The sequence below is a fragment of the Myodes glareolus genome, chromosome 20 (assembly GCF_982192425.1).
Source record: "Myodes glareolus chromosome 20, mMyoGla1.1, whole genome shotgun sequence".
Taxonomy (NCBI): Eukaryota; Metazoa; Chordata; class Mammalia; order Rodentia; family Cricetidae; genus Myodes; species Myodes glareolus.
Genome location: NC_142045.1, coordinates 52,946,181 through 53,074,812, shown reverse-complemented (window position 1 = coordinate 53,074,812; position 128,632 = coordinate 52,946,181). Strand labels below are relative to the sequence as shown.

Genomic DNA, 128,632 nt, shown 5'->3' with positions numbered 1-128,632 from the left:
GCCATGGAAAGCTTGGTTTCCCATCTAGCTTCAGTAACCCCATCACTGCTACAAGCTCCCTGATTTCTGGAGCCACAAGTATTCTTGAGACAAGCTAACCAAGACAGAGGGGGAGTAACCCGGAGTCCCAAGAAGGGCTTCCTCCTGTAACATCAGTTTCACGATGACCGGAAAGCACCTAGGGTGGAGGACAGAATCCTGGAGGCCATCAACACCGACTGTCGGAAGGATGCCTCACACATCACTGATCTGTGGGTTGGATGAAAGACTCCCAAGACCCTTTGTTCTGAGATTCTGTATCACTTATCTCTTCTCTCTAACCCTTTCCTGGGTTCAGCTGAAGAGGGCTAAAGGTGCCATTTACTTTCTCCTGCGGAACCTGTCATCTTCTCTTAGGCCACAACATGATAAAAGCTATTCAAAGAGAAAGCTGTCTTATGACTAGAAGTCTTTAAAGTGAACAGGAAATTATCCAGTATATTCTGTACATTAGATTTACTATTAGGGGTGATGATACAGCTCCCTAGTGGAGTACTTACCTGACATGTATGAGATCCTGGGCTCAATTCTCAGCACTCCAAAATAATTGTTGCATGAACAGTGATAGAATTAATAACCAGTGAATAACTAACCAGAATTTAACAGCAAGAAGACTGTGTACCAAAGGTCCTTAATCAAAGCCAGTAAGCCATCATTCTGTGCATTTAATTAGGAAGTCTGCAGTGGAGCAGAGAACATTAATACAAGAAGGAAATTCTTCCGGTTGGGGCTTAGAAAAGGAGGGGTCTATTTTTGAGCTGTATGTGGGATACAAGGAGATAAAGATTCTTATTAAGATACTTTCTGATGCCCCAAAAGAAACCACCAGCTAAAAGTAAGTCATCATCAATTGCTACTAACCTCAGAAGAGGTGCGTTACTGGAAGGGGGACAGCAAAGGAGAGAGCACCCTTCTCATTTAGAGTGACTTCGTTTTCCAGCCTCAGCCATGCGGACAAGCCATTTAGCCGAGCTGCAGAAGCTTGACCTGAGTTACAACGACAGCATCTGTAACACAGAATAGGCCATCTTCTGCCCAAACCTCTGCTTCCTCAAACAGCTAACAGAACTAGACATCAGCCTTCGGCCATCAAGTTCCTGGGGCTGTGGCCAACGGTTTAGGCACTTACTGTGTGCTGTGATCAAACTTCCTGTGGTCACTGAGATAGAGTTGAGAAGATGGACTGTCCCAGCCTCACATGAGGAAGAATTAGAATGCTTCACCCACACCCACAAAAGGGGTATTCAACTTGACCATGGTGGGTCTCAGGGGGCTGCGTCCTAAGTAATGAGCAGTTTTCTAATGGAGGAAAAGAATGTGAATGATCTCCACCATCAGCAGAGCTCAGGCTGTGTTGTTTAATAGCATTTATGTTTGGAGATTTTTGTGATCATCGTATATAACAGTGGTTCTCAACCTGTGGGTTATGACCCCTTTGGGGTCCAGTGACCCTTCCACAGGAGCTGCATATCAGATATTTACATTATGACTCATAAAAGTAGCAACAAAATAATTTTATGGCTGGGGGTCACCATAACATGAAGAGCTGTATTAAAGGGTTGCAGCATTAGGAAGGGTGAGAACCACTGGTATATAATAATCATATATGGGACTGGGAAGATAGCTCAGTCTAGAAAGCATAAAGACCTGAGTTTGATCTAGTTAGGACACATGAAAACACAGGGAGTCATGATGATGTAATCAGGAACTGTGGAAACAAAGACAGGAAGATACCTGAGGCTCCCCGGCTGAGTTCCAAGCCTAGAGAGAGACCATGCCTCAAAAAACCAGGTGGGTGCTGCCCCAAAGAAACAGTATCAGAGGTTGCTGTCTGCTTTGCACACACATAAGCATACCTGTATAATCACATACATACTCGCCTGTATAAGCAAGCAAACATGCCTGTACACACACACACATACACACACACACACACCTATACATACACATATACACACAAAATAATATTAACAATGTGAGCATGTCTTTAGTCTGTCTTACAAAGTGAATATGATGTTTTAGAGCAGAGTTTCATTTGTTTGGGATATATAATTAATCCATATACTGTTTAGGAAGTCCACCAAAAGTGTTCATGGGCGGTGGTGGCTCATGCTTTTAATTCCAGCACTCAGGAGGCAGAGAGGCAGGCGGATCTCTGTGATATTGAGGCCAGCCTGGTCTACAAGAGTTAGTTCCAGGACAGGCTCCAAAGTTACAGAGAAACCCTGTTTTTGGAAAAAAAAAAACAAAAACAAAACAACAACAACAACAAAGAAACAAAAAAAATCAAAAAAAGTGTTCATATTTTGGTAATGCAACTGGTTATCTTTCTAAGATTTTCCTGCCTTATTTCCCTATGTTACATGTGTATCACAAAGGTATATATGTTTGTACACACACACTTACATGTGTACAGTTCTACTGTGAAGAGCACTCACTGTAACATTCTCATATTATCTTTTTTACATGTGTATGTATGTGTGTGGTGTGTGTACGTGTGTTCACATGTGTGTTAGTGTATGTGTGTCTGAGTTTGACTGCCCATGGGGGCCCAAAGATGCTATCAGGTGGTTTCTCTTCCTCTCCATTTCATTTCCTGAGGCAGCATCTCTCACTGTTTGATGAATTCAGCCAGTAGGAAGTGCTTAGCCCACAGAGCCTTCTCCCCAGCACTCATGCTGTGTCAGCTTTTATTGTAACCTAAGATTTGTCCTGTAATAAGCTGGGGGCAGGGGGATGGGGGCATGTCTTTAATCTTAGCACTTGGGAGGCAGAAGCAGGTGGCTCTCTGTAAGTTTGATGCCAGCCTGGTTTACAGATTTGAGTGTCAGGACTCAAATTTGAAGAGATAGGACTATTTCACAAATAAACCCTGTCTCAAACAAATAAACAGACAAACAAAAGATTTGTTCTGCTATATTTTTCTTAGATATAAACTTTCCACAGTAACAATGGTCACCAGTATATGCGAGTTGTTTTTGGTTTTGTTCTTGCTTTTTTTTTATAGCCAATAATTTAAAAGACAGTTTCAAGATCACACTTTCTAAAATAAATTGAAATCTTTTATGGCCAGAAAAAACAAATTCCAATAGACATTTCCTCTGGGCAGGTCTTGCTTTTTGTTTGTTAACTGAAAGTTTTTGTGGTACACTAAGAGATTTTTAAATGTTTCATTTCCTAGAGGGTGAGTAACTGAATAGCAAGGATGTCTGAGATACATTTGTATTCTGATACATGCAAGTCAACTTGGGTTTTTTTTTCCTACTTGACACTATATGAATAAACAGAGACATAACCATTGCTAAAAGATGTACAAATGTAAAATCTGTGGGATGGCTCAGCCTGTAAAAGTACTTGCCGCCAAGCCTGACCATCCTAGTTCAATCCCCAGGACATATGTGATGAAGTAAGTTGTCCTCAGGTCTCCATACATGTACCATGGCATGCACATGCCTCCCCAAAATAATAAATTTTAAAATGTGATAAAAATTACATTTAAGATCAGTACTGTTCAAAAGTAAAGTCATTAATATGAGCTGGCTTTGAGAGCATTAGAAGGAGGTGCTGTGTGGGTTCCTTCCTCTTGGGTATCCCCCAAGAATTCATAAGCATCTGTGGTTATACAAAGACCTATGTGTGAATATTCACTGAAGTTTTATTCATAATGAATAACCATTCAATAATCTGTATGTGCTTAAACAGATTGCAAGCCTAGGCCACATGTCCAGCAGCAAAGGACACATAGAAACTGACCACACCCACTGTTCAGTTAAGCTTCCAGTTAAGCAAAAGACAATGCTTGCTTTACAAAGTCAGTCCCACGGGGTTCTCTAGCCCTGGGCCAGAGACACAGCAACAGCAACAGCTCCGCACCATGCCCTGTGGCTGCTGGTGGGCGCAAGAACTCAACCAAGTGCAGAGGCATCAGACAGTCGGACACCATTATAGTGAGTGAGCAGAGGGTAGGGAGGTGGAGGAGAAAGAGAGGTGGAGCCATTCAGGGGCTGGAGAGAGAGGTGAATCAAAAGAGGTGAGGGTGGTGAGGAAGACACTTCTGAAATATTCCTTTACGCTGAGTGAAAATGTGTCATTGGACTGGTGTAATAGAAAGCTGAATAGCCAATAGCTAGGCAGGAGGTAGAGGCGGGACTTCTGAACAGAGAGAGCTCTGGGTAGAAAAAAGGCAGAGTCACCAGCCAGCTGCAGAGGGAGCAAGTTAGGCAGGAGGAGAAATGAAAACTACTAGTCATATGGCAACACATATATTAATAAACATGGGTTAATTTATGCAGTACAAGCCTAAATTATAGGCCAAGCAATCATAATTAATAATTCTCTGTGTTGTTTTTTGTGAGTCAACAGCTCAAAGACAAATTTATTTATACACACTAATGTAAATGGCCTGCTGGTCACCCAAGTCCAAGGTGACATCTGGACCTGGGCTGCTGCCAAAGACCACATCTGAGTCCATGGACCTACTGCAACCAGGATTTGTATTGATGTCTGGTAGTTCATGGTGTCACCAAAGGCTACACAGATGCCCAGGGTCTAGGCCTCAACCTATGACCATGTTGGTGTCCGAGGGCTATGCCACTGCTAGGCCATGGCAATCTCAGTGCCAGCACTGTCACCTGGGGCCATGGTGTCATCTGGGCCAGGACTGCAGCAAGGGACATGTCTAGTCTGTGGTCTTATCACAACTGGAGTCTCCATTGATGCCTGTGGCCCATGTTGCCGTCAAGGGCCAAATGTTTGCCCTGGGTCTGGGCCATAACCTAGATAATATGGGTGCCTGGGGGCCATGCTGCTGCTGGGGCCATGCTGATCTGGGTGGCCTATGCTGTCACCTGGGACCATGGTGTCATCCAGGCCAGGGCTGCTGCTGAGGGCCATGTCTGGGTTCATGATCCTGCTGTGGCTGGGGTCTGTGTCGATGTCCATGGCCTGTGTTCCTATGTTACCATGAGGAGGCAGGCAGGAGAGCTGGACCCCACAATCAGGAAAGATGGCCCCACCCTTCACCATGGGTATGCACCTCACCTGGGCAGCACACTAGATCTGACCCTGTTTGGGGGGCACAAGTGAGCCAGCCCTGAGGGCAGGAGAACAGCAGAGCTGGCCCTGTCCCCCCTTGTCTGCCATCTGGTGGCATGGATGAGGGAAAGGTTATTGTTCTTTAAAAATAATATGATGATGGAATGCCCCGGGCGGCTCGCAGAGCAGCTGCTAGTCCGACAAGAATGGCTGTGGGTCCCTGCAAGATCTCCAGGGTGGCAGCGCCATGCGGTCGGGGGAGTCAGGCGGGCGGTTACGGCGGATAAAAGGCTCACAGGACATAGTATTATTTAAAGAAGAGAGAGACATTTATTGCTTAAAGAAGAGGAAAACAGAGAGACATAAGAAAGAGAGAGAAACAAAGACACATGTACACATGACACGAGACAAACCCAAGAAGGAGAAAGATGGTGATGGGGGAGGTCAAAAGTGGCTGGGGTGGGCGTGGTTAGTCCTTAAAGTGACTGCAAAGGAATAACAAAGGTGCCCCCACTTGCTACCCACAGCGGGCGTGAGAGCTGGCCCCCGGGTCATGAGAGTGGGAGAACTAACTCTGTCCCTCACCAGCTGCAACACACAGGAAACTGGACCCTGCACCTGCCAGGGCAGCACATCCTGTTGGTGGTGGGACGAGGAGCCAGCCCTGAGGGTATGAGAGTAGGAGAACTGCCCCTGGCCCCGGTGGTGTGAATGAGGGTGACCGGAATCCGCGGACCGGAGAACAGGAGAACTGGCCCCACTCTTGCGTAGGCTGCATTGGGTGGGCTGGCCGAGAGGTCACCTGAGTGGTGATGGTGGGGGAGAGCTGGTGGGCTGACCAACCCAGCTACCACTCAGGCCCAGAACCAGGGCTCTGAGTTAGCCCACCCCCACATTCACTCCATCTACGACCTGTTGGAGCATAAGAAGGGGATGAACCTAGAGATCCAAAACTGCAGGATCTGGTGGTGGAGCCGGGGCCAGAGACCTCAGACCAGACCAATGGCTCATGGCAATCAAGGCTTGGAAGTGAAGACGAAGGACTAACGGGTGAACTGCATGACACACTGTGGGAATTGCTACCCCGCGTTATATTTCCCTGCCCCCATTTGAGGTGCTTATCCGCAGAGAATCATAACTTCCCTCTGCTCCTGGAGTTGGAGGAGGAAGTTTGAGTGCTGGGGTCAGGTGACAGTCCCTACTGGGGACAGGTGAAGGTGGGGTGCCTGTGATCAGTCCTTGACTCCTACTGGGGTCAGGTGAGAGTCCCTCCTTGGGTCAGGTGACAGTCCCTTTGCAGCCCCCTCCCCATTTGGTGCCATGGTATAAATGCTAGCCCCAGCAGAACAATATACAAGCTGCTGTTTCACCTCAACCTCGTGCTCTGTGGATTTCATTCAACCTGGACACCCTCCGCCGAGACTCGTGGTTCCAGACCGTGTTGGCGCGGTAACACACTCGGCCACACTACTGTGAACCGCAAGACACACTCAGCCACACTGCTGTGAACCGCACGACACACTCAGCCACACTGCTGTGAACTGCACGATACACTCGGCCACACTAAGGCCTCCACGACTGGATTCTTCCCCCTTCCCTTTTTTGTTTCATTTTGGTTTTTGTTCCTTTTGCTTTGTTTGTTTGCTTTGCTTGGTTTGGGGGTTTTCTTTTACATTTTGTTTTGTTTTGGGGGGAGGTTGCAAGGGCGGGTAGAGGGTGAATTAGAAGCGGGGTGATGGGTAGGCTCAGATAAATGGTGTAAAATCTGCAGGGAATCAATAAAAGTTTGAAGAACTAAAAAAAGAAAAAAAGTCAGTCCCGGAGCTGGTGAAATAAATAAAGGTGCTTGCCAGGAGGCCTGTTGACCTGCGTGAGATCACAAGACCCTCACATGGTGAACAGGGAGAACTGACTGTCTCAAAAGTTGTCCTGTGACCTCCTTCTATGTGCTGTGGCAGACTCATTCACGCACACATGCACACACACACATGCACACACACATACATACACATGTATGCACACACACACACAGTAAATAAATACAATGAAAAGTTTTAGGGCAATTGCAGGCAGATATCATTTGGAGGGAAATGGAGGGTGAGTTAGGACTTGGTGGGAAGTGGCACTCTGACAGCCAGAAGATGCCACAGTGGAGACTTGTGAAGAGCAGTGTGTCTTTGACTCCAGCGTTTGTACAAAGCTATGCATGACACAAATGCATTGAGCTGCACCATGTACACAGTGCACACGTGCGCATGTAACTGCTGGAATCTGAGTAAGTGCTGTTGACTGAACCAGCATCAGTGTTCTGGCCTAATTTACCCTAGCATAGTGTACACTGTGGAAGGTTCTTGGACACATTGTCTATTTCTCTGGAACTTCTTGTAAATACGTGACTTCCCCAAATGCTTTAAAGTAGACAGAAGAATGCAAGGACCCCACATGCTCACCGCCCACTCCCGTGGTTGTCGCTAACAGCTGGCCCTGTCTGGTTTCATCTGAACCCATGTCCTCTTTCTCCTCTAGCATGCTATCTTAAAGCACTTACCAGGTGTTATGTCATGCTTCCCATCAACATTTCAGCAAAATTAAGAATCTTTTATTATTACAGATAACCTCAAGTTGGTGGATAATTTTCCTGTGGCTGTGTCTGGGCTCTAGACACGCGGCCTTCCTGCTCTGTTAACAATCTTCATTCATTCATTTCCGCAATTATTTTTTTATTTCCTTTTTGCGGGTTTTCCTTTGGCAGCAGCCTTTTTCCCTTTCTTATCTTTTGGAGAGTTTTTCCCTTTTCTTCGGGCTCTCAGTAGCTCTTCAAAAGCCCCACATCCTTTCCGCACCATGATTCCACGCCACCACGCCTGAATCTGAAAACAAGGTAGACCCGAACTCAGTGTTAGCTTGCCATGGTCCGACTGCAGCTTACATAAAGGGTTGGGGAGACACCATGGATTAGGACACTCGCTGTGCCGGTGCGAGAACCTGAGTTCAAATCCCCAGCACTTTATGTGTAGTACGCTTGTAACTCCAGCACTGTGCTGGAGAAGCAGGCAGATCCTCAGAGCTCACTGGCCAACTAGGCTAAAAGAAATGGTATCCTCCAGTTGGGTGAGAGCCCGTGTCTCAAGGCAATCAGGTAGAGAGGGCCTGTCAGAGACCAGCTTTGGCAAAAATACCACTTTCCAGGGTAGGGGAATAGGGATCCGAAAAATGGTAAGGAGGATGAAGAGGCAAGTGAAAGTAAGAAAACAGAAAATATAGGAGGGAGGACTCCCAGGAGGGGGTTCCAGTGAATGGTGAAATCCCTGCATTTAACTTCCCACATACTTCTATACCTCAGAGGGAAGAAGACAAAAGACTGCTTTAACATGATCCACAGGGCAACTAGAGGAGCTACTTGCTTCACTACTTTGAGATATCAAGTCATTAGCATTCTTTTGTTTACAGTGAACCCACCCTGGACCAAGTATCCTAAGGGCAGTCACTCCCAAGGTCAAACCTCCTATTTCAATAGAAGGAGCTTGAATTTCCTGACCATTGGTCAGGGTGGAGCAGGCCCTCTTAAGGTCAAAAGAACCAAGTAACCACGCCCTAGGTCAGGACACGTAACCCTGGTTGTCAACAATTTTGAGCAACCTCAAACTCTCTGACCTTCAGACAAGGTGAAAATAGGTAACATTTTTGGGCCTCCACAGGGCCAGGGACTCTGAAGGCCGTGTGCAGTGGTGGGAGGGTCGCTAAGTGTATGACAGGGGCTTGAGGTAGAGTTTGGCTGACCTAAGCATGCGTAAAGCCCTAGGTCTGAGACACAACGCCACGTAAATTGTTTTGGTGGCCATGCTTGAAATCACAGCTCCTGGGGGATAGAAATATGAGGGTCAAAAGTTCAAGGATATCCCCGGCTACACACTGAGTCCCAGGCTGGCCTGGGCTACATGAGACCCTGCCTTAAAATAAATAAGGAAATGTCTGACTTCACAAATGCTGAGAGCCATAGGGAATGGCAGCACAGAGTATGGAGAGTTGAGACCTCGAGTGTGCCCTCTGCTCATTCTTGTTGAAGGAGATAAAAGCAGCCCCCATGGCTCCCCAGACCCTGCTGCTGCCCACCTACTTGAGAGCCCCTGTCCTCTCGCGGGACACTCCGCTCAGACCCTCCAATGATTGGCTCCTTATTTCTCTCCAAACAAAAGCCAAAGTCCTCACCATAGCTTCAAGGCTCCATCTGACTTGGCTGTACCCTCTCATTCCTTAATTCTCTTATCTGCTCATTCCCTGGCATCTGCTCTGGACCCATGGGTCACTCTCTTGCTTGGATACACCAGGCACCATGCTAACCCAGGGCCTCTATCCGGTATTCAGGCGGCTTGCCCTCTCCAGAGCTTGCTCACTTATTGCTACAGACTGACCTATGTTCCCCCTTTATGTTGAAGACCTGCCTGTCCCCAGTGGAATGGATCACACTAGAACCCTAGAACCCAGCCAGGCTGGAGCCTGATGCCAAACTCCCCATCTCTTTAACTAGGAGAAAGTAAATCCGGCCCTTTAATCCATCCGTTCTGTGGTATCTGTTATTGCAGCCCAAGCCAGGACAGTCATCTTTGCAAAGATGACTGATCACCCAGGCAAATCAACACCCTCTCAGTCTACACATACATACACACATACTCTCTCTCTCTCTCTCAAACACACATGCACACACTCCCACACTCAAACACACATGCACACACTCCCACACACAAAAAAAAATGGGAAAGAGAGAGTGGGGAGGGAGGTGAAGAAGAAGAAAGGAAGGAACAATGGGGTGCGAGAGACTCCTCAGGTATAGACAGCCGCTGCCAAGCTGGTGACCTGAGTTGGATCCCTAGGATCCACTTGCTGGGAAAAAAAAGAGAGAGAGAGAGAGAGAACATACCCCTGCAGATTCTTCTTTTAATTCTTTTTCCTTGATGTTGAGATTATAGTAAACACATCATTTCCCCCTTCTTTTTCCTCCCTCCAAACCCTCCTATATATCCCTTTTGCTCTTTTTCAAATTAATGGTCTATTTTTCACTAATTGTTGTGACATGCGTGCAAATATATATATATGGAGCTATTCCTAAATATAACCTGCTCAGTCTGTCTAATGTGACCTGTGTGTGTTCGGAGCTGACCGTTTGATATTAGACTGTTTCTCCCACTCTCTCTGACTCCATTCTTGAGCTGTGGCACCCATGTGCCTTCACACACATCCACCCGCCAACCCACCCTGAATAAATAAGGCTTAGCTTCTAGCAATCTCAGTTCCCTTTACCTTGATTTTTTCCCCCAAAATAACACTTATTTCTTCCTTTTCTTTCTTTATTTTTAAGGTAAGATCTCACTAGTTATCCCTGACTAACCTGGAGCTGACTGTGTAGCTGGCCTGGAACTATGTAGATTAAACTTGCCTGGGACTCAGAAATCCACTGGCCTCTGCCTCTCAAGAACTGAGGTGCGTGAACACTCTCGGAGGGAGGCAGAGGCAGGGGAGGGCAGGTCTCTGAGTTCAAGGCCAGTCTATAGAGAAAATCTATAAAAAGAAATCCTGTCTTAAAAAATTAAAAAAAAAAAACAAAAAGATACATGCAGAAAACTTTGTTTTGTTTTTCATGCTTACCGCAACCCTACCAACTCTTAAGCAATAAGCAGACAGAAATGAGTGTCTGTTTCCATCACTATGCATCTCCGGCACTAGAACATTGCCCGGGAGGGGGGTGTGTGTGTAAAAGAATTCACTAACAAGGGGACCAGGTCTTGTGGCAGAGGTTCCAGAAGGAAGCCCTGGGAAGAGGGTGCTTCAGAAGAGAGTGAGTGGATGAAGGCAGAGGCTATCGTCTTTTCCTGGAGGCATCAACTCTGGGCAGATGGAAGAACCTGAGGCAGGGACATGATTGGTCTTTGCAAGAACTCCCAGAATCCAGTTTGAGCATAGACCAAGAAAGAAGTGGAGGGATTAAGGGCTGACTCTTGGGAACAGTACTGCCCTCTAAAGGCACTTTGTGCATTTACAGGGCTTTTGTTGTCTTGAAGTTGTAGACTTGGGTCCTGGACCAAAAGAGGGTCATCAACTTCCTGAGTTTTGGCTTCTAGATGCACCCCTTCCCAAATTCAACCCAGGAAGGCAGTCTCCCATCCCCTCTTCCCTTCACAGTTACCCAGGTGACCAGGTGACGGCACCTTAGCAAGAACAGACACACCTCATGCCCTTGTGGCGTCTTGCCCAGGGCTCTAAAAATCTCTGAGATAAATAACCGGAACAACTCAAAGTACTCGGGTTGGCACTGGTGAGGAGGTGATTCAAGGACTGGGTCTGCCAGTGTTTCCCTCAGGCTATGTGGCTGCGCACTCTCCCTCAAGGAAAAACAAAGACCAGTGGGTGTGTCAGCTAAAGACAGTGTCAAAGGAGTTTGTAAATGGGTTCTGCATTATTATATAAAATGAATAACACAAGCCAGGCGGTGGTGGCGCACGCCTTTAATCCCAGCACTCGGGAGGCAGAGGCAGGTGGATCTCTGTGAGTTCGAGGCCAGCTTGGTCTACAAGAGCTAGTTCCAGGACAGGCTCCAAAGCTACGGAGAAACCCTGTCTCAAAAAATAAAAAAAATATAAAAAATTAATAATACAAACAAAAAGAGAAATCAGCTTCTTCTATTCTAATGTATTCATCTATGCCGACAGTGTCTCGGGGCTTCCATTGTTAAAATGTAGTAGAATCTATAATACAATCTGTCTCATTTTGTAACCAGTAGATGTTAAAGTAGTTAACATCTACTTAGTTTGTACAAACTAAGTGGGGGGATGGGAGGAGTATTTTTCATTTGTCTTTCTAAAATACTTTATCTGCCTAAAAATGATCAAAATTTACAATACTTGATTGTTTATATGATTTATAGTATGAATAAATATAATATAATATAGGATATTTTAAAAATTATGGCCACAGGAAAAATTTAGCTTAATTTATTATACTTTATTGTTTTTAATTGAGTATACATTTTACCCACTCCCCTTTAGCTTAATCTTTAAAACATCATTACGTTATTTATTGACTTTACAGGGACCGCATTCAGGTCCTCAGACGCAATGGCAATAACTTATCTCCTGAACTATCCCTCAATCCCAAATTTAAATTTTAAAATAAAAATTGTCTGAAAATATTTGTTGGTCAGAAATACAGAAGGACGGTCTATGAAAAACAAATAATCCATAGACCTGAAGGTGACGGGCAGGACTAAAGGGTTTGGTTATCATTAGCAACTTCCTTCATTCTGTCCCCAGCACAGACCATCAGTAGGAAAACAACCCTGTCCCTAGCATGAACCATCAACAGGAAAACAACCCCATCCTCAGCACTGACCATTGTAATGGTTTAAGTAAACCGCCGTGGTTCCCAGAGGGGCAGAGGGGTAGCAGTGGTCAGCTGGAAGTGGGACACAGGGGCAGCTGGGTCCCACCACCGGAGGCCTCTGTAAGTCTAGGCGGGTATAGGGCCCAGGAGGGTGGGAGGCAGCAGGTGAGAGACCTTGGTGGGCTGTTGGCTGGGCAGGTGGTCCCACAAGCAGGTGAGAGACAGAGACCTGATAGGCATGCCATGCAGAGAGAGGGTTTGGGTATAGTTTATTCAGTGGGTTATGGGTGGAAAGGGAACAGGAGAAGAGAGAGACAGAGAGAAGGGGGGAGGGGAGGAGAGGAGCCCAGGAAGAGAACACAGGCTGGAAGTGGAAGGAGGATCTGCTTGCCTAGGCAGGAGGAAGGGGAGTAGACAGGGCTTTTGCCTTAAAGGGACAGGACAGACCATTACAACCATCAACAGAAAAACAACTCTGTCCCCAACACTGACCATCAGAGGGAAAATAACCCCATTCCCATCACTGACCATCAGTAGGAAAACAACCACATTCCCAGAACTAACCATCAGCTAGAAAACACCCAAACCAAAATGTCCAAAAGAGAATTAAAATAAAACACGCACACTGTCTTGTGTAAGATTCTTGGGAAGGTGTAATCCATATTCAAGAAAGAAAAAACATAGCACAAACTTTCTACCTATGAAAAATAGGCTTATCCAAATTTTTATGAATAGATATTGATAATGGTATTGTAGTGGCATTGAGATTCCACTAGGGACTTTTAAAATAGTGAACTATATTTAAAATGTCAACCATATTTAAACATCAACATTTAAAACACTTTGGAAACTGAATTCTTTGTAATTATTTCAATTTTATGGCAAGAATATTTAGATATACATTTTTAAAATATGCAAGAAGAACACATGACCTTTCAAATTGCTTTTAGGAAATAACCAATAAAATAGCATTTTCATTCTTCTAGAACAGTCATTTTAAGTAGGTGTGCCTTGAAAAAATATTTGTACAAAAATGTATATAATTTTACTTCCCTTCATATTGCAGTTTAGGTATTGTTTTTGATTTATTAAAATTTAATGATGATTGCTTTAGTTTAATTTTGACAAAGAAAAGGAAGTATTACTATTTAGTATAAGTGGACAGCTGAATTGTGATAGGGAATTTGATTGACTCAGGAACTTGACTATTATTCCAGAAGGAACAAAGATGTGCCCATTTTACCAGAGACCAGTGAGACCCATGAGGAAAAGGGATGCTGTGGGGAAGCAAGTGTGGAAGCAGAGTGCCAGCTGGGGAGCTAACACATTGTTTGGGTATGAAACGATGTTGGCTTGGATCAATTGAAGTACAGAGAATGCTAACTGAATAGGACATGTTCATGCCTATCTGAGGTCCCCAATGTCTCATGGAGTCACTGGAGGAGAGCAAGATCTAAGGCTCTTCCCCCTTTGACCCTAGTTCATGGCAAGATCCTGGTCTCTAGTCTTCTAATCCATGAATGCTTCTATTCCTGGTGTCTTAATCTTATATCACTGCTTTTGTTAATGCCAGTTTTTTTTTTTCACTCCAATAAAATTATTTAAGAGGGTTATTGAGAAGGTTCAGTGGGTAAAGACACTTGCCACCAACTCTGACAAGCCAAGTTTAATGCCCAGACACACACAGTGGAAGGGGAAACTATTATCCATGGGTTAGTGCTGCACCCAGCCTTCTTTGGTGAAGCCTCTTATAGCAGTGGGTAGCAGTCAATACAGACAATCAGAATTGGTCAAAGAGTAGAGAAAAAGTGACTGCTGAGCCCTCAGTCCCTGGTCCCTGAGCTCAGAAAACATCACAGAAGGGGGGGGTGGGGTGGCTGGAACATAAGAACCCAAGGTGGGTGGGTCACCTTCTAAACACGACAGGGCCTTCACACTCATGAGCTCACAGCGGAGCAGCTATAACTGCCTGTCCAAGACCTACACAAGATAAAACCACCAAAAATCCAGCATGAACAGCCCCTCCCTACGCTGAGGGCTTATTGGCAGTTGGTGGCTTCTGGAAAAATCAATTTCCTTCAGGGGGTGAGTGCTGGTAGGTTTCCCGTGCTCCAGGGTCTGCCCTACATCCATGGGCATGCAGGTCTGAGGGCAGGGGTGAGGGGAATAAGGGACATCATCAAGATGCATTATATACACGCATAAAGTCGTCTGAGAGTAAAGATTTTTAAATGAAAAAGAAAAGAATCTGTGTTTGAGTATACCTTTGTGGCCATCATTTTCCTAATTCGGTTTCCCCTCAGGTAGCTCCATATGGCATCGTTGCCTTGGGCACACACTGCCATTGGAGGGTCTTCCATGGGGTTGTTCATCAGGGTTAGAACCTTGAGGTTCACCAGGTGGTCCAGGTCCTCCGGGAGGTGGGTGAGTAAGTTGTCCTCCAGTAGCAGCTCCCTCAAACCTACGAAGATTTTCATTTTCATTGGTTGGTTTAGCATAGGATCGCCATGCCCAAAGTCGCCCAGGTGAGATACACTGGGTAGTGGCTGGAGAGGAGGGAGACACCAGATTCCTGGCGTCTGATACCATCAAATCAAACGCCTCTCTGTGTCTGCTCTTCCAGCACATAAAGAGAACCCCGCCAGCACTCAGCAAAGACTTGCTAGATGGGTGGGCAGACGGATGGTACGTGGATAAAGAGTGACTCGGCCAGGCAATACTTGAGTGTTTAGGAATCAAGTGTAATTGTTTTTCTCCAAGTCGATCTAAAAATTCTAAATATCCCCTGATCTCGTCATTCTGGGTCTTTCAAATGACTTAGTGATCGAGATAAACATTTACATCATAATTACATAAACTTGCATAATTACATAAACAAAATTACATAATTAAATAATTACACAAACTCTAAATGCTGTCGTATCTCATGTGTTCAGTCGATTACTGCTGGCACTGGGGTAATGAAAGTAAGTATAGATTTATGCTAACTTTCACAGCAACCACTATTTGCTTCTCTTTTTCATTCAAATGTATAGTGTTTATAATTGTTATAATAGCTTATAAATACCTTTGGAAGATCTTAGCTATACAAATATAGAGGCACCTGGCTTCCCTCGGGTGGCTAGAGAGCCTGTCAGCGGCTAATGGTACAGGACTAAGCCCTACAAACTCTAAAATTGGTCTTTCTTAAGGCAAGGCAGTCATTCATGAACAGTGTGTGACTCATCCTGCTGGGCTGTGGACCTGGGAAGTTCCTCACCTTGTGCATGGCAAATGGCATCCGGCAGTTCCTTGAGAAGATTATGCCGACAATCAAGAACTTCCAGGTTTGGCATTAACCCCAGGGATGCAGGCAGCTGCTCCAGTTGGTTGTTCTCTATATATAGTTCTTTAAGATTCTGTCATAACATGAGAGCGTGTGGTAAGGACACTCATCTTAATAAGTGCATTACAACAACCAGACTTACCTGTGAGTGCCCATTCATGTGCAGGAGGGAAGTCATGCCTTGGAACAATGGGAGAAGCATACTTGTTGTAGTTTGAATCTGAACTGTCCCTCAGGGCTTGTGTTTTCATGCTTACTCCCCAAACTGTGGTGCTTCCTGAAGCTGGTGGAACCTCTAAGTGGGCCTGACTGACAGAATACAGACCGTGGGAGGTCATACGTGGCCTAGCTTTGGCCTTCCTCACTGTTTCTTGGACTGCCAAAGTTAAGGACCCTCTGCCACACATATTCTTGCTGTCATAGCAAAGCCAGTCATGACGCGATGTCTTCCCCAGTGTGATGGACTGAAATCCCTCCCGTGTCAGCCCAAATAAACCATCCTTCCGTGGATGGTTTAGTGAGGTGTACTGGGTCCAATGACAAGAAGAATAACTAATAATATTTGCAGAGTTAATATCAAGAAAAACAATTGCTTTTGAATAAAGTCATTGGACTTACAGAGGAAATGAGAATACTGTGACTAAATTTTATCAGAACCTCAGGAAAAAGTAACTTGGATCATTACAGAATGTACCACTTACTCCCTTCCAAGAGCTAGTTATCTACAATTATAGTTAGCTATAATTCTTCAACTAAGTGCCCCAAATCATATAGGTTAAAATAGCCAAATTACACACAAGCTACATATAGTCATACTTTATCAAGGACACTACTGTCAATGCAGTTATCTTGCTAGGATTCAGCAGAGAACTATGAACCCATCATCAAATCGCCCATCACTAAACAAGAAAGCCAGGTCGCATCGCTTCCTGCAGGAAATCCTGGGTACCAAACTTCAGGCTTCCAATCATGTTACTCATCGGACACTTTAACTTCTGAACAATGCCATTTTCAAGGGGATACCTATGAAATATATAAATTAAATAGAAAATGGTATGAGTCAATTTCTACAACTAGAACATACCAAAATACGACAGTAGAAAGACATACCGAAGAGCCGCTGACACAGTAGTGATGTGTAAGTTATGGGCTAACCAATCAGTCTCTGCTAGGATTTGAGGCCTACACAGGAGGGAATGTGTACCTGGTACCACAAACCTGGTCAAAAGCCCATGGCTGGAGAGGTCCTAGCGCCAGTGAAGAAACTATTTCTGTAGTTTTACTGAACGCTCATGTTGTCCCCTGCCTTTATAATACTTCCATTTATACCCATAGATTAGTTCTGTCCTCAACCTTGGCCAGAGAAGTTTCTTTCTATGTTAGGCAGCAGTTAATGTGGAGACTCATAAATGGTAAAATGGCTGAAATTAAGTGGATTTCAAGTAGTCCATGTATGACATCAACAGTGATCCCATCAAACTCAGGGAATACAATAGCAGAGGATGTGAAAAGAAAAGCAGAAGGTGGGGTGGGATGCTGTGGAATGCTGTTTTCTGGACACGACATGACTTATGAACTAGGGGAAGCTGTGGTTGCCTGCACAAATTAAGGCACACAAAGATCAGTCAACATTCTAGCAGGCAGCAGTAATGGACACAGTCAGATTTTTAAAGAAAAAAGAATGGCCATGAAGGTTGGAAGGTATGCTGGCTAGTTTTATGTCAACCTGATTCAAGCTGGAGTTATCTGAAAGGAGGAAACCACAATTAAGAAAACGAGATCCAGGTGTAAGGCATTTTCTTAATTCGTGATTGATGGTAGAAGGCCTAGCCCATTGTGGGTGGTGCCATTCCTGGGCTGGTGGTCCTGGGTTCTATAAGAAAGCAGACTGAGCAAACCATGGGGAGCAAGCCAGTAAGCAGCACCCCTCCATGGCCTCTGCATCAGCTCCTACCTCCAGGTTCCTGCCCTCACGGCTTTTGACGATGAACTGTTATATGGAACTGTAAGGGAAATAAACACTTTCCTCCCCAAGCTGCTTTTGGTCATGGTTTGTCATCACAGCCATAGTCACCTAAGACTGAGGCAGGTGTTTGGGGGGAGTATCTTGCGGAAATAAGCAGGGAAGTTGAGGTGGCTGTGATCAAGATGCATTGCATATGTATATAAAATTGTCAGAGAATAAATAAAAGATAAAAGACATTGTCGCAGAATATTTGCTTACACTGTGAAGGTGTGTCTTTGCTAAGGTGCCTCTGATTGTTTTAATAAGAATCTGAATGACCAATAGTTAAATAGGAAGATTTTAGGTGGGACTTCCGGGGAGAGGAAGAGGGGACTCTGGGAAACAGAAAGGCAGTGGTACCAGATACACAGTGATACATAAAGGATGCAGGAAGTGCAGGACAAGAGGTAACAATCACGAGCTACATGACAGAATGAAGATTAATATAAATGGGTTAGTTTAAGTTCTAAGAATTAGTTAGAAACAAACCTAAGCTAAGGGCTGAGCTTTCATAATTTGTAAGTCTCCGTGTCATTATTCAAAAATAATTTCTTTTTTTTCTTTTTTCTTTTTTTCTTTCTTTTTTTTTTTTTTTTTTTTTTTGGTTTTTTGAGACAGGGTTTCTCTGTAGCTTTGGAGCCTGTCCTGGAATTAGCTCTTGTAGACCAGGCTGGTCTAGAACTCACAAAGATCTGCCTGTCTCTGCCTCCTGAGTACTGGGATTAAAGGTGTGTACCTCTACCACCAGTCCAGAAAAAGAATTTTTACAAGACATACTGAATAACAATCACAGTAGAGTATTATAGGGCTTACTCAGGAACAGTGAGAGCCTCAAAATGTGAAACCCATGGATGGGACTGGAAATCTAAAACAGATGCACATTTTATGCAGTGTTGGAAACATTGCCTGGAGCTCTCTCGGCATAGGCTGTAGGGGAGAGCAGTATGCACTTCTTGTCTGTTCATTGGGAGGGCTTACCTGCAATTTCTTGATGTTTTCTGGCAGATAGGTAAACTTGGATCCCTGGTCTTGTCCGATGTATAATTTCTCCAGAGACACTAAGGAAAAGATTTCCTCTGGGAAGGATGAAAAGTCATTCCCTGTGAATCCAAGTATCTTCAGTTTTGAAAGTGAGCCCATGGTCGATGGTAACTGGAAGTATTCCAGAAAGCTACGGTTAAGGCTGAGACTGGTTTTAAACACTCAAAAATCAGTTTTCTGGGTTGTCTAGCGGTAGCGGGCGATCAGTACTGACATTAGTGTCACCCAAGTTGTATACAAACTCACAGTGCTCAATTTAACAGGGTTTATGGTGAGAATTTTAACGTTGAGCTTTTGGCTTTGAAACAAGTTGTTAAACAAAAAGTAGAGCTGCTTAGTGTCCCCTAGTGACAAACAGCTTTCATACACATTTACATGTGTACTATGTAATTTACCATGTATGTTTGCCTATTAGTAGTCTGGGGTTCCACCTGTTTCCTGTTGAGGCAGGCAAGTATAGGACAGTATTCGGTTTGGGGTTAGCAACACCCCATCCTCCTCTTGGAATAATGCACTAGGTCTTTCGCCTGTGCACAAACAATGCAAGCTCAGAGCCCCCCTGGAACTCCCACATATGTCAGGCTATGTGTACTCACATCTCTGAACGAAAGCACAAGCTGCCCTGTGCTGGTGGCAATCCAGTTCTGATATAGTATCTTTTCAAGCATATTCCCAGTGTATTCAGGCATGACGAATAGATGGGCCAATGCGGTCTCAACTAGATAGGGGCGCATGTGCAGTAAGGCAAAATTCTGTTCTCTAGTAACCTTTAAGGACAGTCTATTTACTATCTTATGTCTATGTATAATTAGGTGAGGACATGATTAAAACTAGATGCATTATAGGAAGGACCATATATAGCGGGAAATAAATGAATATATGACCTAATCTATCAATCCAAATAGGAAGCCATCCAGACTACTCCCCTCAGTGACGAGTCTCCCCTTCTCATTAACCCCACAGAATGAAGCATAGAACAGTGAGTGGGGCCCATGGGCATCCTTACTCAGGTGGTCTGCTATTGATCTGGACAGTGTATCTGTCTATAATGTGCGCTATCACTGTCCTTGAATAACATCATCTTGCTTCTTTTGAGAATTGGTTTGGAATCTTATTGTCAGCTCTTCAGATAAGAAGGCAAGACTCGAAGCACAGGGCCAGACTCAGGCCATGGGTAACGCTGCCACGGCTCTGCTTTCCACAACCTGGGTCATCTGATGTTGCTTCATTGTACCTGTGTTGCCTAGAGAATGTTTGATAATGTGGGAAGAAAGAGCACTACAATTATATGGAATGTTATAATAACGATAATCGTGATACAGTTATTTCTTGGAATTGATGCCCTTGGGGACACCTGGTTTTAGCTCCAGAAGTCTTTCATCCGACAGTTTTGAAACTGCTCTGAACTCCACTGGAAGCAGATCATGTTCAGAGTGTTCCTCGTTAGGATGCTCCCTGTAGATCCTGGGATCTGTCTCTTCATGTTTTGCCTCCTATTGCACACCAAGGCTTTTACACCTTATTTGGAAGTTACATTCTATTTTACAGACCACCAAACTTAAAGGAACGCCTTAAGCAGATTCTGTGTTCTAACCCTAACACAGTGCCTGAATGTGTTGCTGGCTCAGCTCTGCAGCCCTCTTCTCCTCGCCGCCTCCCAGACAGAAAAGAGCATCACCTTGAGTGGACATCCTCAGTAAGCTTATTATGTTTATTTATTTGTGTATGCGTGCCTGTGAACCTGTATGCTTCACAGTAAGTGTGGAGGTCAGAGGACAACTTGCAGACGTCAGTTCTGTCCTTCCACAATGTCCCCCCTGCCTCTCCGGGATCAAACTCAAGTTTCCAAGCTTGGCAGCAAACAGTTTTACCCAGTGGGCCATGTCTCTGGCCTCCATATTTGTAATTTTGTGCAGTTCAACAATGAATGAATGAATATATTATTTATCGGGGTCCCCCCCCATTCTATAAGCCTCACCATTTGCGTTGTCTCCACATGGACACGTACAGCTTCGGTTAGCTTACATTGTTTCTATCACATTCTATGAGATCCTGCAGCTTATCTGCCACCGACTTTCTAATGCTCTGCCGGTCTTCAGACGTGGTGAGCAATTCCACAATGCATCTCCACACCCATGGGACAGTTTCTCCAGAAAAAAAGAAACGAACTAACAAACAAACAAAGCCGAACCTGCTCTTCAGTGTCCTGGGGATGGAAGGTTAAGGACTAACGTATTTTCTGAGGCCAGGCTAAAGCCCATGTTTTATGGAAACTGTCGGTGGCCTGTGTTAGGAGGAGAGACCCTGGAGTCCATACCCTGGGCTAGAATCTTGGCACTCTGATCCTTACAACAACTCAGTTCGGTTTGGCCTCACAGTGATGCCCTTGAGAACGAAAACACCCCAGTGGCTGTGGCCCGCATCCTAAGAGAACACTAGATGGAGGTTAGAATTATCACTCGGAAAGGAAGAAAATAAAGAGCCACCTTGTGGAATATCTATCTTTGATAAGCCTGTTTTCGTTTGTTTGTTTGTTTGTTTGTTGTTTTGGCGGTAGCTGGTTCAGTATACTGGCTGAACATAGCGCCACATCAAGGAAAGGCGAGCAGAGTGACAGCGGGAAGGAAGCGGTACCTGTGTTATTTTGTTATCATCCAGCGCCAGGATCTCCAGGTTCCTGAGCGAGCAGATCTGCGCGGGGAAGTGGTCAATGTGGTTCTGACTAAGATCCAGAAAGCGCAGGTTGGCCAGGCGCTTGAAGGAGCGCCGCAGTCCATGCAGGCCGGTGTTGCTCAGGTAGAGCAGGTTCAGCGCCGTCCAGCGGCACAGGAGGCGGGGCACCTTCTCCAGGCGGTTCCCACTCAGACCGACCTCTTTGAGCTCCGTGAGCAGCTCCAGGGTGGGCGGGAGGACGTGGAGGAGGTTTTGGGTCAAATCCAGCACCGTCAGCTTGTTGCACCGGCTCAGAGACTCCGGTAGAAGAGGCAGGTTGTTAGACGCCACGTAGAATTTCTGTAGCCTCACCAGGTTCCCGATTTCATCCGGGATGGCCTTAAGCTTGTTGTGGTCCAGATCGATCACCTCCAGGTTGGAAAGGGCACAGAGGACGCCAGGGAAAGCTGAGAACTGGTTGTGTTTCAGGTAGATCTCCCTGAGCTTGCTCTGGTTCACGATCTCCTCGGGCAGAGATTCCAGGTGATTCCCCGACAGCCCTAACAGCTCCAGGTGGTGCAGCGATTTGCAGATCACGGAGGGAACCTCTCTCAGGCCGGCTTGGTAGAGCCGCAGCTCCCGAAGCGTGCGGAGGCAACTGAGTACCCGCAGCGAGGCGTAGAGCAGCGGGTTGCCGCTCAGGTCCAGCGACTCCAGGCTGCTCAGCGACCCCAGCTCCGGACACAGACTTTGCAGTTTGTTCTTGTGCAGGTAGAGGACCTTGACATTCTTTAAATTCTGAATGTCCTGGGGAATTTCTGAAATCTGGTTGTTCTCCAGATGCAGTTCTTCTAATTCTTTCAGTGCCAAAATCTCTGACGGGATGGTTTTCAGACCCTGGTTGGAGCCATCAATGAAATAGGTTCTATCAGTGACCCGCTGGGTGTCATTTCTCTGTAGAACCTTGGGTAATTGTTCTGGTTTCAGTACTTCTCTTGATGAGACTTTTAAGCTAAGTTCCATGATCCCGAATCTAAAATACTGTGAAAGGGAGGGAAAAAAAACAAAAACAGATTTCCCTGACAACCAGATTTAATAACTGGGCACGGGGGCGATGACGGCGACGGGCAAATGGTTAAATGCCTGAAATAATTTTGCAGCACAAAATTTATATTTTCTTGCATTTCATGTTAGGTTAAGAGTTAAAGCGCAAACTCCTCTTTCTAGTAAGTTTGTGCGCGTGTGTTAACACCGATCACCTAATTTCATTCTTTTTTTTTTAAAAAAAAAAAAAAGCTCGCTTGTTTGGGGACTAAAGAAAAGGTTTAGCCTTTAAAAGCACTTACTGCTCTGGCAGAGAAACTCAGCTGGTGGTCCATCACCCAGTTGGAGGCTCCAGGGCAATTACAAACACTCTCCTGTCCTCTTTGGGCACCTGAACTCATACATACATACCTTCCCCCACCCCACCATATATGCATAATTTAAAAAAAAATCTTTCAAAACTGGCCACAGTGGGGACACACCATTAATCTCAACACTGGGGAGACAAAGGAAGGTGGATCTGTGTGATTTTGAGATCAACCTGGTCTACATAGTGAGTTTCAGGACAGCCAGAGCTACACAGTGAGACCCTATCTCGAAAACAACAGGATAAAAGAAACAAATTAACTTTTAAGATGCTTATTTTAATTTAGTCTCAGACGAATTGTGGAAATTTGCAAAAGATCATTGCTGTTGCCATTACCCCCTGAAGATACTGGGGAAATATCTATATTATATATCTTCATAAAGTCATCAGAGTTGTTACTGCAAATCAAGCTAAGGGGTGAAAAATCTAGGGCTCAGCCACTTTTTCTCCATAAGTGGAGGCCTGTGGTGTAGTGAGGGGCTGCAGGGCAGGCCTGCTTTTCGCCTCACCCGGCTCCCGCATGGCTAGCTTAACCCCAGAAATAATTACACATAAGTTGTATTCATTTAAATACTGCCTGGCCCATTATCTCTAGAGAGTTAGTTACTGACTAACTCTCATATCTTGATATTAACCCATTTCTATTAATCTGTATCACACCATGAGGTGTGGCTTACCGGGAAAGATTCATCATGTCTGACCTGGTGGCAGGCTCCATGGCGTCTGCCTCATTGCCCTCTTCCCAGCATTCTGTTCTGTTTACTCTGCCTACCTAGTTTTCTGTCCTATCAGAGGGCCAAGGCAGTCTCTTTATTGACCAATGAAAATAACACAATAGACAGATAACCCTCCTCCATCACTTCCCCTTTTTCTGTTTAAACAAAAAAGAAAGGCTTTCATTTTAACATAGTAAAATTACATATAACAAAACAGTTATCAAGCAAGAATTACAGTCACAATATTTATAACTATATCTTTATCATAATAATGGAAAACTATAACTATGACTATCCATTCTTCAACTCCATCAAAGACTCCATCAAAAGATATATTACCTAAGTAAACAAGAAGTAAGCAACTTCCAAAACTCTAGAAATGACAGACATCTCGCTGCCTGGACAGTCACCCAAAGTTCCTGTGTATCGTTGGGGCACCCATCTTTGGCCTTCAGGCCCATAATATCCAGAGACATTTCCATGAAGCAGGAAATTTCAAAGGCAGTTCAGTCACTATCTGCTGTGTCCTGCAGAATGTCTCGCAGACTCTTTCATGAATCAGGAACCCCGAAAGATCATCTCACCTTTAGGCAAGTTCAGCAGTCCTCTCTCTGCAGGTTCTCTGTGTCCAGTTTATACAACAGTCCAGGCAAGAGCAGTTTCTTGCCCAAAATGACTATCAAACTCCATAAGGAGCCTCTTCGATGCCCATCTTCCTCTTGAAATAGATTGGTGCTGCCAGGAGCAGACATGTCTCATTGTCATGAAAAGTCCTAAGTTATTAAAACATTAAATGCCATGTTCTGTAGTCTTTGAAAGATATGAATGTCTATCTGAAATATATCACTTCTAGAAAATCAGACTAACATTACTACAAGCTTGACTATTATCGATGATTATCCATTAACAACCTATATTTTTAATTATACATTGCATTTTTATATGAACTACACAATCAAAATCAGAAATATATACACATATAACAAAATTGACCTTAAAATCCATAACAAAGCAAATTATTCATATCTATATCACTGTGGGAAGTCTCCCTCCTGCCTGGTGAGGCTGGTAGACAGAGAAGCCAGCCTTCCGTAGGCGAACAAAAAGCCAACCAAGGGAACAAAACCATGCCTGGGATAGGAGAACCTGCCAAAGAAAACGATTTGTCAAGAGGGGCGGTTCCTTCAGTCTGGAGCACTCTCAAGGGCAGGGTCAGGTCTCCACTGGATAGCGCCAAGAGGCCTTTGAGGAAGGTGCAAACTGGGCGAAGAGGGATCTTAGACTCAGTCTTTCTGTGTCGCTTGCTCCCTGACTGTGCCATCCTGAAATACTCTTTGGGAGTCCCTGGCTCCAACGCTAGCTGAGGCCTTATTGCTTCTCTGGGGCTTCTGGGGGCTTTTTCAAGGCTCTGCTTCCGGACTAGACACTCCAAATTCTCCTTCCATCCGTGGATCTGCAATCGACACCTAAAGGTCTCTAACATCCTGCCGCACACCCTCACTGCCTTACTATAAAGAAGGTGCTCAGATTCCACACGGCTATGGCCTTGCCTGCCTCGATCATCTAGATACTGTCTGTACCTGTGCCTCTGCCGCTTGGCCCGGGGCGGACTATCTCAGGCTAGTCCGGAAGTCGCCTTCTCCAGGAAACCCCTCCAGGGAGCTTCATTCCTTTACAAAACCCTTTAAGCTACTATAACCCCGTGCCCTTCCCGCTTGAAGGTTCTATCACCAGATTCCAAGCTTAACCTTTCGCGTCCTTTTGCGGGAGGAGAGCTGAGTCACCGGGTTTTGTAGCCATGGTCCCTAGCCCAGCAGGGTAGGCTCCCAGCCCTCCAAGCTCTCCCTCGGTGTCTATAATCCAGAGTGGGTAAATTTAAGGTGAGTGATCATTGTCTAACTAGTACAGTGTGTCCCGCCCTCTCAACTGTGGCCCCGCCTCTTCCCCCTTCCTTCTGGAGGAAGCTCTGTGGTTGCCATGGGAGCAACTCGAGTTGCTGGCCGGGTAGGAGCAGGTTGAGAAAGTTCAGCCGCGGCCTTACTCTTCGGTGGTCCAGACCCGCAGGGCGAGGGGTAAGAGGAACCCGGCGTAGCTCCAGGCCAAACAAAGAGCGGCGGATCCCACCTGCAGAAGCCCCAGGTACTGGCAGAACTCTTGGGTGCCTTTGGCCGCCACCGATCCTCCTGACTTTGTAAGGAGGGTAGCAGAGTAGTATCTGCGGCTTTGCTTTTAGGGTCTGGGAAAGGTGGTGTGGTCTCTTCTGCGCCCCGAGTATGTGGAAGCCACAAGAAACCATCCCAGACAAAGCAGGAGGCTCCTGAGAGGTTCTTAGGTTCACATTTGTAGACCACTCACATTTTCTTTTCTTTTAATTTCTTCATCTATTTTCTTTTTTGATTTTTAAGTTAGCTTATAGAAGAAGGGGTTTCATCGTGATATTTTTATTCATACATACCATACTTCCGCATGCACTTGGAAAATGTCTGCATTCGTGAATTTAACAAATTAAGCATAAGGTTAGGGATGTACTCAATGAGCGTTTGCCTGGCACCCACAGAAATCAGAGCTCCTGCCACCACTTTGGCTTGGGATGTTTGTTTTAAAGTGTGTACTGGGGGTTGGCTGGAGAAAGGATAATAAGGGGAATAAGGTGACAAAGGGAGAGGTCCTGACACTGCGTCTTCTAGGGGTGGAGCCTGATGGAGCAGGACTGGGTGGGGCTGACCACCTGACTGCTCTGGTCCTGTACCCTACAGGGGAGAATAAGGCTGTTTGTTTTCCAAGTGTGCAACTGCTGCCTTCTCAAAGGTCCAGCTTAGAGATTCAACTCCTGTCTCTGCTGCCTGGCGCTTGTAGGTGCAGACACCAGAAGCGCTGGTATTCCATCTCAAGAAGTTGGTAGTCTGAGGAAAGCAGTTCATTGGGAGCAAGCCCTGTTCTGGCTTCTCTTTCTCCTAGGCTAAGAACAACTCATTGTAGAGTGTAGTTCCCCCACCCTCTGCGCCCCTTTTCAGCTAGGTTTCTAACTGAAGCCATAATTTGCCCATACCTCCTTTCAGACACCACAGTCCCCCCCTTTCTCGTTCATAGTCTGCCCCCCTTTCAGATAACCACAACCCCCACCCTCCGTCTGGTACACAGTCTGCCCAGCCCCCTCAGATAGTCACAGTCTTACCCCCTCCCTCTGGTGCATAGTCTGCCCCCCCTCAGATAGTCACAGTCTTACCCCCTCCCTCTGGTGCATAGTCTGCCCCCCCAACCACAATCTTCCCACCCTCTCTGGGGGATTTATAGCCTGTTTGGACCCCTCCCTTCATCCTAAGTTCTCTCTCTTTCTTCCTCACCCTTACTACACACACACACACACACACACACACACTCCTTTAAAAGAAACTTAGTTGTTGAAACTTCGGGGATAATTTATCTGTGATGATGAAGCATTTGTGTTTCCAGAGCTCCAGAGTCTATGGATAATCTCCAGGAACAGTACTGTAACTTTTGTTCAGAAAACATCCGGAGACCTAACCCTTTTATACTGGATATATTCCAAAAACTGGATGAAGAAATTAAAAGGGGGTAAGGAAGATAAATATTTAGTTGTATCAAAAGTACTCACTGACCCTCCTGTCTGTGAAATCCAGTGGCTTTATTCCTATTTGAAGATGGCTTGGTAACGTAGACATAGCTTTTGATTCAGGGAACGAGGTAGACGTGTAACAAACACTCTGAAGTCCCAGGTGCAGCATCTGACATTGGGGAGAGCCCTGGACCAGGGGTCCTCCAGCCAGAGTCCCCATAGTTATCTTGGTTCCTGTAGCTGGGAGAATTCAGGCAGATCCTTTGTTCTAGTTGATGCTCTTGTTCCTTTTGTTTTGTTTTGTCAACTTGGCACATTAGATTCACCTGGAAAGAGATGCCACAACTGAGAAAATGCTCCCACCAGATTGCCTGTACCAAAGCCAGCGGGGGTGGGGGGGATTTTCTTGATTAATGGTGAATGTAGAAGGGCTCAGCCCACTGTGGGCGGTGCCAGCCCTGGTCGTGTGGTCTTGAGTCATATAAGAAGGCAAGTCCTAAGGAGCAAGCTAGTAAGCAGCATACCTCCATGGCTCTGCTTCAGTTGCTGCCTCCAGGTCCCTGCCTTGAGTTCCTGCCTGACTCCTCTCAATATCAGAGTATGACCCAAGAGTTATACAATGAAATAAATCTTTTCCTTCCCAAGTTGATTCCACGGTGGTGTTTATAACAGCAGAAACCTAAAGTTTCTTCAAAATGTTTAATCTAAAGTGGGTTTGATGCTTAGCTTTGTCAACTTGACACAGTAGAGAATCACTCGGGAACAATGAGGAATTTTCTACATTTGGTTAGCCTATACCCACATCTATAGAGCATTTTCTTTTTTGTTTCTTTGTTTGTTTGGTTTTTGGTTTTTCAAGACAGGGTTTCTCTGTAGCTTTGGAGCCTGTCCTGGAACTAGCTCTTGTAGACCAGGCTGGCCTACAAAGATCCGCCTGCCTCTGCCTCCCGAGTGCTGGGATTAAAGGCAAGGGACACCACTGCCCAGCTTAGAGCATTTTCTTAATAAATTAGTTACTAGGGGTGGATGCAGCCCAGTGTGCACATCATCCTGTCTTAGACATAGTCCTGAACTGGATAATGTAATGCTCTGCCCTGTCCCTTTAAGGGAAAGCCCTGCCCACTCCCTACCCTGTCCACTGCCAAGGCATGCAAGTCTTCCTTTCTGCCTGCAGCCAGAGCCCCTTTTCTTTCATCTCTCTCCAAAAAAAAAAAAGTAGCTGCTCTCATGGCTCCTCCCCACCCACCCCACCCCCATTTCTTTTCTTTCCTTGTACCCCTTCACTCTCCCTCTCCCCTTTCTTTCCAGAACCCACTAAATAAATATCCAACCTCACTCCGCATAGCATGCCTATCCATCTGTCTCTCACCACCAAATGGCTCCTGGCCACTCAGGGACTCCCTGCCTGGAAGTGGCTGCTCCCCCCCACTGCTGCCACTTGGAGACCTAGAGCCCCTTTTTGTTTTTACCTTTCCAAATAAGCCTGGAGAAACCAAGCTGAACTCATGAAACAACTGAGATGCGTGCATTATTTATTTCTATCTTCTCTTTTTGGGGGGTGGGGGGGTGGGCAGGGGTTGAAACAGGGTTTCTCTGTGCAGTCCTGGCTGCCCTGGAACTCACTCTGTAGACCAGGCTAGCCTCAAACTCTCAGAGATTTACCTGCCTCTGCCTCCCGAGTGCTGGGATTAAAAAGGTATGCACCACCACCGGCTTCTGTCTGCTCTTGACTGTGGGTATGATGTAACCAGCTACTTAAGGCTCCTTCCACTGCAAGTTCTCTTCAAGAGTAGATGACTTGGAACCAAATGCTGAAACCAACACATTCTCCCTTAAATTTCTTTCTCTGGCCCCCACTTCTTTTGTTTGTTTGTTTTTGTTTATTTCTTTGTTTGTTTTGTGAGTAAGGGTTTCTCTGTGTAGCTCTAGATGTCCTGGAACTTGCTCTATAAAACAGGCTGACCCCCAAATCACAGAGATCTGCTGACCTCTGCCTTTCGAGGGCTGGATTAAGTGCACCAGCTGGGGCAGTGGTGGTACAAGCCTTTAACCCCAGCTCTCAGGATGCAGTGGCAGGTGCCTGTGAGTTAGATGCCAGCCTGGAGAACCAGGAATACTCAGAGAAACCCTGTCTTGGGTACACTGAGAAACCATGTTTCGAAAAGGAAAAAAAAAAAAAAAAAGAAGCATTCACCAACAGAGCCTGGCTCTTAACTTTCTTTTTGTGGGAATGTTTTATTACACGAGAAATAAAAAAAAAAAAACTGGACAGTGGGGTGTATGAGAGAAAGTAAGTGGTGGGGAATTTAGTTATGTTTAACTGACTTCTGACTTTTTGTGATACTTTTGTGATACTTTTCACATGTGAAGGGTTTTTAACTCTGTGTCAACATTGTCTCCTCCTCACTTTTCTGTCTTTTTTTTTTATTTTGACAGACCAGAAGAAGGAATTACATTAATTATTGCTGGTAATAACCACTTAGTCCCAACACAAAGAATGACAGGTGAAGATTTTTGGCTTCTTTCCAAAGTTTTAAGTAACCAGTCACATATTACCGGTACGTTTGCTTAAGAATGAACAGCGTCTGCTTTTCATTTTCCTGATTTGAAGCATTCTTGATAAGGAACACCGGTTTCTGCTCCCCTGTGTGTTTCAGGTCTAGATGTGAAGTATAACCTCATAGGCGATGTTGGTGCCTACTACGCTGCAAAACTGCTTCAGGTATTACATTGCCACCAAACAGCCTCATCCGCCGTTCTGCTGAGAGGAAACCATGTAGACAGTGGTACACAGGCAAACACTAAGTATGGAAACACAGGACCCTAAGTCTCAGATGTATGTCTAATTCTCGGAAAGCATGGACATCCACTTGTGTTTGGTCTCAGGAGAGCTGATGCCTGGAGCTCCTGAGTTGTCTTTTGCAAACCTGTATGTACACCCTGGTTAAATACTCAAAGATGTCCATATGTTCAGTTGTTGGGGAAACTAAACTGAGTCGTTTCCTTTCAATGATATTGCAATTGCAGTGTTTGAAAGATGAGAGTTACAGAGAAATTCTGTCTCAAAAAAAAAAAAAAAAGACGAGGGTGACTTGCCTTTGCTGGAATTCTGTTAGATTCTATATGGAGATACTTTTAATTAAATAAATTGTGTGCATCTATTAATTGATTTCCAGTAATAAAAATGTAATAGCTCCTTTCTCTCCTTTTAGAAACAGCCATGTATCACTTACTTAAACCTTATGTTTAATGATATTGGACCTGAAGGTGGAGAATTGATTGCTAAAGCACTACATGTAAGCATTTATATACCGCAAAGTTGTATTTGCTCTGTGAATTTTAACTTCTTGTAGTTTAGAAGCAGCATAACCAAAGTTAGTGTGAGTTTATGTTATTTCAGTTTTGGGTGGAGGTTTGTGACTGTGTGCGTGCATGTGCATGCATGTGTGTATGCGTGCATGTGAGCCTGTGTGTTATGTGTGTGTGTGTGGATGGATGTTTTGCCTACATACATGCCTATGCACCACATGCATTCCTAGTACTTGCAGAAACCAGAAGAGGAAGTCAGATCCCCAGGGACTAGAGTTACATATGGTTGTGAGATGCCTATGGGTGCTGGGAATCAAACCTGAGTCCTCTGGAAGAGCAGGGTTTTTTTTACCTGATGAGGCATCGCTCCAGTCCCAAAATTTTATTTTATTTTATTTTTTATGTGTATGCGACGGCATATATGTGTATGCAGTGCCTGAAGAGGTCAGAAGGGGGCATTCGATCTCCTAGAATTGGAGTCACAGGTGACTGTTACTATCATGTGAGTGCTGGGAACCAAGCCCAGGTCTTTTGTAAGAGCAATAATAGCTCTTAATCATAGAGACAGTTCTTTAGCTCCTTAAATATATAGTTTTAGTGTAGTTCAGTTTATAAAAGTGTGGCTCTTACTTGAGAACTTTGGACTCATTAAAAAATTACTAAACAGGGTTGGAGAGATGGCTCATCAGTTAAGAGCATTGGCTGCTCTTCCAAACGTCTTGAGTTCAATTCCCAGCAACATATGGTGGCTCACAACCATCCTTAATGAGATCTGGTGCCCTCTCCTGGCCTGCAGGCAGACTTATAGACAGAACACTGTATACATAATAAATAAATAAATCTTTTTTGAAAAAAAAAACTAAACAACTTTGCTGAGTTATGATGGTGCACCCTTGTAACCTCAGAACTTGGAAAGAAGAAGCAGGAAGGTGACTGAGTTTCCGGCTAGTCCAGGCTACATATGTAAAACCTTGTCTCTAAAGAAATGCACTGTTTCTCTCTGACCCCTGACTGCAGTACAATCTGACCCAGTCACTTTTCATCCTCCCTGCCATGCCTTCCCCATCATGGTAGGCTTTGTTTCCGATCCATGAATAAGAAATCACCTTTTCCTCCTTCAAGTTGCTTCTTGTCAGGTATTCAGTCACAACAAGAAGAGTGTAAGCAATACAGGAATTTGCTACTGAGACAGTGGTACTGGAGCAAACCTCTGTAGGCTGAAGGTCTTTAAAACTAGTTTGGGGAAGGAATGTAGAAGCACTTGTTATCATGAGCAGGTGTAAGTGGGTTTAATGAGCCATGTGTTGAGAGTTTGAAAGCCCAGGGTGCGGTTGGAAATGTAGACATTTGAAGGGGAATGCGAATAAAGGAACCCCACACTAGCTCCGAAAGGGGAACTCACGGATCACAATGGGAAACAGTAACGGACACCAGCATTCAGGTGTGAGGGGGGGGGGGGGGGGGGGAGAGTGGGCAGGCCTTGCTTTTTTGGTACCCAAGGCTACACCCATCCTGGTCCAGCCTCTCAAAAGCCATTGAGGAGGTTTCCCATCAGACACTGAGAGGGCTCTGTAAGGAAAAGTGCTTGCGTGCAAGTTCCATGACCCGAGTTTATTCTCTGGAATTCATGGTGGAAGGAGAAAATCAAGTCTGGAAAAGTTGTCCTCTGCTTTCCACATCACGCACACACGTGCACACACACACACACACACACACACACACACACACACACACACGCTGATAATGATGGAGATGGCGCAGAAGTTAAGAACACTTGTTCTTGCAGAGGAACCAGGCTTGGTTCACAGCCCCCACAACTGCCTCTAGCTCCAGTTCCAGGGAACCGATACCCTCTTGTGGTCTCTGTGGGCCTCAGGCACACACCTGCTGCACAGACATGTACACGGGCCAAACTATAAAATACAAAACAATTAAATCTAAAAAGGAAAGAAAAAGAAATGAGGACAGGGAAACAGGGCTTGTGAGGTTGCAGAGAACAGACTTATCCAGACAGCATTTGTGTGTGGTCTGACAGAGAATCTGGTTGTCTTCTGTGTCCTAAAATCTCGAGCGAATCTGAAGTTATTTGGTGGAGGCAGTTCCAAGACAGCATATCGTCGAGGCTGTGTACCGTTACTGTTCAGTCAGGGCTCTTAGATTAATAGTGCAGGACAGCAGAAATACAGGGGAGAGGCACAGCCTGGCGAGGGAAGGAGGTGAGCAATGCTAAAGGATCAGAGATGGCATGTGCTGACTGAGTGCCTGTGACTGGTAAGGCGAGTACCACCTTAAAGAAATCCTCACACTTTGCACCATACAGTAGGAACATTGCCTAGAATGTGGGACTGTTGGGTGGAAAACTCCAGGTTGTAGCAACACAAATTCATCTTAAAGTACATGTCCTGAAAAAAATATATATATAGCCTTCAGGGTACCCCATTGGAAAATGGGCACCTAAGGAAGTTTTTTTCTTAGATTTCATCTTGTAACAAACCTTTTCTATCACTGACTTCGTAGAGTGTTCTCTTCTCGTTAGTCTGGCTAAGGGTTTGGTCCTCTTGTTCATCTTTTCAAAGAATCAACATTTGTTTAGCGGCGTCTGTGGATTATCCCCTTAGTGTCCATTTCAGCACTTCTGGATTTGGGTTGTTCTTGCTTTTCGTGTGTGTGTGTGTGTGTGTGTGTGTGTCCATGTGTATCTGGGCCTTCCACTTTGTGTCCAGTAGTGTTTGTTATACAACATATTTGAATCGCTGTATCTTCTTGGTGGAGTGTTCCCTTTATGATTCTGCGGGGTCTTCTGTCTTCTAAGTTTGGCCTGAGGGCCATTGTTTCAGACATTATTTTCAGTGTGTACTTGCTTCTTAGATTGTGTTCAGTCTTGTGCCATTGCTAACGAGGTGAGCTACTTTCAGACAACAGTTGGATTTTTGCTATTAAGATTTGTTTTTTTTTAAATTTTGTTTTATTTTGCCTGCATTTGCTGCTCTTGCATAAAACCTGGATTCTGTTCCCAGCACCAACATAGCAACTCATAACTGACTTTAACTCTAATTCCTCAAGATTCAACATCCTCTATTGGTCTCCATGGGTACCAGGCACATATGTGGTACAAGTACATACATGCAGAAAAACACCCATACACATAATATAAAAATGGGAGTTGGGCCAGGTGGTAGTAGCGCACATCTTTAATCCCAGCGTTGGGGAGGCAGAGGCAGGCGGATCTCTATGAGTTCGAGGCCAGCCTAGTCTACAAGAGCTAGTTCTAGGACAGGCACCAAAAGCTACAGTGAAACCCTGTCTTAAAAAACAAAACAAAACAAAACAAAAAAACAAAAAAAAGGGTGGGGGAGTTGGGGATATATCTCAGTGGCAGAGCATTTGCCAAACACAGTACATAGTAGTCCTCAACCTTCCTAGTGCTGTGACCTTTAATACAGTTCCCCATGACATGGTGACCCCAACCATGACGTTATTTTGTTGCTGCTTCTTAACTGTAATTTTGCTACTGTTCTGAATCACAGTGTAAACATCAGGTATGCAGGATATCTGATATGTGAGCCCTGTGAAAGGGTCGTTTACCCACTGGGGTCTCGACTCACAAGTTGAGAACAACTGGCCTGGCACATGTGAGGCACTGGCTTCGATTCTCAGCACACACACGCACATACACACAGACACACACACACACACACAAAGACACACAGACACACAGACACACACACAAAGACACACAGACACACACACACGGACACACACAGACACACACACACACACACACACACACAGATACCCAGACACCCAGACACACATACACAGACACACAGACACACACACACTGACACACACAGACATAAAGAGACACACACAGACGCACATACACACACACAGATACCCAGACACACAGACACACATACTCACACACAGACACACATACACAAAAACACAGACATACATACACACACAGACACATGCACAAGGAAGTGGGACACCGGGAAGGACAGCTGGATACAGGGCAGCTTTCGAGGGATGACGGGAAGTGTTTGGGAATTAACTAGAGTGCTGGCTGCGCAGCCTGGTGACTGAGGCAATGCACTGAACACAGAACAGTCAGTTCTCGCCGTGTGAATTTCAGCTCAGGAACATGCTTTTCTTATGAAGCAGACCTACAGAGTTTCTACGAAAGCTCATTAAAATCTCCCATTTCCTGGGTGTTGGTTGCTTGGTCATCTTTTAAAAACTACTCAGCTATTATGGGAAATTAGATGTTACTTTTTGAGAAGATATCCTACTATTTCTCTATAAAAAAATGAATTTGCAAATACTAATTCGATCTCCTGACTCATGTGATTGAGAATTTTGTGGATTCAAATTTAAGCAACTAAGTTTTGATTGTTTTTCTTTTCCCCCAGAAAAACAAAACTCTCAAGTACTTGAGAATGACTGGAAACAAGATTGAAAACACAGGCGGCATGTCCTTTGCTGCCATGCTGCAGATTAACTCGTCCCTGGAGAAACTGGACCTGGGTGACTGTGACCTGGTGAGCGCGTTCACACTTCTCGCAGGGGAACAGCAAGAAGCTAGGGTGGGTTTCTTCCGGTTTGTTCCCGAGCAAAGGTCTTCCCATGTAGCCCAAGCCAGCTTGAACTCACAGTTCTCCTGCCCCTGTCTCCCAAGTGTTGGAACTGTAGGCATATACTGCTACCCTGACAAGATGTGTATCAATGGTTACTCTACCCCGTGGGAAATGTGGTTTTCCATTCACATGGTGATGTAGACTGTTAATCAGATTACAGGGACTGTAGAGATGGCCCAGGACTTAGAAGCGTTTACTGCTCTTTACTGCTTGGACTGTTCCAAGCACCCGTGTGGCAGCTCACAGCCATCTATAACTCCAGTTCTAGGGGATCTGGTGCCTCCTCTGGCCTTACTGACACTATATATTAATGGTACACATACATACATGTAGGCAAGACACTTATGCATAAAATAAAGTTTTAAAAAATCATATTACAGTAAACACAGTATTGGATAATAGCTAACACAATAAAAAGATGTTTAAACTCTAAACATAACTCATCTTAACCTATATGTGACTTACAGGAAAAGACAGGCTCATTTACATTCAACAAATACCACTTCATCGGTATTAGTATAAATCTCTTCGGACAGAAAATGTTTCACAGCGAGTCCATTGTCCTGTGAAAGCTGTGTTGATGCTGAAAGCTGCTCTGGAGGCTTCGTCCACCAGATGATAAGACCTGCATTTTTTTTGCATGCTTTCAAATTCTAAATCACACTTTTCTTGATCACGCTTTTAAATCTTGAGACCTTTAAAACTGTTGTATGACCTCCAATTAATGCCACATTAGCAGGACACAAAATCTGCAATGGGTTGAAAGGTTTTTTGGTTTTTGTTTATTTGTTTGTTTTTTGTTTTTTGGTTTTTCGAGACAGGGTTTTTCTGTAGCTTCGGAGCCCATCCTAAAACTAGCTCTTGTAGACCAGGTTGGCCTAGAACTCACAGAGATCCACCTGCCTCTGCCTCCTGAGTGGAAGGATGTTTTTAAAGGCAAATGTAGCCAGTACAATTCTGGGAAGCAGTGAATCGAGGGTCTCTGTTTACACACCAGTCACTTGAGATATTAAAACGTCCCAACCGTGAATCTGAGAGTCTCTGCCCTCATGAGGCTTTACAGTTTGCTCGGGAGATATGTCAGTCAACAAAGGAAAGTACTTTAAAGGAAACCAGCTACTCCGATGTTGGGGAGGAGGTAATTTTGTTTGATGAGATGGACGTCTGAAACCTGAGGAGGTAAGACTTAGGAGTCAGGAAGCCAGGGGTTACAGAATGAATTCAAGACCAGTTTGGATAGCTTCACCAAGCCTTGTCTCAAAATAAAAGAAAAATTAAAAAGGGCTGAGTTTGAGTCCACGCGTAGCATGCATAAGATCTTAGGCTCGGTCCTCCGTCCTGCAATAAATAAAACCCAAATGAACAGGGTGGTATTAATTAAATAGCAAAACAGTACTAAACTCCTCCCGTATTAAGCTATGAGAAGTCACAAGGGAGGTGGGTGGGTGAGCAGAGTTGAGTGCCCTCAAGCACAGAAGTTCATGGCAGGGTGGTGGGGGCAGAGAATGGGACGCTGATATACATGTGAATCATGGGCAGGCTGAAAGCTGAGGGACATAATCTGATTGGTGCTTTAAGAGATCAGTTTCTCTGAGGAAAGTGGAGGGCAGCAAAGAGAAGTCAGTGGGCCACTGGGAGAGCTGCTGTGCCGTCCGTGTTCGCGACAAGGGGCACTTGGGCAGGAGTAGCAGATATTCAGGGATGAGCTGATCAGAGGCTCTTTTGGAGGTGGGTGTTCAGACTATTAACCAACCAGATGAGAGGCGGTGAGAGAAAGCTACTTACCAACATAACAGGCTGTGTGTGTGTGTGTGTCTGTGTGTGTGTGTGTTTGTCCATCACAAAGGTGAGAGAGGACAGGCCCTCCAGTGAGAGAGTTGGAGAGACCTGAGGGAGCTATTGAAAGTGTTTTAATGACCTGCCCAGTGCCCAGTTGCACTTACATAATGTACCTGTAAGAATGTAAAAAAAAAAAAAAAATGCCTGCACAGGATGTACACATATGAGACTTAGCTGCCGTCCACGGGTCTGTCTCTTCATTTGTGGGAAGCCTAAAGGACTTAGGAGCAAGCCCAGGGTCACGCCTAGGAAACGGGCACTGAAATGTTAGGAACCCCCATACGCAATACGCATGCGACAGACTTTAGGGCGGGGTGGAGAAATATGGGCAACAACTCAGTTCTGAGAATGGATGTTTTAACTTTTGTACAAACCATTTAATCAGAACTCAGATAATTATCTTGCGATTGTAACGCAGGGAGATTGATACACTGTCAACTTCCTCGATCGATTTGCCTGTTTGTAGGGACTGCAGAGCGTGATAGCATTTACTACAGTGCTGACTCAGAACCAAGCAATCAAGGCGATAAACCTGAACCGACCTATACTGTATGGAGAACAGGTCAGTATTCAAAGTAACGGCACTGCCCACCGGACCACGGTCCAGCTGGGGTTTACTGGGCACAAATACACAGCATTCTTAGAACTTTAATACTTGTAAAAGTATTATGTCACTTCTTGGTGACTTGCAAGTATTTAGCAGCTGGTACTTACGCAGCAAGCTTGTGAAACTTAGGTTCTGTGTAAACCTGTGTATGACAGTTAGGTGAAAGAAAGCGTGTATGCTTAAAGCCAGGTTGGAAGCCCAGTGTCCGCTGCTTTGTCATTTGCTGTATTGATGGCTGAACCATTATATCTTGGAACTCAACGCAAGTGCGTGTATAGTTTGGCAAGTCTGAACTTGATCCCATCTATAGATTAAGGCTCTTGCTGGAGGAGGATGACAGTGTGGCCTTTTCCCACATCCTCTTGGGTGGGATTCTTCTCCTTAAGGAAACAAGAACTTGGACTGGCTGGTTCAGGGACTAAAAAGTTCCTGCTGCCAAACGTGATGACCTGAGCGCAAGGTCAGGGACTGAGTGGTGGAAGAACAGAACTGATTCCTGTCTGCTGTCCTCTGACCGCCCTGTAACATGTGCATGCACATGCATGCTCACCCCTCTGGTAAAATGAAAAATTCCTAAAGAATAAGAACCCATAAAGCAAAGAAAACTAGCCTGCAATTCACAATCCCAGAGAACCTAGACAACAATGAGGACACTAAGAGAGACAAACATGGACCTAATCTACATGGGAAGCAGAAAAAGACAAGATTTCCTGAGTAAATTGGGAGCATGGGGACCTTGGAAGAGGGTAGAAGGGAAGGGAAGTGGAAGGGAAGGGAGTGGAGGAAAATATATAGCTCAGTAAAAACAAAACAAAACAAAAACAGTAAGAACCCATTCTTTTACAGGTCTCAACAGAGGACAAAAGAAAGGCCCGGAGCATTTTATCTAGTTCAAACAATGCACTTACGGGCCACTGTTCAAATAAACCTTGAACTTTCAAAGTATCATTCGTAATTTTAAAAAATTACCTGTACCATTGTTCCTCCTTTCTATCACTGGGAATTTAGCACATTTTAAAGTGCTGCTTCTCATGAATGGCTCCTGCAAGCACCAGACACACTCATGGTGCACAGACACGAGCGGCAAAGCATGCACACACATAAATACGTTTAAACAATTTTTTAAAAAGATGAGGAAAATACTATGATTTGTTTACAAAGTATGTTACAGGGACTTAACAAAATTGCTTTGGCCAACTTATGCTTGCTTTGGATAAAAACTTAAAATTACTTGGTGTTCAGATTATCCCTGAGGAGGAAAAATATGTGCACATGCATTACCTTTCGCCTAGTGACATCCAGACTGTAAACTTCAGAAATGAACAGACTTATTCCATAACTTAAAATCACCATAAAAGGACGAAAGGCAGGCAGATAAAGCAGAACTGAGGGGCTCAAAACAGAATAAGATTGAGAAATGTGTCTTAAGCCATCAAGATGGTGATTGGTGACAAAGACAGGGAAATACTGCAGGAAGGGGGAAGTTTTACACAAATAAGACAGAAAAATTGCTTTGTTGGTTTTCCTCCAAAAATAACTATTATTGTCACTGTAAACCAAATTGCCCATCCTCTTTTTAAGTCACTTAGTTACTGCTTTCTACAAGTTCCTGCTACTTATCTAAGAAGGTACACATTTCATTTGGAGCCTACACATAGCGGTTCACATCACAATCCCAGTACTCTTGGGAAGTCGAGGTAGGATGATGAGTTCCCAGGCTAGCCCAGACTACGCCGTGAGACCTGGTCCGCTCCCTTGGCTCCCTTGTACTCACCTTAGGCACACACACACACACACACACACACACACACACACACACACACACATAAGCACACACACACACACATAAAACACACACACAAGCACACACACAAACACACACACATAAGCACATACACACACAAGCACATACACACAAGCACACACACAAACACACACACATAAGCACATACAAACACACACACAAACACAGACATGTGATATGATTTGAGGCAGTAGATTTTTTTTAAATGTCTTTTTCCTAAAAAAAAAAAAAAAGCTGTTTTTGTTGTTATGTGTGTATGTGACTGTATTATTATGTGTGTATTATGTGGTATGTGACTGTGTGTGCCTGTGAGGGTGTGTGCAGATGTCAGAGGAGGATGCCAGGGGTCTTCTTAATTTACTCTCTGATTATTGCCTTCAGACAGGGCCTCTCACTGAACAAAGTTCACTTTTGGACATGAGCCCCCATGATCTGCCTGTCTTTACCAGCCAACAATGAGGTTTCAGGAATATATAAGGTCATGCCTGGCTTCTATATGAATACTGGGAATTTGAACTCAGGTCCTTATTACCCAGTGAGCCATATCTCTAGCCCTAAACTAAGAGTCTTAATAGAATTTTTGTTTTGTTTTGTTTTTCGAGACAGGGTTTCTGCTATTCTGGAACTCACTCTGTAGACCAGGGTGACCTTGAACTCACAGAGATCCGCCTGCCTCTGCCTCCCAAGTGCTGGTACTAAAGGTGTGAACCACCACTGTTCAACCTTGTGTGTGTGTGTGTGTGTGTGTGTTTTACTGCTGGTTTGGTTTCGGTTTGGTTTTGGCTTTTGGAGACAGGGTTTCTCTGTGTAGCCCTAACTGTCCTAGAATTCACTTTGTAGACTAGGTTGACCTCAAACTCACAGAGATCTGTCTGCCTCTGCCTCCTGAATGCTTGGATTAAAGGCATGCACCACCACCGCCCAGCCAAGTTTTGCTTTTAATGTAATATTTTTAACAAGCTGATTTAAGGCCAGATGTGGCTGCATACACCTGTAACCACCAGTCCTCAGGAGGCTGGGCAACAGAGCCAGAAGGTTGAGACCAGCCCGAGCTATATAACGACACCCTGTACCAAGAAACAAAACAAAACAAAATTCTACCTAACTTAAGAATATATATGCTCTTGAAATGGAAAAGTAATATTTCAATCTCAGAAAAGATCTTACTTATTTTTAGGAAGAGTCTACAGTTCACATGGGCCACATGTTGAAAGAAAATCACTTCCTTGTTGAACTGCACATGTGTAAACATGACATGAAAAATTATGGCATGCAGCAGCTGTGCGATGCACTGACTCTGAACAGCAGCCTACGCTACCTTGACGTCAGCTGGTAAGCGTTGATTTACATGATAATGCAAAGATTCAGTCTTGGGGATACGCTACATAAATGTTCATACATGTTAGACACTGTTTTCCGTGACTATCAATCATAACTGTTGGTGGACTTTTATCTTAGACTGTAGGATGTATTAGGTTAGCTTATTCTGTAATACATCTGTGATATCTTGATTGCTAGACAGATGGGAGCATTATTTCCTGGAGATTTTTTTTTAATGTTGGGATGGTTAATTCTTTTAAAGATTTATTTATTTATTTATTTATTTATTTATTTATTATATATACAGTGGTCTGCCTGTGTGTGTGGCTGCCTGCCAGAAGAGGGTACCAGATCTCATTCCAGATGGTTGTGAGCCACCATAAGGTTGCTGGGAATTGAACTCAGGACCTCTGAAAGAGCAGTCAGTGCTCTTAACCTCTGAGCCATCTCTCTGGCCCCTCATGGGGAATTTTTATTTTTTCAAGTTCAGCAAACTAACAGAAAATAAAAAGCTTACTATATGGTCTCAAGTATCTTATGAATATAAGAATAATACTTTGTGTTTTTAAAATATTGCTAAATATGCTTCCTTCCCCAGCAATAAAATAACTCGTGATGGAATGGTGTATTTGGCCGATGTACTGAAAAGCAATACTACCCTGGAAGTAATAGATCTTTCTTTTAACAGAATAGAAAATGCAGGAGCAAAGTACCTCAGTGAAACTCTAACTTCCCACAACAGGAGTCTTAAAGCGTTAGTATGGCTTTTATATTTAATCAAAATAAGTAAAAATTTTAAGTAGTATCTTTTAAAAATTGGGTGAATCTAATAGGGTAATTGTGTATTCAAGCTCATGAGAAAAATCTTTATTTCTCTTTTTATTTATGCATATGTGTACTCACATGCACTAAATGTGTACATAGAGGCCCGAAGAGGGAATCACAGCCCCTGGACCTAGAGTTAGAACTGGTGCGAGCAGCCCAACACAGGTGCTGGGAACAGAGCCTCGGTCCTCTCAGGAGCTGCAAATGCTCTGAGCTGCTAAGCCATCTCTCCAGCCCTGAAAACTCTTATTTATCCTGAACTCTAACAGAAAATTCATAAGCATTTAACACAATACTTACATATATAATGTATTAATGTATTAAAACATTTACCAAATAGGGGTTGAAGAGATGACTTAGTGGTTAAGAGCACTGGCTGCTCTTCCAAAGGTCCTGAGTTCAGTTCCCAGCAACCATATGGGGACTCACAACCAGCTGTGAGATCTGGTGCCCTCTTGTGATGTGGAGCATGCAAAGCACTCAAATGCACAAATAAATCTTAATGCGGGGCGGGAGGGAGAACAGGCTAATTTCAAAATGTTGGAACCATTCCTGGGTCCATGACATATTTAATATAAAATGGGCCCCCTGGATTAAAGAACCTAAACAGCCAATATTTGGATCACCACATTAAAACCTGTTAATAAAACGGATTTAATAAGTGCTGATGCTGACTTAAGATTCTTTGTGGGATTTCAGAATTCCATGATTATTTCCTTTCTACAGATTGTCTGTAGTCAGCAACAAGATAGAAGGAGAGGGGCTTCTTGCACTTTCACATGCAATGAAAACAAACCTCGTATTATCTCATATCTACATTTGGGGGAATAAATTCGATGAGGCCACATGTGTGGTAAGTGTTTCCAATTCAGACTTTTGTTGCGCTCTCCAATACCTAGAAGTTCCTTTTATAAGTGGTTGCAAAGAATGGTGTCACATTATACTTTGGGCTATTTTTAACTTAAGCCCTAACAAAGTAGCTGCTAGGAAAGATATCAGATGCTCTGTATCGGTATTAAGGATCACTGAGTCATAGCTTCCAGTTCCTCCAAATGAGAACAAAAATTACACCTGGTTGATGTAGCAAAGTTCCTCCTGTGTCAACACAAGGAACAGGACGCTGTAGAAGCTGTGTAGTCCTCAGTGCTCTGCACGGGAATCCCTAAGTCCTTCACACGACTTACCTACGCCGAACCATCCCTGCATTTCTGGAATGGTGCCCACTTGATCGTGGTGGGTGGACTTTGTGCTCTTTGTTGGTTCTTTGTGTGGTTTAGGTATCAGGGTAAATGTGTCCTTGTAGAAAAGAATTAGACAATGGCCCTTCTATTTAGTGAGACAGAGTATTGGCATTAATTCTTCCTTGAAAGTCTGGTAGAAATCTGCTGAACCCATCTGGTCCTGGGCTTTGTTGTTGTTGTTGTTAGGGGACATCTAAAAAAAAAGATTGGTTTATGTATTTTGTGTATAAGGTTGTTTTGTCTGCATGTATGCACACTGGAAGCCGGCACTGGTTACCGTGGGACTGCGGTTACAGACAGTTGTGAGCTGCCATGTGTGTGCTGGGAATTGAACTCAGAACATCTAGAAGAGCAGCCAGTGCTCTTAACTGCTGAGCCATCTCGCCGGGTTCAGCTTAGGAGACTTAATTACTGCTTCTATTTTACTAGGGACTATAGGTCTGTTTAAATTGATCTTGATTTAACTTTGGTATATGGTAGATATGAAATTTATCTGCTTCTTTTAAATTTTCCAATTTACCGGAGCACAGATATTTAAACTGTGTCCTTATGATTTTCTAAATTTCCTTGGGATCAGTATCTTTTCATCTCTAATTTTATTACTTTTGATCTCCTCTCTCCACCTTTTAATTAATTTAGACAAGGGTTTGTCAGTCTTACTGATTTTCTTAAAGAACCAGTTCTTTGTCTCATTGATTCTTTGTGTTGGTTTTTTGTTTCTCTTTTATTGATTTCAACCCTGAGTCTATTTCCTGCCACCTAGTCCTTTTGAATGCTTTTTTTTTTTCTTTTTGTTCTAGAGCCTTCAGGTGTGCTGTTAAGTTACTAATGAGATCTCTCCAATTTTTTGACGTGGGCATTTAGTGCTATGAACTTGCCTCTTCTAGCCTCTCCATTGTGATCCATAGGTTTGCGTATGGTGTGTTTTCATTTTCATTCAATTCTAAAAAGTTTTTAATTTCCTTTTTGATTTCTGTCTTGACCTACTTTTCATTCAGTAGTAAGTTATTCAGTTTCCATGAATTTGCAAACTTTCTGTTGTTGTTGATATAGCAGTAATTCATAGTGGTCTGGCAGGACACAGAATGGTATTTCAAATTTTTTCATATCTGTTGAGACTCGTGTTGTGTTTGAGTATGTGGTCAGCTTTGGGAAAAGTTCCATGAGCCGCTGAGAACGGTGCTCCTTTGGAGAGAGAAAGCACAGTGACAAACATCTCTCATTTGAAAGGAGAAGAGGAAAATAGCGTAAGATTTGTAAAAGGAATGGCCAAAAATAAAAGTGCCCTAAAAAACTCATTTTCAGAGAAACACTCGTGTCCTTTGGGAGTCCACACAGACAAGCTGTGTACAGAATATGGAGCCAAAAGTAATGAATTTCTGTTGGAGAAAGCAAAACCCACTTTTCATGTCAAAATTTATCCCATTTTTCTACAAATGGCAACTTTACTGACAAAACAGTTCATAAGTGTGTGTGACTCAATTAACACCAAGAAGCCATAGGGACACACAAAGAAAACTCTACAATAATTCTTTTATTGTAGGTCACATCTAATACTATGGAATTGTCTTTTCTTAAAACTAAACTTCCATATTGACTTCGGGGGACTCATCTGAACTGAACTCCATATGGGGTTGTTTATTTTATTTATTGCTTGTTTGTTTGTTTATTCTGAGGTGCGAGGATCATCAGATTTATTTGAGGGAGGCATGATTTTGCTATGCAGTCAGCTGGGCTTGAACTCAGCCATCCTCCTGCCTCAGCTTCTGCAGAGCTGAGAATATAGGCATGTGCCAGCACATGGGGCTCCCCACTCTGCCTACTACCACCACCTCTTAAGAGTACATGAAAAATGTGACCATGGATCACAAAATTAGTATTACAGGGAATTAACTAAGATTCACAAGGACTTACATATGAAAGAATGCCTTATATGGTAAAACTGAGAAATCAGTTTCATAACATTATACTTTTACTATATATAAATAATATAATTTATTTATATCAGGAATAATACTGAAATTCAGCAATGTTATTAAGAATATTTTATTTATTATTTTTTGGTTTTTTGAGAAAGGGTTTCTCTGTAGCTTTGAAGCCTGTCTTGGAATTCACTCTGTAGACCAGGCTGGCCTTGAACTGATGGAGATCCTCCTGCCTCTGCCTCCTGAAGGCTGGGATTAAAGGCGTGTGCCATCACTGCCCAGCAAAGAATATTTTATTTTAATCTACAAAATAGCACAGCTAAATTGATTACTTGTTTACATAACCACTGTAAACTGAATAAATGATATTACTAATGACAGTTTTCTAAAAATCCTAGGCATATTCAGATTTGATGGAGAGTGGCCGGCTAAAGCCAGACAATACAGATGTGGAGCCATATGTGGTGGATGAACGTGTCTATCTCGCAGAGGTCTCCAATGGCCTTAAAAGGCATTACTACTGGACACCAACTTATGGCAATGCCTACGACTACACGTCTAACGCAGGCTTTGCTCTTGTTCCAGTTGGGCAACATCTATAAGAAACAAGCTCGAAAATCGTTCTCACACACTTGCCTCATCATTTTTAGAGACTAATATTTTTATAGTCTATTTTTCTTTTATAAATTAGAACAAGTTATTTTTATGAAATTTATTAAACAATGTGTACTTGCCACCTGTTAAGAAAAAAAAACCGATTCTTATTTTAGAGACTAAACAATCAATCCTAAGAAACCATTGGAGCTATTCAAATTCTTTTTATAATGAAAACCAAGTAACAAACACACACACAAAAACCCCCGCAGACAATAGAATTATAAGCAAAGATCACTAAAGACATCTTAACCAAACGGTATGGCAGAAAAGATGCAGCTTAGAAACACCCAGTGGATTTCAGGAGATTCCCAAGTTCAAAGTTCAAAAGTATTCCACATAGACTTTTAGGCATTGCAGACAGGTGTTAATACCAATAAAACAAGAAAATAGAAAGCGTCCTCACATAGACAGTGGCTATCCTGGGTTTATACTCCCTTTCTGTGTCTGGCTCTCGTTCATTCGAAATTAGTGCAACTCACTCATGTTATCAGTGTTAACTGTAACCCATCTTACTGCCCTGGAGAAGGGTTTGCGTGCTCTTCCGAGGTGGGTGCGGAAGACGACTGAGGGGACTCAGTCAGTCTGCCTGAGCCTGCAGGAGGAGGTATATGACCAACCTGCATTTGGACCTATACTGAGCTACTAAAGATGGCATCTTAATGAGCAGGCCACAATTCGCTGGAGTGAGGACAGTTCAGCAGACATCTAATGGTTCTGGGAAGGAACCAGTTATTTATTATTTTTTTTTTTTAGGAACGTTTTGATGATGCAATTTTATAGGTTATTTGTTGGAGGAAGGCATGAGCTGCTTGTTGGTTCCCGGCTGCCCAGCCCCGAAATAATCACACAAAACTGTATTAATTAAATTGCTGCTTGGCCCATTAGCTCTAGTTTCCTATTAGCTAACTCTTACATCCCATTTCTATTAATCTGTGCATCACCATGAGGCTGTGGGCCTACCAATGAAGTTTCAGCACACCATGTCTATCTCCGGGGGTGGCTCCATGGCATCTCTCACTCCGTCCTTCTTCCTCCCAGCATTCAGCTTAGTTTTCCGCGCCTAGCTAAACTCTGTCTTGCTATAGGTTCAAAGCAGTTTCTTTATTCATTAATGGTAATCACAGCATACAGAGGAAAACCCCACATCAGTCATTGTTTACTGCCTCAGAGGCCAGCAGAATGCCTAGACCCATTTATTCTGATGCTACTGTCATCTAGGCCCCTTTCTACATCTGGATACCATCTGAGAGATAAGACAGAACGCATTCTTCCAAGAGATGAGCAGGCTAGTGAGAGCAGGCTTAGCTGCTGTTTCCTCTAGGCTAACCTTTAGTTACCTTAGTCAGGCAAGGGCTTGAGGAGATACACAAGTTCCGCAGGAGAACTCTACTTCCTCTCTACATCTTATACTGCATAAAATTACAATGTATCATATAACTTCTACTTCCCTTTCAGCAATCATCTTCTGAGATCCTGCTTAAATATAGCTGATTAAAGTCATGAATCACATTATACTAATAACGATTTAACTCTGAAGGCAAAAAGTTAAGTGCCACACCTTAAAAATAATCTGAAAATAAAGACGAAATAGAAATGACTGAGAAACACTTCGTTTCAACATCCTTAGTCATCAGAAAGATACGAATTAAAACTACTTTGAGATTTCATCTGATACCACTCGAAATAGGCAAGATCAATAAAACATGATAGCTCGTGCTACTGAGGATGTGGGATAAGGGGAGCACTTATTCACTGCTGCGGGGAGTGCAAACTCGTACAGCTACTAAGGAAATCAGTGTGGCAGTTCCTCAGGAAGCTGCAGCTATACCTCAAAACCCAATTATGCATATACCCAAAGGACTCTACATCCTACTACAGAGACACTTGCTCAAACATGTCTGTTGCTGTTCTTTCATAACAGGCAGAAACTGAAAACAGCCTAGATGTCCAACAGACGAATGGATAATGAAAACATGGTGTATTCATCCAACAGAATATTACTCAGCTGTTAAACAACATTACAAAATTCTCAGGCACATAGATGGAGCTATGAAAAATGTCATCTTGAGTGAGATAAACCTAGACTTCCAGAAGATAAATATGGTATGTTTTATCTTAAATGTGATGATGGCTGTTCGGGATTGTCACCTTGACTACGGCTGAAGTTAACTAAGCCTCAAGCACCTGGGCACACTAGGAGGGGTTGTTCTTAATTATATCATTTGAAGTCAGAAGATCCACCTTAAAAGTCAGAAGATCCATCTTAAATCTGGGCCACAGCTTATACAAAGGACAGGGAAGAAGGACACTTTTGCTTTTTGCCTGCTTGACCTCACTCGTGCAGGCAAGTTCATTCTTTCACTGGTATTAGAGTGTACTTTTTCAGGATTCTGAGACAGCCATTGTTGAACTAGCCAGGCCACACCCTGTAAGCACTCAAATAAATTTCATATATATTTTGATATACATATGAAACACACACACACACACACACACACACACACACACACACATATATATATATTCATTCATTCTATCAGGTGTTTTTCTAGAGAACACATAAGTGAAATTTAGCTCTAAAGCCTGTGATATGTGTGCTTACAACCCAGAGAACAGAGGTTAGGTATCAAGTAAGGGACTAGTGGGAAGGAGAGCACCTCCCAAAGAAGGAGAAATAGAATATATTGTTATGAAGAGATGGCAGTGGGAGGGGCCTAGAGTGGGAGGACTGACTGGGAAGGGGTGGGTGAGGAAGAGAGAGGTGAAGGAAGGACAGCTAACACTAAGAACCCTACTATAGAAACTTCCTAAAACATATACATACATGAAAGAAGTCTAAATGAAGTCGCCAAACAGCAGGGGAGAGAATATTCCACAACCAAGTGAAACTTCCAGTGCTAGGAATGGATTACATAAAATTCAGTTGTTGGCCAGAGGGTCCTAAGGAGACCCCCAAACAACTCAAGCTACAGCAGACTCCTGGTTACTCTCTACAGACGGTGAGGCCCTGTTGCTGCGGACAGCACTCGCCGTCATGGAACACTCCTAGCTGGAGGCCTTCCCCACACTGCTGAGCATTCATGGCACTAGAATGTCCTCTGCACACCACCTCAGGAAGAAGATGACCGCCAAGGTGGGTGGACGACTCCACGGGAACAGTATCCTCCAGATGCAACAGGTCTGGTGCACGCAAGAACTCAAAGACTGGCAGCACTCACGGCCTGCACAGTTAAAGTCAGACAGGGTCCCAGCGCTGAGAGGCAGTAGATGGGCTCACACCCCTAACCAAGAAGCTATCCGCTGCCAACACCCACTCACTTCACGACAGGCCCCACGCTCAGTAGTAGATGGCCACACAAAAAACTATCAGGTGGTGGTGCATGGCTGGAATCCCAGCACTCAGGAGGCAGAGGCAGGTGGATCTCTTGTGAGTTTGAGACTAGTGTGGGCTACAAAGCAAGTTCCAGGACAGCTATTGCCGTTAAAAAGAGAAACCCTGTTTAAAAATACAAACAAACAAACAAAAACTCAAATGGTTTTTGTTTTTGCTTTCCTGTAGACTGTCTCAAATTGATTTTGGGGTATTTTCTGTCTTATTTGGTCTTTTACTGTATTTTGGCTTCCATTTGTGTGTCTTTTTCTTTCTTCCTTCCTTTTTTTTTCATTTTTTTTTTTTTAAGAGAGAGACAACGGACCTGGAGTGATACAGGTAGAGAGAAGTATGGAGGAGCTTGGGAGGATCAGAGGGAGGGAAAAACAATGATCAGAATACATTGCACGACAAAGGAAAAAAAAAAAACAAAGCAAAACCTAATAATGCTGACCTTATTTCCCCTCCACACTCTCATTTCCTTGCTGTTCTATGAAACGGTTCCACTATGTCTTTGTGTGAGATGTGATCTCTTGGTTAAAACACCAGCATTCTCTAGTACACTTCACTTCCTGTAGACCTGGACTTTCTCCTCTGACTTCCAGGCCAATTCTGAAGGGCCTTTTCATTTCCCTATCTTACTTAATATTGCTGCATCTCATGACCCAAGTTCTTGGGAGTGCGACCAGCTGTCAGCCTAAGGACCACTTCTCCTTGGTAGGGCACTGGGTCAACTGAGGTTACTAGCATGGAATCATGTCACAAACCTGGGTGTCTGATCTCTGCCCTCCAGCAGTCAACCACCAGATATCGTGGGCTATAAATGTGGCTAGCACTGTCACCCTGCCCAAAACTATTTCAAATAAATCAGTATGGGTGCTATGCTAGCCAGAGCTGACTGCTACCTACTTCTCACCGGACACTTCCTCCATTCTGCCTAGCTCCTCTTCAATCAGCCACACGTCACTTCCGTCAGTCATTTCACTGTCTGCCTGTGAACTACTCTTGACCGCTCACACCTCCTTTCTTAACCTCCTGTACTGTACTCAGCATTATGGCTTATTTTTCTGTTGTTGGTTTTTCTCACCTAACTGTAAGGTGGGTAGAGTTATTTGTTTTCATACATTTTTTGGGAAGGTTACTATGTTTATATGATAAATCCTTAAATACAGCAAATCTTTCATCAGTAAATGGGGGAAAGGGTTGAAGAAAGCAAAAAAACAGGTTGTACCATGGTCTCAAGAGAAGAATGCATAGCTATAACCCCAAGACAGGAGTCTAAGGCAGGAAGATCACTGTGACTTCAGGCCACTCTGGGCTATTTGATGCATCCACGCTCAACACAGTTACACACGGTGAAAACCTTGTCTCAAACAAACAACAAACAAACAAACACAATGTTCCGATAACTCAATTTCATTGTTGTTCAAATGAGCAAGCGAAAAATACAACTTTATTTGTTTTATATTTGGTGGTATTTACAGCCAAATAATAAACTAAAATCTCCACGTAAAAGATAGAAAACTATATTTCAAGAATTCCATTTTAAGTGCTTCTCAAGACTGAGCACCGAGAGTGCTCAGGATGGCGGCTCCCAGGGTTAGGACACGCTGAGGTCAGCCGCAGGGCTTTTCTAGTACAACTGCCCCAGCACCTCTGACTCAGTGGATGAAGCTGAACTGGGTATGGATGTCATTATTCTTAAACGCCATTCTGATAGGAGTAAAGGCATTACAATATTGGCCTAGGATATTTTAAAAATTAGTGTATATAATTAACTACCTGCTTTAACTACTCTGGTAGTGTCATTCCTGTAGGATTAAAATGTACAGAAACGATAAACTATTTTTGCAATAAACTGACAGAACTTTCAATCTTGAAAAGGCTTTCTAAAATGGTCTACTGAAATGATCCCAAGGAATTAAACACAGATATTACAGAGCAGATGCACAGCTGACAGACCAACAGACAGACCCACGGGAAATGTATACGGACACATTCACATGGAGAAGCCCGTTGAGCAGCTGTGGAAACACCTGTCTTCTGGATAAGTCACTGTGAATTCTGTAGAAACCTATAGCATGCATCTGTCCTATAGTATCCCAGCAGTGTAAACCTGACTTTCCTGTAGGGCAACTGGACACCTTCCCTCAAACCACGAAGCCCTGGTGTGAAAGCATTCTTTCACTCAGTCAAACCTTGTTCTCATAGTCAAAATCCACATAAAACTAGTGCCCCACAACTTAACTGACAACACTCACTGATAAGAAAGGAGCCCTAAACAGGAGCCAATATGTCTGCTCTAACAGAAACTCAGAAAGGTGAAATCTACTGGTCTGCCCTACCTTAAGAAACTGCTAATATGCTGTTATTACCATTCACCTTGGTTTTAACATGTTAATGAACTGCTTATATAGGAAAAAGGCCTGAGTTGCTAAAATTAGCTTCAGAGAAGAGAATTCTCACTTGGACATCCTGCTGGAGTCAAAAGCAAACCTCCAAAGAGATTCCTTTTAACTCAGCCAACTACACTAAGGCAAATCAGGCACCTTGCGTCCCTCCCAGACCCTGGCTACCAAGGCTGTGTTCCCAGCTGTCAGGGAGCTTCACAGCCATGCCCCCTCTGAGGTGTAAGATGCTTCGTTGTCAGGCCCATGGATTTTTGTTTGTTTTTTGTTTTTTTGGTTTTTTTTTAATTTTGTAAAATGCATGTTTGATACTACTGTTACCGCCTACGCAACTGCTAACTTGTCTGGATGCCTATAAAACTCAAAGCTTTTGTGGAGCACAGCCCCTTTTTCCTCCTCCTTCCCTTCCTTCCCCCAAGGAATAAAGAAACACGCAGGAGGGCCGTGCTCAGGTCAGTCGGGTTGTCCTTCCCCAGCCAGTTTTTGCCTGCTGTAGTGAATCTTTTTGGACCCTGAGAGTCTTAACCACAAAATAAACCTTGATAAACAGCAAAATCATATAACATATAATCTACAATTTCTTTTCTAAAAAGTCTAAAAGTTAACACTAGAGTTAAATAACACAAATACAAAACAAAACTAGAACATAGTTTCTGAGATATTCAGCATTTTAAAGACTTTCAAAATCCTCTGTAATACTTACAGATCTTTCCCAAAACACCACCACATCACAACAAAACAAAGTGTTTAGCCCAAGGATTCTGTGTGTTCGAGTGATGACCAGATATATCTACAATACACACAGGCTCAAATAAGAAACAGTGTAGTACTGAAAAAGGAAGAGAGAACACCCGGGCTTTCTTCACATGGAATTCTGGAAGAGCAAATGGCAACTAAAGCCACATCAACTTAAAATTTTTAGCTATGCAGGTAATGCAAATTAAAAAGAAAACTTACCTATTCCATATTGTAACCATATAAAATAATGCTGCAAATGACAAATTTGGAAGCTTTCAAAATTCTAATTACCAGGTTAGCCATTGCATTGCCTGTCTGGAGGATGAGGGAGGAGAGTCTTGAATATGAGGACACCTTAGGCTGCACAGAAGAGCTAGGGCAGTCTGGACTATAAAGTGAGACTAGCTGAAAATTTAAAAAGATAAGTAAATACAAAAAGACTATCATTACATTTGAGGAAAATGGGCAATTTTTGCCCTTATGTAACTATGACATCATCATAGCAGTTTTTAGAATCCTTTTTAGTCTTCTTGTCTCAACTTTCCAGAATGTGTGACTGCAGATACGTGCTACTATGTCAGTTAACTATAGCACTTTAAAAAATGCAAGGATGTGCCATATTTATGTGGCGGAATATTTGTTTAACTATGTAAAGACGTGTTGCATTTGTTTAACTATGTGACGATGTGTGCTGTTTTACCTTGCCTGCCGAGGTACCTGACTGGTCTAATAAGCTGAACTGCGAACACCAAGGGAGGAGGAATAGGACTTCCTGCAGGGAGAGGAAGTAGAAGTTATTTAGGCTAGGGGAGCAAAGAAGAGAGAAGGCAGGGAGATGCCAGGGGTCAGACAGACAGATATGGAGGAAGCAGAAGAGTAGAACATACAGAATGAAATAAAGGCAAAAAACCCCAAGGTAAACATAGATGCCTAGAAACGTGTAGAACTAAGAACTAGTGGGACAAGCCTAAACTAAGGCCAAGGATTCATAATTCAATAAGTCTCCATGTCTTTATTTGGGAGCTGGTTGGCAGTCCCAAGAATTAGATGCTTGGATGAATGAAGATGTGAATTAAACAAAACCTCTCCAAACCTGTTAAAAGGGGTTGACTCTCAAATTTTCTTTAGTTTTGTTACATTCCAGCAAATTGTTATTGATCTCAAACCAGAATAATTAGCTGAACATTTCATAACCTTACAAATTTTATTCAAACTCAGAATGTTCATTTAACATACACACAGATTTCTTAGCTAATAGTAAAAATAATAAGTTCATTATACAAAGGTGGTTATTTCACACTCTCTCCAGTTAAGTCGGTTCACTGGGTGGTAATTTATTGTGAAAATGCTATATGCTCTACATAAGGTATCGCTACTTCAGTCTATAAGAACTGAGTGTTTTTATTATGTCTTCTCATTTCTGAGACTTGGACCCAAACAGGGAATTATGACTAAAGAATTCAATATTGGTAAACATATTGAATTTATTTCAGTGTAATTTAAATCATGAAAACAAGTAAGCAAAACTAACTCATGGCAAAAATGAGAAATAGTCGTGATTTTTATAAGTACTATGAGAACTAACCTTCTGAAACTGTAATTTAAAATACAAGGGTGAGGCAGTGAAATAAATTAATATGGAGGAAAGTGGCAGCAAGTTTCTACGATGGGGTGACACTGAATTCTCTACGTCCTCCTGGAATGGAAGGACCACTATGAAGCTAGAGCCAACAACCAAAAGTTGTAGTTTGATTTATAAAATTTAAAAGCCCATACTTATAGAAAACTCAAATATAAAATGGTAAATAAACTGATAATCAAAAAGTGTAGCTTATAACTGAAGTTAGGATAGTAATCCTATGTGTGTGTGGGTGTTTGTGTGTGTGTGTTTGTGTGTCTGTGTGTTTGTGTGTGTGTGTGTGTGTGTGTGTGTTGCTTTAGGCAAGCTACTCAAGTTTCTTGATTTTTCTATGCAATAATATCAAATTGAGAAGCCAAGTGATTTCTACTATGTATTTTATATCTAGAAAATTCTTTTTAGAACATTTATTTTAAAAAGTGCATATCCGATAAAAGATAGGCTTATCAAAAATTTCAAACTTGTTATATATTCACTTCCAATAATCTACAAATCTAATAAAATAGAAAATGAATCAAACTTCAAAACCGTCTTTTGACCACTTAAAAACACCAAATATCTATTTAAAAAAATATAGTCTCAACTCAAAACAAAAACTGATTTGACTATTGGCTTTCTCCAGAGTACTAAGTTCATTCTAAATGAACAAAAATGTACATACATTTTTCTGGGTTTTAAGAGAAATACTTCTTTTGGCTCTATTAGAAAAGTTACCTTTAAAGGAATATATTAATAAATAGCACAATTCTTCCTTAGTATCTAAATTTTCATAGGTATAAATATGAAATTTAGCCCCCCAACAGTTTATATACTGGTCCACAGGGTTTACAAACAGAAACACTTTGAAGTTGATAGTACTGTAGATTTTGCTTAAACAGTTAGGAAAGAACAATAAAAAAAAATCCACAGGTCAGATTTTACTTCAGGAACAAAGAAGTCAAAAATAAGAATAGAATTAAGGCAGCTGTAACCGTGTCTAAAACTTACCGCCCAAAATGGTGCTGCCACAGTGAAGTCTCTCCCTGAAAGGCTGTTAACAGTGAGAGCCAAAACCCAGCATGAGCACTGATGGATGCAGGGTCGGGTGCTTCTACTCCTACACATAACATAATGGCCACACAGCTCAAATGAATGGGGATTAATATGAAAATGCACATTACCAGAGATGTTTATGTTTACTACCAGGGATGTCTGAGCAGTTCCACGCCCTCAAAGTCAATATAATTGTTGTAAAAAAATCAATTGTGGCTCTGAAAATCCATTCCCAGTTGCCCTCAGCAGTGTGTCAGACGTTGGAGACTGACTGTCTGTGACAGGCAGAAGCATATGGTCTTCAGTTCCCAGCGGAAGCGCTAAGGGGAGAGTCACCTCTGAAGGCTTCACATCTAGAGTTTCTGACAAAGGACTTCTTTGTGTGGGATCCTGTTCACTTAAAGCATGGTCCTCTACACTGCCATCTGGAGTTTTATCTGTACCTGAAATGGAAGTCAGAAAGTATCCTGTCTTTAACAATACAAAACTAAAGAATTGTCTGAGGTAGGCTAATCTACTTACAAGTCCTAGAAATTACACTTAGTCTCCAAACCCATGTGCGACCTGTTTCTCACCAATGTGCCTGATTTAAGCTTGTTTTGATACTTAGCGTTGGGCATATCTGGGCTTCAAGAGCAGAGTCAAGCACAAATACCAGTACATAAATAGATTTAACCATTCGAAACTTGGGTGAACTTTTTCTCATCTACCTTATTACATATTTGTCAAATTTTATATTCCTACCTGTGGCACCCATTCCTCTTACTCTTGTTTAACACTCTACTCAGTCATGCCTCAAATCCTTAACTGGGTTAGACATTCCTTGAGGCTAAATGCTCAGCTACACTTTTCTAATTCCCTCCAAACACGGGCAGTAAAGTAAATAAACCTTTGTACACTGGCTATTTTAACAAGCAGTTCCTATTATTCTGTGGCTTAAGTCTGCAGTACAACGCTTATCATTTCTCCCGAGGTGAGAAACTGTCACACTGACTAAAGATGCACCTTTGCTTAACTTTATTACTGCTTTTAACATGTTGCTGCCACCCCAGAAATGCTGACAGGACTCCAGCAGCCTCAGCAGACAGCTAACAGTACATCACTTGTCTCACTAAGCTTCAATTCTCTGTCTTCTTCAGCCTAACCAGTCAACAAACAACCTGTGCTGTCTCATCTTGGTGACGCATCACAATGTCTTCTACTTGAACTGGCCCATCCTGCTCTCTCCATTCTCTGAACTTTTCAACTTCATAAGAATAATTTTTTTCTTTTCTGACAATCCCCCCCTTTTTAGATACTGTCATTATGCAGCCCAAGCTGGCTTTGAACTTGCAGTCAGCCTGCTTTTTTCCCTCAGCATCCTGAGTGCTGGGACTATAGGCATGGGCTTCCATGTCTAGGTTAAATTTAAACCCATTCCAATGCTTCAGAAGAACTCTTATTTAGCACTTGTATTTACCATGTCTGACAATCTTATTTAGTTAGATCTCTGGAGTTACATCCAGGCTGTAAGCTCTTGCTCAACTGTCTGCCCTGCAGTTATGTGTATTCCATAGATTTTAAATGGATTGCTGAACACTCACTGCAGTTGTCAGATATTTCTGCCTTAACCCTTACAATGACTTTTATTAACAGGATGTTTAGTTTTTGGAGTTGGATATTGTACCTAGGGCTTCATGCATGCTAGGTGAGCATTCTATCACACCCATTACCATCATCTACGTACTTGTGATACTTTTCATCTTGGTAGAATGCTGTAAGTACAGTGAGACACAGGCCTACAAGTCTGCACTCTGGCTGCCTACACTAATGGAGCATTTTTGATCTACCAGAGTTCTATTTCCTTCCACATTTCTAGGCTCTTCTTCATGATAGCTCTCTTCTTCCGAACTGCTGTCTGAATCACACAGACTGCATTCTGGAGAATAAGGCTATTTAGCTTGCTTATATTAACTTTCATTTTTGAAACTACTCACAAGTCATGGTTTGTTCTGAGTCAGGGATGCCCATGTAGCTCACACTGAACCACACTCTTCCTGCCTCTGTCCCCTAAGTTCGGTGTGTGATATGTGCCACCATGCTTTGCGGCAAATCGTGTGTGTGTGTGTGTGTGTGTGTGTGTGTGTGTGTGTGTGTGTGCGTGTACACGTAGGTATGCATATACATATATATGATTGTTTTAAGATACAGGGTTTCTCTGTATAGCTTTGGAGCCTGTCCAGGAACTTGCTCTGTAGACCAGGCTGGCCTCAAACTCAGAGATCTGTCTGCTTCTGCTTCCTGAGTGCTGGGATTAAAGGTGTGCATCACAACTGCCCGGCTGGCAAGTCATACTTTTAAAGGAGGAAATAGTTGAAGTATTTTTTTATTATTATTATTTTACATGTACGAGTGTTTTGCCTGCACATGTAACTGTTGCCTGTGGGGCCAGTAGAGGGAGGGCATCAGAACCCTCTACTGGAACTGGAGTTACAGACAATTGTGAGCTGCCACGTCAGTGTTGCAACTCTAACCCAGTCCTCGGAAGAGCAGCAGTTCTGAGTTATCGTTCCAGACCCTGAAGATTTCATGTTTTTTTTTTTAAAAAACAAAACAAAACAAAACTGAAGTTCAATATTTCAAAAGAAGTGGAATGACAAATCTTCTGTAAATTACAAAACGACTTTATATGTATATATCTATGTTTTGCTATTTTGTTTTCTAAAATTCAGTTTGTTTACTTGTGTGTGTGTGTGTGTGTTAGTGTATATATGTGTGTCTGTTCTCCCCTGCTCTCTGTGAGATCTGGGAATAGAATTTAGGTTATTAGGCCTAAGCACAGGAGCCTTGAGTCCTGTTTTCTTTGGGATTTCCTATTTGTTTTTGAGACAAGGTTTCACTATGTGGCTCAAGCTGGATGACAACTAGATCTGGAGTCAGACTGGTCTTTACTTCCAGATCTTTCTGCTTCAGCTCCCTGACTACAGAGATGATGAGCAGGAGCCACCACATCTGCCGACATCTAGTTTTAAATACCTGTCTAACTTACACTGCTGAAATGTCTCTCTTGACCTGCTCTGGCCCCACCACAGGACAGCGCAGGCTTTAAGCACATGCACTCACCAGAATGGACCTTTGCTTTGTGCTTCTTCAAATTTTTAATGTCTGTGTAAGAATTTCCACATAATTCGCAGATAAATGGCCGTTCTCCTGAAAAACAAGATAAGAACATTAAAAACTCGGTATTTTCAACATGCCAGCAGACACAAAACTATCAAATGTTATAAAAATAAAGCAAAAAAGTCACTTTAATCACTTGTGACAGTGAGATGAGAATCCTAGACACAGAGGTATAATTTCCTAGACACAGAAAGTATAAGCCAATTTCAGGGAAATTAAGCATGTTCATTATCTGAAATTCTCAAAAAATAATCCTTTTTTACTGCTATCAGATACATACTGGATGCCATTCATATGCTAAAATCTGGCTACAGAACTAGGAAAAAGTATAGCTATAATTTTTGCTCTCATACACTTCACCAATGAGGAAGTCCTCTAAGAAAGACTGATGATATTCTACAATATAAGTACTTTCAAATAAGAACTGTTTGAGCTGGGATGTAGCTGAGAGGTAGGCTGCGATCCCAGCACCTGTAAGGCTCTGAGTTTGCTCTCCAGCACTATGGGGGTCGGGTGATGGCTGAAGAACCACATAATGCCTTACCCCAAAACCAAGGAACATGAGGATACAGGAGCTGCAATTAATTCACCAAGACTCTCCTATTACTCTGGACAAGAATTATGAAGACAGGTTTTTGAAAAGAAATGAACAGTATATTTTTAAAGTAGCATTTTCTTTTCTTTTAATTTTTAATATTCAACATTTTCTTCATCCTATTTACACATTACATGTTAAAATAAACATGTTGATATTATAATCTATTCTGGAAACTTGCATATAAGAACATCACTTTCTAATTCTGACAGCTCCCTGGTGTTATCTATTCATTTTTTAAAATATTTATTCATTTATTACAAACATTTTTATTTAACAGACATCTGGCATATTTCTTGGAAAATCTACACAATTCTTAACCAAGTTTAAATTATACTCTAAACAACTTTAAAAAATAAAGAAATGAACAAATAAAAACCTGATATGAATATACTAAAATCTTATTACCACAAAGTTATGACTAGAAACTATATAGCCCACAATGGTTTCAAAGTCAAGGTTTATATACAAAGGAATTAAGAGAGAACAAAAAATGATACGTTCTCCCTAAACACAGACCTGTATGGGATCGAAAGTGTTTGTTGAGCTCTCCTGAGGAAATAAAACTTTTCCCACAAATACCACATATGTATGGTTTTTCACCTAGATGGAAAATAAAAGATAGCGAAGTGGCGTACTATACCAATGTAATATTATCAATTACAAGTGATCTAAAGTAAGCTTTTAAATATTATCTATATGAAAGCCTTTCTACATTGTATCTTAGAGGCATTTTCAGTAATCCAACATAACAAACTATAGTTTTATATCATCTATCTAGCTTGATATTTTTCCCATACTAAAACATTACTTCTGCAAAATGTCTTATCTTTCCTAGACGAGATCTCCTGGCAATGTGTTTCTTAAAACCAAAAAAATAAAAAAATAAAAAATTTAAGCCACATTTCAAATCTTGCTTCTACTTTATTATCCAAGAAGAATACAAACATGTGAGAAAGATCATTAGCAGTCCAGCTTACAAACGAAGGGTCCCCTTGTTTCAGAACTGGTAATTTGCACTTGATGCATCTGTCTGTGTTCCAAATCTCAGAGTATCTATGCAAAGGAGGTCCCAGGTCACAAAACAAGTTGTCTAACCCACCTCCAGCTTAATTCCCCCTTCACACGCTTATTCAAAGAAGATAAATTCTCAAAAAAGATTAATGAGGTTTTCTCTAGTCATAAAAACATGTCTCAATTCAATTCATATATTATCTTCAGAATTACCCTACTTCAACAAGCCTAAGCTACAAGATAAAACTTTTACCTACCTTGTATTTAATCTAAGAGTTATGTAAAAATCATGAACTTAGCTCCAAAAATACCAATGTAGATATCTAATTAAGAAGTCTACAATCTACCTTTGGTAAGAGCCCAATTCCCATTCTTTTATCTGTATTCTTACTGCAGCTAGTCTCTCTGTATGTAACTCTTACCTGTATGTTTCCGTGAATGAGTAATAAGAGAACTAGAGACCGCAAATGCCTTTCCGCAGGTGTCACACACATAAGGCTTTTCTCCAGTGTGCCTACGGACATGGTAGGTCAGTGTGCTGGCTTGGGCAAATCTCTGCCCACATCTATCGCACACATATGGCTTCTCTCCACTGTGCTTCCTGTTAGTAAACAGAAAGTAATGGTAAGTAGAGTAATCTAGAGGTCAGTACATACATCAAGTATTTTTTACATAGTTTTTCATGCAGCGTTTTATTTCATCTTAACAAGCTAAGACTACACATTTAAATTCAATAGTTGTTTCTATGTAAAACCCACCCCCCCATTTTTTTAAGTTATCAAAACAATAGTTCTGAAATAAGTTAAACAAAACTTTTGCCATCATCATTATATAGTTGTCTTAGGGTTTCTGCTGCTGTGATAAAGATCATAACCAAAAGCAACTTGGGGAGGAGAGAGTTTACTTCAGCTTCTATTTCCAAATCACAATCCATCACTGAGGGAAGACAGGGCAGGAACTGAAGTAGAGGCCATGGAGGGGAGCTGCTTACTGGCTTGGTCCTCATGGCCTGCTTAACCTGCTTTCTTACATACCCCAGGGATGGCACCAACCACAGTGATCTGGGACTTCTCCCATTAATGGTTAATCAAGGAAATGACCTATAGGTTTGCCTACAAGCAACCTGATGAAGAAAATGTTCTTAACCAAGATTCCAGCTTCCCACATGTCTAGATTTGTGTCAAGTTGACAAAAAGCAACTAGCAGAACAATAGTTATTACCAAACCCCAAATACAGCAATTCCTTTGCCAGTCCATCTTACTGGTCGAAAGTTCTTCCTCACATGTCTAGCACTTCCTCATCCACCCTCACACCCAGCGGACAGTTAGTTCATAGTTTACTGAATCACAAGAAAATCTGGGGCCAGTGAGTTGGCTCAGTAGGCAGAGGGGCCTGCTGTCACCTAAGTTTGATCATTGGGTTCCCAACTCCCTCGGGTGGTCCTCTGGCCTCCACAGGCATGCCATCCATTGTAAAGATATACACAAACACACACAAAATAAAAATGTACTTTAAAGAAAAGTTCCATATCATTGCACCCTACATATAGCATCTGTGCATATATATATATATATATATATATATATATATATATATATATATATATATATATACACACCTTATACCTTATTTTCCTTCTGACTGTCATTTCAATGTTCAATTTGTTTTGGCTAAACTAAAACAAACCCCCTAACTCCAAGTGTTAATAATAGTTGAATCTAGCTAGAATGCTCCCTAAAGGCCAAGTGCAAAGGCTTGGTCCCCAGCTTGTGGTGATATTAGGTAGGGCCTCATTAGAAGAAGTAGGTCACTGAGATTATACCTTGGAGAGATCTATCTTGTTCCAAATGCCCTCTTCAGCTTCTGCTTCTTGACTGCCAAAAGATGAGCAGTGGCTTCCACCACACCCTCTCTGACATATTGGTTTGCTTTACCTAAGGCCCAGAAGTTATGAAGCCAATAGACTTCTCTACTGAAAACTCTGCAACTCTCTGCCAACACAGATCTTTCCATCTTAGGGTAGCTGCCTCAGACATTGTCTCAGGGACAGCTGGGTATATAGAAAACAATAGTACCAGTGATGAGTTCACTGGGACTACCTCACAATGTGGTCCAGAAGCTTTTAGAATTGACTTTAGGAGGAAGTAGGGAGACTTTAGAGATACAGATTAGGGAAGTTCTAGGAAGACACAAGAAGAGCTCAGTGGGTCATTCTGATACAAATTCAGAAGACCTTAATTCTCACAGAAATGTGGACAAGTAAGTAGATTGAGGGATGCATTCTGATAACTCCAACACTCAAGAGGCTGAGGTGAAAATAGTAAAAGTTTGAGGTCAACTGGACCACAATTTTTAGAAAGGGGAGGGGGAGGAGAGAAACAGCCAAAGGGACTATGACAACAAAGACCGTGTTCACGAGTTGTAGAACAGTGCTGCCGGGAACTGAACTTGAGAACAATTTTGCACGCTGGCAAATAACCTATGTATATTTTATCCATGCTGTAAGACTCTGAACTGGGTTTAAAGATTTAACTATTTCTGGAGGCATCACAATCCCTGACTTCAAACTCTGCTACAGAGCTACAGTACTGAAAACAGCCTGGTACTGGAATAAGAACAGACAGGACGACCAATGGAACCGAATAGACGACCCGGATATCAATCCGCACATCTTCGAACACCTGAAGCAAAAAATATCAAATGGAAAAAAGAAAGCATATTTAACAAGTGGTGCTGGCATAACTGGATATCAACATGTAGAAAAATGAAAATAGACCCATATCTATCACCAGGCACGAAACCCAAGTCAAAATGGATCAAATACCTCAACATAAAGCCAGCCACATTGAACCTTACAGAAGAGAAAGTGGGAAGTACACTTGAACACATTGGCACAGGGAACCACTTCCTAAATATAACCCCAGCAGCACAGACACTAAGAGAAAAAAATAATAAATGAGACTTCCTGAAACTGAAAAGCTTCTGTAAAGCAAAGGACCTGGTCAACAAGACAAAACAACAGCCTCCATAATGGGAAAAGATCTTCACTAACCCCACATCAGAAAGAGGTCTGATCTCCAAAATATACAAAGAACTCAAGAAATTGGACACCAAAAGATCACATAATCCAATTAAAAAAAAATGGAGTACAGACCTAAACAGAGAACTCTCAACAGAGGAATCTAAAATGGCTAAAAGACACTTAAAGAAATGTTCAACATCCTTGTCATCAGATAAATGCAAATCAAAACAACTCTGAGATTCCATTTTACACCTCTAAGAATGGCCAAGATTAAAACACTGATGACAACTTATGCTGGAGAGGTTGTGGGGAAAAGGGAACACTTCTGCATTGCTGGTGGGAATGTAAGCTGGTACAGCCCCTTTGGGGGTCAGTGTGGTGATTTCTCAGAAACAATCTTCCTCAAGACTCAGCAATACCACTTTTGGGTATATATCCAAAGGATGCTCAATCGTGCCACAAGGACATGTGCTCAACTATGTTCATAGCAGCTTTGTTTGTCATAGCCAGAACCTGGAAGCAACCTAAATGCCCCTCGATAAAAAAATGGATAAGGAAAATGTGGTACATTTACACAATGGAGTACTACACAGCAGAAAAAATAACGACAGCTTGAATTTGTACAAAAATGGATGGAGCTAGAAAACATTATTTTGAGTGAGGTAACCCAGACACAGAAAGACAATTATCACATGTACTCACTCATAGGTGGTTTTTAAACATAAAGCAAAGAAAACCAGCCCACAAACCACAATCCCAGACAACTTAGACAACAATGCAGACACCAAGAGAGACTTATATAGATCTAATCTACATGGGAAGTAGAAAGTAGAAAAAGACAAGATCTCCTGAGTAAATTGGGAGCATGGGGACCTTGAGGGAGGATTGAAGGGGAAAGGGGAGAGGCAGGGAGGGGAGCAGAGAAAAATGTAGAACTCAATAAATATCAATAAAAAAATTATACAGAAAAGAAGATTTAACTATTCCAGTGGAAGAAATTTCGAGGCCGTACAGTACAAAGACGTCATGGGTTACTTTTAGCCAGATTTACAGCAAGTAAAGGCAAAGTGGGAATTTTTGAAAACCTTGGAGGTTTGGCTAGAAAGGAAGTGCAGATAAGCATGGCCCAAGGAAGACAGGGCTGAAGACAGGGCTGAAGACAGGGCTGAAGACCACACCCGCACAGTGAGAATGAAGTCTAGCATGTTAGAGACCCTCAGCTTAATTTCTACCACCACAAACAAAACAAACAAAAATTCCAACCAAAGGTATATTTTTATAATCTAAGCTCTCAGGAGGGAGAGATTGGAGGATTTGGATTTTGAGATGAGCCTGGGCTATATGGCAAGACCTTGTCTCAAAAACAAAACAAAACAAAACAAAACAAACAAACAAACAAACAGACGGTATAAAATGGTCAAATTTTACCCATCAAAAGTTACAGGGTGTGAAAAGTGAAAATGTAAGTTCATTTGCTTTGAGAATAAAGTACTAGGCACCTTGCCCTCATACAGAGGCATTCAGAGTCTACTGTAGCCACAGTCCCTTGGAAGATCATGGTGGAGCTATCACAGCAATCAGGAAAAAGCAGAGGAAGAGCTCGTGGGGGTGGGCCAGGCAAAACACAATCCCTAGAGGCTCACAACTCAGTTATTTAACTAGGTCTTAACACCTAAATGTCACCTCCCCTAAATCTGATAAGGTCAGAGCCACTTCCTCAAAAATCATTCCTGAATGTTGTGCTGGAATTACACCTTCCAGAAACGAGAACCCGGGAGGTATTTCAAATCCAAACTAAATTCTACCTCCAGCCCTAAATGTTCAAGCACATCTCCCATGAGAACGCATTCATCTATCTCTAAGAGTCAGAGAACCTCTCAGAAGTCTAGGTCTAAAGCCTCAGAGATTTAGGGCAACTGAGTTGTGAGCACTTGTAAAAATGAAAACACAGCTTACACACATTCCACAGCACAACTCCCATCCCAAAAGAGAGGAATGAGGAAATGCAAGGAAGATGAAATCTCAGTAGGGCAAGCATAAAATCATCAGCATGGTGTAACATGAAGCTTGCTCTGGGCACTCATAAAAAAATGTACTCATCCAAAAAAAAAAAAAAAACCAACAAACAACAACAACAACAACAACAACAAATCCCACCCAAGAAGGCAGTGATGGCCTATACCTTTAATACCAGCACTATGGGAGGCAGAGGCAGGCGGATCTCGGTGAGTTCGAGGCCAGCCTGGTCTACAGAGAGAGTTCCAGGACAACCAGGGCTGTTACACAGAGAAACTTCATCTCAAAAAACAACAAAAAAAGTACTCATTAGATTACAGTAATTAACTAATTAACTTACTTAAAGATTAAACAACTCAGAGTTTTTTATTTTGTTTTTTTTTTACCTTGCATGAATCTTGAGATTGCTAGAAGTTGCAAACTGTAAATTGCACACATCACATTTATAGGGTTTTTCCTCACCATGATGCATGCGACTGTGGAAGACCAGCTGGCATTTCTGAGCAAATCCTTTATCGCACAGTTCACATTTGTATGGCCTTTCCCCTGAAAGAACAATAACATTTGTATTAGGAAGGGGAAAAAAAAATCCTGTTTAACTTGCTAAAGTTATAAACTTTGAAGGCTTTAAGAGCACTAACAGTACTGGGTTTTGTCTTTAGAGAAAATGGTAACTTCTAAGTAACAAAAGCAAACGGGATGTCCTTCCAGACTACTGAAAACACTAACTAGTAGGAAAGAAATTCATCATAACAGTGAAAGGCAAGAAAAATGTATAAAACACAATGTCTACTATGTGTACTAATAGATGCTCACACTTTGCCAGCAGGTCATGTAAAACAGATAAACAAAGAAGCTGATAGAGAACGATGTTCAAAAACCAACGAAGTATAGCAAGTAAAAAGAAGTATTGGTAATACGTAAATATTGGACTGAGTTTTAATATTGTCTCTGTTAAATACTTTAAGAGCTAGAACCAAGCCAGGCCTAAAGCTCTAAAATCCTAACTACTCTGGAAGCTGATGCAGGGGCACTGCAAATTCAAGACTTACAAGACAAGTTCAAGGCCATCTTTAACAACTTAGCAAGACACTGTCTCAAATAAAAAAGCCGTCTGTGGAAGGGTGAAGCGCTATAGTTTAGTGGTAGAGTACTTGCAAAGCATGACCAAGTTTATGCTTATAAAAGAAAATGGTGTAATAACCTGATGCACTAGAACTTAAAAGTGTCAACTATAACAACAAGCTGTTAATACTTGGTTACAATTACGAATAAGATTTTAAGAGTTTAATGCTAAAACATTTTACAAATAAAAGAACATGGCCAATTTTGTGGAAAGGCCATCAATGCTGTGTGCTAATATCATCTCTACTGACTGGAGATTCAACTTAGTAGCACAGGGTGTGCTCAGTGGAGGCCCTGGGCTCAATCCCTAGTACCAAACAGAACAGAAACCAAAACAACACAAGCCATCACAGAGCAGGAAAACAAAGCAGTCTCACCTGTATGAGTTCTTACGTGTGTTTTCAGCTGGTTACACTGGGTAAAAGCCTTTCCACACAAGTGGCAGACATAGGGTTTGACTCCTTTATGTATTCTCATGTGTCTTCTCAAGCTGCTGGCTTCTGAAAACACTTTCCCGCACGTGTTACACATTGGCTTAGCCTTGGAATACCGCTGATCCAGCTCTTCGCCAGCGTTCTCCAGTTCATAGGGACTCTTTACACTGGCTATATTAGACATGGAGTGTTCTTTCAGAGCACAGTGTGACTGTGACTTGCCGCGTTTCCGTTTGACTGTAACAGTTTGTACAATATCTTGTGCTGGAAAAGTATTTTCCACAACTGAGGTCAACTCGAGTTCTGTATTATCATTTCCCTGGACGACTTGTTCGTCTACAGGTGAGGACAACTTACCTGTATCTATGAACAGCTCCACAGGAGCACTCTCTAAAACATCACTGGGGTACTGCGCTGCTTTATTCTGTCCAGGTTTCTGTGGATTGAAAGACTTTTTCTTCTTTTTACTTTGAGACGATTTCTTTGCCAATACCCGTTGTTTAGGATTTGCCTGAACTAAGTCTGTGGATACTTCTGACTTCTCCCGATTGTTATAATCTCGAAGAGTTAGAAGACAGGTCTGTTGATTCAATTCAATGTTTCCAGTAATACTAGATATTTCTGTAGAAGAGGGACTAGCAATAAAAGCAAAGTCTTCCATCTTTATTTTACATTTAGTTACTACCTCTTCTACTTTAAGATAGTCAGCAGCCTGATGAATCTCTTTAACATTCCAACTGTAAGGAAACAAGGCTCAATGACAATATTCTGATCAAAAGGAAAACTTGAAGCAACAGCACATACACCTGAATGCCGTTTAAAGAAATAGCCATTTAAAGAAATAATGAAGCAGAATTCTGGAAAGATTTAAACTAAGTAACAAATTTATAAAATGTAATTTGACAGAATGTTTGAACAGGTATCTGATTTTATAGATACTAAAAAAAAAATAAAAAGAATGCCTACTTATAGATGTTGATGAACCATTATACAATAACAAAATGTCTTATTTTCTGACTGCTTAAAAAAACAAAAAACAAACAGAACAAAAACAAAAACATTTAAATTGGAAAATGGTTGTTGGGTGGTCAGTAAGCTGGCTCCACAGGTAAAAGCATTAGCTGAGTAAGCAAAAACCCGTGTAAGAGCCGATGTGATGGTGCATACCTAGGATCTCAGTGTTCCTACAGCAGAGACAGACACAGACCTTGCCTCAGCAAGAAAGAAACTAATCCCAGAATTGTCCTCTGATGTCCACATGTATGCTGTGGTACACACGGGTGCATCTGCACTCACAAAAACACACATAGGGTAACACTGTATTTCTGACTAACCTGAAACTCACATAGACCAGACTGTCCTCAAACTCATAGCATTCACCTCCCTCTGCCTCCTGCGTGCTGGGATGAAAGGCATGCATACCATGCCCTGCTAATTTTCTTTTTTAAATGTTGTTGACAATACATTGCTTCCTCCCATTTCCTCTGAGGCTTCTTCAGATTCCAGTCAAGTTTTCTGAACTCGCAACAGAGTTCAGTGAAAACTACTTCCCACTTCTCCCTTCTGCTCTGTGAGGTATTTTTAACTATGCTTCTCACACTTTACTGTCAATATGAATCATGAAGGGATCTTGTTAATGAAGACTAAAATTCGGGCATCATTGATAGTGCCAGAGAATCGACAGCTGCAATGCACTCCCTGCTAGGTCAATGTAGCTGGCTCATGAATTACAACTGGGAGGGACAAAGGTTTTGAATGTGCTGACCTCTCTCTAGCTCAGCTTACTGCCAGGAAAGTGTATCTCATTAGCTTTGTATGAGAGACAAACCACACTGTTCAACATCCCAGTCAAACTGATCATCTGCCGGGAGTACAAGAGAAGGGTGACTGCTATATTTAGCACTGGGTCTAGCATTCTATGAATTAACCAGGGCAAGGCAACATTACTGGCTTAAAATTCCTCAGTTGTAAAAACAAGAGTTAAGTTGATATTAGTAACTGCTAATGGCCAGGCAGTGGCGGCAAATGCCTTTAATCCCAGTACTCGGGAGGCAGAGGCAGGCAGATCTCTGTGAGTTCAAGACCAGCCTGGTCTACAAGAGCTAGTTCCAGGACAGGCTCCAAAACTACAGAGAAACCCTGTCTCAAAAGAAAAAAAAACTGCTAATGAAGGTGAAGGGTGACATCTCAAGCTAATCTAAGCATACAGATACACATACCCTTGAGGGAACTCCCCACCTGCCACTGTGCCAAGGGTCACTTGGTTCACTAACATAGCCTCTCTTCTGCTTTCTTCCTTGTAACTTGGTAAAAGGGCTCCAATTATACTTGAAAACATATAATGATGACAATACTGTTACTGCTTTTTTTTAAGAGGGGATAAAATTTGAAGCAAAATAAAAAATAATCAGAGCACTGACTGTCTGGAATCTCCAAGACTATCCTGCATGTGCACTAGTCTCTTAGTCACACTCGGTCTCCGAGAGTTCCACTGTGCTGTACTTTTGCCTCATTCAGTGTTCTCCTGGCTGTTTAAAATGTCTTTTATGACAATCATTTTCAACTCATTGTAGGCTAAAGAGCCGTATGAGTGAATGTAAAAACCTATTCCCCCAGTGAAAATATTTTATTCTATGGGAAAACGCATTCAAGTTTTTAAACTTATTACCTATCAACTTCTGGCATAGATTATATCTGAGTCTCCCCTCTACATAAAAAAATATTATTCAATAAATTATTTTCTTATGGCTCATTGTGGTAATTTTTAGAATAGACCTTGAATCTTTACAATTAATTCTCCATTTGTAAAAATAAAAGTGTAAGTGTCCCAAACATATATCAGAAAATGTACTTTACATGTATGTTACAGCATCACCACTGACAATAAATATTCATTATACATATTTTCATAGAATAAAAATAAAGTTTACTCTACCACTTAATATATTTAACTAAATCTCAGAGTATATTTGTGCTTTGTGTTCCATCAAATGAATCACCAAACAGATAGCAAGGTGAAATAAACTCTAAAAACAAAACAAAACAAAAAAACTAATAGCATTAGGTCACATACTGTATAATGCCAAAACAAAAATCTGCACAAATTACTCCACAGCCTATAATCTCAGTTAAGACACTGGATGAAGAAAACCAATCAAGAGTTTTACTTCAAAAACTGATCTTGTTGCTCTTAAGAAGGACTACAACAGTTCAGTTCTCAGTACCCACACCAGGAAGCTCAAGCTCCTAGGGACCCAGCGCTCTTTTCTAGACTCCAAGGCCATCCACAAATATGTGAAAAAAAAAATTAGTAAAACAAATCTTTGTTTGTTTGTTTGAAGACAGGGTTTTGCTCTAGTTTTGGAGCCTGTCCTGGAACTAGCTCTTGTAGATCAGGCTGGCCTTGAACTCACAGAGATCCTCCTGCCTCTGCCACCCGAGTGCTGGGATTAAAGGCGTGTGCCACCACAGCCCGGCACAAATCTTTTTTTAAAAAAGGTGTTTTTGTTATATGTTTTAAGCTACAGTGCTTCCAAACTCCTTTTTATCTTTTGGATAGTCACTGAAGGTCATTTAATCACTTGTAACAATTCTCAAGGGCTGTGCCTGGGGAAGTTCAGTGGGAGAAAGCTTGGGTACCTTAACAAGAAGCACTGGGTTCAATCCTAATCAATACAAACACGTATTTTCTCCCGCCCTCCCTCCTTCCCTTGCTGCCTGCTCTCTGTCTGTCTCCCCCACCCCCACCAAAAGAGCCAAAGAAATTAAGTAACTTGTTAGAACCAAGAAATAACCAAGGCAATCTAGCTCTTAAGATCACTTAATTTTCTACTACGTTGCTTCTTCCCCTCCCTTTTTATCAGAGAGAAAGAAAGACTTTCATTTTGGGGGCCTGGAGAGACGGCTCAGCAATTAAGAGCACTGGTTGCTTTTCCAAAGGACTTGAGTTTCACTCCTAGCACCCACAGGAGTGCTCATTCAGTTCCAGGGGAGCCAAACGCCCTCTTCTGGCTACCACATGCAAGTGATGCAGACATACACACAGGCTAAAACAAACACCCATACACATGAAATAATAAGATTTTTTAATGAGATATATCTTTGTTAATTATATGTATGTGTATGTGTAGAGAAAGTGTATTTGAGTGCAGATGCCCACAGAAACAGAAGAGAGCATCAGATTTCTCTAGAGCTGCGCTTACAGAAAGTTGTGAGTCACCCTGAGTGCTGTGAACTTAACTAGAGTCCTCTGCAAGAGCAGTTGAATGAAAATAAATTTTTTTAAAAAAAGGATATGATAGCTCCCCTAGGTATGGTGGAAGAGGTTTACTGTAAATAAAAGGGAGAGAATAGGCAGAATCAGGACATCTGGGAGAATCCAGAGTTGAACCTGAGTTGGAGGAGGGTGCCAACCAAGAGGAGCAGCCTGGGCCAAGATGAGAGAGGCAGAGGGGAGGGTGAAGGAATTGGACAGAATGTGGCTGCGAGGAGGGAGAGGATAGAATGTGGGGTGGGGGGAGGCACTTATCAGTGGGACCAAAGGTTTAGTTTGGCTTCTGGGTGGGAGGCAGCAGTTTCGATGGCCAATAGGATGTGAACAAAAGGTGTAAGGGCAAGAGGGCTTAGCACAGATGTAGAAGTGGAGACATGCAGAATCTCTGAGAGGGAGGCTAGGAGGGAGAAGAGTGAAAAAGAGCCTCCTTCAGTCTCTCCATACCCACAGAAACTGCAAAGCTTCCTTTTGTTGATAATCTAGGGGATAGATTCTGAGTGCTACGATGCACCAGTAATGTTGGGTTTGAGCAGCAGTTTCTTGAGCCAATCTCACTACTAATGGGAGGTCATTGGGAAGAAGGGATTGTCACCCAAGCTCTGCCACCAAGAAGGAGGCACAACGGTCTGAAAAGAAATCCAGGGACCCACTGACAGAATTGTTGAATTGTTAGGAACAGACACCGGACTTTGGCAGAATGACCTCCAGCCAATCTAAACTGAATGGAATGTGCCTGCCAGCCATATTGGATAGCATGGTGAGGTGCATCTTTCCACCCCCCACCCAAGGCAGAGCAGGCACACAGAATGGTCAACAGTCATCACCTGATGTCCTGGGGACGGTCAGGATGGCTAGTAAGAAAAAACTCACCAACTAGCTGCTGTTGGATGAAGAGGGCGGGTGCCAGATGGTTCAGAAAGTGCGAGAACTGAGTCGAGGGAAGGGAGCTCCTACACTCTTTAACCAGAAGCACTCAATCAAAACGTCCAGTTAATCAATTATTTACCACTTTTAAATAACTGTGGGAGATTAATTTATCACTGCTGATTATTCCCATAAAACAAGTCTAAAACACGAATACTTCCTTTTCAGAAAGAAGAAGAAGAAGAAGTACATTCTCATAATAAGCTGCAAGACACAAGGAAAGGATCTCAATTGTATACATGCATACATCTGCAGAGGTGGTCTGGAAAAGAATGTGTACAGAAACAGTGCTTTTCAGTAGGCAGCAGAATTTCACAGTTCTTCTTCCTTCTAATCTTCATTTGAGGAATGTAGAAGCAAACATGGCAAAGAGGAAAGAATATAAAATATAAAGTAAACTAACGCTTGTTGCAAGGTGGGGCTTCAAGTAAGTCTTCACTTCATCTCTAAAGCAATACCAATAGTAATGACCACCTCACATCTACAAGGAGACTAAGGCCCAGAAAGGGCTTATTAAAGGAGATATAGGACCACTCAGCTAGGAAGATCTAATTCCAAAGCCTGTAATGTTTTTTTCTTTTAGTAGTTCTGGCTGGCCTGGAGCTCACAGAGATCCACCTGCCTCTGCATGCCAAGCTCATGACTGACTTATAAATCTGTTCTATCAATCAATACTCTACTCATGTTCATGCTTCCTACAAGAAACGAAGGAAAGAAAGCATGCATAATTTGACCAAATTCTCTTTGTTTTTGCCCTCTCTACCTTTTCTCCTACAACTAGGAATGTATCACTATTAGTCTAATTTGTATAGAAGAACACAATAAATCTATATGATAAGACTCAGAAGAACCTACTATTGAAGGGGCAGCAGCATCTCCTGACATAGGAGTATGTGGGCATTCATGTGCACACATACATGCAGACGCAAGTGTGCTTGTGTGTGGTGGCCACAGATGACTCTAGCTGTCTCCCTCTGCTACTCCTCACCCTCTCATATGAGACAGGGTCTCTCACAGATACCGCTAGGCAGGCAGGCAGGCTGGCTAGTGGGATCCAGAGAACCACCTGTGCCTACCTGGCGCACTGTTCTTACAAAACTGCTTTCTTGTTGGTGCTGGGGACCCAAAGTCAGCTACTCATTTTGGCATGGCTGGCACCCGGCCACTGGAGGCGTCACTGGAGCCCAATACTTAGAGTCTTAAGAGAAGCACAGCAAACCTCTGGCTTGATTAAGCTTTGGGTAGGTTAACAACAGCAACAGAGTTCTTGTTCCTCATCTTCCCACAAAGTGATGGTCTAGAACCACAGTCAGGACGCTCTGCACATGGCTATTTAGAGCTGCAATGGCAGGCGCCAGGATGTGAGCCCAGAGGTGGTCTTTTCAACACTCAACTCCAAACACCTCATAAGCAGAAGGCCTGAGGACCATGAAGCCCGAAAGCAATGGGAAACTGAAATTCACTTAGAATCTACCATTGAAAATTCACATTTGCAAAATTCAAAAAAGATTTTTTTTTTTTAGTAAATAAGTACATTGGACAGAACTCTTGATGTTAAGGTGTGTTTTTTTGTGATTACCAAACATCTTTTCATCTTAAACAGAGCTACTGAAGTCATGTGTGTGTATGAGTATTGTATATAGTATGTATACGTATACACACATACACATATATACATATACACACATATAAACACATATATACGTGCATGTATATATGGTGCACATCAAGGCTGAGGATGAGTGTGCAGTGGATGGGAAACTGAATGCACTGTAGCTCTAAAGACCATTTGACTAGCTTTCATAACTGAGGAAAAACGTGTACTTTACCTGTCGAGATTTAAAGTTCCTGTATATATAAACTCCAACAGTTTCTGAAATCCGTCAGCCTTCACCTGACTCTGATCAAGAAAAACATTGTTCTCAGAAGTGCTTCTGTAGATCGCACCAAAATACTCACTAAAGGAGGCAAGCACATTCCTGTGCGCCTTAAACTGGAAGTCTCCAATCACTACGGTACAGTCACAGAGAAAGCCTGCTTCCCGTTGTTTGTTCAGTCTCTCTAAAAGGTGCTCACAGTGGTGCGAATACTGCATTTTGGTATCAGAATTTTACCCTTGATCTGAAAGACAAGAAGAGACAGTGAAGCCAATAACCATCAGCTTTCATGAGACATCCACCCAAGCAGAGGTAGGGGAGGGTGGAGAAGGGTCAAAGGCTAAACAGCACGAAGAGAGAGAGCTTTTACTTTGCGCCCCCCCCCATAGCCTCACCAAACACACGAGGTGATTAAGTGGTCTTTGTTTTACTGAACTAGGACGCCAATGCAATAAATGATGGCGAACAAAGTCAATTTCATGAGTTGTAAAAAGGGTCCTAAAATCGTAAACTTTTAGAGTTGACCCCTCGAACTTTCAAGCTCGGAAGAAATATTTACCTGAAGGTGCCTAAACAAACTAAGAAATGACTCTTTGAGGCAGCGGGGATAAGAACGCGCTGCGACTTGTTCTAATTGCTCTCTGGTCACTGAAACCTGTAGGCTTAGACAGGGTGGTTCCTCCCTAGCGCAAGGCAAGTGCTAGGGGGGCGGGAACGCCCGACCAGACCAGGGCTGTCAAAGGCCCCGCCACTCCCCAGAGGCGGACACACCCCTCGCCTGCCCGCGGCCAGCCTGGCAGTCGCCGGGTGACAGCCCCAGCCAGTCCGCCCGGGCCTCCCTGCCCTGCCCTCCTCCCAGCTCGCACTCCCGCGAGTTCCCACGGCACGGGCTGCAGCTCCGGCCACCGCGGACGCTGCCCCTCCCAGGACAGCTCCTCCCCCCCCCCCAAACGCGCTCGACCTCCGAGGCGCCAAGCCACGCAGGACCTCGGGAGCCAAGATCGCGAGGACCGCGGGCCGGGCAGAGGGCGGCACTCACCGGTAGCCGCCCAAGGGAAACAGTTTCTTCACTCTCTCGCCGCCATCTTGGGAGGACGTCACCGCGGCGCCCCGCCTCTCCCTTCCTCCTCCGCTGCGGCGTCACGTCCGGACGTGCGGTCCGGGGTGGGCACCGGCGCTAGGACTCCCGAGGTCCGCTAGGGCGGGCGAGTTGGTTCTCAGAGGGCTACCGTCCCGGCATGCCCGGGCCGCCGGAACACACTTCCAGTGCTCACTCACATCCTACGCCAGACGCTCACCTGGTCAGCCCACAGCATCTGGGCCGACCCCCGGCTCCAGTGCACAGCCAGCCTCTGCGGAAGCCGCGCTGCGCGCTGCATGCTGGGACTTGTAGTTCTCTCCCCCTCCTGTCATCCTCTCTTCGTTAGCGCCCCTCCAGTGGCGACTGCGGCGCTGTGCACCCTGGCTCTTGACCGTGGCCGGTGGGAGGGATGTGCTTGAGTCGAGACCAATCACTCCTTCCTCTCTTGCATACCCGAAAGCTCTTGGGACCCCCAGAGTTCTGCTTGAGCCGGACCGCTGACGCTCATCTTTCAGGAGGCTCTTACCTGCAGACAGAAGGCAGGGAAGCACGAAAGCCAAGCAAACCAGCAGGACGCACTGAGCATGCGCAACATGAGAGGAAGGTGGGCTTTCTACCGGAAAAAGGTTTTCCTGCGTCTGAACCAGGACAATTTTAGCACAATTATTTACATCGAATTCAGATTTTCTGCAGTAAAGGAAGAAGCGCACAGTTAGCGCTGCCCTGCAAGAAAGTGCCAGCAAGTTTTGATGTGTTCGGGTAGATTCCTCCCTAGACTCTGCGGACGTCTTAAATCTTAAAAACCACAACTTTGTTGTTAAAAAAGTTGTTTTTGGACCTTACGGAATTTACTTAGTTTAAAAGACGGTCTCAGAAAATCTGAGACTTTCCCCCTACCCGAATATTTGCATTATAACATCTCTGTAAGAATTCGTGAATAAAACTATTGACGTGTTAATAAGAATAATGTTGAGGCTACTTCTTTATTTTATATTTCTGAGTATAAATTTATTTTTAATTTTACCCTTTTGTCGGGCTCTTTTCAATAACGGGTTAATTCTGAAATATATAGTGAACTTGTCATACAGATTAAATAAAACACAGTTTTGCATGGAAGGGAAAGCGGAATCTCGAGAGGAAAAAGTAAGTGGCTAATGCAAAAGTGTTCCAGAGGCGACGGAGCTAACAGTTGGTTTTGTTTGACTTGTGGATCAACAGCCACCTCATCAGTCCTTTTTGCTTGGTGTTCTCGGGGTGTTTGTTTTCAACATTAAAATAGTTGAGTAAAAACAGATTTCTTAGCGTATTCCTCAGGTGGCAAGTTGCCACTTGCAGGATTTGTCATCAGGGTTTTGAGAGCCTAGCTTTTGAAAAGCCCAGACAACAAGCAATAGTTAGAAGAAAGAGAAAAAAAAGAAGGTGCATGTGTTTCCGCCCGGTTTCGAACCGGGGACCTTTCGCGTGTTAGGCGAACGTGATAACCACTACACTACGGAAACCCGGCTAGCCAGACCTGGTGAATGATTCCTGATATGTGATGTTCTCATCATATACACTGCAAATTTTCAATGGGGAAAAGGGGGGAAAAGTCACATCGTTAACTAAATAGTGTTGAAACTATTTCAAAGTCTGAACTTGTTTGCAAACTCCTTGCAAATCCCTGCCGCTGGAGACCAGGCACTCTCGTTTCTGTCCCTTTTGTTTGGTTTTCGTCCCATTTCCGACAGGTTACGCTCTCCTGCAGGAGAGCTGTGGCGTGCAGTTGCCAGGGTTCCCTCCCCTCGGCCTGCTTCTGGTGGGAGGACGTGTAAATCACATTCCCCCCCCACCCCTTACCGCCCCGAATACTTACCAAAGGTCCTAATTTATACCAGTTTTAAAACCCCTAAATGAGGGATGCGCGAGATCAGACACCAAAGACGCTGTTTGCGGCGCAATGTACTTTCTTCTGACCTGAACTTCATAATAACCTAAGGAATTTCTTTTCTTACCAACTGACAGACGTGTCCTTATTTCTAAAAATCAACCCCAGAAAATGAAAATTAACTTCGGAAAACCTAGAGATAGAATCCAAAAAGATGAAAAAGAAGAGGAAAAGAAGGAACGAGGGATGGGGAAGAGAAGGGGGGGGAGGAAGGAGGGGGAACTAAGCACCCCAGAACTCAGAGGCTTAAGAGGGGGATTATGGGGAGTTATCTAGGCCAGTCTTGCTAAAATGTCTTACAAAACAGCCAAAAACGTTCTGCCCTTTTAATTGCGTACACCTTTAGAAACTACAGGAAAGACGTGGCATTGTCTACGATACCTACAGGACATAAACTCGTTTCACACCCCAGCACCCCCCGAAGTTGAGCGTTCCTGCAATATTCCCAGGCCATCCCCCGGTTTCAGGGGCGTCCACCAGTTTCCCCGTGGCCCAGAAACACTCCGGTTAACTCGACTTTGGGACAGTCATTTTTTTTTTTTTTAATAGCTTGTTACAGTTTTCTAGAAAGTTCCTTGCAAATTGTCAGCTTTCGTATGTTTCGCGAGGGAAGCCCGGATTTCTGGTGTTCAGGTTGCGAGTTTCCAGCGGCTGCGGTGAGACTCAGCCTAGAGAAGCCCGCCGCACGGACCAGCCGCCGGCTGGGTCCTCTGTGACGCGGCGTTCTGGGTGCAGGTCCTGGCACAGGCCGGGAGGGGCGACCCCGCGGCCGCAGAGGCAGCAGAGCCGGCGACATGAGCGGCTACCAGCCACCGGTGGTGATCGACAGTGGCTCGGGAATGATCAAGGCGGGCCTGGCTGGGACTCGGGAGCCCCAGTTCGTTTACCCGAACATTCTGGGCCGGACCAAGGGCCACAACACTGCGATGGACGGCGCGCGGGAGCTGTGTGTGGGTGACCAAGCTCAGGAGCGCCGGAGCTTCCTGTCCATCAGGTACCACGGGATGCTGCAGCCTGGGTGGGTGTGGAAGAGGGTGGAGAGTCCAGAGCTAAAGCCACCCTGAAAGGACCAGGAAGAGAAACCCCCTCACAAAAACCTCTGTTCTCTTTACACAAATGTATTCAAATGTATAGGTGTCCGCCTAAGAATGTGACTTAATTTATAGCTTTGGTCATTTGGCATGGTCTCTTGAACTATTTACAACTATACCAGAATGTGGAAATTTCCCAACTTTTTGAAGAAACATTCTCCAAAGAGGAAAAAACTGGCTAAGCAAAATGACCGTAGAGAAAGGTAGCCATTTACTGGTATTTGTCTTCTGTTGTTGACCAGAAAGCAATACTGGTCAATATTTGCGTTAGCTGAAACAGACCAGAGAGGACACATATTAGAGATCTATGTAGCACACCTTTAATCCCAGCAGAAGCAGAGGCAAGAATCTGAATTCCAGACCAGCTTGGTCTGCAAATTGAATTCTAGGCTTAGCTAGGGCTATGCAGTAAGACTGTCTCAAAACAAGACTACACAGTGAGACTGTCTCAAAAATAAGAACTATCAAACTATATATATATATATAATATATATTTATATACAACATATAATGTAATATATTATGTGTATAATATATTATGTATATAGATTATGTTATATATTGATTATATGATATATATCTATATAAATTTATATTATATGACTTATATATAATATAATTTATATATAATTTTATATAAAATCTAAAACCACCATTAATAACAACCACAAAAGCACGAGACTTATGGATCTTATTGTTCTCCCTCCAGCTATCCAGTGGACCGGGGCCTCATTTCCTCCTGGGGGGACATGGAGATCATGTGGAAGCATGTCTATGACTATAGCCTAAACCTGAAGCCCAGGGACGGCCCAGTCTTGGTTACAGAGCCTGCACTGAACCCACTGGTGAACCGGCAGCACATCTCTGAAGTGTTTTTTGAAAACCTGGGCGTCCCTGCCTTCTATCTGTCTGTGCAAGCTGTGCTGGCCCTCTTTGCCGCTGGCTTCACCACTGGCCTGGTGCTGAATTCAGGCGCTGGGATTACTCAGTGTGTGCCGGTCTTTGAGGGGTACTGTCTGCCTCATGGTGTAAAGCAGCTGGATGTGGCGGGACTTGACCTCACCAGCTACCTCATGATGTTGTTGAAGGACGATGGTGTCATGCTGCTTAGAACTGGGGACAGAAAGATTGTTACGGACATTAAGGAGAATATCTGTTATGTGGCAATGAACTATGAGGAGGAAATGGCCAAGGAGCCAGGCAGAGAGAAGATATACACGCTGCCTGACGGGAAGACTATCAAACTCCATAACCAGGTCTTCCGTTGCCCAGAGGCCCTCTTCTCTCCAAGGCTTCTGAATGTGGACATGCCTGGCATTGATAAGATGTGTCTCAGCAGCATCATGAATTGCGACACGGATCTCAGGAATGCCTTCTTCTCCAATATTATCCTTGCTGGAGGATCCACCACTTTCCCTGGTTTAGACAAGCGACTGGTTAAGGAGGTGGCAAAGATGGCACCAGCCAATACCCCTGTGCAGGTGACCGCTCCCCCAGAGAGGAAAATATCAGCCTGGATGGGCGGGTCTATTCTTGCATCCTTGTCTGCCTTCCAAGACATGTGGATCACGGCTGCAGAATTTGAAGAAGTTGGACCCAATATAGTACACCAAAGATGCTTCTGAAATGCAGGCAAAAAATGATGAGTAAAACATTTTTGAGTGTACACAACAAACCACTGTGGGTATTCTAATTCTGGGAGAACAAAAAACTTTTCTGTCATTGGGATGGCCACTTTCTTTTCTAAAATGTTTTTGGTAGTTCTGGGACTCAGACTTAGAGTCTCGTGCATGGTGAGCACTCTACCACTGACCTGTATCCCCAGCCCTCTTTTTTTTTTTTTTTTTTTTTTTTTTTTATTTATTTATTTATTATGTATACAATATTCTGTCTGTGTGTATGTCTGCAGGCCAGAAGAGGGCACCAGACCTCGTTACAGATGGTTGTGAGCCACCATGTGGTTGCCGGGAATTGAACTCAGGACCTTTGGAAGAGCAGGCAATGCTCTTAACCACTGAGCCATCTCTCCAGCCCCCCCAGCCCTCTTTTTAACTTTGTAATTTGAGATAGGATCTCCTGTTACATTTATTGCCCAGGTTGGATTTCAATTTGTAATCCCTGTGCTTCACTCTCCCAGGTAGCTGGAATTTACAGGCTTGTGACTTTGGGCCTGGTTCTCAATATAACAGGGCAGGAAATGGTGCAATTGTTAGGTTTCAAACCCAGGACAAATAGCGAAGGTGCCTATTTAACACACCAGACTGGACTCTGACTGCCGGTTCTCCCTGCATTCCTCTATCCCTACCTGCTATAGATGGCATATCCCATCCCTACCCTAAATTTCTCTCCTCCCATCTGCCCTTCCCTATATAATCCATTTTGGTTATCATTCCTCTCCTTGGGCCTCCTGACTGCTTTACCTGGTTCCCCTCTTTGCCCTTGCCCTCTGCACGTGGCTCTGGCTCCTGACCACTCTGGACGCTCCCATTTGTCTTTGCCTCTGGCCATGCCTCCCTTTTGCCTGCAATAAACTTTCTCCTGCACTGGACCTGGACGCAATCATGTCCTTCTTCCTTTCGTTTCTTAATTCTTTTTTTTTCATTTTATAATAATAATAGTCACAGTTGTATGAGATGGGGCACAGGAAAGAAACTGCCAAAATGGCCACTCCATTAGATGGAAGGATTTATGGTGAATAAGAGAGAGAAAGTATCCAAGGCTTATGGAGAAGTTCGAAGCTGAAAGAGAAGCCGACTGGGCGTGGCCAGGGCTGTCTACAAGAGAGGCAAAGGAGTGAGAAAGAGCAGGGCTGGACAATTCTTGCAGATTTTTAAGTGTCAGGTCCAAAAGAAACTCCAGACGAATGGCGAACCCTGGTGCTTGTCAACATACCAGCAAGCATGCTGGCCTCCAGGCTCACTCGGTACCCCTGGCTCCTCTCAGCTTTACTCACCCCGTCCCTTACTTTGTCAGTCATGGTCTTCCCTTCCCCCGGCTTCTCATCTATATATAACCCTGAGATTCTGGCCGTTTGCTCCCCTGGTCTTCCACTCGGTCCCCTCACTCTGGACTCTCCCGCTCTCCTCCCACTCTTGTTCTCCTGAGTCAGTTCAGTAGGCTGGCCATGTCCAGTGTGCTGCTTCTCTCCCTGCTCTGAACTCCTCCCACAGGTCTGCCATAATAACCTTCCCCTGACCCACATCTATGAGAGGTGGCATCCTCACTTCACACAGTAAGGAAGATGAGCAGCTGGGAAAAGTGACTCCTGGGGACAGAAAACATCTGTCACAAGTTCCTGAGGATACTGACCTTTGTCTAACTGCCAAAAATTCTATAGTCCAACTTAAACTCATTTCTAGACAAATGGACTTCCTGAGACCTAACAGGTGTTAATTGCCCATAAAAATAAGTTAAATGTTTTTATGGGAAGCAGTAGTCTTGATTTTTTTTTCTCAGAAAGAGAGCAATGTACATGTTTCATTTATTTATTTCTGACAGACTGTCTTGGTGTGGGAGTGCTTGCCAGACTTGTAGCCCCAGTTGGTCTTGAACTTGCAGTAATCTCCTCTTGCCTTCAGTGACCTTCTGAGTGTTGACTTCACAAGTCTAGACCGCTACACCTAGCTTAAAATAGTCTGTGTGAAATGAATAAGATGTAAGGTTATTGAAGTTTAAGTTAATGCAGGGTGAAGAGGGCCAAAGAAAAATGCCCTGCCCATGACTAGACCCCAGACCAGGGCCAAGGAGAAAGCATATTTACTAGAATGGAGAGGAGGGTTCCAGCCGAGAAAGTAAATTAAGGCTAACAGATGAAAGTCTTGTTACAGCCCAGCATAGATGACCATTCAGAGAGTTTACAGCCAACTGAAATTCTTTATTCCAGCTGTCTGGGATGACACTCAGGTATTTGGTCCTGAGAGTAGCAAGCGTGGGTGAGGTTTAGGAAAGCAAAACCCAGGTGTAGTTGTAGGGGAAGTTTTGAGTAAGCAAGCAGTTCTACAGAAGCTAAGATAAGCAGTTAGCTGGAGGGGGAGGTTTGCACAAGCAAGCAGTTCTACAGAAGCAAAGATGAGCTAGTTGGGGCATCTTGACCTTGGGTTCCTAGAATAGAGTTGGATAATTTTCCACAGGATTCTCCATCAAGGAGATCAAGTTCTAGTTAAATCTAAAATGGCCTCAGTAAGAATACTGATGAAGGAGCCTCTACCCTATCCTGACCCATCACAGTCTTTATGGTTAAATGCTCCAAGGCAGAGGGGAGCAGCAAAGACTTAAAGGCAGGAGGCCAGGGATTTTATTCAGATGAGTAAAGTGTTAATTTGGAGAATAAAATTGAACTGGGAAGTTTCAAGGGATTCAGTGATCAGTTAGAAAGTTATTAATTCAGATGAAAAGTGCTGTATTCTTATACTCAAAATGATAGACAATAGGAATTAAAAAGAAATTACTGAAACTGATGAGACTTGGTGCCTAAACATCAAACACCTAATTAGGTAGAAATTAGGGTCTGAGGTGACCTGTAACTGAGACAATAGCAGAAATACTGATGTATAATTCAAGGTATTTACTATGGGCTCATTCAATGCAATAGTGCTAACCCAGGAGTTTCCTGTCTTTAAGGCTATTACTTAAGGGGGCTCATTATAACCTAAATGTTCAGGGCTAGCCTGGGCAACATACTACTGTTCCCTCAAAGTTTGGGTCCTGGAACCCCGACAAGGGTCGATGAGGAACTGGAAAAAGGACAGACAACCAGACAGACATACAGAAAAGCTGGGTCAGTAGAGACGTGCTCGCCCAGTGGAATGAAACCAATAGGCAACTCAGAACCTCAGAGTGTTCTTAGGTGCAACATAGGTGGAGGGGTTAGTTAGTCTCTGTGGCAGAAGTTCTCTGCATGGGAGCAGCCTCAGGCTGTAAACATCCAGGAACAAGAGGATTCCTCTGGAGGTTAAGTGACACTGTGATTATTCCAAGCACACTTTCCAGTATGCCTGCCTTATGATTTATCTCCTCTCATGGTTTGATTGACGGGCGATTAGTGATTGACGGGCGATTATATATCAGCTATCGTGTATGTAATTTGAGGAGGGTGAAGGTGGTGTGTGCATACTCCATTGCTCTATTCAGATTAGCTATTTTCTTCATTTATTACTAAATCCTCCTGAGTCCTTTCAGTTTCATCAAGGGGAATGTGGGTGTTCTTGTTAAGAGAATATAGCCCATTGCTTCCCATATCACAGGCTACACCTTGAGCTAGTGATTTTATGGTTATTCTTTTGCTTATGGTTGTTCCTTTTTAGGATTTGCTAAAGATGGTGCTATATAGGCTGAATTAACATGGGATGATGAGGTATAATGGACTTTATTGATTATAGAACAGGCTCTTCTAGATGGATATAAAGTACTGCCAAGTCCTTTGAGTTTTAAAGTGTAGCTAGTAGTTATTGTTCTTTTTTAAAAATAATATGATGATGGGAGGTCCCGGGCAGCTCGCGGAGCAGCTGCTAGTGGCTGTGGGTCCCCGCAAGATCTCCAGGGTGGCAGCGCCATGTGGCTGGGGGAGTCAGGGTCCCCAGGCGAGCAGCAGAGTCAGGCGGCTGGATGCGGTGGACGGCAGAGTAAATGGACATAAGGCTATACATAAAGCTAGACATTTATTACTTAAAGAAAGGGAGACATAGACAAACATAGAGAGAACAAAGACACACGTACATACGACACGAAACAAACATACACACACACACACACACACACACACACACACGAGAGAAAAGATGGCGGCGGGGGGGGGGGGAGGGGAGGTGGGGTCAGAAGTGGCTGGGGTGGGCATGGTTAGTTCTTAAAGTGTCCCAATGGAATAACAGTAGTTCTCTGGCAAATAATTTTGCTAGTGAGTTATTAAGGTTTAAGTCTAATTAGTAGGTATCTAATCCCAGTTTGGGTTTAGCTATTGTGTTTAGCTATTGTGTGTTGAGTTCATATTGTGTGTTGAGTTCATTAGAATTATTTTTGTGTTGGGTTTAAGTCCAACAATTAATTTTCACATATCAGTTGAATTTTACTTGTATAAACACTTCTACTTGGATCAAAATAAGAATGAGATGGGCTCATATGAGAAAATGGCTTTGCCAATTTACCATGTGTCTGAGACCTTGGCCTTCTGTGGGTTTGAGACCCTGGCCATTCACGGGTCTTTGTCACGGTTGAACCCTGTCAAAGGTCACATTCACTCAACTTCACTCAAGCAGGGGCTTCCTCTACTCCCCACAACATACAGAAACTGTCAAAACCAAAGCCAACCAAAGCGCACAAAGTCTAGTAAGAAATGTAGCATTCCACGCTAAATTTCCATTCTAGCAGAGGGTAGATTTAGTGTACGTAACCGTAAAATGAACACAAGGTCCAGTACAAGTCCATGCTTAAGGAAGGCACTGAGAGGTTTGGCTAGGGACTGGGTTTAAGAAATGGTTGGAATTTAAATGTATTAGAAGCTGGGTGTGGTGGTTTACCCTCCCCCATCATCCCCGCTGCTTGTGACCTCAAGGGGCACAAAGACTGGGAGGAATGAAGCAAATCCAAGGTCAAACTGCTCTACTTAGTGAGTTCCAAAGCTGCTAAGGCTATGCACCTTTGACGACCCCTGGTGTGGGGAGACTCTCACTCAAATCTCAGGATAACATGACCCCCCCCCCCCCCCAGTAACTCACGAGAAAACGTCCTTGCTGCAATCACACGAGGTTTATTGACAGGTACCAATGCACTGGGGCCGAAATTTATAACCCACGCAGGGGAAGAGTTCGACCCCCGAGTCACTGGGAGAAGGGGTTTCTAAGGGAAGAAACCACAGTCCAGTACTCCGATGGGGGTAGGGAGGGCGTCATAGAAAATTCCGAAAATCCAGTGATGATCACAAGGGGGCAACTCCCTGTTTCTCAAGATTATAATCAGCTAGTTCCTGAAACAGAGTATTCCAAAAATACCAATGATAATCACAAGGGGGAAACTCCCTGTTTCTCAAGATTATTCTCAAGATTACAATCTAACTTTATCTTCAGCTGGTTCCTGAAACAGAGTCACTGAACTAGATTTCTGATTTCTAATCCTAGATTTCTGATTCTTCTCTCCCTGCTTAGACTTTTGGCTCTATTTTTTCCTGCTAGGGGGTTCTGGATTTATCCAGGTCTTTCACCTTGACTGATTTTAGGTGCTGTGGCACAGTCATGGGTACCACAGGGAGCTGGAAAGGACACAAGACTCTGGGTTCACTTCAAAGATGAACAATTTCTATGTTCCCCACTGCTCTTAGTATATGGTGTAGCTAGCTGCTAGAGAGAGCTGGGCAAGCAGGGCCTGAGCAGACAGTATCTCTTACAAGCCTCCTGTTGTTTTTGTCATTTGTTTCTAAGGGGTTCCAGAGATGGAAATCAGGTTATTAGGCTTGGTGTTAAGTGTCTTTACCCGCTGAACCATGGTTACCGGGGCCCCCTTTTTAGGTTTTGAATTCCACAGGTAGGAGCCACCGTGCCAATTTATGCATCTTTTGTCTTCCACTGGGCGGTGGTGGCATACGCCTTCAATTACAGCACTTGGGAGGCAGAGGCAGGCGGATCTCTGTGAGTTTGAGGCCAGCCTGGTCTACAAGAGCTAGTTCCAGGACAGGCTCCAAAGCTATAGAGAAACCCTGTCTCAAAAAACAAACAAACAAAAAACAAAACCAAAGCAAAACAAACCCCCCAAACCCAAAAACAGCAACAACAAAATAAGATTTGTCTTCCATGTCCACAGTGGTGCTCTCCCAGTGGATATGTAGACACCAAGTTGGTTAGAAGCCTTCTCTGCACCACGGAGAACAGCAGAGGAAAAACAAAACTCAGCTGTGTGAAAAGGGTGGGCGGCAAGTAATTCAACCTGAAAACAAAACAATAAAAAAAGAGATTTTTAACTTTTCGCTGCCCTTGAACTGCTGACCTCCTGCCCCAGCATCCTAAATGCTGGGATTATAGATTTGTACTTCTACCCTCAACCCTTCTAGTTCCTTTTTCTTTCTGGACCTAACTATGTAGAACAGGGTATCCTCAAACTCCTAGATCCCCTGCCTGTCCCTCAAGTGCTGGGATTAAAGACATAAACCACCAAACCTTGCGGCAGGGGTGGCTGGATTTCGGGGGAGGGGGGTGTTAGTGAAAACATCACTAATATCACCTCTGATGTTTTTCAGAAGCCAAGTCTCAGTGATGTTCGCAAACCTCTGTGTGTGTGTGTGTGCGTGTGTGTGTGTGTGTTTGTGTGTGCTTGTGCTTACAACAGGAAATTGGCCGTTTTATTTTTTCATTTGTTCATTTGTTTATTTATTTTTGGTTTTCTTTCGAGACAGTGTTTCTCTGTGTGGCTTTGGCGCCTGTCTTGACACTAGCGACTTTAGACCAGGCTGACCTCGAACTCACACAGATCCACCTGCCTCTGCCTCTTGAGTGCTGGGGTTGTGCCACCACCGCCCAGTTTTTTTTTTATTTTTTTGGAGAGAGACCGTCTAGGAAAAAGAGGCGGGGAAGGGGGGGGGAGAAGGGAGTGGGGTCAAAGGGCGTGGGAGGAGAGCACTAGCGCGAGAGAGCGCGAGAGCGCAAGCACGGGCGAGAGCTGGGCGCCGGCCAATCAGCGTGCGCGCCGATCCGGGTATTTAAGGGCGTCCCGACGGGCGGCAAGGACCCTCTAACCCTAAATTTTGAGCTGTAGGTGCTGCTCTTTCGTGGACGCCCGCTGTTTTTCTCGCTGGGTTTCAGTGGGCCAGAAAGTTCAGACCTGCAGCGGGTCATCGCGCGTTCTCAACCACAAAAAATGCCAGCGGAAGGCGTGGTAGCCTAGAGCCTGCGGCGCCGGGCCGCCCAGCCCCGCACCCGCCTGGAGGCCGCGGTCGGCCTGGGGTTCTCGGACTCCGCTGCCGCCGTGAAGAGTTGGGCTCTGTCAGCCGCGGGGGCGTCAGGGGCTGGGGCCAGGCTCAGCCTGCGCCGCAAGCAGAGTAACGGAGCTGGTCCGTGTTCGGTGGCCTCCCTGAGCTGTAGGAAGTACACCCAGAGCTCGGCTCCTACAACCCCCACTCTCGCGGGGGAAATGCCCTGCCGCAGAGCGGGCCTCTAGCACCCGGGACCCAGAGGGATGGGGCCAAGGTGGGCGCTCATGGCCGGAGTGGGAAACGAGTCAGGTGGTAGCCGAACGGTGCTGTTTGCCTTCACTCCCAACCTCGGTCTTTTGTATTCCGGTCATGTGTCTGCCCCGCACATCTTGCTGGAGTTGGCTGGCCTGAACTAGCGGCGAAGAATGTCCTTAAACTTTTGGTCCTGCTGCTCCGTATTCTTGGGTATTTCCGTCCTATGGGATATTTCTTTTGTGTATGAGGTCCTTAAACATTTTAGAAAATCTAGTTTTCTAAACTAAAATTTTGCTTTGTCTTTGAACGCAAAACATTAAGCTGAGGAATTTAGAGAAATACATAAATGCCCTCTTCTCGCGCCAGTCTTCACACATTGAGTCTTTCTTTTTGAAAAAGAAAATGAGCAGGGCGATGATGATGCAAGTAAAAGTCCACCGAAAGAATACTAGTCCAGGTTAGCCCGCCAGTTCCCCCAAAGTAGGTCCATGTTTGTGAGTCTTCCATTCCAAAGCAGTACCCTGGCTTCCTCAGGAGTACTATTTACTACGAGATGGTAGACAGCCTGTGTATACAAGCATTGAGGAGATAAAGTGGGTTATATCCGTAATGTGTGCTCTATGCATATAGCAGTTCACTTGAAACAGACCCCTGCAGCTAACATATTTCATAGTATTACTGTTACAAAGACTGGGAAAAAGATTTGGATTGTAGCTCAAGAGATAGACAGCTTACCCGGTATGTCGAGTTTTGGGTTCAGTACCCAGCCAAAACAAACCAAAAAAACCGCAACATACACACAGACATCAGCACATATGTGATGGGGTGTGTGTGTGCGTGTGTGTGCGTGTGTGTATAAATATAAAGTTTGGGTCTGGAGAGATGATTCAGTGGGCAAAATACTTGGCTGTTTAAGTGTGAGGACCCGAGTTCCAATCCCCAGAGCCCCAGTGAAGCTGGGCGTGATAGTGCATGCCTGCCATCCCAGCGGGGCACACTCTTACGGAAGGACATGGCAGTGGAAGCTTGATCACCAGCGGGGCTGGCATAAGCAGCAAAGATCAACCAAGTTTCTGTCTAAGATACTGAGAACACCTACTCTCTCTCTCTCTCTCTCTCTCTCTCTCTCTCTCTCTCTCACACACACACACACACACACAAGCATTATACATACAAAAATGGAAAGGGTTTTAAGACCTAAAATTCTGGTTTATTGTAACGTTCTGTAAGGATTTGCCAGCGTTTATAGAGAAGAGCACTGGTCTGGGAAGCATGGAATTCTGGTGGCAATCCCCTTTACACGTCCTTGGTCTAACAGCTCTGTAAGTGTCTTTTGGAAACAAAAACAACTTTTAAATCCAAGGTCTCAGACTGTAGCCTCAGGTAGTCTGGAACCCGCTAAGCATATAGCTCCAGCAGGATTGGAATTGTTAGCACTTACAATGGCCACTATCCTCCATTTCCCCTTTATAGGAGGAGTCCCATGTAATTCAGTCGGGCCTCAAACTTGCCGTTTAGTAAGGGGATGATCTTGAACTCTATCTCTATTTCCTGAGTGCAGGTATCATAGGTGCGCAGGTTCCTGTTGTGCTGGACTTCACAAGCTCAGCAAACACTTCCTAATGAGCTCAGGCCTCGGTTTTGAGGCTGACCTTGAGCTCCTTAAATCCTGTAAGGTTAGCCCCAGGTCGTCGAAAGGTCTCAATTGCAGATAAAGATGGCTTTTGTTTTTGCGCCATCTAGTGGTACTTTCGAGTCATCGCATCTAGAAAATTCCTGCTGTATTTTAGGCCTTGGGGGAAAGGATAGCAATAGACAGTGATTCAACTTTAATTTATTTAAAAAAAATGGAGGAAAGAAAGAAAAGAAAAAGAAGCATTAGGAAAGAAGAAAGGTAAGAAATAATAAGAAAAAGAAAATAGTGGTTTAATTTTAAAAGTTGTATTGTTGTTTGGGATAGTTTTACTGTGTGCCTAGGCTTAGTTTGCCTTGTGATCTTCAGTTTCTAGAGTGCTGGGTTATAGGAATGGACCACCGTGGGCAAAATGTTAAAATTTAAGATAAATCCACTGTTGTCTTAGTTCCTAGGTTTGAAAACCTCACTCTAATTAATGTCTTACAAACATTCCAAAGAAAAATTACAAATGTTTTGACAAATTACTATACAATATTGTAAGAAAGGGCCTTTGAATTGATCCAACAATTTATATTAAAACTATTTGTAGATAATAAATAGTTATGACAAATATTACCATACTAGTCAGGGTTCTCTAGAAGATAGAACTGGTAGAATGAATCATCCATCCGTCTGTCTGTCTGTCTTTGGAAAGGGATGTATTAGACTGGCTTACAGGCTGTGATCCAACACCTTCCAATGGAAGGTCCAAAGATTCAGTAGTTGTTGAGTCTGAAAGACTGGATGTCTCAGGCACGTTTTAGTATAAATTGGAATCCTGAAGAAGTAGGCTCCAATGCCAGTGAAACAATGAATTTGCCATGGAGAATTAGAGCAAGCATACGAAGTGAGCAAGCTTCCTTCTTCCATGTTCTTTCTATAGGCCGACAACAGAAGGTGTGGCCCAGATTAAAGGTGGATCTTCCCACCTCAAAAGATCTAGATTAGAAATGAGTCTTGCCACTTCAAATGTTTTAATTAAGAAAGAATCCATCACAGGGTTTTAGTTAATTCCATATGTTTGCTTGACAGAAAAGACATCATATTACCTATTGCTCTATTGTTGATGGTAGTTTTGCTCAAATGTTACTTTTCTAGAAGGTAAAAGACTGCTTGGAGGGATTTAAATAAGTCATCCTCTTCGTGCTCCTCTTTGTCTTCTTTTCTCTTCTCCTAATTCTACTCTTTTCCTCTTTCTTCTTCTCAGTAAACTTGCCTTTCAAATTCTAGACCAGCTCTCTGTTCCTAATGTTGAGTTCTAGGCTGTATTATCTAACTTGGGAAAGGCATTGGGCATTAATTTTGCCATGATTTTCTGGTTCAGAGTAACAACCTCCATGACTACCTGTGTACCCTGGTTTATTTCCTGTATCCGCCTTCCTCCCCAACTTTCCTTGACATTTTTTTTATAGTGGAAAGCCCAATGTGTATTTCACTATTTTATAAACAAAGTTGACTCTTATTGTTTGTGGTTCTTGGGCAGTACATTCTGTTAACGATGAAACAGCAAATAATGAACCATTATCCCTAGAAGAAATAAAGCATTAGGCTCCCAGGATATATTTTTTATCAACATATTACAAGTGTTTCTGTTTTAAAACATCTTAGTTAACATATATTGTTAATTACTTAACATCAGTTTCAACAACACTAACTCATACCTGAAGAATACTCTTTTTCTTGTGGTCAGGAATGAACATTAGTTGACAATTGAGTTCTGCTTGGGAGTTTATTTTAAACAGCAAAACCACTATCAAAAATGTGGAGGGGAAAAAGGTACAAAAATGTGAAAGCACTACTTCATAGGGCACAGGAAGGCGAAATTTCTTTGTCCATGCTTAGTTAGCAGTCTATCTGGGCTAATCAAAGTTTTCACCACCCTGTGCAGGTCCTCATGACCGTGGGAACAGGTTATTGCTTTTTGAGGCCACAAAACGTTTTAGTGGTTGTATGTGATACAAACCTATAATCCCAGTACTCAAGAGACTAAGGCAAAAGAATTAAAGAGTTCAAAGCCAGGCTGATCTACATAGTAAAACCTGTCTTAGACAAGCGACTTTAATGGGTGGTTTAGCTACTCTACAAATACTGAGAATTGGGGTTATGAGTCCTGGGGATTGAAATCAGAGCTTTGTGTAGCCTTGGCAAGTATCCTGACAACTGAGGGGCTTTTCCTTTTTATTCAGTCCACATCCCAACCCATGAGACAGTGCTGCCATCATTCACAAGGGGGCTTCCCACCACATTTAAACCTCTATGGAAAGGCATTCACATGGATACCCAAAGGTGTGTATTCCAAATATTGATGATGAAGACTGACGGCCTCATAGTAAAAAACCAAACAACCAAACTACTACAGTAAACCATGAGGTCTCAAAACGTGGTCTCTTTCTTTTTTAAGTTGAGAATAGATTCTTTTCTTGTACAATACATCCTGACTAGAGTTTCTCCTCCTACCCTGCCCAAGCCTCCCCACTTCCCTTCTGCAGATCCACTTCCCCTGTTTCCCTTCAGAAAAGAGCACTTCCAAGAGACAACAAACATACACACACACAAAAACCAAGATACAATAGGAGAAGGCAAAAGGCCTCATATAGAGGCTGAATAAGGCACCCTCATAGGAAGAGTCCCAAGAGTAGGCAAAGGAGTCCACATGCCCACTCCCAGTGTGTCTACAAGAACACCAGGCCAAGAGCCATAACATATGCAGAGGACCTGGTGTAGACCTTTGCAGGCCGCATGCTTGTCACTTCAGTCTCTGTGAGCCCATATGAGCCCTGCGTGATTCAGTCAGTGATCCTGGTGTCCTTCACCCCCTCTGTGTTACAGTCTTTCTTCCCCTTCTTCCTCAAGCCCCCAGGCTGATGGAAATCTCTGATTTAGACTCTCCTCATAATGTCTGGCCTTGGGTCTCTGCACCTGTGGTGTGATATTTTGTTTGTGTTCTGACAAATAAAACTTGCCTGGAGAAGAGGGCAGAGCTAGCCTCTAGTTAACCATAGAGGCCAGGCAGTGGTGGCACACACCTGTAGTCTCAGCACTCGGGATTCATGTCCTTGATCCCAGCACTTGGGAGGCTCACTCCTTTGATCCAGCACAATTAGGAGGTAGAGACGGGATCTCACCCATTCAGTCTGAGGATCCATAGAAACAGAATCTGCTCCATTTGGTCTGAGAATTCATAGAGATAAGAACTCTCTAGTGACTGACTGCTTTTCTTCTCTGATCTTACAGCTTTCTCCCTCAATATGTGACTCCGAGTGTTTGTTATTAGGACTGATTAGGATCACACTTCATGTACCCCCTCTCCAGCTTTAATGATGACAATTGGACAAGACACATCCATCTATGAGTATAGCAGAATATTGCTAGGAATCATTTCTTTCCTTCCTTCCTTCCTTCCTTTCTTCCTTCCTTTCATTTTGCCAGTAGCGTTTGGTTCTACACTAGATTTCTGGGCTATCCCAGTCTCCAGTTCCTGACAATCCAGGAAGTGTAGGGCATGGGCTCCCTCTCGTGATGTGGTCCCCAAATTAAACCAGACATTGGTTGGCCCCTCCCACCAGTTCTGACCCACCATTGTCCCAGCACATCTTGTAGGCAGGACAGATTGTAGGTGGAAGGTTTTGTGAATGAGTTGGTGTCCAGGTTTTACTTTCTATAGCCTGCAGAGTACTTTCACATACCAAAGACACTAGAATGTGGGGTGAAGGCTCCATGCAGGCACCAGCTTGGCCTTCCTATATTCAATAAACTGTGTGATTGTAGTGCTCAGCAATGGGGTCCCACTGCCAATTTTCAGAGAGCGACCCTCAGGAACTCCTAGGCCAAGAACTCAACCTAAGGGAACCCATTCCCACCACTGGAAGCTTTGCAACTTAACAGCTCATCTGAAAGCTCTAGAACAAAGAGAAGGAAACTCACCCGAGTGGAGTGGATGGCAGGACAAAACCAAATGGAGGGCTAAAATCAATAAAATAGAAATTCTTCTTTGAAAGTCTGATAGAATTCTGCATTAAAACCATCTGGCCCTGCCCCCCCTTTTGGGGGGAGACTTTTAAAGACCGCTTCTATTTCACTAAGGGGCTATAGGTCTATTTAGGTTGTGATCTTGATTTACATTCGGGAAGTTGTACCTATCGAGACGGTTATTCATTTCTTTTTCCAGGTTTTTAAAGTGTGTCCTTATGATTCTCTGGATTTCCTCTGGGTTCATCTGTGCTATGTTCCCTTTTTCAAATTTGATTTTATTAATTTGGATATTCTCTTCTCTGTTTTTCAGTTAGTTTGGATAAGGGTTTGTCTATTGTGTTGATTTTTCTCAAAGAATGAACTCTGTTTCATTAATTCTTTTTATTGTTCTCTCTGTTTCTATTTTATTGACTTCAGCCCTCAATTTGAGTATTTCTTGCCAACTCTTCCTCTTGGGTGTGTTTATTTCTTTTTGTTCTAGAACTTTAAGGTATGCTGTTAAGTTGTTTGTATGAGATCTCTCCAATTTTTTAATTTGGTACTTAATGATATGAACTTTCATCTTAGTACTGCTTTCATTGTGTTCCATAAGTTGGGGTTTGTTGTGTATTAATTTTCATTGAATTCTAGAAAGTTCTTAATTTCTTTATTTCTGTCTTGACTCATTTTTCATTCAGTAGAGTTGTTCAGATTCCTTGAGTTTGTAAGCTTTCTGTTTATGTTATTGAAATCCAACTTTAATCCATGGTGGTCTGATAGGATACAGGGGGTTATTTCAATTTTCTTGTATATTGAAACTTACTTTGTGTCCAAGTATGTGGTCAATTTTGGAGAAAGTTCTGTGAGGTGCTGAGAAGAAGCTCTATTCTTTTGTGTTTGGGTAAAATGTTCTGTAGATATCTGTTAGGTCCATTTCTTTATAACCCAAGTTTTTGTTTTGTTTTGTTTTGTTTTTTTGAGACAGGGTTTCTCTGCAGCTTTGAAACCTGTCCTGGAACTAGCTCTTGTAGACCAGGCTGGACTCAAACGCACAGAGATCCGCCTGCCTCTGCCTCCTGAGTGCTGGGATTAAAGGCGTGCACCAGTATCTCCGGCTTCTGTTCAGTTTTTGTCTGGATGACCTGTCCTTTGTTGAGAGTAGGGTCCTGAAATCTCCCACTATCAGTGTGTCAATATGTGATTTAAGCTGTAGTAGTATTTTTTTAAAAAAACTTGGGTGCCTTTGTGTTTGGGGTATATATGTTAAGAATTAAAATGTCATTTTGGTGGACTTTTCCTTTGGTGAGTATGTAGTGTTCTTCCCTATCTCTTTTGATTAATTTTGAAGTCTATTTTGTTAGATATTAAAATGGCTGGATCAGCTTGCTTCTTAGGTCTCTTTGCTTGGAATATCTTTTTCCAACTCTTTACCGTGAGGTAATGTCTACCGTTGGTATTGAGGTGTGTTTCTTGTATGCAGCAGAAGGATGGATTTTTTTTTGCATCTGTTTTTGCATCTGTTCTCTTAGTCTATGTCTTTTTACTGGGGTATTGAGACCTTTGAATTGAGAGTTATCAATGAATAATGATTGTTAATTCCTGATCTGTTGTTGTTATTTTTTGTTTTTGTTGTCATTGGTGGTGGTGGAGGTAGTGGTTGTGTGTGCTTCCTTTCTTTTGGTTTTACTGGTGTGGCACCCACGTGGGCAACTATATCCACAAAAAGCCTGAGAGAGCTTGGGAAGTTATTCTAGATAGAAAAGAATAGAGTTGAGCATGGCTTTTTTTTTTTTCCCCTGAGACAGGGTTTCTCTGTAGCTTTCGAGCCTGTCCTGGAACTAGCTCTTGTAGACCAGGCTGGCCTCGAACTCACAGAGATCTGCCTGTCTCTGCCTCCCGAGTGCTGGGATTAAAGGCGTGCGCCACCACCGCCCGGCAATGGTTGCTTGATAGCAGCACTCTCTCCCGTGGACTCTGCTCGCTAGAGGCAAGCGCTCTCACTTAAGACAGGCTTCCTGACTCAACTTTAACTGCAAAACCTTGCAGCTCTTTTAAGAGGTCCTGCCACAAAACATTTAAATGGTGTTGCTGAAAAGCCGACTGCATACTCTTTGATGGTGGCAGCGACCTTGAAATGCCATAGAGTTGTGGCAATAAACACGGCTCTGACCAGTGCCTCTGCCACTAGGCTAGACTCTCAGAAAAAAGCTAAGGAATGGGCTAGATCCAGCCGTCAAAGCCACGGCCTTAATCCTAGCCATATCGCTTAGCAAATTAAAGACTCATGTGGTCAGAAAAAGAGAGATATACAGTAAAGATAGATTTAAAGATGAAGAAAAGCTCTAAATGTGTATGTTTAAAAATATATGTAGGTTTGGGGATGGGAAGGATAAAGTCCTTAAAAGAAAAAAAAGAAAAAAAAAAGAGTAGTTGGATGTGATGTGACACACCTTTAATCCCAGCACTCAGGAGGCAGAGGCAGGCAGATCTCTGTGACTTCGAGGACAGCCTGGTCTACAGTGTGAGTTTCAGGACAGCCAAGATACACAGAGAAACCCTGTCTCAAAAAGCCAAAAATTAAAAATAAAAATAAAAGGCCGCCGGGCCCTTTCCTGGATTTCTTTAAGGGATTTATTCGTTTCCTCTTTAAGGACCTCTATTGTCTGGGTACTGTGATTTTAAGTCTATTTCTTGCCCTTCAGTTGTGTTGGAATGTTTGGGACTTGCTGTGGTAGCGTGGCTGTGCTCTGGTGGAGACATAGTGCCCTGGCTGTTATTGATTGTGCTTTTATACTGGTGTCTAGGCTTCTGGGTTTGTGGTGATTATGGTGCTGATTTGTCTTTGTTGGGTGGGTGTTTTGTTCCTTGCTTTCTGTTTCTTCTCTGGATTTTCAGAGAAGATCCCCTGGCCTGCTTACCTGGTGTGTTCACGGGGGATGCTGCTGTTAGAGGCTGGGGAAAGGGGAGGCCAGCAGGAGAGGATTTGTTGCAGTGCTAGGGGTGACCCTACCATTGAGTTTGGGGGGAACAGAGAGAGTGGAGAAGGGCCACAAGGGGCCTACCCAGTCATCTGGGCAGGTTTGGTCTACAATTGAACTGTATATTTTTGAAACGTAACAAAAGGTGTGTTGGACAGAGGGGAGAGCAAAGTACTGGACGTGATGTTCAGTTTACTCAATTAAGATCTAGATGCATGAACCAGGTGGTGGTGGCACACACCTTTAATGCCAGCACTTGGGAGGCAGAGACAGTTGGGTCTCACTGAGTTTAAGACCAGCCTGGTTTACAAAGTGACTTCCAGGACAGCCAGGACAGCTATAAAGAGAAACACTGTCTTGAAAAAACAATGACAACAAAATATGTCGATGCATGGCATTTAAAGAACTGAGAAAAGTAAGGAGGATATAGGTCTAGTTTAAGTGGAGAATTTAGGGTTTAAACAACACAGAACTGGGCCATGTAATCTGCTTAAATAATCTTTATACAGGAAGACTTTTAGAGATCGTTTTCACTTTCAGTGCCTCAATATTTTGAACAATACAATAGGTTGCAGAGTAGGTATGCAGTCAGGCTTATAATTATTCTTTTTTGTATGTATGTGTGCACTAGCTCTTGTGTATGTGCATGTATGCATGCATTCATATAGAAGCCAGAGCTCAGCACATGTGTCTTCTTCAGTTGCTCTATACTGTATTTTTTTTTTTTTTTTTTAGACATCTCTCACTAAAGTTAACTGAGTTAGCTAGACTGGCTGGCCAGCAGGCTCAAAGTTCATTTTTGTCTTCCCAGTCCTTGGATTGAGGTGCACACGACCATACTCTCTTTGTGTGGGTGTTGGGCTTGAACTTAAGTCCTTATGCTTGCACCTTGCCCACTGAGCCATCTCCTCAGCCCCTATAATTATACCTTTTAATACTTCTGATACAGACAATAAGAATACACTTATATAACCAATATAATTGTTAATTGTTCCTTTTTTAAGTGGTTTTTCTAGTAGCTTTGGAGCCTTCCTGGAACTTGTTTTGTAGACCAGTCTGTCCTCGAACTCACAAAGATCCACCCGTCTTTGCCTCCCAAATGCTGGGATTAAAGGGGAGCACCAATCTTGCCCAGCAAGTTGTTTTTAAATGCTACTTATATATTCCCCACTTTCATCCCCCCCCCCCCCACAGGCAAGTCTGGGTCTATGCACTGGATGCCTGTTTGATCTAAAATTGAGTCATTTATAGGCAAAGAGGACTGAACCACATGGACCACAGTGATGTCCTTATGACTACTTTTCAAGTAAGAAACAACCTAAGCCAATAAGAAACGAAGATGTCATACTTAGATAGTCCCCAGAAAAGGACAGGTATTTCCTTTTTCATTTCCACAAAGTGATGGTCACAGTCTCTTCACTGCTTGAAGAATGGATGTCATTAAAAAAAAAAAGACAGCAAAGGTAAGGGAGACAGAGCCCTTATGCTGCTGGCACTGTCGGCTGGTGCAGAAGACAGAGCCAAAGCCAGGACTATAGCATGGCTTGACTCCGCCAGCCACTGCATCCCACACCGTGTTTGCTCAGCCGTGTTTACTGCTGTGCTATTACAATGGCTGAGAAATGGAGTTCCCCTAGATGTCCATCAACAGATGAATGTGTTAAGCAAGTGCAGTTCATGTATACAATGGGATTTTATTCTGCCATAAAGAAAGATGAAAAGAACGTTTACAGGAAATGACTGGAACCTCACGCTTTCTTCCATATTTGGAATCTAGATACGTGACAGTGCAGACTCGCCTTTGTGCCCGGCCCTTCTCTCCTGCCCGTCTCGCTCTTTTCCTGCCTCTAGCTTTCACCACATTTGATTGGTTGTTTACAGAGAGATGCCTATAAATATAAAATATAAAACTCTAATAAATGAAGTAAGAATATTTTCTAAGATAATTTTGATCTATAAGTTAATTTTTAAAAGTTAAAAATTCCTTTTTTTTTCTTTCTTTTTAGTTCCTGGTATCACTACCACAATTTATCGAGTTATATTCCCACCACAGTGAAAAGAAAAAGACAACGCAAAAGCTACAGCTAATAAAAGATCTCAAGCATGGGCAGTCAATTGACACCACACTCTGAATCTATAGCTGCACCTTTTCAAACTGTGGCCGTGACAGTCCTGAGAGGAAGGGTTTTCTGTTTTAGCTGCAGTGACATTTCCAGCTGTGGATCATCTCTCCTTCTATGGTAGAGCTTTACAGTTCCTCTACAGCGCTTGGGCCGCCTGTCTCCGGATAGTCTGCAGCTCTCCTGAGAACACCTTGTTCTCTTGCGATGAACTCCAGCCCTTTCCTACTGTTTTCTAAAGCTTCTGTTATCACATCTCAATGCTACCACCAGATCCACAGTCACCATCATGGGGACTGCCGGAGCATTGTCCACGAATACTGCCTCTCTTCACAGTTTCCTAATTTGGTCACTGTTGTTCACTGTCATTTCCAAAATCGTTGAGTTACCACCAGTTACCTCCACCAAAATTTAGAATTTAGTCCTTCATTGCACAGTTGTATTTTCCTTTCCTCCACCACCATAACCTCCTTTATTAGTATAACCGGGATCAGCACCAAAGCTGCCACCGTCACCTCCATAGCCCTTATACCAACGACAATCCCTTACATCTCCATAGCCCTTATACCAACCAATCCCTTACATCTCCATAGCCCTTATACCAACGACAATCCCTTACATCTCCATAGCCCTTATACCAACGACAATCCTTTACATCTCCATAGCCCTTATACCAACGACAACCCCTTACATCTCCATAGCCCTTATACCAATGACAATCCCTTACATCTCCATAGCCCTTATACCAACGACAGCACCTCCACAGCTACCTCTGCTGTCACCATCTCCACTACCTTAGCCTCCTCTTCTCTCAACTTTCTACCGTTACCAAAATTACCCCTACCACCTCCAAAGTTTCCTCCCTGACCCATCAAGTTGCCAGATCTCCCTCCACAACCTCCAACAGGCTACACCTCCTGGGCCCTTTTCACTTCACAATTATGCCCATTAATAGTGTGATGTTTCTGTCCAAAGAATCCTAAGGCCATACTTTAAAAACCTGTACTCCAGCAAATTGGAAAAAAAATATAAAAGAAATGGATAATTTTCTCAATAGATGACACTTATCAAAGTTAAATTAAGAGCAGATAAACAGTTTAAAAAGACCTATAAAAAGTCATTAAAAGTCTCTCAAACAAACAAACAAACAAACAAACAAAAAAACCCAGGATGAGATAACTTTAGTGCAGAATCTTACCAGGCTTTCCAAAAAGGACTAATGCCAGTACTCCTCAAATTATTCCACAAAAGAGAAACAAAAGGAGCATTGCCAAATTCATTTATGAGACCATAGTCACCCTGATATATAAACCACACAAAAATCCAAGAAAGAGAATCATAGAACAGTTTCTCCCATTAACATTGATGCAAAAAAAAAATGCTCAACAAAATACTCACAAACCAAGGCAAAAGCACATCAAAAAGACCTTGCATATGATCAAGTAGACTTCGTCCTAGAGATGCAGGGATGGTTCAACATATGAAAATCTATCATGTGAAAAACCCTAAATAAACCACATTATCATCTCATTAGATGCTGAAAAGCCTTTGATAAAATCTGGCACACCTTCATGATAAAAGCCTTGGAGAGATCAGGGATAGAAGGGACATTCCTAAACATTACAAAGTAAATTCACAGCAAGCCTAATAGCCAACATCAAATTCAATGGAAAGACACTCAAAGCAATTCCATTAAATCAGGAAGAAGGCAAGGTTGTTCACTCCATATCTATTCAATAAAGTGCTTGAAGTTCTAGCTAGAGCAATAAGACAACTGAAGGAGATCAAGGAGATAAAAATTGAAAGCAAGAAGCCACTATTCATAGATGATATTATGCATAAGCAACCCTAAGAATTCCACTAGGTGGAATACAGTGCATAAACGCCTTCAGCAAAGTGTCTGGATACAAGATTAACTAAAACAAAAAAAATCAGTAGCCCTCATATATACAAATGACAAATGAACTGAGAAAGAAATCAGGGAAGCAATGCCCTTCACAATAGTCACAAATAATATAAAATACCTTGATGTAATTCTACCCAAGCAAGTGAGAGACTTATATGATAAAAACCTCAAGTCTTTGAGGAAAGAAATAAGAAGATATCAGAAGATGGAAAGATCCCCCATGCTCATGGGTGGGTATGCTTAACAATAAAAATGGCAATCCTACCAAAAGCAATTTACGGATTCAATGCAATTCCCATCAAAATTCCAACACAAATGAAAAACCCAGGATAGCTGAAACAATCCTCTACAATAAAGGAACACTCAAAGGTATCACTATCCCCGATTTCAAGCTGTCCTACAGAACTATGGTAATAAAAACCACATGGTATTGGCATAAAAACAGATGGGTTTATCAGTAGAACCAAATCAAAGATCCAGACATACTTCCACACACCTATGGACACCTGACGTTTTTTTGCAGAGAATCAGAGATGGTCTCTGCTCCCACGAGAGTTCTAAGCCACACAACCATAATGTATATGCAGAGGACCTAACTCAAACCCATACAGGGCCCGTGATTGTCACTTCAGTCTCTGGAGACCCTATGAGCCCTGCTTAGTTAATACTGTGGGTCTCTGCATTTGCTCCCATCAGGGGAAAATGCTTCTCTGATGACAACTGGGCAAGGCACTGATTTATGAGTGCGGCAGAATATCATTAGGAATGCAATTCATTGACTTTTTTTTTTTTTTTTGCAGTCATATTTGGTTCTAACTGGATCTTCCCAGACTCTCATTCCTGCAGTGTCAGCTTTGGGCTCCCTCTTGTGGCATGGGTCTCAAGATGGACCAGTCACTGGTTGGCCACTCCTACAAGTTCTGCATCACTATCACCCCAGCACATCTTGCAGACGGGATAGATCATAGGTCGAAGGATTTGTGACTGGTTGGTGTACCTGTCTCACTGCTGGGAGCCTTGCCTGGTTACAGAAGATGGCTGTTGTACGACATTTTACTCCTTTGGTTTTTTTGAGGGCCTACAACCCAGTTAATAAATCACACACTGAGGCTTATTCTTAGTTGTGAATGTCTGCCCTTAGCTTGGCTTGTTTCTGACCAGCTTGTCTTAAATTATCCCGTCTACCTTTTCCCTCTGGGCTTTTATCTTTATTTCTGTATACCTTACTTCTTTCTCCATGGCTTGCTATGGAGCTGGGTGGCTGACCCCGGTGTCCTCCCCTCCTTGTTCCCTTGCTCCTCCTTTTCTTCGGGTTGCCTTCTATTTATACTCTGTCTGCCAGTCCTGCGCCTGCCTCGTTAATAGCCATTCATCTCTTTATTGGGGCCATCAGGTGTTGTAGACAGACACAGTAACACAGCTTCACAGAGTTAAACAAATGCAGCATAAATAAAAGTCACACCTGAAAATAATATTCCCCCACAGTGGCCGATTCAGGCTCCATATCCCCATTACAAGGAGACTTTGCTAGGGTCACTCTCGTAGATTCCAGGGAGTTTCCACTGCACTAGGTTTCTGCATCCACCCCCACCCCGCAATGCTTCCTGATCTCTCTCAGTACTCTCCCTCCACCCCACACCCCTGGATCCCCCTAGTACCATGCCCACCGGCATGAGTCTACTCACAACATCTATTTCCCCTTCCCTGGGAGATTTATGCGTCGCCTTGTTAGCCTCTCTGGTTCTGTAGATTGTAGTGTGATTATCCTTTACTTAACAGCTAATGTCCACTTATAAGTGAGTACAAACCATGTTTGTCTTGTGGATCTATCACTTGGGATGATAGTTTTCCTAGTTGCATCCATTTGCTTGTGCTTCAAACCTTTTCCTCCTGCTGGGTTGACTCACCCAGCCTTGATCCGAGGGTTTGTGCCTGGCCTTACTGGGATTTGGTATGCTCTGTTCAGTTGATATCTCCGGGAGGCCTGTGGGTTTGTTTGTTTTAAGGGAAATGGAGGGGTAGATTTGGGGGAGAAGGGGGATGGGGGAGGATGTCTGGGAGGGGTGGAGGGAGAGGAGACCGTGGTAGAGATGTAGTATATGGAAAGGATAAAAACCTGCTGTGGTATTTCTGAACAACAATTTCATCAACTGTGTTATGATTATCAAAGGTTTCAAACGCAGGGACTGGAGAGATGTCACAGTGGTTAAGAACATTTGTTGCTCTTGAAGAAGACCCGGGTTCGATTCCCAGCACCCACATGGAAGCTCATGACCATCCATAACTCTAGTTCCATAGAATCCAATGCCCTTTTCTGACCTCCTCGGGCACCAGGCACAGGAACGAGGTATAAGCAAAACACTCATGCACATAAAATGAATTATTTTTTTAAGTTACAAAAGCAAATCCTTTCCCTTTCCCCCCACTCTGCCTGTCTTCCGTGACTTGGATGGTTTCAATCTCGCCGTGCTTTTCACAACTGTCCCTCAGATTATATTCTTTTTTTTTTCTTTAATGTCACCAATAAAATTTTTCTTTACTGTTAGGTGGGCCCGAGACTTTACAGAAATCTCTCTGGAAACATGTCCCTTTGGTTCCACAGCGACTATCAACCTCATGTGGCCGAGCACACGTTGCTGCAGCCACTGCTTCAACACAAGACTAAGTCCTGTTTGGCAGGAAAATGGGTGGCCTATTTTCATCCTGAATGAAATTTGGAACAACCCAGTGAAGACGTGGATAGGTTGGCCTTAGGTCCTAATTTGTATATGGGGCAGGTACAACCCCCACCATTCCTGAGTATTTAAAAATGTGCCTTTTCCTCCGAAAAGGTCTCAGTCTGAGCAACACAGCCCCCCCCCCCCCCCCCCCCAGTGATGTGTATCAGCAGTTCTCGTGAGCCAGCGTGGATGACAAGACGCCAGGATGCAGGAAGCTGAGAACTGAACCACGGAACTCGTGGAGAAGTGGGAGTCACAGACAGTTCTTTACCTGCGAAGGGGAAGAAACAAGCAGAGTTGAAAAGCGTGGTTGATGAGGTGGTTGACGAAAAGGGCTGGTCCTGGAGCCAGAGGCTTCCGTAGAGACAGTTAGCAGGAGACAGTTGCCTTCGGGGAAGAGAAGGGCAGGAGGCAAGGAACTTGGTCCCCAGATCTAGATCAACAATGACAGTTTGATGGCGGGATAGAAGTGTGCTGGTTAGTTTGTCATTTTGATACAAGCTGGAGGCATCTTAGAAAAGGGAACCTCAATTGAGAAAATGCTTTTTATCAGATTGGGTCTTTATTGATTGATGTGGGAGAGCCAAGCCCCGAAGCCACCCCAGAGCAGGTGGTCCGGGTTGTATAAGGAAGTTGGCTGAGCTTCACGGAGCGGAGCGTGAGTTAGTAGGCAGCATTCCTCTATGGGATCTGCTTCAGTTCTTGCGTCGAGGTTCCTGCCTTCAGTTCCTATCCTGGCTTGTCTCAGTGATGCACTGTGAAGTGTAAATCAAATAAACTCTCCTCCTCAGGCTGCTTTTGCTCAGTGTTTTATCACTGAAACAGAAAGCAACATAGAATAGATATCTCGTGACTGCCTTTTTCCGTGACGTCGGAGACGATCTCATGTACAATGCTTCGCCCAAGTGTTTCAAATAGATTATCTCCCCTTTTAAGTTCAAGGGCATTTTTATTAGAGTTTAAAAAAATAAAAACTTCAGGGCAGACGAGCTCCTGGGATGACAGTGAAAAAGTCCTACTGCTTGAGTTAAGCCAGCACAGAGTTCAGTCACATGGCAGACAAGCAGCCGCATGCCGAGGGGGGGAGCCTTAGAGAAAGAGTGCAAAGGCCAAAGAACCAGAGAAAACATTCTTGGGTTTTGGCCGGCCTTGCTGGCTTTACTTCTTGCCTCTGAGTTGATTTACCCTGTTACTGCTGCCGATCCCTTCTCTGTTACCAGCAACAGTGTTCGCAGGCTTACAACATGTCTGTAGATCACCAGTCATGTAGAAACCTTTTAGGTTTTTGGAACCAGACTGGACCTGGTGATGCGCTCAGCCTGTGGATTGGTCACCTACTTGGTTTCTGCTCTCCCCAGTGAGAGACGGCACCTGCAGAACTGGTCCAGCTGCGGAGCCACCTAGCCTCAAGGACCAGACAACTACCAGTCTCTGGGGAGGATTCAGTTGTTGTTACTATTTTAACATAAGCTGACAATAAATGTGTGTGTGTGTGTGTGTGTGTGTGTGTGTGTGTGTGTGTGTGTGGTGGTTTGGATGAGAGTGGCCCCCATAGGCTCATATATTAGAATACTTGGTTGCCTGTTGGTAGAACTGTTTGGAAAAGATTAGGACATGTGACTTTGTTGGAGGAGGTGTATCACGGGGGTTTCAAAAGATTCCCGCCATTTCTGGTGTCCTCTTTGCCTCACTGGTTGTAATATCCAGATGTGAGCTCTCGGCTGCTGCTCCAGCCACCTGGTGACATGCTGTTGGGCCCTAAAGCCCCACCAAGGAGGAGGTCGCCCCAAGAGACACTCTCAGCACGGTTGATGCAATAGCAAGAGGAATTTTTATTCTGCCACGGCAGAGGTCCCTCAGCCTCGAGAGGAGAAGGACCCCGGCTTTGTCTATTACAGGTTCTTTTAAAGGTAAAATCACAGAATTAGGGAGGGAGTGGTACAGGGTACAGGGTGGTACAGAATCAGTACAAAGTGATACAGAATCAAAGGGAAAGTCCAGAAATCATTTGTCTACCATTTTGACTAGTTCATTTATCGGTTGGCTAACTTTAATTAATCAATGCTATGGTGATTACGTGCAGGACACCTGTAGTCGTCTCATCCTAGTTCCAGGGCCTGTGTCTATGGAAGAAAGATTACAATGGCAAGGGAAAGTACTCAAAGTGGTTAGTTACCCGGGTCTTGGTTCACAAGGAGGGGGGTGTAGTAGTGCTAAGGCACCCCAAAGTTTTTCAATGCCTTTGCTCTGCCATCGTGGGCTCTAACCCTCTGGAATCATAAACCCAACTAAACTCCATTTTATAAGTTGCCTTGATCATGGTGTCTTATCACTGGAATAGAAAAGACATTAAGAATGCATTCCCCTAGGGAATCCTTAGTAAAACACTTGGTCAGATGGTTGGTTGACCATAGGGTTAAATCCCTATGGAATGTTTCTACCTAGAAATAGATTGCATACTTTTGGTTAGAAGGCAACAGCTTCCCAACACTGGGCCACCAGTGTTTCTGTAACAGTTCCTCTTCTGAAGAGGGATCCATAAAATGATTTACAGGAAATGATAGGAATCTGAACCCTAGCATGTTTTGGCATTTCTGGCCTCCGTTCAGGTCAGGACCAAAGATATTTTTTTAGACTTATGGTCAAGACTGTGAATGGGGATTTTTGTCCCTTCACCGACTGTATCATTATTTCTATGCTCTCTTGTCCTCATCAATGCATCCCATTCCCAGAAGAGGCAACCCTAGCTGCTATTTTAGGGGGGTGGGGCTATGGTGAAATCTGGATGCTTTGGAACTCCATGTTGCTCATGCTGGCCTTGATCTCATGATCTTCTTGCTTCAGACTCATGTTTTATCAATTATTTTAACTTTTTAAAGATGTGTTACATTTGCTTATGCTGTCGAATATTACTTTAACTTTTTAAAAAAATTTAAAGGTGTGTTACATTTGTTTGTGTTGTATTTGTTTAGCAATGTAAGAATGTGTTACATTTGAGTTGGGCGGTGGTGGTGCATGCCTTTAATCCCAGCACTCAGGAGGCAGAGGCAGGCAGATCTCTGTGAGTTCGAGAATAGAACTACAAGAGCTAGTTCCAGGACAGGCCCCAAAGCTACAGAGAAACCCTGTCTTGAAAAACCAAAAAAAAAAAAAAAAAAGAGTGTTACATTTGTTTTGCTGTATTTGTTTAATTATGTAAATATGTGTTGCATTTGTTTTCCCTTTGCCTGCCTAAGGCACCTGATTGTTCTAATAAAAAGCCAAATGACCAATAGCTAGCCAGGAGAGGTAGAGGTATAGGTAGGGCTGGCAGGCAGAGAGAATAAGTAGGAGGGAAAAAAAAATCTAGGTTTGAGCTAGTTCCAGGACAGGCTCCAAAGCTACAGAGAAACCCTGTCTCGAAAAAAACAAAAACAAAAACAAACAAACAAAATATCTAGGTTCAGAAAAAAAAAAAAACGAGAGAAGAAAGGGAGAAGAGAATGAGGGAGAAAGAGGGGACATGCCTAGAGCCAGAAGCCAGGCAGCCACCAGCCAGCCAACAACCACAGAAAACAAAAGACAAACAAACAAACAACAGTTAAAGTAGGGCATGCAGAAAGAAATAAAGGTAAAAATCTCTGAGGCAAAACATAGATGAATAGAAACAGATTAAGTTATAAGAGCTAGTGGGACAAGGATTCCAAACTAATAACTTTTCATGTCATGATTCGGTGCTGGTTGGTGTAATCTCAGGTGCTGAGATTACAGGTGTAATCACCACACTCAGTGGCCATTCTCAGTTTAAAAACCAACTCTTACTTCATCAAAAATGAGAAGCGTATCAAAATAGATGAGTTGATATGCAAAATCAGGCCAGAGAAAGCTGACTTAATGTCCCCACGTGGAAACAGCACTAAACAGAGAAAATATCTGGGCTTAGATCTCAGTTGTGCTGTCTGGTCTTGTAGACACCTGGGGTGTTCATGTAAGCACAAGCCCTGTTCTAAAGAGAAGTCACTAGGGCGGCCCTCTCTCACTCACAGACACTTTAAAAGGTTGGGTTAAGTGAACCATTGGGTGCAATTTATGTCGTAGCTCATTTTCTTACAAGAATCATTTTGAATCATCTCCTCATGTACCTGGGAATGAAGGTGAAGGAAAGTCATTTAAACCTGTGGGGGAAGTTTGATTCAGACCTTAGAGGAGGTGTTTGGCAAAGCAGGAATTACAAAAGGATGACCTCAAGAAGAATTCAGTCATTCAGAATTCAACGAACCAAAGAGCGATTGATGAAAGTCAGGATCAATTATCTATTTTTTGATTCTAGCCTTCCAAATAAATGCCATGAGTTTATCTTGATTAAACCCTGTGCACACATCTTAACTCTGTGGTCATAACAGCTTGTGTGGGGAAGGTGCAGGAAACACCAAGTGCATGGCAGCCTGGACTTGCCCTGTGGCCATTGACGAGCTGTGCTTTTGGCTTCCTCTGGACCAGTACCCAGGACTTCTTCACAAGACTACAGCTCTTATTTTCATTGTGGGAGACGTCTTCAGTTGGAGTTTCCTGCTATTTTCTTCCCAAAGTATATGAAGCCATACATTATCTTATACTAATATTATAATCTTACATGAAATAATCTTAGTTTTTTTTCATATTTCAAATAATTTATAGGTCGGTCTTTGGTTTCTTTTTGAATGTTCAGTGGATTTGGGGCTTCATAGAAGCAGCAGTTGGCAGAACATATAGTAAGATAATAAGAAATCTGTTCTTAACACTTGATTTGTTTGTTTGTTTTTGGGGTAGTGTGAATGCCATGATGTTTGTGTAGGAGGACAACTGAGGAAATCCGTTGTCCTTTTCCATCCATGGGTCCTAGAGACTGAAACGAGATCATCGGGCGTGGGAGCAAGCAACTCTATGTGCTGACCCATCTCTCTGGCCTCAAGAATCCTGTTTAGAATCAGAAGTGTATCTGTGCCACTTGTTTGGTCCCTGTATGCCGTGCATACTAAAATCTAGAAATATTTCTGCCCTTTATCTTTTGTTGGTCTCCTTGAACTTGACACACAGTGTCAAAAGTCTTTGCTTCTGTTTGATCTTCTCTACCTGCCCAGGCTTGCACCAAGAGCTGGCCTCTCTTCGGTGACATCATCCATTGCCATCAGCACTCCAGCATGGTACTTCTTTGTTTTTTATCTTAGCCCTAGACCTAACGCCGAGGATGAGTCAGTGTTTGCTGAACTGAATATAAAAGCCGCTTGCCTTCCCCTTGTTTATGTGTCTTAATGTTTCACAGTCCCTGTAGCTTAGCAAACTGTCAGCAACCAGACCCTTGTCCGTAACATGAATAATAAAAACCCAGAGCAGTAAGCCACTAAAGAGATCTTTTACCTCTACCAGTGCCTAGCCCGAAAGGGCGAGATCCTGTCTCCACGAGTCCTCAGACTCCACACTCCAGTGAGTTCCTGTCTCTTCCCATTTATATTCTTCTCTCCACCCAGCCATATTGCTCCTGTCTCACTTCCTAGTGCTCAGATTAAAGGTGTGTGACTCCCAAACACTGGGGTTAAAGGTGTGAGCCATTACCACCTGGATCTGTTTCTGGATCAATCTTGGGTAGCCTTGAACTCACTGAGATCTGTCTGTCTCTGAGTCCTGGGGTTAAAGGTGTGAGCCACCACTCCCTGGCCTCTAGTGGCTTAGCTTTGCATTCTGATCTTCAGACAAGCTTTATTTGTTAAGATACAAATAAAATATCACAGATGTGTCGGGCTGAATTTAACAATCACATTCCACACCTTCTTGAGTTTTGTTGTGTTTTCCCTATGTGAGTCTTGAGACTTTATTTTAGGGACCCGTTCAGCTGTCCAGTTCTAGATATTAGCCAGCTCCTCAGTTTCCTAACTCGCTTCGCAACACTCCAGTATACCTCCTATTAACCCTGCCTTGTGTTCTCGCTGTTACATAGGCTAACCTCCAGTTCCTGCAGGCTCAACTGGCCTGCCTCAGCCTCTTGCGTAATGGGTATTATTTGCCTAGCGCCCTGCTTCTCTTAACTAAGTATTAAGTGTGCCAGATTCTCCTACTCTCTCAGTTCTACTTAGATCCACTTCCTATTCGCTCAACAATTGGTGGAATTGTGCATCTAATGCCTACAAATTCTGCTTGTTTTGTAAACACCAAATTAGGAAATTACCGTGCTGATACTGGGTACTATTTTGCAGTCATTGGGATGTTACAGAAATTTTCACTTGAGAAAAAAAAATGACAAAACTATAGCAGGGTTAACTGATTTTTCTCGGTCCAACAGCTGAGTATAGTAATATCAGATTCAGTGCACGTCTACTTCTCTCCAAAGCCACTAATTGCTGTCATTCTCTGTTCTTTGCTTTTTCTTCTCTTCTCTCTACCTTTAACTTTCTCCCCCACCCCCAGCATTCCCACCTTTCCCCTCCCTTTTCCCTTCTCTAGCCCTATTTTCTCCCTCCCTTTCTTATTTCTTTCTGAGACAATTCTCCCTAGGCAGCTAAGGCTGGCCTGGAACTCATTATGTGGTCTAAACTGGCCTCAAACTCAGAATCCTCCCACTCAGTTTCCTAAGTTCTAGGGTTATAGATGTGTGTCACCACCTCAAGCTCTTGTGTCTTACTTTTAAGATGTAGATTAAGTGATAATTCAACGGAAAGATTATCCTTCAATATTGTGTGTGCAGCGGGGAGTCGCAGGGTGAGGGGAGAGGTTGGGAAAAAGATGATGGACTAAACATTTGAGACCCAGAAGTCACTTCTGAACATTATCCCAGAAAAAAATGAAATCAAGACACAAAACTATTTCATCTACTCCTTCATAGTTAATTCTTTCCTTTCCTTTCCTTTCCTTTCCCCCAACAAGTTTAATCCCTGGCAACCATTGGTCTGTTCTTCATCTCAAAAATGAAAATGTGCATATATATAAAATCTATACACAGTGGTCCATAGCGGCTTTATTCTTTATTCTTAACAGCCCCAAACTGGGGACATCCGAAATGTCCCTTAGTGGGTCTTGCATTTGACATCGTGCTTATATAAAACTAGGTGAGCCAGGCAATGGTGGCGCACACCTTTAATCCAAGCACTCAGGAGGCGGAGGCAGGCAGATCTCTGTGAGTTCGAGGCCAGCCTGGCCTGCAAGAGCTAGTTCCAGGACAGCAAGGGTGGTTACACAGAGAAACCCTGTCTTAAAAATTAATAAATAAGTAGATAGATAGATAAATAAATAAAAGCAGCTGAAGAGCACATGGAACTGCTGTGTGTTAGCCTTACAACTTCCTGTGACCCTGCTAAGTATTTCAAAATACTTTTTCAAATTGTAAAGAATCGATTTATTGGAAAAGTGAAAATGAAACTCACCTTGAATAGCTCAACTGGGGAAGGATCAGAAAATCCTGATGGGTAAAGGTGGTTTTTTTTTTTTTATTGTTGTTGTTGTTGGTTTGTTTGTTATAGTTTCATCTAGGGCAGCTGCACATATGAGCTCACAAGGTTTGGGGCCGGCCTGCACAAGGCCTGCATGAGCCCAAGCCAGACCACACCTCAGCAGGAGGAGGGGTCTGGGCACACAGTTCCACCTCCAGTCGTGACGTCATTAACAGTTGTTAGCTGTTGAGGAGGGAGAGACTGTTCTCTGTAAGCCTGTAGTCCAGGATGAGTTAGTTGATCACCTCCTCAGGGAGGTCACACATCTAGGGCTATTTGGGCAGTACAAATTGGTCTGGAAAAGGGTAGGGGAGGACACAGAGTTGGGTGGGTGGCGAAAGATGGGTGTAGGGGTGTATCTGTGAGAAGTTGGGAGAAGTGGCAGATATGATCAAAAGACAGTGTATGAAACTCAAAGAACTAATAAAAAATAAAACAGTTTTGGCCAGGTGATGGCAGCACGTCTTTAATCCCAGCTCTTGGGAGGCAGAGGCAAGTGGATCTCCATGAGTTCGAGGCCAGCCTGGTCTACAAGAGCTAGTTCCAGGACAGTCAAAACTACACAGAGAAACCCTGTCTTGAAAAACAGTAACAACAACAACAACAAAGTTTTTTTTCTCATTCCCTCTATAGCCTACTGTTTTTAGCCCATCTTGTTGTTCTTCCAGAGACCAGGCAGTATTAAACTGTTCTTTCCTTCTGCCTCTGCTCTGAGCCTCCTGGCCTACGCTGTCCACTCCTTTGTGGTGTCCTCCGGTTTCACCATGCTCCACATCTCTGCTGCCACTGTTTCAATCCCTTTGTGACACCAGGCACATGTGGCTGGGACAGCTCTGCAGGATACTTCTTAGCAGACTCTCTGGCTGGTGCCCACTGAGCATGTGACATTCATCACTGACCTGGGGTCTACGAAAACATCCTTTCTCTGCCCACCGCCAGTTTCTTATCACCACACCTGCCTAGGTTCTTGCTGTGTCCCCCTAGGCAGGAACCAATTTGTCACCTTTTATTTTACACAGCGACTTTCCTTCTACCATAGAACTTCTAACTTGTTTTTCAGATCCGGCTGTGAGACTTGCCGCCCTCCTGCCTCCCCTAGACCAGGAAGCTCCTGGAGGAAGGAGCTGTTTTTCTTCTCACAGGACCAGGGTTGGACTCAGGCCTTGCACACGCTGGCCAAGCACTCTGTGCTGAGCTGTATCCTGGACATGATTTCTTTTTCACTGTGTTTCTGATGCACGTGGAAACCTGGCACACAGCCGATGGTTGGTACACATATTTTCTGTAACTCTGACATGTTAATTAATTCATTGAAAATTTCATTTTTATCAAGAAGTTCTTCCTTTTTTTTTTTACAAGAAACAATCCCTGGGAAATTATATCACAGCAAGGTAAATGAATGTACTTAATTCCACTGAACCGTGTACTTTAAAATATTTAATATGGTAAAACTTGAAATTATAATTTTTAATTAATTATTTGAGACTTTCATACATGCATACAAGGTAGTTAGACTATATCCTCTCCCCACCTCTTTCTGGAGCTCCTCCCAGATCCATATCCAACCCCCTCATAATCTCATCTTCCCTTTTTAAAAATCTCTCTCTTCTGTTTAGTTCATTCTATCTCTGTACCCGTGGGTGTGAGGCCATCCACTGAGTGTGTTTGACCCGTCGGAGGCCACAGGTGACTCCACTGTGGGTGTCATCTCTCTCCTAGAAGACAGGCAAGCACAAAGTGGGACATGTGGGTTGACTGGACAAAGAAAGCCCCTGTGTAGATGTGCGAGGAGAAAATGACAGGAATCTTTAAGTTTTGTGGTGTGTGGGGCCAAGTGTAAAAGGCAGACCGAGTACTGGAGTAGTGTGTGTATGCGTGTATAAAGAAGCTCAGTGTTTTGTGTGTGTGAGACCCCGCGGATCCACTGGGACCGTTTACAGGAGCATGGTCAGCTCATGAAGAAAATGTCCCTCTGACCACCAGCAGCCGTGAACTGCCCCTTGATGCCCAGGGAGTGATAGGCATGTATACACACACACACACACACACACACACACACGTGCGTGTGTGCACACGCATTATACACACTGATAATAAAAATAATAAAAAATTAAAAATGGAGCCATGTTTGGCTGCTAACAGAATTTAATAAATATTCCTTAAAGGGGAAAATACTTTTTGGTGTGCTAGAGAACTGAATTTCCACTCCTGAACAGTTTCTTCCAGCTTAATACCTGCCTCCGGAGTACGGACAGGCCGTTCTTCACACTGATTGATTGAAGGGTTCAGAACTCCATCTCCCTTGACTGGCAGCAGACGTGCCATGTGGCTGGATTCTCTGACTTGGATATTTGCTTTTGTGACAGCTTTTTTTTTCCCCCTCTACAGTGGCTTCCTCTGTATTTGAGCTTTGTGTGTATTGTTAGAGGCCTAACTAAGGCTAAGTGAGAATTATCTTACTTTTCTCAAGAAAACAAGCTCATAAGTGAGTTATAAATTAAATACGTTGTCACCTGCACTTCCTGTGGGTTTTATGAGAAGACAAAGAAAAGAAATTGACTTATGTGGAGTTAACTTTTTAAATGAAATTATGCTAATTTAAAAAGGGAAATATCACTTAAATTTTGGGGGGAGAAGGAGACAGGCTCATGGTGTAGCCCTTCCTAACCTGGACTTTGCTATATAGAAAAGGCAGGCCCTGGCCGGATGGTGATGGTGCACACCTTTAATCCCAGCATTTGGGAGGCAGAGGCAGGTGAATCTCTGTGAGTTTGAGGCCAGCCTTGTCTATAGAGTGAGTTCCAGGACAGCCAGGGCTACATGAAGAAACCCTGTCTCGAAAAACAAAAAAAAAGACAACGACGACAGCAACAAAAAACAACAAAAAAAAAAAAAAAAAAAAAAGAAAAGAAAGAAAGGAAAAAGAAAGAAAAGAAAGGCGGGCCTTGAACTCACAGAAATCCTCCGGAGTGCTGGGATTAAAGGCATGCGACATTCTGCCCAGTCCTGTACAGATGGAAACCAAGAAAACATGATTCGCTTTCAATTTTTAATCAAAAGTAAGAGCAGTTACCCACACATTTTTTTTTTCTGATTTTAGGGGCAAGCTCTCCTCATCTATTGCATATTCTGTTATGATTTGTTCTCAAATTACTCTATGAATACTAAATATCCACACAATGAGAAGAGACTGTTGAGCTGTTTCCCTTGTTGTGACTGTGCAACAATGTGTCTAATATGTCTAAACCTCCAGGAGGCTGAAATCTTCAGGCTTGACCATTTTATCTTTCTTGACAGTAGATGGCAATATTTGCTCACCTGTAGCGAAAACTGTAATTGCTCCAATAGTTGTAGGATTTGATGTTTTTCTCCCTGTCACCCAGAAAAGTGAAATTAGTCTATTTAACATTGCAAATTGGAGATGAAAATGGTTTGCATATCAGTGATTTTACATTTAAATTTTTGACTGAAGAGATGTTTTCAAGTCCATGAAAACAAAACCTCCACTGTATTGTAGACAGGCAGTGACTTCTTGGAGGGATGCTGGGAATGTGGGTGGACAGGGGACCCAGGGTAGGGATGCTGGGAGTGTGGGTGGACAGGGAACCCAGGATAGGGATGCTGGGAGTGTGGGTGGACAGGGAACTAAGGGTAGGGATGCTGGGAGTGTGGGTGGATAAAGGACCCAGGGTAGGGATGCTGGGAGTGTGGGTGGACAGGGAACTAAGGGTAGGGATGCTGGGAGTGTGGGTGGACAAGGAACCAAGGGTAGGGATGCTGGGAGTGTGGGTGGACAGGGAACTAAGGGTAGGGATGCTGGGAGTGTGGGTGGATAAAGGACCCAGGGTAGGGATGCTGGGAGTGTGGGTGGACAGGGAACTAAGGGTAGGGATGCTGGGAGTGTGGGTGGACAGGGAACTAAGGGTAGGGATGCTGGGAGTGTGGGTGGATAAAGGACCCGGGGTAGGGATGCTGGGAGTGTGGGTGGACAGGGAACCAAGGGTAGAGAGGCTGGGAGTGTGGGTGGATAAAGGACCCAGGGTAGGGATGCTGGGAGTGTGGGTGGATAAAGGACCCAGGGTAGGGATGCTGGGAGTGTGGGTGGACAGGGAACCAAGGGTAGGGATGCTGGGAGTGTGGGTGGATAAAGGACCCAGGGTAGGGATGCTGGGAGTGTGGGTGGACAAGGAACCAAGGGTAGGGATGTTGGGAGTGGTAGATAAGGGGACCCAGGGTAGGGATGCTGGGAGTGTGGGTGGATAAGAGGACTGTATTGAACTTCAAACTATACACAAAATACAAATAAAAAGAGGAGGTGTATTATACCTGGTGTTATTATCAAATTAATACAGTTTCAGTATGACATCATGCTGATCACGACATCAAAGGTGTTTATGGCAAATGATGCTGGATCACTTTTCATTCCCCCTTTATAGTAGTTGATAATCGGACTTTTAGAACCAATAAATCTGACAATAATCATTTTGGATTAATTTTATCTTTTTGTTTGTTTTTGAGTTTTCAAGACAGGGTTTCTCTGTAGCTTTTCAGAGTCTGTCCTGGAACGTGATCTGTAGAATCAGGCTGGCCTCGAACTCACAGAGATCTGCCTACCTCTACTTCCTGAATGCTGGGATTAAAAGTGTGTGAAATCAATGCCTAGCTTGGATTCATTTTAAAGGATAAAATGATTTATGTTGTGTAGCTGAATTTTAAGGGTAAATGTTTTAAAATATTTTTAATTTTTAAAAATATTTTAAATTTTTAAAATTTAATTTTATGTGTATGGGTGATTTGCCTGCATGTATGTCTGTGCTTAATGACCCAAGAGGCCAGAAAAGAGGTTGTTGAGTTCTCTGGTACTGGAGTTACAGATGGTACAGGCACCACGTGAGTTCTGGGAATCGAACCTGAGTCCTCTGGAAGAGCAGAATGTGCGCTTAACCACTGAACTCTCTCTCCAGCCCTAAATACCTTTTATCTTTATTTGTGTGTGTGTGTGTGTGTGTGTGTGTGTGTGTGTGTGTGTGTGTGTGCGCGCGCGCGCGCGCAGTGTTGAAGGAGGCCAGAGGAGCCTGTCCTGGAACTTGCTCTGTAGGATCAGGCTGGCCTTGATCTCACAGAAATCTGCCTACCTCTACTTCCTGAATGCTGGGATTAAAGATGTGTATAATCACTGCCTGGCTTGGATTCATTTTAAAGGATAAAATGATTTATGTTGTGTAGCTGAATTTTAAGGGTAAATGTTTTAAAAATATTTTAATTTTTAAAATATTTTAAATTTTTAAAATTTAATTTTATGTGTGTGAATTTCAAAGAGGAATAAGATTGGATCTATTTCTAGGTCTGCTGGTATTGGCAAGTGTTAATTTCTGTACAAAACTCTTTAGGATTTTGAAGATTTACATTGACTTTTTTTTTTTTAAAGTTTCTCACTGAGAACTCTTGAAATCCCGAGAAGGGAGCAGAATGTGTGATCGACTGAACACAGGTGCTACAGAAATGAAGTGGTCATATTCCAGGAAGTTTTGATGGATTTATAGTTAAATGAAGGGAATTATTTTTAGTCCGTCTTTGTGGATGTTTTCTACAGAGGAAAGCTATTTCTCTCACTGCTCCCTGTGAGGCCATGGGTTTCGCAGTTGAAGAGTTCTCTTTTAGGATCCCTGCTCATTTTGCCTTTACTATTTATAAGATATCTTACTTTAGGCAAAATCCCAAAGTTCATTTCTCTCATCATATTACGATGGCTATAACTGAATGCACTGAGACCAGCTAAGAACACCCTTGGTGTTTATGTGTGTCTACGTACATAGGAAATGGCGTGTTTCTTTATAACACATCTGTCTTGTTGCACAACAGCCTTTACTTTCATCCAGTTTTATGGCTTCTACTCTACAAAGGTAAGTGTGGACCTAAGGTCTTAAGATTGCACGCTTCCCTCCACATCACACGTCCAGTTTAACAGCATGAACTGACTGGCTTCTCCTCTATATTCATTCTTATCTCTTATTCTCCAAGGTGGGACTATCATCTGATTGATTCTCAAAAGCATTCAAATAACAAGGGAGAAGAATTAAGGCTGATACGATCACGTCATGACCTAATTTTAATTCTTCCGTGCAGACTCCTGAGGCGGGATCACTTTCATTTGAAAAAAAAAAAAAGATCTAGCTTTTATTTTCTATTATTGTATTTGTCATATTGTAGATTATTATCCTCTCAGCAGTATATCACATGAAGCCTGCTATTTGATTACTACAACATATACAACTTTAAATTTAGATGGCTAATATTTAAAATGTTAGCTAGTAGTCTGTGTAGGGTCTGCTCAAGCCATGAGTGACCTTCTCTATTAAGAGCAGTGTCTTCCTGAAAAGATGGCTTCTTTGAGGCCTCCTGTGTACCAATACCCTAAACTTGTGTGTTGCCTTTGCCCTGTCAATCTTGTGGGCTAGGCTCTCCCGCTCCTGCTTTTAACATTTCCTCCAGTTGGAGACAGCCAGAGAGCATGAGAGCTAGGGCAAGCACCGCAGGTTGCTTTTGGTTGGAGCTTTTTGTAATGGCAGCTGAATGGAAACTGAAACATGCATAGAGCATACACACTCTCCTGTCCTTAGCTTCATATATATTATATATGTAATTTTATTACATAATAATCTCAGTTCCCCCTCCCTCCCTTCTTCCCACTCCCCGCACCTTCCCCTAACTGCACCCCCATCTGCTCCTCAGAGAGGGTAAGCCCTCCCATGGGGAGTCAACAAATCTATCATATCACCAAGGTGAGGCAGGACCAAGGCCCTCCCCCTTGTGTCTAGTCTGAGCAAGGTTTCTCTTTATAGGAAATGGACCTCCCAAACCAGACCATTCATTAGGGATAGCTCCTGGTCCCACTGCCAGTGGCCCCACAAACTGCCAAGCCACCCACTGTCACCTGCTTTCAGGAGGCCTCGATCCCTCTTATGCGGGTTCCCTGGTTGTCAGTTCGGAGTCAGTGAGTGCCCTCTAGTTAGGGTCAGCTGTTTCAGTGGGTGTCCCCATCATGGTCTTGACCCCTTTGCTCATATTATCACTCCTCCCTCTCTTTGACGGGACTCTGGAAACTCTGTCCAGTGGTTAGTTGTGGGTCTCTACATCAGCTTCCATCAGTTATTGATAAAGGTTTCAGGAGATCGTGTCTATTTCTACTTGTATGTCTCTCTTAGGGTTCTCTTTGTTACTTAGCTTCAGGCTGATTATCCTTCCCTTTATGTCTAATATCCAGTTATGAGTGAGAACATACCATGTTTGTTCTTTGGGGTCTGGGTTACCTCACTCAAGATTTTTTTTTCCATTTCTGTTAATTTGCTTGCAAATCTCAAGATTCCACTGCCTTTTTTTCCACTGAGTAGTACTCCATTGTGTAAAAGTACCATATTTTCTTTATCCATTCTTCGATTGAGGGGAATCTTGGTTTCCAGGTTCTGGCTATTATGAATAATGCTGCTATGAACATAGTTGAACAAATGTCCTTGTGGTATGAGTGTGCCTCCTCTGGATATATGTCTAAAAGTGGTATTGTTGGGTCTTGAGGTAGATTGATTCCCATTTTTCTGAGACACCACCATACTGATTTCTAAAGTGGCTGTACAAGTTTGCACTCCCACCAGCAATGAGGGAGTGTTCCCCTTTCTCCACATCCTCTATAGCATAAGCTGTCATCAGTGTTTTTGATCCTAGCCATTCTGACAGGTGTAAGATGGTATCTCAGAGTTGTTTTTATTTTCATTTCCCTGATGGTTAAAGATATTGAGCAATTCCTTAAATGACTTTCAGTCATCTGAGTTTCTTCTATTGAGAATTCTCTGCTCAGTTTAGATCAGTACCCCCTTTTTAAATTGGATTATCTGATATTTCGGTGTCTAGTTTCTTGAGTTCTTTGTATATTTTGGAGATCATTCCTCTGTCAGATGTGGGGTTGATGAAGATCTTTTTCCATTCCAAAGGCTGCCACTTTGTCTTGTTGACTGTGTCCTTTGCCTTACAGAAGTTTCTCAGTTTCAGGAGGGCCCATTTATTTATTATTGCTCTCAGTGTCTGTGCTGCTGGTGTTGTATTTAGGAATTAGTCTCCTTTGCTAATGCATTTAAGTGTACTTTCCACTTTCTCTTCTATGAGGTTCAGTGTGGTTGGGCTGAATGTTGTGATCTTTGATCCATCTGGACTTGAGTTTTATGCATGGGGATAGATATGGATCAGTTTGTATTCTTCTACATGTTATATCCAGTTATGCCAGCACCACTTGTTGAAGATGCTTTCTTTTTTCCATTGTTTAATTTTAGCTTGTTTGTCAAAAATCAAGTGTTCATAGGTGTGTGGATTAATATTAGGGTCTTTGATTTGTTTCCATTGGTCCACCTGTCTGTTTTTATGCCAATACCAGGCTGTTTTCATTACTGTAGCTCTATAATGGAGCTTGAAGTCAGGGATGGTGATGGCTCCAGAAGTTCCATTATTATACAGGATTATGTTGGCTATCCTGGGTTTTTTTTGTTTTTCTATAGGAAGTCGAGTATTGTTCTTTTGAAGTCTGTGAAGAATTGTGTTGGGATTTTGATGGGTGTTGCAGTGAAGCTGCAGATTGCTTTTAGTAAGACTGCCATTTTTACTATGTTTATCCTACCTGTACAAGAGCATGGGAGCTGTACAGATGCAAGCTTCCTTTACTTCACGTTGTGTCATGAAACTTTCCACATAGTGATATGGGAAAATTTGTCAGCAATTATGCAATTAATATGGGAAAATATGTAAATAAATTTTAGTGGGTCTTGGTGTTGAGTATCAAATCTAGGACCTCATGTATCCTAGGCAAAGTACTCTAGCACTGAGCTAGATCCCTAGGCCTGTAAACAATTCATTTATTTTAAACTGGGCATGGCGACACACACTTGTAGTGCCAGAACTCAGGAGACTTGGTCAGGAAGTCAAGAAGACTTTATTTCAAAAATTCCCCAAAAGAAAAATTTTCTCTCTCTTTTCTCCAGCTGATGTAGTCAGTTGTGTGATATTCTCTTAATAACCAATAAATGACATTTGATTTGATATTTTTAAACATTTGTTTATTGTGTATATGTGTGTACACAGGAGAAAGAAGAACCACCTGGAAAAGTTGTTTCTTTCCTTCTACAGTGTTGGTCCTGGGGATCTCACTCTGGTTGTCAGACTTGGTGTTTTCTTTAAAGACTGAGTCTTACAGTTGTTCCAGACTGACCTCAAGCTCTCAGTCCTCCTGCCTAAACCTGCTCAGTGTGTACCATTACCCCCCACTATTTTAAAGAGTCTTTTACCAATCGACTTTGAGTCCTTTGCCCATGTGTGATTGTATGAGTGCATAGAAAGTGCATAGAATGGAAATGCCAAGAATATATACATTTGTAATTTGGTGGGTTTCCTACTGTTGCCTTCTATAGCAGCATTCTGATGTACAATTAAATGGTAAAATAAAATTAATACACAAGTGTTCTTGTTAGCCTCTGTCCAGGGCTTGCAGGGTGCTACAAAACGGTGTTTCCACTGTGCCTGGCTCAGCTGTGGATTCTTAGATGACTACATCATCTTTTACTTTTGCTAGAGTCAAAGATGTTTTTATTATCAAAAAAATCTTTCTGTACTATAAATTCTGAGTGAGCTATCCATTTTCTTATAGCTTTTCCCTCATTTTGAAATTCTCCCTGCTCAGGGTTTACAGCATCACCATGTGGCTGATAGGGTTTTCTCCTTTGTTGTCTCTGCTGTCTGTTCTCTTCCAAGTGCATGCTAAGGTAGTAAGGGTGTGACTGTTGCATAGCAGAACATGATGACGGCGCTAGTGATTTATTTGATGGGGAGATTCTCTCGAGGAGCAGTGTTGATGATGTTCCTCCCTAAGCCGGCTACCCTCTGCTCTGTTGAGCATAGCTATGCCACCTTTGAGAACAGATGGGAGACACGGCGGTAAACCACAGACGGAAAGACGGAACTCTAGAGATTCCTGACAAAATAAAGGCCTGGCAAGGAAGAATACATGTTGACAGCATTTCTTAGGACATGCTTCAAGGACCCCATTAAAACGTTTCCACAGGGTATAGACTTCAATCAGTAGAAGATGTTCTGTATTCCACGTACCACATGGTTGCGTTTTCTGGTGACCCCAGTGCAGCAGCCACACAGCATGGTGGAGTAATTAAACAGATCACGGTAAGTGCCTCCGAGAGCTCACGGCCAACTACAGACAAACTCTGCTGCATTATTCTGTTCAGGTCCTTTCAGACATGCTCTGTCTGATCTAATGGAGAGGGCTATTGAAATGGGGAAACCGTTATTAAAAAGGAAGCATTTTTTCTGCCATAGGTGACAGTGTTTTAAGAAATCCTTCTGCAGGTGCTGTGTAAGTGTTCAAGGGAGAGACACAACCCATAGTCCCACCCAGCTGTGGTGTCTGGGCTGGATAGCTTTACCTCACCTTGCTATAAGCTAGATTTATGCGAAAGGAGGGGATGTCAATTAAGAAAATGCCTCCAAAGATCAGCTGGAAGGCATTTTTAAAACTAGTGACTGACGAGGGAGTGGTTGGTGCCTTTCCTGAGCTCGTGGTCTGGGTTATACAAGAAAGCAGGCTGAGAAAACCAAGATGAGCAAGCCGGTAAGCAGCACCCCTCCATGGCCTCTGTATCAGCTCCTGCCTCCAGGTTCCGACCCCGCTTGGATTTCTGCTTTGATTTCCTTCAGCAACAAACTATGATGTGGAAGAGTACACCAAATAAGCTGTTTCCTCCCCAAGTGTCTTTTGGTCATGGTGTTTCATCACAGCAATAGAAACCCTAAGACTGGGCCTATGAACCTACAGCAATGACAAACATGACACAATAATTCTAAGGGTGCAGTGATGGCACTCGTATCTTAGGGGTGACCAAGGGCTCTCTAACTGGACTTGAGGCCTACTCAACAAGAGGGAAATCATGCCTGATAGCTGGAAACCTAGCCAGCTACCCAAAGTGAGTGAGGTCATGGATCTTAGAGGAGAAGTCACAGCTTCCACTTTATGAAACCAGCATAATTCTTTTTATTTAAAAAAATATTTATTTATTTATTATGTATACAAAGTTCTTCCTGCATGTATGCCTGCAGGCCAGAAGAGGGCATCAGATATTATTATAGATGGATGTGAGTCTCCATATGGTTGCTGGGAATTGAACTCAGGACCTTTGGAAGAGCAGCCAATGCTCATAACCATGGAGTCATCTCTCCAGCCTACCGGCATAGACCTTAGTTAACTACGTGATAAATACTTGTCCTTGTGCTCACAGGTAAGTGTAGCCTTCAATGTGTATTCTTCCTCAACAAAGAAACCTCTCTTCGCAAGAGTCACAGCCACATCAGAAAGCTACCGCTGACAAAAGTGTGGCTAATAAGTGCTGTGTGGTGCCTGACACCAGCTGACCCATCTGCGGTGCAGCTCCTGCCTTTCCAGGGGAGGGAACACCGGAGAAGAGGGAGGTGGAGACATCGTAAAAGCCAGGGGACCAGAATGTCTGCTGTGAGAGTGCATCTCCCAGACATGCCAGGGCAGCTCTGCCCATGAGGTCTCAACAGGATGGCGTCTTCAACAGGTCCTGAGTAAGAACAACACCAGCAGGCATGGTAACACAAAGGGGGTAATAGCACAGGGTCCCAACCCTGGGCAAAACCTCCAGGCAACTAAAGAACGCTGAGAGCAGTAGAAAATAGAAAAATTGTTTTTCCAAGGAAGAGTCCCACTTGGTTACTCCATACCAAATGGTCAGCTCTGGGGCACATATATACATGGAACATAAGACAGTGTAAGTTGTATTTATAAATTTAGGAATGAATATATACATATGTGTGTGTGTGTGTAACAAAATAAAAAAGAGGCCATTAGAGGTGGGGAGGGAGCAGGAATTAGAGAGATAGATAGACAGACAGACAGACAGACAGAGTGGGATGCATGGGAGGAATTGTTAGAAGGAAAGGGAAATAGATGTAATTCTATTTTGGTTTCATAGTCAGCTGACATCAAACAAACTGCAATATAGCCATTGCCTTTCCAATCTTGGAAGACTTAGAAAATATGAGTAGCTGATTCAAGATCACACAGCCATTCATAAATGGGATGAGTTCCAGGTTGAATCATTCAAGCTAATATTCTATTCTTATACTTTATTTTATATTTTTAAATGTTGGCATTAGGTCATATTTGTATTATCTTCATTAAATTTGGTGTGAATATATTTATATTAATCAGTTTTGTTATAAATTTGTTGATAAAAACTTTATTATTTTCCCAATTAGTTTGTGGGATTATTTTTTCTTACTGACTTTATGAGCAGAGCAAAAGATATGTTTGAATATGTATTCTCCTCCAGGTTGGATGGCAAGGTTGGATGCTTGGACCATGGCTGTTAGTTTATAGTTCTTATAGATTGTGACTTTTACTTTTGCTTCAAAACTTTAGGGGTTCTGAAGATGGGACACTAAAACACAGACATTAAAGGTAAAAATAGCCCAGTGGGATTATCTTGAACTCAAAAGCTTCAGTGCTACAAAGGAGCCAGTGAGCAGCGTGAAAAGACAGCACAAGAATGGAATAAAACATCTGTGATCTGTCCCTGTGACTAGCATTAATATCCACGATACATAAGAGCATCTGATAATTCAGAGCCACTGAAACTGCTCAGCAGATAAAGGCATTTGCCACCAGGTCTCATGACCTGAGTGAGGTTCTGAGGACCAACATGGTAGAAGGAGAGAACCAATTCCCTTAAGTTTTCCTCTGACATCTACATGCATGTGGTGGCATGCGCATGCCCCCTCCTCCCTCCCTCTCTCTCTCTCTCTCTCTCTCTCTCTCTCTCTCTCTCTCTTTCTTTCATGCACGTGCGCGCGCAACACACACACACAGTAAATAAATAAAAAGTATAAAAGATGATTTGTATACTGAATTCTCAGAAGACATACAAGTGTATTTATATAAGCCGAAGTGTTGAAAACAACAAGAATGCCCTTGGTGATGCTTGTGCCATTCCTGCATGCCACCCCGTGTGCCATCCCTGCGTGCCACCCGTGTGCCACCCCTGGGTTTTGCTCCCACAGGGAGTCTTCCTTAGCCTGCCACAGTTCCTGTGCCGTATCATGAGAAATGGTGCAAATTTATTAAGTAGAAAATCCATGTCTTGTGACTTCTCAGCCACATTTTCTCATTACTCCACACTTTTTAAAAAAATAATATTTCGTTAAAATCAGTTATAAATTAATATTTTATTAATTATTAAACACATGCACATAATGTGTTTTGCTTATAACCCCCTGCCACACACAATCTTCCCCTTAATTCTTTCCAGGAAAACTCTCAGTATAGCTTTCCAAATGGAAAGCCCAGTTCCAACTGTAAGACGCTGGTGTGGGACAATGGTCTGTTTTCTGTCAATTTTAAATAAATGCTGATTGGCCAGTAGACAGGCAGGAAGTATAGGCGGGACAACCAGATGGGAAGTAGAGATGGGTCAATGAGAACAGGAGAATTCTGGGAAGAGGAAAGTACATTTTCCACAGTCCTTACCCAGCCACAGAAGAAGCAAGATGTGACTGCCTTGCTGAATAAGGTACTGAGCCATGTGGATAGCATAGACAAGAATAATGGGTTAATATAAGTTATAAGAGTTAATAAGAAGCCTGAGCTAATGGACCAATCAGTTTATAGCTAATATAGATCTCTGTGTGATTTCTTTGAGACTTAATGATTCCAGGAACTAGGCAGGACAGAAAACCTCAGACAAAAAGACGAATCCCACTTCCCTTTGGAAACATATGGCTTCTGGAAGGCCCATTATCCCCTGAGTAGAGTGACTATGGTACTGTGTGTGTGTGTGTGTGTGCGCGCACATGCGTGTGCATGTGTGTATGTATGTGCACGTGTGTGAATGTGTGTGTGCATGTGTGTATGTGTGTGTGCGCGTGTGTGTATATGTGTGTGAGTGTGTGTGCATGCATGTATGCGTATGTGTATACCTTATAAAATGACTTTTGTAATAGCCTCAGTGTTAGTTTCCTTCCTCTCACCCCTTCTTCTACTTTATATTCTCTTTTTGTTTTTCATTTGCTGCGTGACTTGGGTCTACCCAGTGTAAATTTGGACAAGCTCATTTACTTTTCTTCGTGTGAATCATAGCACCAGGGGGTCTTTAGGAGGATTAAGAGTCCAAAGAGCTTGCAGTGAATAACTCTTTGATCATACCCCACCCAAAATCTCTTGCTTCTTATCTTTCTTCTTTTTGCTTCTGCTTTCCCATTTTCTTCCTGTACTAACAAGTGTGATGGGAACTTTATTTCAGGTCCAAAGACGACCTTTGTGAATAGACTTGGAGTGCAGCATGTTCCAGTTCAGTCTTGTTGCCACTGAGGTGATTACCCGTTCATGCCCTCACTTGAAAGCTGCAATACTGCTAAGTGGTGGGGATGCTTCAGAATACGGGTGCTCTGTCTGCAGGTTATGACATCTGTCTTCAGATGTGGGCATCGAGCACATACATCATGGGCCTTAGTTTCAAGATCCCTTCTCGGGCCTTTGTTTTGTTTCCCATGAAAGCGGATGCATCGCGGTATTCCGTGAAGAAATTATAAAAGAGGAAAAAGTGGCACTGCCCCTGGGAGTGGTGGCACACACGCCTATCATGCCAGAACTTAGTAGAAGGAGACATTGCAGCAAATTCAAGGACAGCCTGTTACATAGTGAATCCTATGTCAGCCTGAGCTAAATGTGAAACTTCATCTCAAAAAAATGGAAAAACACAGACTAAAGAAAAACAATAGTCAATGAACACAAATTGAACCATTGATTTGGAGTGATTAATTTAATGCTAAATTTCTAGCCAGGGAATTAGAAAATTACATGGGGGATGGTTCACTTTTTAATTTCTTTTTGAGGTATTGGGTATGGAACCCAGGCTCTCGTGCATCTAGAGAAGGGCTGGCTTCTGCTCTGGGATGCTTGGAGTAGGACACTGATTATGTTTTGTTACAGACTTTCTGTCAGTGTCAATACACATCCTCGGAAGATAGTATCACCTTCTAAAGCAAAGGCCAGGCATGCTTACTGACTGGTGTAACCGGGATGATGGCCCTGCAGAGCAAAGGAAGGACACACTCACTGTCATGGATGGTGTTGCCAACTTGACAAAGTCTGCTATTACCCAGGAAGGACATGGACCTCTGAGCACATGGGGGGATTCTTCTTATTATAATAATGGACATGAGAAAACCCATTTTAATGTTGACAGGACCATTATAGAGAAAGTGGACTGAGAATTAGCATACAGTCGCCACTGCCGGCTTCTTGTCTGCAGATGTGCTGGGACCAACTGCCTCAAGCTCTTGCTTCTGTGCCTTTGCTGACTGGTGAGCTACAGCTGGACACTGTGAGCTGAATCAGCCATTTCTCCTTAACCTTGCTTTTGTTAGAGTCTCTTGTCGACAGCAACAGCAACAACAACAAAAAAACCTAAGATGCTCATTCAATAGAGAAGACTCTGACTTCCTAAGCACCGTGTTTCTCTCCTCTGACACAATTGGTTACAATCTCAGGTGTCATTGATCCTTTGCATTGTCTCATAGGAATCTGTGTCCACGAAACTGCTGCAGACAGGCTGGTCCCCAACCAACTGCTATTTTGGGGAATGATAAACTGAACTCCATTTCTGAATTAGAAAGCTTTGTGTCTTCTAACTGGACCCACACAGCTGTGGACGCCCAGCATCTCGGCTTGGCAGTGATGTAAAGTCTCCATCCTTCACCATCCTTGGCCCACAATGACTAAGACAGCCACTTATTACCAACATCAGGAGCAGAAGAAGAAATGTCACCTAGAGCCCAATCTTGTTAAAAGAATAGTAAAAAGGGTAAAGGTGTGCTTGGAAGTAGAGCAAGTGCTTAACATCACAAGGTCCCGGCTCCAACTGTCAACACTGGAATAAAAAGAATAGTTAGAAACATCTAATTATTAACCTCTCCAAGTCTATTGTTGTAATAAGGAGGCCACTTGTTCATTTCTGGGCCACCAAGACTCCTGAAATAATCACAAAGAAACTATACTATTTAAAACACTGCTTGGCCCATTAGCTCTAGCTTCTTATTGGTTAACTCTTATATCTTAATTTAACCCATCTCCACGTGGCAGTGGCTTACCAGGTAAAATTTCGGCATCTATCTCTTACCAGGTAAAATTTTGGGGTCTATCTCCGGTAGGGATCCATGTCTTCTCCCTAACTCCACCTCCTTTCTCCCAGCATTCAGTTTAGTTTTCCCCACCTAGCTCTATTCTACCCTATCACGGGCTCAAGACAGTTTCTTAGTTTCTTTATTTATTAATGGTATTCACAGCATACAGAGGGGAATCCCACATCAGTGTATAAAAAAATACAACCACTCAAAAGGCACACATATCCATCACTCCCTGAGATAAAATGGAGAGGCCTGTATCTTTTAAACATCTATCTATCTATCTATCTATCTATCTATCTATCTATCTATCTATCTATCTATCTGTGGATTTTTTAGCAAAGTTTCTCTGTGTGGCTCTGATTGTCCTGGAACTTGCTCTGTAGACCAGGCTGGCTTTGAACTCAGAGATTCGACTGCCTCTGCTGGGCAGTCGAATCTCCATCACCACCACCTGAGACCTATATCTTTTTTTTTTTTAAAGTAAATTTTATTAAATTATAAAAGTTTCCATTTCTGCCCCTCTTCCCAACACCCTCCCACTCCCCCCACTCCCTCTCCTCCTCCCTCTTCGTCCCTTAGGGCAGTCAGGGTTTCCTGCCCTGTGGGAAGTTCAAGTTCCTCCCCCCTCCCTCCAGGTCCAGGAAGGTGAGTGTCCAAACAGACTGGATCCCCCAAATCCAGTATATGCAGAGGAAACAGGTCCCAGTATCATAGTCAATGGCTTTTCAGAAAGACTTCAGGCCAGCCACATTCAGAGAATCCGGTCAAATTCCGAGAATCTGGTTAGATCACTTCCTCGTTCAGTCCCAGTCCAACTGGCCTTGGTAAACTCTCTTTAGATCCGTTCCCTTGTATCAGTAGGTGATAGCATCCCTCGCAGTACTGATTTCGTTTTTCATGTTCTTCCTCCTTCTGTTCCTCATTTGGACCTCGGGGGGCTCAGTCCAGTGCTCCAATGTGGGTCTCCGACTGTATCGCCGTCCTTCGCCAGATGAAGGATCTATGGTGATAAGCAAAATATACATCAGTATGGTTATGGGCCACGGCCGATTCAGGCACCCTCTCCTCTGTCCAGAAAATGGAAAGACCTTCCCTGCTCTTGGATTGGGAGAATCAACATAGTAATAACACATACTGCAAGAACAGTGTGAGGGGAAGGCATGTACTCAGCTCTCAGCTCTAACCTGCCATGCACTACAGCAGGCTACAGAAGTGAACCACTTAACATTATTAAATAGATCTACAAAAACCCTGCATCAGCGTCCTGCTTCCTGATAGAACAGTGCTTTCCTGAGATTGGGAAGAACACAGCCTGTCCACTTCCATCCAACTTATCCAACAACTGGAAGTCAGTAGATACAGTGAGGCATGGAAAAGACGCATAAGGATGGCAAGAGAGGAAGAAATGAAACTGTTTCTACTAATAGATGACTGTCTACAGAGGAGGCAGGACTGGAGGCTCAGTGGTTAAGAGAACACACTGCTTTTGCAGAGGACCAGAATTTACAATTCAGCTCCAGGAGGTCTGATGCCCTCTTGTGGCCTCCTCAGGAACCACATGCATGTGTGTAACCACAAAGACAGGCATACGTTCACATAATTAATGTCTAAAATCTTTGAAAAAAAAATAAAGGCATCTATAAAAGCTCCTAGAACTAAGTAAGTTTAGTAAATACATAGTATATAAAAACACATCTTTAAAAATCAACTGAGTGTTTTACTAGCAGTGGAAAAAAATGTACTAGTTGTTTTAAAAATGGAAAGAAAAATGAAAGAGAAGGAAAGAGAGAGAAAATAGAGAAAAGAAAGGAGAGAAGCTGGGTGTGGCTGCTTAACACACACACACACACACACACACACACACACACACACACACACACACACGGGAGAGAGATCTCTATGTTGTAGATATGGATGTAAAGTTTTTAGTTCCCGAAAACTGGAAACATGAAGTTAGAAACTTCACCTTGCACAAACCGTGGCGCCGATCTCATAGCGCCCTGTACTGCAGAAGGAAAAAGACGACCTTGTTTTATATATAACAGCATGAATGAGACTCCAGAGTGTTGTGTTAGAGGGACAGAAGCCAGTCTCAAAAGACTGCATCGTAGGTAGCTGAGGGCAAATATAACACAGTAGCCTACACTGAGTAATTTATAAACAATGTAAATTTAATGCACACAGTTTAGGAAACTGGGGAGTCCATGTTCCAGGTGTGAGAAGAATAGCGGCCACTGAAGGCCGTTTCTCATGGACGATGACCAGTGTACATTCTCACACAGTAAGGGGGGAAACCTCCTTCAGGCCTCCTTTTCTTTTATTGCGTTTTTCTTTACCCTTTGTGTGTGTGTGTGTGCATATGTGCACATGCATGTGCATGCCATGGCCTGCTTCTGAAAGTCAGAGGAGTACTGTAGAAGTGCTTTATCTCTCTCTGTCAGGTGGGTACCAAGAATGAAACTCAGGTCATCTGGCCTGACGAGGGGCGGTCACCTGCAGAGCCACCTTGCAGGTCCTGGGGCCTCTTTATCCGAACACCAATCCTACATGCCAATTCTCTGTACTTCTGACTTAACACCCTCCCCAGGTTCCCACCTCTTAACACAGACACACAGGGGATCAGGTTTCAGCACATGAGTCGGGGAGGACAGAAACATAGACCACAGCAGCAGGATTCCATGTGTATGACATAATTCTGGAGCAGACAAAGCTCTTGGGCGAAGAGCAGATGGGTTTTCTGCTTTGGGAAGTACTAACAGTAGTAGCCTGAGACAATGTTTTAGGGGTTGTCAGTCTGTTCTGTAGCATGAGTGCTGCCATGATCACACAAGTTTGTGCGTTTTTCAAATCTACAAATGGTTTGCCAAAGGTACATATTACTGTATTTAAAATTTGAAGATTCAAAGAACATTGAGGACATTCATGAAGATTTGGGAAAAAAACCATAGGACACTAGGGCTTAAAAGTTTTGTAACCTTTGCTGACAAGGAGGTACTTTCCCACAAATAGGAGCACAGAAGGCTGCCGGAGCTTCCCCAGCACACGCAAGGCCCAAGTTCATTTCATAACACTGAAAACCCACCCAATGACCCAACAGCAGACAGCACCATACTCAGAAATCAGTGACTCATCTCCCCATTCTCACTGCACATTGCCTGGTTGTTGAGTTCTTCAAGTTCAGCCCATCGGAGTGTCTGGCTGTTGGTATGTGTGCTGCCAGACCCTGGATCCGTGCAGTCCCCTCTATTACACTTTTAGTGGAGTAGCACCCGGGAAGAGGGGCTTCTCTCCACTGCCTTACAGTGGCCATTATTCCTCCCTTCCCTTGAGAAGTAAAAAATTACTGATTGGAGAGATTTGAAAACGGTAGTCCTAGATTA

General features: G+C 43.2%; 4 protein-coding genes and 1 non-coding gene across 11 annotated transcripts; 2 read left to right on the top strand and 3 right to left on the bottom strand.

The window, feature by feature from the left end:
* Positions 1-7,650: 7,650 nt before the first annotated feature.
* Lrriq4 (leucine rich repeats and IQ motif containing 4) lies at positions 7,651-25,520 on the bottom strand. The gene is made up of 7 exons (XM_087899581.1): positions 25,178-25,520; positions 24,182-24,370; positions 21,453-22,511; positions 18,756-18,929; positions 15,707-15,845; positions 14,712-14,908; positions 7,651-7,943 (listed from the first exon to the last, which is right to left on the bottom strand). The coding sequence occupies exons 3-7, from the start codon at positions 22,491-22,493 to the stop codon at positions 7,794-7,796; spliced, it is 1,701 nt and encodes a 566-aa protein (XP_087755707.1). The 5' UTR covers positions 22,494-22,511; positions 24,182-24,370; positions 25,178-25,520; the 3' UTR covers positions 7,651-7,793.
* Positions 25,521-25,556: 36 nt separating this feature from the next.
* On the top strand, positions 25,557-45,745 carry Lrrc34 (leucine rich repeat containing 34). 3 transcript variants are annotated; one of them, XM_048429875.3, is made up of 11 exons: positions 25,726-25,736; positions 27,051-27,173; positions 29,611-29,732; positions 29,832-29,896; positions 30,387-30,470; positions 34,899-35,027; positions 37,429-37,524; positions 40,551-40,705; positions 41,292-41,447; positions 42,245-42,371; positions 45,083-45,742. In XM_048429875.3, exons 2-11 carry the CDS (start codon positions 27,064-27,066, stop codon positions 45,284-45,286), a joined length of 1,248 nt encoding a protein of 415 aa, XP_048285832.1. In that variant the 5' UTR covers positions 25,726-25,736; positions 27,051-27,063; the 3' UTR covers positions 45,287-45,742. The 3 variants fall into 3 exon arrangements, with proteins under 3 accessions (XP_085538479.1, XP_085538477.1, XP_048285832.1); XM_085682353.2 differs by lacking the exon at positions 27,051-27,173 and having other exon boundaries at positions 25,557-25,736; positions 45,083-45,745; XM_085682351.2 differs by lacking the exon at positions 30,387-30,470 and having other exon boundaries at positions 25,559-25,736.
* A 7,297-nt stretch (positions 45,746-53,042) lies between these two features.
* Mynn (myoneurin) lies at positions 53,043-74,766 on the bottom strand. 5 transcript variants are annotated; one of them, XM_048429871.3, is made up of 9 exons: positions 74,008-74,765; positions 72,921-73,212; positions 66,252-66,631; positions 65,838-66,158; positions 64,722-64,881; positions 59,719-59,897; positions 58,802-58,885; positions 57,631-57,717; positions 53,043-54,971 (listed from the first exon to the last, which is right to left on the bottom strand). In XM_048429871.3, the coding sequence occupies exons 2-9, from the start codon at positions 73,184-73,186 to the stop codon at positions 54,712-54,714; spliced, it is 1,737 nt and encodes a 578-aa protein (XP_048285828.1). In that variant the 5' UTR covers positions 73,187-73,212; positions 74,008-74,765; the 3' UTR covers positions 53,043-54,711. The 5 variants fall into 5 exon arrangements, with proteins under 5 accessions (XP_048285828.1, XP_085538476.1, XP_048285825.1 ...); XM_085682350.2 differs by having other exon boundaries at positions 65,838-66,515; positions 73,051-73,212; positions 74,008-74,766; XM_048429868.3 differs by having other exon boundaries at positions 65,838-66,631.
* Positions 74,767-75,475: 709 nt separating this feature from the next.
* On the bottom strand, positions 75,476-75,548 carry Trnav-aac (transfer RNA valine (anticodon AAC)). Its single transcript has one exon. It is a non-coding gene; the product is annotated as a tRNA-Val (tRNA).
* A 748-nt stretch (positions 75,549-76,296) lies between these two features.
* Positions 76,297-78,739, top strand: Actrt3 (actin related protein T3). Its single transcript, XM_048429933.3, has 2 exons — positions 76,297-76,967; positions 77,774-78,739. Exons 1-2 carry the CDS (start codon positions 76,768-76,770, stop codon positions 78,687-78,689), a joined length of 1,116 nt encoding a protein of 371 aa, XP_048285890.1. The 5' UTR covers positions 76,297-76,767; the 3' UTR covers positions 78,690-78,739.
* Positions 78,740-128,632: the final 49,893 nt, after the last annotated feature.

Coding starts and splice junctions, on each gene's coding strand:
- Mynn (XM_048429868.3), bottom strand. CDS start 73,186: ATGCAGTATTCGCACCACTGTGAGCACCTTTTAGAGAGACTGAACAAA. Junction 64,882..65,837: donor ACACGTAAGAACTCATACAG/GTGAGACTGCTT, acceptor TTGTTCTTTCAG/GGGAAAGGCCATACAAATGT. Junction 59,898..64,721: donor AATCTCAAGATTCATGCAAG/GTAAAAAAAAAA, acceptor GTTTACTAACAG/GAAGCACAGTGGAGAGAAGC.
- Lrrc34 (XM_048429875.3), top strand. CDS start 27,064: ATGGATAATCTCCAGGAACAGTACTGTAACTTTTGTTCAGAAAACATC. Junction 30,471..34,898: donor TGATTGCTAAAGCACTACAT/GTAAGCATTTAT, acceptor CTTTTCCCCCAG/AAAAACAAAACTCTCAAGTA. Junction 40,706..41,291: donor CGCTACCTTGACGTCAGCTG/GTAAGCGTTGAT, acceptor TTCCTTCCCCAG/CAATAAAATAACTCGTGATG.
- Actrt3 (XM_048429933.3), top strand. CDS start 76,768: ATGAGCGGCTACCAGCCACCGGTGGTGATCGACAGTGGCTCGGGAATG. Junction 76,968..77,773: donor CGGAGCTTCCTGTCCATCAG/GTACCACGGGAT, acceptor TTCTCCCTCCAG/CTATCCAGTGGACCGGGGCC.
- Lrriq4 (XM_087899581.1), bottom strand. CDS start 22,493: ATGGAACTTAGCTTAAAAGTCTCATCAAGAGAAGTACTGAAACCAGAA. Junction 14,909..15,706: donor TGCCATTTGCCATGCACAAG/GTGAGGAACTTC, acceptor AAATCTTCGTAG/GTTTGAGGGAGCTGCTACTG. Junction 7,944..14,711: donor GGAAAATGATGGCCACAAAG/GTATACTCAAAC, acceptor CCTTGTTTTCAG/ATTCAGGCGTGGTGGCGTGG.